General features: G+C 42.1%; 4 protein-coding genes across 5 annotated transcripts; 2 read left to right on the forward strand and 2 right to left on the reverse strand.

The window, feature by feature from the left end:
- Positions 1 to 4,876: 4,876 nt before the first annotated feature.
- ttc23 (tetratricopeptide repeat domain 23) lies at positions 4,877 to 15,784 on the forward strand. The gene is made up of 10 exons (XM_061035250.1): positions 4,877 to 5,165; positions 5,352 to 5,499; positions 6,588 to 6,711; positions 6,833 to 7,205; positions 12,190 to 12,361; positions 12,517 to 12,622; positions 12,985 to 13,112; positions 13,401 to 13,550; positions 15,255 to 15,337; positions 15,506 to 15,784. Exons 1-10 carry the CDS (start codon positions 5,107 to 5,109, stop codon positions 15,621 to 15,623), a joined length of 1,461 nt encoding a protein of 486 aa, XP_060891233.1. The 5' UTR covers positions 4,877 to 5,106; the 3' UTR covers positions 15,624 to 15,784.
- Positions 15,785 to 15,836: 52 nt separating this feature from the next.
- Positions 15,837 to 24,320, reverse strand: synm (synemin, intermediate filament protein). Its single transcript, XM_061035249.1, has 4 exons — positions 23,382 to 24,320; positions 21,878 to 22,002; positions 20,251 to 20,321; positions 15,837 to 19,837 (listed from the first exon to the last, which is right to left on the reverse strand). Exons 1-4 carry the CDS (start codon positions 24,177 to 24,179, stop codon positions 17,796 to 17,798), a joined length of 3,036 nt encoding a protein of 1,011 aa, XP_060891232.1. The 5' UTR covers positions 24,180 to 24,320; the 3' UTR covers positions 15,837 to 17,795.
- A 577-nt stretch (positions 24,321 to 24,897) lies between these two features.
- Positions 24,898 to 26,470, forward strand: pgpep1l (pyroglutamyl-peptidase I like). Of its 2 annotated transcripts, XM_061035252.1 has the most exons (5): positions 24,898 to 25,139; positions 25,232 to 25,284; positions 25,369 to 25,485; positions 25,959 to 26,185; positions 26,266 to 26,470. In XM_061035252.1, exons 1-5 carry the CDS (start codon positions 25,109 to 25,111, stop codon positions 26,465 to 26,467), a joined length of 630 nt encoding a protein of 209 aa, XP_060891235.1. In that variant the 5' UTR covers positions 24,898 to 25,108; the 3' UTR covers positions 26,468 to 26,470. The 2 variants fall into 2 exon arrangements, with proteins under 2 accessions (XP_060891235.1, XP_060891234.1); XM_061035251.1 differs by having other exon boundaries at positions 24,898 to 25,284.
- A 2,483-nt stretch (positions 26,471 to 28,953) lies between these two features.
- Positions 28,954 to 101,264, reverse strand: igf1ra (insulin-like growth factor 1a receptor). Its single transcript, XM_061035254.1, has 21 exons — positions 100,217 to 101,264; positions 91,393 to 91,956; positions 49,907 to 50,207; positions 48,835 to 48,971; positions 48,240 to 48,384; positions 47,330 to 47,538; positions 47,098 to 47,224; positions 46,189 to 46,424; positions 45,885 to 46,052; positions 45,434 to 45,641; positions 41,394 to 41,680; positions 41,133 to 41,275; positions 40,310 to 40,475; positions 40,104 to 40,206; positions 39,801 to 39,871; positions 39,296 to 39,525; positions 38,958 to 39,062; positions 38,492 to 38,651; positions 38,103 to 38,232; positions 36,039 to 36,173; positions 28,954 to 32,585 (listed from the first exon to the last, which is right to left on the reverse strand). The coding sequence occupies exons 1-21, from the start codon at positions 100,308 to 100,310 to the stop codon at positions 32,048 to 32,050; spliced, it is 4,257 nt and encodes a 1,418-aa protein (XP_060891237.1). The 5' UTR covers positions 100,311 to 101,264; the 3' UTR covers positions 28,954 to 32,047.
- Positions 101,265 to 104,088: the final 2,824 nt, after the last annotated feature.

Here is a 104,088-nt window from a genome sequence, read left to right on the forward strand (position 1 = left end):
CATCTGAAAAGCTTGAGCTTATATTTATTCATGGTTTTGGGTGATTGACAAACAGAGTTATTAATGTTCTGTCTGATTGACACATAACCTTTGTCTGCAGGTGAAACACGTTTGAAAAAGTTGTACATGAAGACATATCAATATCTAAAATCAATTGCCTTTTTAACCCACTAATAAGAAAACAACACAAATGATCTCTTCATAAAACTGCTAAAACAGTTACAAAGAGATTGTTAAGTTTTCTTTTTTTTCTTTTTATCAACAGTATCTGTACATCAGTCAGCTCTCATTCTGCCTGTAAAGTCAGAATTTCTGCTGCCGCCTCCTCTAGGGCTGTTTTCTGTTTTTGGGTTTACAACTGAAGTTGACAGGGTTGCCATGAGCCTCTTGAACTGTGAACAGGAAGGGCAAGTGCTGAGGTCCCTGAGTGAACATTTCTATGGTTGAGATCCTTGTCTTGCCCCCACTCGTGCTGATGAAAATTAAATCATTGCGATGTGAGCATTAGCAATAAAGAAATCTCAAGGATCTAAATACATCACTATAGATAGATAGATACATGATAAATAGAATAACTTATGTAAACAACCAATGCTTTCTTACACAGCATGTGTACATTTTACCTGTTGGATGGAGGCCTGATTATTATGACCTGGCTTCCACATCATTTTGATTTAGACAAAATGCTAGCTATCAGCTTCACTTAGATGAATTTAGTAGTTAGTCCTTTTTTTTGGATTCAGGAGAAACATGTTGCAAACAAAGGTATTCGGTAAAACATGAGGAAGAGCAGACAGATACAAAAAACTGCGAGCTTTAATATGCAACCTTTAATTTTTGTTTATTTACTGCATCTCATGTAGCTATCGTGATATTGAATAATGTTGTCGCAGATTGCATATTTTCTCTTATTGTGCAGGCTTAGTACAGGACCAAGGTCAGGGGCTTGGTACAAACTAATGACATAATAGCTCTTATTAAAATCATATTGTATTTGTTGTGAACTAGCTCTTTTGTGTTATTTTTAATATCAAATATGAAGAGCCATTATTTTACTATTACATGAATGATTACTGTCACCACTTCCTGTGTCTTTCACTGAAATGGCCTCAATACATTTATAACTGTTCATGTTTGATGGACTGGGTTCGGATAAAATAGAGATGTGTTTGATGTTTAAAGGTTAAACATACATTACAAAACATGATGCTTGAACAGTGTTACTAAACTTAAGAGCATGCAACAATGTTAAAATATCTCTTAATGATCTCGATAGTCACCTTAACCTAACAGAACTGACACTGTTATTACAGTTTTAATGTCCATATTGAATATGACGTGGACATGCATATAAAAAATATATAATTTTTTTTTTTTTTTCCAACTCCAAACTGTCTCTGTCTGTTTAAAAAAGTATTTCTAAGCTAAATAGGAATAGTATTTTTCATCATTAGATTATTTATCGCCATATTCAAAGGCAAGCACAATGCAGAAGGAGCCCTTTTAAGAGGAGCTCCGTAGGATCCCTGCAGCTGACCCCGCTGTCTGTGTGGACACGGTGAAGGTGTAAGCCGCAGCAGCGATGCACCTATCACACACTGGGAGTTAAGGACCATTAAAGGAAACAGCACTATAATGCTACACACCCATCATAGCATCACATGCATAGCTTTTTCAAAAAAAAAGGGGAATTTTTGCCCTTTCAATCACAAATTTAAAAAAAAAAAAAATCAGACAACAGGAACGCTGTTTCATCATATGACTCAAACATAATATTGAGGGATTCAGGATGTTGATTGTCACATGCTTCATGGATGCTTAAAAACATCATTAACTTTCAGGCCAAAGTTCAACAGCCTTTAAAAAGGATGACTAAACCCTTACCAAAGGACGCAAATGTGACTTCATGTCTGCAGTGAATATTGAGAAACTGTGCATGCTAAAAAATGCTAGCGTGACCAACTACTGCTGCTTGTTAAGTTTAATGTTTCATTCAGAGAATTTTACAGTTGAGCTTAAAATAACCAAAACAATACCACCTTATGTGATGCCCAACATGAAGCTCTGCAGTTTGGCCGAAGACAGTGAGAAAAAACCCTCATAGATAATATTTTAAACACTTTCAATCATTTGCACCAAAGAGTACAGGTTTACTCTCCAGCCTCACAGTGTTGTTGGAATAAAACAGAGAAATGATCAGAAGTGTTTAAATGGACTTTGGCAAAGGGGGTAGAAATTTTAAGTGCCCGCGCTGCACCTCTCATCATCCACCCCCACACACTCCCTTGAATGTCTACACATGCACACAAAAAGACACAGATGTCAAAGAGGTAAGAGTGACTCTAGACCTGTCACTGAGTGCCTGCTGCGAAAACAGCCCCCCCCCCCTTTCCCTCGTCTCTCCTCAGCCGCCTCCCCCCTCTCTCCCTCTTCTCTGGACGCCAGCCTGACATACCAGACCTTGTTCGTTAGCACATATTTTTACCCACCGTTACTAAATTAGGAAGCCAGAGGGAGCAAATGGAGTGTGGCTGCCAAGGCAGAAGAAGAAGGGTCTGATCAGGCCTGGGTTTGCTGAGGGCCCATGCCAACCCTACGGGCTTCATTAAGAGCCACTTGGGTTTCAGAAATAGAATCCCAACAGGGACTGGGGCCAAACAGAGCCCTCAACGGCCAGCCAAAAACTCACGGGACAAACAAACAAATAAACGGGTTGTCTCATGGCCTGCCAGAATCAACCGGCAGCAGCCATCCCAAGGAGCCATAAGAAGTTATCTTAGGCAGTCTTGCACACAAAAAGTGCCCTGCCCAAGGTTTAAAAGTGGTGACAGTACACACAACGCCAGCCCCAAACAGAATAAATTAACCTAGAAAGCTGTCTCCGGAGACCAATCTCTCAAAGCAGCCACTGAGACATTACTACTAGTTTGTTTGGCATGGATTCTGGGTACTGATGTAAGAAGGAATATTTTCACAGGGAAATGTACATTTCCTCTCCTCACTTTTGACATACAACATTTATGTCTCTGAAAATACAAAATGCTGTGGAACACATAATCATTTCTTTATTTTAAGACCATTTATTTTATTTCTGGAAAGCCTCATTCAAATATAGTTTTATGCCCCTTAAATACACTCTTTTTGTACAGTTAGGACAATAAACTGCTAAGAGATTGTCAAGCACTGATACAGGCTACAGTAAACTCCTTGCTATAAATGAATAAATGTTCTTATGTGGAAGATTGAATCAGTTTTAAGAGCCTATCTCTTCACAGAGCCTGTGAGCAGATAGATTTAAAATCAAAACATATAATCTGGCAGTGACATTTCTGGGAAATGCAGACAAATTGAAAACAATGTTGTGTAATGTGTTATCTTTCAGGTTCATTGGTCACCATTTTATAGAGTTTATTATACATCAACTTCAGTCTATCAAGCACCATACCCATTAAAACTACTGAGCTACAGGCTTTGGTTATACAGCCCTTAAAAGGCATAGTTATTTTCATATTTACCTTTTTTTTTTCTGACTGCTGGCATTGATGACAAGAAGATGGTTCACTAAAGTAAGTAATATCTTTTGAAGTCTGAATAAAACATGATATTATAAGTGTGATATGTGCTGAGGATGCGGTTCAGATATTAGGCTACTTAAAAAGGAGGATGGCCCTAGGAATCACACGTCCCTAGTTTGACACTTTGAAGTGAGCAGGCCCTTAGGTGAGGCCAAAATCCCAACCAAAGACTTCTCAAAAGAACACAACAATATTACAATACTCCCATGAGTACAACTGTAACACACACAACACACACACACACACACACACACACACACACACACACACACACACACACACACACACACACACACACACACACACACACAAACTATATGTGGAGATAGGATATAGGCTACACTACTACTCTGATGTTACATTACCGACATCTTGTGGCGACATTAGCATACTACAACTCATCTGTTTAAAAAAAAGAAAACATCTAACCAGCAGTCTTTGCTTCTAACACAAGATTTTTTTTTGTTACACCCAAAGGCAGAGTCAGTGGCATCTTTTAAATCACTTCTTTTATAGACTTGCTTTGATGTGATTTCTCCTTTAAAGATCAATCCCTTCCTTTTATTAATTTTATTGCTTTTAACCCTTTTTTTTATCTTTCTCTTCTTTAAATGTTTTAGCCTTTATATGTATCCCTTCCTGTATTCATTTTACTGCTCTTAGTCTTTTTTAAATTCCTACTCCTTTTATCGTTTAACTCTTCAGCTCTCTGTTGCTTTTGTCCTGTTTATCCCTTCTTTTTTTTATCTTCATTCTGTGTTCCTGTGATGTGATGTCGTCCAAGTCTCCCTCAATTTTCATTTTGTTTTCTCCTGGTTGATTTTAAACTCAATTTTCCTTCACTGTACTGAACTGCCTCTCCATACCTGCCTGTTGACTCTGTCTTATTCCTCTTATTTGCATTTTTACAATTTTGCCCTCTCTGTTGATCTCTGTTCTGTTGTTGTTTTGCTGTATTTGCTCTGTCACAGCACTTTGTAAACATTTGTTTTTAAAGGTGCTATATAAATAAAGATATTATTATTATTATTATTGTTATTATTAAAGTTACAACTGATGTTGAACTTAGGTGCTATGCGGGGAATGAACATATGTAACCAACTAAACGATCTAATAACAATAATAATGGTGTTAAAAACTCAAAACCTACCTTTTTTTTTTTAGGCGAGCTGTTATTGAATGTTGTTCTTGAACGCACCCTGCTGGCGCTTCCTACGCTGTGCGTGCGTGCGTTTTGATTTCCGTCCATAGCCTAAAAAAACACTGTTTTGAAAACACAGTTTGTCTAAAAGGGGGGCTAGCTCAAGTAGCTTTGAGGGGTTGAAACACCTTCGGAAAAAAAACGCGAGGAACTGTTTCCGCCTATTTTAAACTATCTACATGAAACACTGAACAGAAACAGAGAGCTGTAGCGAGGCGCTGCGTAACCACGGAAACGGCCCCGTAAAGAACACAAACTGCAGATGACGCGGTTAATGTTGCATCCAGATCTAAACGGATACATGTCACACTGACTGCTTTAAAAAAAACTATGGCTGATGATGAAGCAGTGACCAAACCGAATCCCGATTCTTCTTCTGAATCTCCCGAGTAAGTGATTTTATTTTAACTAACATTTGGTGTAGCAAATGCTTTATTGTTAATCCAACCAACAGAAGTAAAACATGTTTGTTTTTGTTACAGTGCATTATCTGTATCCTTGAGTGTGTCCTAGGTGCATTTTGCATTTACAAAGTGTACCTTTTTAAAAGACGTTTTACCTACCTTGTTTGGCAGCCTTGAAAGCACCAACAGTAGCGTGGATGCATCTCGTCCCTGTGCCTCACAAACAGGATATGCAAGGAGGGACTTTATCATGATGCCACCTGAAGAAAAGCTCAGACACTTTGAGGGACGAGCTCAGAACCATGAAGAAAACCAAGAGGTAGGTGTACACTACAGGTCAGGGATGGGCAACTTTGGTCACAGCAAGGGCCACGTTCATTTAATTCTCACTGCCAGGGGGCCAAATTGTAGAATACAAAAATGATTACAGTCAATTATGTCTCCAATTTAACTCAACATATACCAGCGATCAAATATTATTATGCACATATTTCTGGTTTTCATGATTTCATGGCAGATTTTCGTCATGTTTTCTTCATGTTTCAAATGAATTGATATGTAAAAATTGCCCTGAGGGGCCACGTTGAGGGTTGATGGGGGCCGCCAGTTGCCCACCCCTGCTATAGGTAGTAACAAAAACACATCAAATCCATTGTTTGCATTTGTCATTTTGTAACTCTAAGAATAGGCCTATAAGCTTTCAAAACATGTCCTGTAGACTTTACCATTGCTTAAAGGACTGATACTTATTTCTGAATCTGCTGAAAGTACACCCTTGCTATGTGTACAAATTTTAATTATCATTGAGTCCAGGGTCTGAAATTAACTTTTTGACTCACTGGCCAAGGTGGCAGGTAGATGAAAAAATTCACAAAAACATATTTTGTTACCGGCCAAAATAACAAATTGTGTTTTTATGTCCCATACACGTCTGTTACAGTACATTTAATTGAGAAGGCATTGTGTTCTGTTTAATCAATAACAGATTTAAGTCACAGATTCAATCATTTCATCAGATCAGGAAATTGAGAAATTGTAAAAAAAATATATATTTTCTGGCCTTTATTTTATTTTTTAAAGTGCAGGCATGTGAATTTGAAATGTACTCGCCAAACGGAAAATCTACCCGCATTTGGCGCTTGCGCGGGTGTTAATTTCGGACCCTGATTGAGTCTATTTAAAAACATCAAGAGTAGTATTCATAAACTATCACAACAGTAATCAGGTATCAGATCATCTTTGTGCAAGTGTCTTGATTCCTAAAAAATCTCAGCCAACAGTACGGTGGATCAGGAGTTTAGCATAATAATATCCACAATAGACATCTGTACCATTTGGAAAGTTGGATATATTACAATCAACTATCAAGAAATGTGATACTAACAGTCAATTACTGTACCTCCTCAGTTTGATGCTTGCATCCAGGACCTGGTGCGTTGCGTGGCTCTTACGAGGCTGGTGTTTGGAGAGGGACATCTGAAACTAGCCCAGGTCCATGTCAGACTGGCTAAAGCTTATTTCCAATTCAAAGGTAATTTTTTTAATATACATATAGCTACTACATTGGTCATATTGTATTTAGAGTTGCAGCTTTGGTAAGACCTACAGTTAGTAGATCTATTTAATCTAATGATTGGCTCTTTATCCTTCAGGCTGGGGTCTGCAGGCCAAGGAGCACCTGGCCCTGGCCAGAGAGCTGCTTCCCTTCTGCTCCTCCATCTCATCTTGTGAGGTCGAAAAGCTCGAGGCTCTCTTATGCCTCCTGAGTGTTCACCTCACACAGGGAGGTTCTGCTCTTCTAACAGACAAATATCCTTTCAATGAATATGTTTTACACAATTTAACAGAAATTAATATCAAGGCAATCAACAACATGAACAAACCCTTGACTCCTTTAACTCTCGAGGAGGCAGAATCCTCTTTTCTGGAGGCAGAACAAGTTCTTGAGGAGCTTCATCAACTTGGGGACATCAACCAGGAAGAGAAGATAAAGACTGAGCTGGAAATCTGCAATGGCCTATTCAGGTGTAGTACTAAGCTTCTTTTTTTTTAACCAGCAGATATGAGGTCAAATTAGAGAACTGGTAAATATATAAAAGATAAGAGGGTTTAGCACAGATTTTAAAGCCTCAACAGTGTAAACTTCAACTTCAACTTTATTTGTCCCCAAAGGACGATTGGTTTTGCAGTAAGGGAAAAAGACAAAATACATAGAGGCGAAACTACAGTGATCCTTGACTGATGCTCTTAGCAGCTTCCATTACAGACAAAATAAAGTGCTGAGTCAACATGAAATATTAACAGGTCACAGATATTCATCATTAATAATAAAAGTCACAAGTGCAAATTTGAACACAGTGAAATACACACTGTACATCACCACAATAATATTAGCCTACATACACATGTGAGTAACTGCTGACAATGTTTTCAACACAAACCATGCGACACAGCCAAGGTCGGATACAAACTGAAACACAACAATAGCATCTGCAACAACAGCATAACCAACACAACTATCTCCCTCCTGACTTAAATTAAGGAGAGAAATGGCACTGGGGACAAAAGAGTCTGTATCTATGGCTTTTTACAGAGAGAAAAAAGCAGTGTCTACATGTTTTGGAAGCTGTCTGGTATTCAGATGATTTGTTATAGTTATGTCCTGTGACACGTGGTACCATGTTTAACCTGGGCCAAATAACTTGGTGCTTCTCAAAATAATATTGTAACGGGTTAGGCCTTTCCAGGGTATTCAGAGTATAGCATGGATTGTTTAATATTTACACAAGTTGTTATTAAAAGTACATCATTGTTTGTTTTTCTCCAAATACAGTTCTTTTCTTTGGCCACAAGGTGGCAATAGATTGCTGCACATTTACCCAATATGAATCCTTTACATAGCTTTGTTGTGAAAGTGGTTTCCTGGCTCAGTTACAACATTACAACATTAGTAACATTATTTGATGTGCTCTTACAAACAACAGCTTAACAAATCAGGGTTTTCCCCATTTGCTGTCCAGTCCACTCAGCAGTCAGTGTGGGTGTTTTTCATCGATGCTTGCAGTGCAGCAGGGTGGGGTCTCTGCATCTCCACTGAGCCAGTCACTGATCAACCAAAGGCACAGAGCGGGGAGAAAGCATTTCTTCTTTTTCAAGCTTCATACCAACCTTAAATATGTCCGTCAATGTCTGGTTGAGTAAAGTAATGTATTTCTCTATCAGCTGTTCACCGCTCACTCAGTAGTATTACCATGTTATTGATTTGGATCAAACATTCTACAATGTGTATTTGTTACCTGATAGTGTTGTTGACAGCAGAGGTTCCACATGCTAAGGAAACAGTTAGAGGCATAGTGAACCATAGAGGAAACAGAGAGCTCAGACATCAAGTGTAGGAGAGATTGATATCATTGAGCCTGTTGAGGGGACTGTGGGGCGTGGCAGCAAAAAACATTGCAGCCTCATAGGTTTAGTGTGGTTTGACATTGTAAGCATAACTATGACTTTAAAGTATAGCATATCCTGGATTACCACTAATGTCTGAATGTTGATGTTGATATTTTAATGAAAGGTCAGGTTAGTTTTGGGCGTATGTATTTTGACCCCGTTAATAGTTTCTGCTCTCATTAAATGTTAATATTTTATACATTTCAGTTATAATTTCCACATCAGTATCTACATTATTCCTGTAACAGGAGTTGTGGTCTTGCAAAAATCATTACAACTTAATACAAATCTGTCTCAATCACAACTTCAGACAGCTGCACAATGTGTCTGAAGCCGTGTCTGAAGCCCTGTAGGCACCCTGAAGGATATGCAGCCTCTTATACAAACTGTACGTATAGTCAAAGCTAGTCTTGGTATTACATAAGAAATTTTGTAAACTTGTGTTAATTAAGGGGTTGCACCATAGAAATAAGTTACATCATAACTGTTTATATTTATCAAAAAGTTACACATGTGTTTAGGGTGGATTGAATTCATAAAATGACCCAGAGTGATTATCATTCATGGTAAAACAACAGATGTTCCTGCCACACAGCAACCTTTTTTTTTTTTTCATTATTATCAACTGTCTGCCATTTTCAAACAATTGAAACCTATTTTACTAATGTGATATTTCAATTCACATCTTACTAACTACTTTGTGATACAATATCAAATGACTGAATCCTAATGCGCCCAGGAATCATGATGGTGGAACAATCTATTTAATCATTGATTTACCTTTTGGCTTGATCATGACTTTACTTCCAAACCAGTAATAATGAGTGTGCAACTCATTTTAGTAGAAGTTACTTTTGTTTCCACTTTACTTACTAACATTAAAACACAGCCAAACCAACCCAGTGCGGGTCTTTAAAACAGTCTCTTATTGGTTTAAGTAAAGAGAACAGGTGTAGGCTTACACATTTTATTACTAAGACGACACTGTCAAAGATCGAGAGTGTTTCAAAAGGCTTCCCCCTTCCTATAATAGCAAGCTTTACACCTTAACTCTTACACTTTGTATGGTGAACCCTGTTTCTAGGATCCTGTTGCTAGGTAGAGGACTAATTCTTCAGCAGGATTGACTGTAAACAAACCATATCAGCTGCCGAGGTGAGCTACACTCAGAGGAATTTGAAAATGATGCCATCTTGGTCTGTTTCAAAGAGAGTCAGAGTTTGTTGACATGATGTGTGTAATTGAAAAAATGTGCAGACTCTGGCTGGTGTGTAAGCTCGCTAAATCTCTTTTGTTAGGTGGTGACTAAGAATTTGGCATGCTTCTAAAGCCCTGTCAGTCAACACTGTTGTGATGAGGGGGAATGTTCCCACCAAAGCCTGGAAAAAAAAAAAAAAGTAAAGAAAGCTCAGCTCTCCTGTAGAACCTGGTCCAAATATTCTACTGGCTTTTAGATCCACATTCAAGGTGTGCACTTATTTTAGCACGCTGGCATATCACATACAAGGAGAATGTTTTTCTTTATGTGTGATCTCATAATTTAACCCCCTCCCCCCCATTACTGCTGGCCTAAATCTGAAATTTGGTCAATAGATTCATTTAATTGTATCATCAGTTCTCCCTTGTAATCATAAATTACCTAACATTACATCATGTTCCCCCCACCCTTAACTTAATTATCATGTTCATGCATCATATTAATTTAAATTTCCTCTCTGCTCACAACTTTGTGCAAGTACATCAAAGAGTTTGTGCTTTTTCAGGAATCAGTTGCCCTGGTCCCCCTTCCTTATTCACAGACCTAGCACCAAGACACAACAAAGCGAATGTACATGAAAGACCAGTGCTTTTATTTCTAATAACACTCCTGTAATGTTATGTTTGAAAAGTGGGCTGAAATACAAGCAGCATCTAAAGAATGAAGAGGTGATTTTGTATTCTTCCTCATACACTTTTATCCAAATTGCCTCATCAGTCAGAGTGCCACCAGGCTGGAGGACATTCTCATTCTGTTTCTGCTTTAACTCGGCCTTTCTGTGTCATTTTCTGAGTGAAAGCACAGAGAAAAACCTACGTCAACCCTTGCTCTGGAAACATTTACAATAGTGGACTGTGTGGCTCGCTTGGCAACACATCTACAAATCCTTAATTATATAAATACCCTGCTCTTTGGCCTCTTCGTAGATTGCAGTGGGCCGGGGCATATTACAGTTTTTGGGGGCAGGATGTGCGTAAGGATGTGGAGTGAATGAGAGGATAGAGGGGTATTGTGTTTGTGTCCGTGCAGGCAGGCTGGCAGGACTCGAGCGATACTGGAATCTGTTGCCCTAAAAGGACTTGGAAGAGTCTGCCCCGTGAAAACTAACGGGTGGGGTTCTCATCTATCCATCATGTTAGGATAACATTGGAATCATGGGAAAATTTTAGAGAAACAAGCCGTCATAGTAACCTGTACAGGAAGTATTTAACCACAGAGACATAACTTCTCTGATGCATGTGGTCCAGGGACGCCTGGTTATGGTTCCCACTCAGGCTTCCTCTTCTAGAAAATATAAACATACTCATGCTGAATCAAATCTTAAATCAAAGACTTGCATAGTGTGGCTGTGGGGAGACTGATTTGTGAAAACAATTATTCTGTAGTGCTGCAAGAAAGAATATTAGCAAGTTAAGTGTCCTCTGAGAAAAGGTCAACCTCTCGACTAGAGAGAGAAATTAAATTTAGAGTCCATTAGACGGTTGGAAGCTGTTAGCAGAGTAGGCTGATGGATTGAGTGTCCTTGCAGGGGTTAAATGCAGCTATCGTCTTATACTTTCTCTCTCTCTCTCTCTCTCTCTCTCTCTTCACTCACCCATCATTGCTCTGTAAAAGCCTTCACAAATTCAAAGCACAACAGGACAAGACATATCTGTCTTTCATTTTGAAGATGAAGAACTTGGTTTGCAGCTGCACATTTACACATGGGTGACAGATTGTTTTAAGATGTTGAACTCTGAGCTTTTGTCTCACCAAGGACCATGAAAAAGATTTTTAACCCTTGATTTGGTGGTTTTAGCTGACACTGCAAGAGTACCCCCTTATGGACGACACCTTACACTGAGAGTTTGGACACACTGCAGGAGTTATTTGTAAGAAAGGCTGAAGATAGAATCAGGGGGGTTAGAGGCAGCATAACTTTTAGTCTCAGAGGAGGAAGTTACGAGAATTGTAAGAGAATGCAACCAAAAACGGATAAAAGGGCAATGTGCGAGCTCTCCCTATTATAGTCTGCACAAAACCAGGCTTCTGCTGCAGCTTCCAGCCAGAAATCCTTTTTACATCTCTGCTAGGTCTGGGTTGGCCGGAGACCAAGAAATGTCTTCAGTGAGCCAGTAAAGCAGGCTCAATGTAACCCTATGTAAGTATATGTTGTAACCTCATAATGCCATCAGCAGGGGGATTGATGCAAATAAACCTCTTGAAGGCGTCCCGCTTGAATCATTACTGCCCGATATAGTGGGCTGAATTGGTCACTGTGTGTCTGGTTCTAAATGTCTCTTCCTTCGTGTGTCCTCTCTATAGGGTCTATAAGAGACAGAACAGACCAGAGGAGGCCCTACACCAGTGTGAGAAGGCTCTGCATTTGCTGACGGACTGTGGTAAACCAGAGAAGATGTGCTCTGTCTACAGGGACATGGCTGCTATCGAACAGGACAAAGGTCATGTGGACCAGGCCATAGAGCATCTCACCAAGGCAAGGGGCCTTACACATCAAATGCAACATATATATATATATATATATAAACATATGAGGGCTTTTTGAGCCAAGCTTGGTTGTTTGGTAATGTCCCCACGCCTCTTATTTGGTGATATGTGATCTGTCTTATCTCACATGGGGGTTACTGCTAGGCTCATGCCATTGCTGTGAGTCACAGCCCAGAGGAGGTAGAGGGGGCTCACATCTCCCACAGCCTGGCCCTCATCTTCTCTGCAGCTACAGAGCCCCATCACAATGGTGAGTGTATTCACAGACAGAGGCGGGGATTGAGCAAAACATGCACTGTGGGTTAATTACGTTTTGAATGAACTATTGTCTTTCTATATGTTGAAACCTTTAAGATGGTGCCGTGGAAACAAGATCACATAATATCCTCATTGGAGACATCCAAGTACAGTTATGTCAGTTAAAATGTTCCTATATCTGTTTTCCATAGTACTGTAACTGTGTGTGTAAACAAAACTTCTGGAAACAAAGAAAGAATTCATGTAGAACACCTAGAAAATATTTTTTAGGCACTGGTAATGTGACATTTTATATGTATCAGTCATTCAAGCTGACATGCAACATTTCTTTTGTTCCTCCACATGCTAGTGTAGACTCCGCTGGTCGATACTTTGAGCAGAGTCTATGTGCATATAAGAAGTCTGTAGGTCCGCAGGATCCAGCATTTCTTGCTGTGCAGGATGACTTCTGTCGTTTCCTCCTCTTCAGCGGCCAGCAAGAGGTTACACACACACACACACACACACACAAACATGCACATCTGCATAAAGAATGAAACAATGCCAGTACAGTGATTTATCCTCTGACAAAAAAAAAAAATTCACATATTTTTTCTTGTTTAATTTTGAAATTAATAGATTTCATTGTCCACATGCTGTTCATAGAGGACCACCATGGAAACAGTTTTTTTTTCCATCAGGGGATTTATTTCATCTGATAGACAAGGTGGAATAAACCCATGCATGGAAACAGATGTTTTACCTTTTATTTCCTCGACGTTCCATTGCAGAGATGTGTGGAGATACAGAAAGCTTCTCTCCCTTCAAAGAGATCCACATTCGGTGAGCTGAGTGCTGAGGTAGCAGAAACTCTTCAGCTGATTGGAAGTGTGGAGATGACTGAGGGCAGGATGAAGCAGGCCCACAGGACCATGACAAAGGTGATCACATGTTACAGATCATGAGCATCACAACTAATGTTTATCTTGGTGACAACCTTTTAAACGAATTCTGGATATGCTGGACAGAGAATACGTTAATGCCGTCCCACATGACATTGAACCTGCCAAAGTATTTGAAAGGCTTTAATAAAAGGCCAGCAGGCAGTGGGTGTGTCCATCTACACCAGTGAGGAGCCTGTTCAAAACATACACACAAAGAGCCCCTGTCATTTTGAGATGTGCTATTTCCACCGTCCTCCCTAAGCTCGGTGCTATCAAAGTCGAATGCTAATCTTGGAAGGGGTGCAGCGTGCAGAGGCGCCATCCCTGGTGTAAAATATCACACAGTGTAAGTTTGTGTTTCCTCCGTCTGGATGGAGCCTGACAGATGGGCAACACAACTCTGAAAAGAGAAAGGCAGTTTGCTAACTGCTGTCTATTAAAGGGACTCTGACCCCAATTAGTGTGGCATGCCATTATGTCCTCTGCAACATCATTTAATTTCCCATGTCTTTCCAGCACACATGCTTCGAATCAAAAAACTGCATTTGAGTTATTTAATTAGGCTCCTCCTTTAAAATCTGTTTTCACTTTTGTCTTATGTAACAAGTGTTTTTGTTTTCACTGACGGCATAAATTTATCTACAACTTCAATTCTGCCGCCCGACGAATGCACAAAAATACACCACTAAAGGGGGATTTTCTTCATACAAGTATTGGCATGACTGTAAGTAAAGGAGCCCAGTTGCTATGATGGTTTGTTTTGGCATGTAAGTGTCAGAGGGGGGTTTCAAGTCCCCCTTTTACACTGCCAGGGTACACCACGACTCTCTCTCTGTCAGCACCACGTCCGACTAGTAACCTTTCAGAAGTTGCCTGACACATCCACGTATGTTTTTGTTTTCCGTCATCATGACACCATCTTCACACTGATAGAGGAACTTTTGTTTTTCCAAAAGAAACATGCAGTACGAAATATCTACTGAAAAAACATAGAGAACAATGGTGCACACACACACACACACACTGACTTACACTTGACATTCCCCGTTCCTCTGTAGTGCTGCTGAAAAAGCTCTTCCATTACATCAACCTTAGCAACAGTGAAAACATCCAAGAGGCCACATGGATCTACTCCAGATTACTGAGTGTTTTACTTTCCCTGACGAGGAGGGGGACTTATTCACCCTTTTTTCCCCTACTTCAAAAAAGTTATTTTCACATATTGGTATGTTCTTTGCCAAAAAGCAGACATGCTTTTATCAGGTCTGTTTTATTACTTACGTTTGTGATTGATTTTTATGTTTCTTTTTTTTTAATAAGGCAGTCTTTCCTGACAACACAGACCCACACACGTATTACTCTTTCCCCTAATTTGATTGGACTAAACTAAAAGTAGAGTGGAAAAATGACTCAGGCTTCTCTTTTAAATGTGTTGACTTAACTACCACAGACCATGCAATGTCGGTTTGGAGACCTTGTTGTAAGCCCAGCACATCCCCCTTGTTGACCTGAAACATGAATGGTCAGCACAGGTGTTATATATAAACCTTGGGAGTGCAACAGTGGTTATTTTTGGGATGTTTAGTGCTTTCACATGTTGCTGGAAGTGTTTTTTTATTTAATCTCTGAGTATGAGTTTCACCTATCATCTTCCCTTGACCCCCTCTCTCTCTGCTGTCATTATTTTTGTTTTATTTATAGTGCCTGGAGATCCTGAGTTTGTTGTATGGTCATCAACACAAGAAGACAAAAGCTACTCAAAAAGCCGTGGACATGCTAGCCCGGTAAACTTACTGCATATAATTCAGTTACATTTTCCCCTAATTAAACTCAACTTAAAAACAATGATGTGTGATAAATGAAACTTCTGAAGTCTCATTTAGTTCAGAGGAAATGTTGGACTGAAGAAATGAGGCATGTTTCAGGTAATGCAACCATGTACTGTTTTGCAGGGCACCAGAGGTGGTAGCTGAGAGACATCAACGGAAAGGTAGAAGGAAAACAAAACCTCAAACATCATCAGTTGTACCATCCAGTGGAGATGATGGAAACTCGATGTCAGATTCTTAAAATCTTTTTTTAATGTCTCCACAATAATCTTTTAGTTTTGGACCAAGGGCTTAAAACTCCTTTTGCAATGCACATGTTTATCTGTTAGATAACACAAGCAAGCAGCCACTGATGTCAAATAGCTTCTGCACTAATCATGTCTGCTGGCATCACATGACTTTGTGTTATTTTATGCACTGGATAAGCTTTGAAGAAATACTCACACTCAGAGAACATAATCACAATCATCTTTTATTGTGTTAGTATGTCAATCCGTTTCCACATATAGGCCGGTACTTTTGTAATCAAATCAATAATGTCGTTCAGTCATTGGAAATCATGATGACAGGACAAATGATGGGTTATCAGTGAGGACAAACACTCCTGAACTCTTGTGTCATTAAACATTCTTTAAACAAATCATTTGTCTGTATGCTGATGATGACATTGATTAATGCTTTGAAATGGCACGTTATCTGCAGTACAGTGAACATCGACATATCCATTCCTTTTGGGATACAATTTAAGAGCACTGATTTATTCATGTATTAGTTTAAGGTACTGCAGCTTTCAGAGGAGATCTTGTATGAAAATATGTTTTACCTGGCACCTAAATGACAGTCTTTTAAACTTACATTTTTGAATTTCTAGGATCAACCTATTCATAACAGCATGCCTTTCACTGTAAGCACTGCAGTTCTGCACATTCTGCTTCAAAGAATAATACCAAAAAGCTTTTATATTATTCAAAGACATTGCTCAATTGTCTCAAGGAGTACATTTTGAAGCCACTTAGAGAAGACATCAAATGTGAAATAAATGAACCCAGGCTGTAAAGACAGTGGACTATTACATCCTCTGCAACTAGTACACAACATAACACAACAATCTACAGTGAACAGTCAATACCACTAAGCTGATGACCATGATGAACAAACACGTTTTAGAGTAATGGTGAATGCTTCAAGCCAAGGTGAAGAACACATCTCTACAAGCAAAAACTGTCCAGACAACACACACTGTACATCAAACAGATGGAATATCTTTTCTAAACTTCCTTACTAAACTATCAGTGACTTGTTTCAATGCATGTGGTTCTCCTCCTTATTTACATTCTTTAATATTATTATATACTTTACACATTTATAGTCATGTTTTCAGGTTTTAATGATTTAGCTTTTCCCCCCAGACCCCGAAACTTTTGTTCAGATCAAAGTGTTCACTGTTGTAAAATCAGATATGTATGGAATTGAAACAAACATTTAAGACAATTTGGGTGCATTTACGTTTTTTCCAATGTTGGCACTGACCATGTTTCCTTCCTTTTTTGAAATTTAAGCAAATATTTTTTTTATTAAATGTGTAATATTAATTGGTTGCGTGTACAGTAGAAAGATCTTGAAATACATAACTTGTAACAAGCGTCTTAAAAACTTACATTACACATTAATTCTATCATTCTAAACTTGCAAAGTTCCTCACGACAAATAACCCTCTCTTTCTCCTACCTCACTATAATGTCCTCATCTACAAGCTTTGACTTTACTCTCTACACATCACTTACTAGCGCCTCAAAAAAACTGTTCCAGGATGCAATTTATACTATAACTTTTCCATTTGGCAGCACTACCCAAGTTAAAATAAAGAATCATTTTTAACCTGCAAACAGCAGTGAAGCACCTCAGCACTCTAAACTGTCTTGTGCAGCTGTAAAATGCACAGTGTGTAAGCTGTAGAGAAAAAGGTTAGTACAAAAATAGAGAAATCTGGAAGGTAAATAACCTCTTTGGAGAGAAACTGCAAGTGATATGGGTGAGCACATACCTGAGCAGCACCAACATACACGTTTCTACAAAGGTTAGATGTTACAGTCTTTAGTTTAACTAGAAGCTATTAGTTAGAAATCAGTATTCTTAACAGTAGTGCTGCCATGATTTAATAAGTCTTATTGTTTTATAAAATAATAGTTAAATGCTTCTTCACCTGCAGTTAGGTACACAATTATCACAGTCTCACACTCATAGTGGGTACGGTCAAAGACATTTGATGTTTTACTGCAAAAGCTTAAGCGTGATGTCGATGTCTGCAAACAGCATTGAAGCCATGTGTGGACTGTTTTGTTTCAACCAAATATATCTCAACTGTATATGCCTGTCAAAAAGTGACATTGGCAAGTTATAACTGACTTCTTTCTTAATCATCCGTAGGACTTTCAAGGTAAAGTGTTGCAACTCTTTTCTCTTGAGAAACCTTCACCGGGGTCTCGATGATGTCAGATTGCAGCCCTTGCTTTGAGGTTGTCTCAGCATGGCTGCCTTGAACGTCCATCTGGAAGGGGAAGGACTTTTCTGATGGCCCCAGCTCAAAATGTTCCTCAGTGCTTTGAGAAGCAGACTCTCCTTCAAACTCAAAGTCATCCTCATACTTAACATCCTCTTCTTTGGACACTCTGAAGCTGTATCCTGCTCCTGCCCCACCTTGTAAGACTTTCTCAAGCCCCAGGTTAGAAGATCTGAGAGTGGCCATGATCTGCTCATCAGAGAGGTCGTCTCCTTCGTCCAGCAGCCCGGAGTCCTCCAGGGTTTGAGAGACGTTCAGCTCTGCCACGATAGTCACGGTGCCATTGTCAGTTGACTGTTGCACTTTTTTGATAGCCACGTTCTGTGGACTCTCACTGCTGTATTTTGTGAGGAAGGCCAACTCTTCCCTCAGTGGACCTGACACTGAGCTCTGGAGTTTCTCCAGAGCTCCCTTCAGCTGCTCTTTGGGCTCCAAAGACTCTTCCCGCAGGAACTCCAGCATCGACTCCTGGACTATCGGAGAGACGCGAACCTCTTCTTCGATGATGCACTCTGGGAAACTGTCCTTGATAAACGAGTCCTCCCCTGACTTTAACTTGTGTTTGTCACTCTGCTCTACGATCACTCTTTTTGGCGGAACATCTTCGTCTTGATAATACCTCTCATCTGACAGGTCATCTACAATACCGTAATGGCCGTATGAGGTGATGCCAACACCCTCCTCGGACTCAGAGAGATTTTCATCTGGTGTGGAGACAAAGTACTCGTCAGGCTCTCTCCCGTGGGAGAAATATTCACTCTCTTTGGACACTTCTTGAACTTGTACAGATCCACCCTTCCAATGATCGGTATCTGTCTTGGAGGTTTTCATGGTATCCCCTTCACTTCTCTGAAATTGAACACTCTGAGGGACATTTTCCAGCTCCTCAATTTGAAAGTACGTTGAGGTCGGCTCATAAAAAGTAGATCTTGACTTCAGTTCGGCCTCAAGCTCCTCATCACTGTAACTCTCCACCGGCTCCTCAATGATTTCTACATTGACCGACTTGTTTTGCAGGTCCCCGCTTCCCTGCAGGCCACTCAGCAGGTTCTTGATCATACTTCCTGTGGTGGTGTCTTCGATGTCCTTCAGTGACACCTTCTTAACCCCTTGGCTCAGTAGTTCCTCCAGGGTTGAGTCCTCTGAAAAGTCAAGCTCCTCTTCCACTTTCGACTCCAGGACAATCTGCGTCTTTGTAGTGCCATCCTCTTGCTCAGTTTTCTCCACATGATACTTCACCTTAGAATCCCCCGATGAGCAAACTTTGGCCTCCAAACCAGCAGGTTTCATCACTTTTTCTATAATCTCTTCTACAGTCACAGAGTCTAACATCTTTCTCTCACTCGGGCCTATCACATACCCCTTATTTTTGAACTCATCTCTATCAACATTATCTTTCTCCTTTTCATCAGACACTTGCTTCTTGCTTTCTGCTTCTGTCTTCCTGCTGATGCTCGTCGTCGGAGGCGAGACCACTCTCTTTGATTTGGTGACAGTAATGGAGGATTTTGTTGGACTGCCTTCGTTCTCCAGCTGAGAGACCTGTTTGATCGTCACAGTTCTCTCATCAGCTCTTACTTTCTGTACATTTTGGTTAAGTAGGCTTTCACTCGTGCCTGATTGTTTATCTTTGGATACACTGACAGTGGTGGACATGGGGGCGGCAGCAGAAGCCCGAGCTTTGTTGAATGAGATCATGTCCCTTCTTGATGCAGGACTCTGATGCCTTTCTCGGCCCAAAACTGAAATAGGAATGACCCTCGAGGGACTTAAGGATCCAGAGGGATGCATAGGGGACCTTCTCAGATTGGACGTTGGCGGTGTGTACCTGGTTTGTTGTCTGGTGGTTAAAGTGGAAGCTCTTTGAGAGTAGGCTTGGGCAGGCACCTTGATATCTAAGGCAGAGAATTAATTAGATTGGATAATTAGACAGATACTTTCTTGGCAGGATGAGGATAAAAAGGTTGAAGCTTAGCTTCACAAGAATACTGCAAACACAAGCAGAGAGTAAGCTGCCAACAAGCTCCTCTAAATCTCACTAATTAAAGTTCATCTTGTTCTTGAATTTGGACCAAAACAAAAAATTGAAAATGTAACTTTAGAGAACATTATGTGCAGAATTATTTCTTGGCAGGGAGCAGTGCCAGAAAGTCACCAGCAACGACCCCATAAAGTCACTGCTACAGCGAAAATAAATATCACACACAACCCCAGTTAAACCTCAAGTCTAAATTCTTACACAGAGTACTGACAATTTTATTAATCTTCTCTCCTTGGTCTAAAAAATAAAATAAATTAAGTAACCTACCTATCACTCTTTCTCTTTGGTGTTGATTCACTCTTCTGTGAGGACTCAGTCTCTCACCTTCCAGGAGAGCCCTGAACGAACAAGAGAGAAGACAAAATACAGATGAATGCATGAGCTAATTAGTAATGATCATTTTTCCCTTTAAAATAAAGAGTTCAGAGGAAGACATACCTCACAAGACGGTTTACTTCATCCAGCTCAGCCATGACAACTCTCTCAAACTAAATGCAACAGGCTTACAAGAAACTATGAGCGCCGGAGACGGCCATATAAGGTGGTAATGATCAAAAACACAACAAGCCAGTGGCATGTGATAAAGAGATCTAGTTGCCTCGCTTCTCCTTGGTCACACTTCAACAAGCAAACAACAGAAAAACCAAAGTGTCTCAAAGGACACAACCTCTCCAGAGAGTGGCTTCCCAAAGACTGACCTAAAAATAACAGGCACAATGTGGGGCTGTCCATGCTTCCTTTCAATCCTAAAGCAAAAGCTGACTCGTGACACATACAAACACATGCCGCTGCTACGTCTCAGAGCAAACATTCAGTCTATTCTGAAAATTCAAAACAAACTGGATGTGCTGGCCAACTATATGCCATATGTAGGAACACACAAATAGGAAGTCTTTAAACGCATTTCCTGGGAATTGGTTTAAAAGTGATACACTTTTGTTCTTCCTCAAAAACTTCTGCACAGCGCTTTAAACAATAGGAATGTCCTGTGAATTGCAGGTAAGTGGCTAAAAATTGTGATAAGTGAAAAAAAAAAAATGACAGTATGCCTTTAAACTGGAGAATGCAGTATGTTCATCAATTCTTTAAAAATAACTTTTCCTTGGAGTAAAAATAGTCTTAGTGGGTGACCTTGTGTAAATCTGTCTATGTTTGGAACATGAGGAATAGCATTCTTACATACCATTCTTTACAAGACACAAAGTGCAAGCTATAATTCGTCTGGCTTAAAATGTTAAAAACCTCGATTAAAAATGCATGTTCAATCTGTGCAGTGTTTATAAAATGGTGAATGTGAGCTGCTAGTTTTTCGGTTTATTTATGTGAGTGGCAGAGAGCACTTATTGTCTCGACAGCACAAAGTAAGCAGATCATTTCTTCTAATGTGTTTGAGGAAATCACTTATTAAGACCTATTAAGCTTAGAGGAATTTGCTCAGCGGGGGGATGGTTTAACTAGTAATCTGGTCAGCTCTATTTTCACAGACTATTTATTAGATCGCCAAAACGAGAAAAAGAAAAGAAGAAATCCTTGTCCCAGTGTTTGTCACTTTGTGGTTTGGCCAATGAAGACACTTTGAGAAACTTGTATTTTATAACCCATATAACTATTACGCTTACAATAATAGCAGAATACTTCCATGCACACTATACTGTTTGAACAGGAAAAATAAAAGGTGTAATGAATAAAATATACTCTAGCTGATTTATATTTAGCAGCTCTGGGTTTTGGAGTACTGGTGTTGTGCATGCTGCCTCTCCATCACACTGTTTTAGCTTACAGGAACATTTGAATAGAAAATAAATGTATTTTTTTTTAATTGTCTGTAATATTCAAAGTGATTAAGTAAAAATCTGTTTTCCATTGACAGCTGAAAAATAAAAAAGCTCATCACCTGTAGGAAGCCACCTCCATGCCCAGATCCATCTTAACCTGCAGAAGGTGCTGATGCTCTTTCATCTTTTCTTCCATAGTGTTTGCCATCATGTTCCTCTCATGCTCCAGCTGCTCAATTATCATCTGGAGGGAAAGTGAAGTACAAAACATTCAGTTTTTTGCTTAGCAAATAGTTACATTTTAACATCTGTCATATTTCAATTTGATACAATAATTGTTTAGTCAAGCCCAGAGCCATATCAAATATATTTTAGCTCTTGTCAATCCCTGCAATTTTAACTAAAAATACTGTGATCATTCATCATGTAATAAGTTGGTAAATTTATTGTGTTGTGAATTGCATTTTAATCAAAGACCAAGGTACAGTGGTACCTGTAATGTCTGATCCCACCAACACACTGCCTTGATCATTTCACCACTTAATCCGATGTCTGCCTCTTTAGACCGCCATTTGTCCAACACCAACAACAGATGTCATAGATATAAAACTGTAGAGTTATTCAGGGAAAATGTAATGATGATGGTCTCCATATTATTGATGATGATGATGGTTGTGACGATGGTTTTTGTTTGATAAACGACGACTTATAAGATGGTTTCTATACTGATTAGAGCTCTCAAGAACTGCCCTCAATGTTGTGCTTTGCCTCTGGTCACTTCCTGTCAGCACCTGTGTGTCCAATCAGACTCAAAGCTGATCGTTTGCTCTTACTGACATTGTTCCCTTTTTTTCTAGATCCTTGCTTGTGTTGTACTTACTCTCTGATGTACGTCGCTTTGGATAAAAGCGTCTGCTAGGTGAATAGTAGAATAGTAGAAAACGTGTGTTACTATTTTTGAAGGCATCGCTGCAGCCTCTGACTAGTATAGACATCTGTTATTGACTGACCTGCTTAGGGCTCCGTCTTTAGGAGGCTAATAGGGATTTGTTAGTCTGACAGCTAATTGGTTTAAGTGGCTGGTGTAATCTAGCAGCTATAAAGTCCCACAGGGAGGTCGAATGTCATTTAGACTTCAAGCTGATCGATCCATTTATACTCTGGTCAATGTTGCACGCAAGATCCCATGTTTGACAGGTAATCGTGTCAGACATTACTTCTTTTTAGAAATGTCATTATGTATCATATTATACTTTAAAGATGTTTGTCTGTTTTAACAAAAGGGAGTATGTATATGATGTCACCATTCTTTCTTTTCAACCAATATTTAACAAATAAATAGACATCTTCTATAGGCACCAGAGTCAGTTTGATCACAGAGCAGACACAGGAAGCTTCAGCTGCTGCAGCCCCTTTAAGGACAGTGGGTGTGGCAGGTTGAAGAGTCAGGAGCCTCTCCCCCCTCTCTCTCATGCTGGCCCAGTGCAGCAGATTATTCTGTGTGCATGTAATAAAGCTGCTCTCATATCTTGAATGATGTATTTTGGGAGTTCATAAAATATAAATAGTCGTCCATTGGAAATACAAACCATGAAATGTTCATAGTGGGTTTTTTTTAATTACCTGGTATTCACTGAAGTCCACTCTGAATTTCTCCTGCATGTTCATCAGTTGTTCCTCAAGCCGCAGCTGAACCTGACCCTGTTTTTCTGCCTCTCTGTGCAATTTGTCCAACTCTGACACATAAAGCATCTTCTCCCTCTGCATGTCAGTCAGCTTCGCCTGGTCTGCTCTGATCGACTGCTCCATCTCGTCCACTTTGTGCTGGTACATCTCAAAAGTCTCCATCCATCCGTCGGACAGACCCCGGGCGCACTCTTGCACCTCTTCCACGGAGGCCGCAGGGGGACCGCGGTAAGGCTGCGTGAGGATGGGCACCACCCGGGAATCCACCTGCCGCTGCAGACGGACCATTTGTTGCCTGTGCGCGTCCTCTAAGCGTTTATACTCGATCTCCAGTTGGGCTAAACGCTGCTGGAGATCACTGTTGGTTTTGTGCGCCTGGTGCAGCTCCACTCCGCGGCCTTTCAGCTCACCACTGATGTCCCGGCACACCTCCGTCTGCTCGCTGCACAGAGACTGGACCATCTGCAACTCCCGCCACAGCTTCTCCTTCTCCATCTCGGCCTGGGACTTCTCAAACGACAGCTGTCCCAGCATCCTCCTCAGCTCCCGCATCTCCTCCTTGTACTTCGGCTGCCGCTCCGCCGTCCTCACCTGTCTCAGTTTATTTATCTCAGCAATGAGAAGTGCATTTTCCTGCTCCAGCTGCTTCGTCCTGGAGAGATACTGAACAAGTCTGCCGTTGAGCTGCTGCAGCTGCTGCTTGTCGCTGTCAAAAGTTCTCTTGAAAGGCAACATAGTGGCATCTAATTCAAAAAAAAGTACGTTTTCAAAGATATGCTGTATTTGTTCAGGAGATAGTTTGTCCCGCTGTTATTTGCGTCTAATGGGTTCGACTGTGATGTACTTTGCGATCAGTGCCCTTTGACAAGTGCAGGAGGAGGAGGAGGAAGAGGAGGAGGAAGAGGAGGAGGAGGAGGGCGTGTCCTGCTGCCTCACAGGATCATCCCATACACCGCCCTGCTAGATGTAATGTTGCATTTATGGATTGTCTGAAATATAATCTCTCTGATTACACAGTAGCCTAATAGAAGACTTAAGGTTTTAGTTATAAAAAAGAAAAAGATTCTGAATCTGGAAATGTTTTACACAGTCAATTAGAATTGAGGACTTAAAACATTTAGAAGAAAAGAAAAATCAACGGTTGTTTAAAACTATATATACTTAAAAATTAAGTCCATAATATGTAGCCTAGGCCATCCAGCAGTTAATGTTCACATATTATTTAGTAATTATTTATAACAATAGTCTAAGAACAAACAAAAAAGTAATTGGAAAACTCTTGTTACATTGTCATTTCTTCTTTAAAACAAAAGTTAATGTAGACTAGTTTCATTTTTTTTAAGTAAATAGTGCAAAATATGAAATATTTATTTTTAAAAAAAGGGTAAAATAAATAAATAAATTGAGTGAAAACAAAACGCAAACATATTCTTATGATCACATCGTTTAAGAGTTTATTTTTTAGATCTCAGAAGTCACCGGAGGTACCTGAACGCACCACGTCCAGAGCTTACAGTCTATGGTGGAGACTGACTCTTCAGCATTTATTTAACGGAGAGTAGCGCCCCCATGTGGACGATATGTGAGCTGCATGACTGGGTCGTTTTGTTTTTCTCGGTCCGGATAACTCGACATAAACTTAACTTTGTAAAGTTTGCTGCGTCATGAGTAACGGAGAAACTGTCGTGGTCACAGGTGAAGTAAAAACGTGTTTATGATTATGAACAGGACACACAAACTTCTCGTGAAGAAGTTAAAATTCGTGCTCTTTGTAATCTGTTATTCAGGCTTTGGACCTTTCAGGCAGTTTTTAGTGAACCCCAGTTGGAAGGCAGCACAGGTAGGCCTACTCATGTTTGACTAACTTCTGTTTTTCATTGTTGTGCAGAATGTCGTGAACATGTCTCATATCTTATGATTTCAGGAGTTGAAGTTGGTTGGACTCGGAGAGAATACGGATATTTACATCAAGGAGTTACCTGTTAGTTATGTTAAGACTGAACAAATCATTGCTGAGATTTGGAAGACTTTGAAACCAAAGGTAAAAAAATGAAAATGAAAAAGTGTACATGCAAAACCAGGGACGTAGACATTTTATTTTCAGAAATAATGAAACAATGACTTAGTCCCTCTGAATCAGGAAATTAAAAGAACATTTCGAAGAACAAAATTAAAGTGTCAAACTATTATTTTGGTGACTTCAAAACATTTTATTTTTACTATATTCTCAATTATACTAAAATGTTATTATTCACACCATGTCCTGTATGCAGTTTAAAATACACTAACAGGAATAAAATAACGAATCCTTTATCAGTTTGTCAAATAACCAGTCCAAGGTATCCAAAAAACATCAATATCCACCGCTTGTGAGTGTTAATCTGTTGAGAATAAACCACAAGAAACATAACTTTGATATTCACAATGGTGGCTACAGACCTTGTGTTAATATAAAGTGTATAAATGAAATGAATACAGTCTCTCACTTTGACCTCTGTGTTTTATTTGATCCAGTTTGCCGTCCATCTGGGCATAGCCCGAGGTTCCAGTGGCATCATCCTGGAGCAAACGGGGAAGAACTGCGGCTACAGAGACAAAGACGTGTGTGGCTTCTGTCCAAAGAGTCTCTGCTGTGTGGAGGGAGGACCTGAGAAGCTGGACTCGATCGTTAACATGAGAGCTGTCTCCAAGGCGTTTAGACAAGCAGGCGTGGATGTTATTTATTCAAGAGATGCCGGCAGGTGGGTATTTGTTTTTCTGTGCTGTGTTGACAGACGCACGACGAGTATGTGAGATAATGTTTCTTGTTTTATCCTCTCAGATACCTGTGTGATTTTGCATATTACTGCTCTCTGTATCACGGTCGGAGGAGGGCAGCCTTCATCCACATCCCCTCCACTGGCAGCCGGAGCTCAGCTGACAGATTGGTACCTTTGCTGCAGAGCCTCATCCAGACCATGCTTGACCAGCTGGAGGATCCTTCGGAAGCAACGCGAGAAGACAACGAGCAGCAGGCCCATTGAGGTAGATCTGATAAAATCTTTGAAGTGTCTAAAAATGTAAATTCTGGTTGGTTGGTTTTTTGTTTTGGATTTTGACATTTTTTTTAAATTTCAAAAAGATTTTTTAAAAAATCAGAGAATCGAAAAAGACCAAGTACTTTGAGTTTTCTGTTGTATCTTTCATCACAAGAAGTACACTGATTTACACAAGTACAGACGTGATGCCATATCGCTGAAGGATGTGAATGAGAAAGTGCAGCCACAGTCGTAGTTCTCATTCATTTATTTATTCAAAAATTTCAGAAAAAAAAAAGAAAATACAAGAAATTCTCAGATACACATTTGTAGTGATGGCATGTCAAAAAAGATACCATCTCACCTAATAGATTGAAAAAACTTTTGAGGCCTCAGATACAGAACTTGGAAAAAAAAAAGAAAAAAAAAAGACAGATTTTAGTGAAGGATTTTTTTGTCTGTCCCCAATCAGGAAAAGAACACACAGATTTTTGTGAAAGTTTTATAATAAAAATAATAGTAGTAGAGCAAGGCCCCTTCAGAAGGCATGGGAATGCAAATAATAAAAACAGAGGCATGACAATAATAAACCTCATACTCATTATTGCAGTTTGAATGCACTGAAGCATACTCCATGAACCTGAGGTCTGCATGAAGAACATTCGGAAGAATTCAAATGATAAAAGATGATTAAAGTTGAATGTGTTTTTTTTTTTTTTATTTCTAGTAAGTAGCTGTAGTACCTTTACGCTGAAAATCTGGTAATGCAAGAAGCGAAACGTAGCAACTAGTGTGAAGCTGTAAACTTAAGCGTATCTTTTTTTTTTTTTTTACTAATCATGTTTACTTTTTACCTCTACTACCCGTAATCTACGCAACATCCCTGTCCTTTATATGTCCATGTGTGTGTGTTTAAATGCTGCAGTTATGAGACGTGTGTGTGTGATCTAATAGAAACTAGTAATGAATCAGTAATTCACCTTACTACAGCTCAATGTCATGTCTACTGCCAGAACTGAGAGGATCTGAAATAAATCACTAATGTCTGTATTTTATCGTAATATACAACGGAACAGGTAAAAGACAATAAATGCACAGATATGTTCAGTTACAACTCAAGCTGATGCTTGTCAGTGGTGATTTGTGTACCGGTGTGATATTTAGCAGCAATCAGACTGTTTTTCATCCAAAAGAAAAGTTCACTCTTTGATTGTTATTCTCTTAAATCATGCACTAATAAGATGTTGTAGATTCAAGCACCTAAATTTCACATGTGAAGCCTGTTCATCGTCCATGTTTTTATTGCTTTTTTTGTTTTTGTTTTATTTTAACAAACATTTTCAATTGAAGCCTCCAGCCCCAGAGCGCTCTCTGAAGCAGCACTCGGAAAAGAGTTTTGTGAGGCGCTTTGAAAAATGTAAAAAAAAAAATGCAAAAGCTCCGTCGCCACCTTCACACTCGACATTTTTTTTTTAACTCGGATGGCGACGGAAGGTCCACTGAGGTGACTGTTTGAGGAAGCAGCACTGATTTACGTTTCAAACAGGCCAGAAAAGGCGTGACGAGTTTGCTTCCACATGACCAAGAAGAAGAAAAAAAAAAAAGACTGATAATGGCCACTTGATTCACCCTGATGACGGTGGAATTGAGCCATATGTAGAGGGCATTTACACAGCCACAAAAAAAAAGTCTAGAGGTTTAAAAGAGGTGGTGAAATCTAGACAAAGGACTTAAGTTGTCAATGTAGGACTGGAGCTGCTGCTATCTCTATGTATGTGTTGTGTGTTGTGTGTACATCAAAGTCCTTGTTACATTCACAGTACTGACCTATATACAGAACAATATGTCGTTTTTTTTTGAGAGTGTTAATGGTATCTGGATGCTTGGAATACACTGAAGTAGTGGTGTAAAATAAAAAGATTTCCCTTTGTTATAAAAAATTCCACATGATAACTGTCTAGACTTTAATATAAATGCATTTAAAGATGAAAATGTTGGTTTCTGTTTTGAGGATTTGAAGGTTGTGACTATATATTTGGAGTGAGTGGAGTGGAGATGGGATATCTGGTGTGGATGTTGTCTGATCAATAACTGTGTAGCACCTGCTTTCATCCCTGCAACACCACTAACTAAATAGCCTTTACGAAGGCTACCATCATCGTTCTTTGTTACACACATTCCTTTTCCTCGCATTTAACAAGGCGAGAACCTTGATGATGGGCCGAAATGACAACATTGAATCCTCCACACAGATATTCCATTTCCTGTCCTGGTCTGCTGTGTGAGGTTTCTTTAGCTCCCTGTGGGTTTTTGATCCAGATGTCGAGGTTGCTATATAGAACTGACGAGAAAGAGCGAGATGTATTTGTTTTCAATGCGCATACATGTATTTTAAAAAAGAGTGAGGTAGATATATACTTAAATGAAAAAAAAAAAAAAAAAATGTTTTTTTAAGTCCCTCAGTCATGACACCAAAGGAAAAAACATACCAAAAAAAAAATCCAACTTTATACTGAATCATGGGGCATTTATACAGTGATTTAAACTGATATCACAAAAGGAAAAATAAAAAAATAAATAAATAACACAGAAATCTTTTAAAGATAAAGAGATAAAAAATAATCACCAGGCAACATTTCCAAACGATGAGGAGAAATCCTTCAAAACACTTTCACTGTTCAGCCTCTGCTTTTAAGACCTTTTTTTTTTTTTCCATTCATGACATTGAAGTGTGTTCCCTTCCCTGGCCTTTAACCCATCCTTTATTTGGTTCTCAGAAGCAGTGATTATGAAGACAAACAATGAGACCTGTTCTCATCGTCTGGAAGTAACACAGCAGAGGGAGCAATGGATTGCGCTCGAGAGCTCAAATGTTTGAGGGACAAAATGTGATTATTTTTTGAATAGTTGCGAGATGGTTGGCATGATTAAGGCAAATAAGACAACCCAATTAGCCCTGTTCAGTCAAGAAGAGCCAGGAAATGGATGGGTTAAAAGACCGTATCTGGTGCAAAGTACGTATCTCAGATACTGGGACTAATCCTGACTTCAAAAGGAGGCACCAGGGGAGGAAACAGGTACAGTTTGTTATGAGCCAATGAGGGACCAGAGGGGAGAAAATAGGGCACTACTGATGGGGGCAGGAGAGGAGGGGGAGGGGGAGGGGGGGGGGGGAGGTGCAGCTGGGACAAGTAGAGGACAATCATGAGAATGTGTGGAGAAAGCAAAGCCTTTACTTTGACCTGAGATTGAGTCGCACCTAGAGGGCAATGCTAGGCGCAGTGCTAGACAAGTACAAAAAGGGTGCAGAAAGTACACACTCACACATCGAGCTAAGGTGTCCATTCCAAATAATAATAATAATAATAACAATAATAATAATAACAATAATATAGACATCCACAAAACAAATACAGGAGGAAAGATTTCATAAAAATAAAAGGCAATGAGCAAAGTATAGTGTTGAAGAAAACCTTTAGGGATAACAGAAAAAAAAAGATGTCTTATATCTAAATCAACGTTTTTTTGTCCTTGTTTTATCTTTTTTTTTTTTTCTTAAACAGAGTCTGAAGATATAAGAAGTTGACATTTGTGGAGACCGTAAAATACCAAACCTGAAGGATTTCTTTATATATAACATCCAAAAAGAGAAAAAGAATAAAATAGCAGCTTTGTTCTGTACAGACATAGAGGCAAATATTTTTGAACCGTAAAAAGGTTTTTTAAAAAAGTGACAAAACCAATGATGTGTAGAAAAGTGATCTTGCAGTCTAAAAATACAACTGTAAGACCTTCATATGTGTTTGAAATGCAGACTAGCTAACCACTATTCCAAAAGAGACCTGTTGTGATTTTAAAAGTCCTCTCTAGGCTGCTAAAAAATCCAATCCAACACCTTCTTGTTTCTTGTCTCAGTTCTTTTGACTCTGCTTGTTTCTTGTGTTTGGTGTCATTTTATATGAAACCTGCCGCATGAAACGCACACTTAGAAAAAGAAAATCTGATAAATAAAAGTGGAGGCAGAATCGTATCCTTTGAGGGATGAACATAAGTGATTACAATGACTTTGAAATTTGGTTTATACTAGAATATAAATAAAACATCAAAGTCAGGTGTATACCTTTCATTCATATAGTTTATGGTGTTTTTTTGTGTTTTTTAACAAACCCAGACGAAGGCTGTGATTCAGAGTTGGCACACTCACACTAAGCAATCTGTACTGGTGCTCAAGCATGGTGCACCTCCTTGGCCCCGGGGCACGGTTGGAAGAGGTGTGCTTTGGTACCGAACGGCTGCTGACGCATGAGCACCAGCACAGGAACGCAACGCTGGACATGTCGTAAAAATCTATCGGCGCCTCGCATTATCCAGAAATCAAGGAGTGTTAGAGAGCAAGTTCTGACCAAAAAAACGAGTCAAAAGAAGTCACAAAGTCAGTAAAGTTGTGGTCGTGTTCTTTGTGTTGTGCTGACTCTGAGACCGCAAGTGCAAACCAGCAGGGAACAATGGTGCTTCGGGATGGTACGAGACTACTGGGCCTCGTGTGAGTGAGCCTTAAGTCTTAAGAAATTCAATTTAAAGTATCACAGGACCAAAAGGATTTACTACATCCTTTAAGACACTGAACATTTTGAGACAGCTTTTTCCTGCAGGTGTCAATGCAGCCCAACTGAAGAGTAACATTGTATTTTTGTTCTGTTACAAACCAACCACACACACACAGCTGTGTCAGGAGCAGCTGGGCCTGAAGATAAGCAATAAAGTCTGAATATCAGCAAACAGTTTGGCTGTTATTCCACACGCAGATGGATCTCAACTCTGAATCACACCCTTTCACAAGAAGGCTGACCTGTTTGAAATTTGAGAGAAAGCGAGATTTGGCAATTTTGGCAGATACACAACAGGCCCTCCCTCCCTCTTCAGATTTTTGACCTGCTCCTGTCGGGATCTACATCCATAGAAACATCAACAGGGGAAATTTTAAAAAATGACTTTCTCGGTCCAACCGTTCTAATTGAGGCATCCTCACATGACATGAGCCACTCTGCTCACGTAAACAAAGTCTTTGTTTTTTTTTAATGGAAAGTCATTTAGAAATGAAACTATACCGTATCATAGAGAGAGAATCACGTTTGTATAAATACACACTCAGATATCCACAACATCCTCTCTGAAATCATGAGGAAAAAAAGTGCTCTTCTGTTGGATTTGCTGGCGGATATGCTTAGAAATGATTATTCTTTTAAGTCCAATGTCGGAATCTGTAAGTCAGGATACATAAGCCTGTGTAAGTTTCCTTCTTGAAGGATTCATGTAACAAAGACTGGAGTACAGGCTGCACAGGAAGGAAGTTCCCAGTGTTGAGTCTGAGCCACCAAACTCCAAATGCTTGAAACAGGTTTCTGTGCTCTTTTGCAGTTTTTTTTTTAGAGTTTATAGTTTGACCTTAAAAAGAGTGGAGAGGCAATCTACTGGCACACAGTAGAAAGAAAGTCATCCATCTCTCATAATGAGATGGATGAGAGTTTGTGTTACCCTGTGTAAGAGAAGGAGGAAGGGGGGGTGGGGGGGTCGGGTGGTCTGATATCAGCAGGCCGACGACTGGGGCAGCGGTAATGCACGTTCGTTTTTTCTGCCTCCGTTCATGTGTGCATAGGGTTGTATCTCGTCAAAGTTAGGCCGCAGCACCACCACGGGCCCGTTGGCCGTCACATGTCCTGAGTGCTTGTCCAACGCTTGGCCTGGAGACGCCAAACCTGAGGCGACGGGGCCCGGGGAGGAGGGAGATACAGGTCCCAGTAAAGGAGTACTCGGGCCTTGCACAGGGGATAACTGCTGCTGCTGCTGCTGCTGTGTAGATGGAGGGGGTGTGCTTCCCATACAGCCTGATAATGGAGCAGCTGACGAGGGCTGCCTGGTGGATGCAGGGTCCAGTGGAATGTTCTCCATATTCTCTACCTCCATGTCGAGCTCCTCTGTGTCCGGCGGCTTGTTCTCCTCGCTGTAGAAGAAGCTCATTTCCCTGAAGGGAGGATCCAGGTCATCTTTGATGCTGCTGATGATCTCGAGGAAGGACGGACGCATCTTTGGGTTATACTGCCAGCACATCCTCATCAGCTCGAAACTGCAAATGATGTTCAAAAGACAAAAAAAGGTGAGGGTCGGTAAGGGAGTCTTCATTCTCTTCCACAAAGGTTTAGAAGTTTAAAACACTCACAGACATATTGAACTGAAAACCTGTGCAAAAAGAACATAGTTATGAAAGATATCAACGGACTACACTTTTGTCAATAGCTGATCTATTTTTTTTTATTTTTAAATCTATTTTTTAGTATCTATTTTTTTGTACATTCTTCATTTTTCTTTAAATTGTACTGTGTTCACTTTTTGTCTGCAGTCTTTGCTCTTTGCTGCTGTAACACTGTAAATTTCCCCATTGTGGGATAAATAAAGGATTATCTTATCTTAACTGAATTATATAATACTGATGCCTCATGTAAGCTTTATCTGGGGAAAAAAAGGTCAAAAAGTGGAGTTATTGTGCTTAAGGGGACACTTGACAGCTAGTGGACATGAGGATGGAGAGTATTGTTTAAAGAAAGACTCGAACAAATGTGAATCCATCCATCCAAGGAGCTGTAATACTTAACATTTATCTCCAGCAGGTGGCAGTAGACACCTACATTTACCAATGTTTCAATGCTCCAGCACTTAATCTCAGTAACATAACTTCAACATAAACAAGCTGACCTTGTTTTTGTTTTGCTTTCACTTGGTTTTCATTCTGCTGTGTTTGTATGTCTGATGATGTATGTGCCATATGTTCACCTCCTGGATGTAGGAAATTCATTTCATAGAGGTGTGCTGTTAAAAAATGTCCAGTGCAATGCTTACTAAGCAACTATTTACTTAAACTTAATTACATGCATTAAGTTGTTTTTTTTTGTTTGTTCAATAGGACCTTTAGAATTTGCATACATGTGATTCATTGCTACATTACAAATTTGACACTTAGATCAGTAATGCTACATAAACTTTGCAGCACAGTAAATCATTCCTCAGGTTACCGTGCCAGGCCAGCAGCCGAGCTTTGGAAATGTCAAAACAACATCATAAAAGGAAAAAAAATTTACAGTGTTGTGTGGTGAAACACCACAAACCACAACTTCAATTATACAAAAAAACAAGCTCAGAATTCTCTGCAAGGCCTCCTGACATTAACACCTCAGTCATCTCTCCCTGGCTCTTGTTTTCTGTGTCTCCTTCCCTCCCAGTGGTCTCTGCAGTCCTCTGCAGCTCAGTGCCAGCCTCTCTCCTTATGGGTAGAGCTTAAGCATGCGGATCAGTTCGTACTCTAAAGCAGCAGGAGGGGGGGGCGGCGGCTCTAGGTTGTTTACCAGCACTGCAGCAAGTGTCTTAAAGTTGAGGTTCAAATGTCCTAAGACCTCCCATGAAAAGATGTGCAGTGCTCAGAGCTCCAGGGTAAACTCTCCCTCCACCATCTGTTGCTGCTCCCCAGGCTTGTTGATGCAAATTTAGACAACAAACACCGCAGTAAATCTTGACATCTTGTCAACATCTTACCAACCATGGCACATGCAGACACATGCGTATGCTATTAAGTTAATTTGACTTGTATTTGACCTGTCGGCTACAAGATAAGCAACATGTAAGTGCTCATTTTCTTAGAAGAGCTCTATGAACGGAATTAAAAAAAAACTTGTTTTTCAGCCGCTACAGAAATAGCTCCTCAAGGTCAAAAAACACATTTTATGTCTTGTTTTTTTTCCCGCTAAGTTTTTTTTTTTTCATTCAAGACTTTGCAGCTTTTTATGTTGTCACTTGTGTTTTTTATTATTCAATTAACATTTGGTACATTCAAGTCTGTTTTCATATCCACAAGTCCTGCTTTAAGTTGAAAGCAGTTTTTAAATGACCAAGACGGTGCTATTCATGACACGCTTACACCAGGGCTTTTAGAATAATAAATAACCTTCATGAATTTGAGCCCTGCAGTATATTTAAGCATACTGACAGCTTTTAAAAAAAACATGATACTAAGGTGTACAAGCAAATATGTGTTGTGCTACTTGTTCAAGTCTTCCAAAATAAAATCTTGGAGGCAGTCTGGCTTTTATAAAAAGATGAAGAACAACACTGCACTAGTCCAGCCAAAATGTTCAACAGAGAAAGAGATTGGACAAAAGACCTTGAAGCAGTCAGATAAAAATAAGAAACAGACACACTTTCAGGCCCAATGAGATTACAGAGCCGTCTCCCCAACATCTATGCTAAACGTTTAATCAAACGGAACAGGATTCTTTTTTTTACAACAGGACTGCAAAACTTTCCAAATGCAACATCCTTGGCCTGCTGAAACCTTGAAGTAAAATAGGGCTGTAAGTGATACTGCAGCATTCCTCAGTAAATTGTGATGTTTACTACGAGCACAGGGAGTCTGCATCTGATTTTTGCCCAACCCTGAGAGGAGGGATGCACTTTTTGTGGATAGGGAAACTCTAGACAGAAACATGGGAAATCCAATCAGTGACCCACAGCTACCTGACCATGGGAAAGACGGAACAAAGAGGCGTCTCAAAGCTCTCCAAATATGACTCATCCCCCCGCCTGTTTTCCAGACTTTTCTTCTCTTGTATCTTCCTGATTTGTTTTTTTGCAATCGACTTCTGGCTTCACCACACTTCAGCACTCTTATGGAAATCTCCATTAAGTCACAGCAGCGAAGGGGACCTGTGGCGAAACCCTTGACTTCCCTGTGTGTTGAGCAGCAGAACAACCCACCCACCCACCCACCCTACCGCCAACACCACCACCACCTCTGTAACACAATCCACACACTCCTGTAATCAGGACAAAAAAGTCAGGCTGCCATAGAAACCAGAGGTTTGTGTCTGCACAACACTGGGCCTCTCTTTTTTCTGCTCACACTCTCTTTCTAAGGTGAGGTCAGCCGTGGAGAGTGGGAGGGGAGAGAGAGCAGAATGCCTTCTTATTGAGGTCAGAGAGGGAGAGAGGAGACATGCATATATGTAGCACTGCACGCTGACACGCAGGCTGTGTTTTCTCTCTTTTAACAGCCACATGGATTACTAAATGAACTGTGAATAAATTGAATTCTTTCTCCGTCTCGTCCACTCTCTGCTGACGGACGGACACCATCTCCACTGCTCACGTCTGCTGCCGGCAGACGGAATGCAGGGCATCTTTCACACACGGCTCGTGGCATCCCTTCTATGGGCCGAGGCAGGACGGGTGAGGATGCTCCCCTTGTGCCAGCTGACCACCAGGGCAATGTCGTCAACAGACCACATTTAACCTATGACGTGAATGTCAGGCCCTCTACCTTAGCACACACATCACATGATATCCCACACACGTAAAACCCACAACTCGAAATAGACGCCGGGATAAAAATTTAATGGGGAGAGAGGACATGTGAGGCGGTGCAAGTCGAGGACAAAACAAATACACGCTCTAAGGTCAACCGTAAATCTGCGAGGCCTATCAAAAAGCACGAGAGTGAAATGCGAAACAGTTCATGTTCGAGCAGACTTACAGCATGTCGGGGCAGTTGTCGGGTTTGTCCAGGAGTCCTCCCTCCATGACAAAACGCAGCACTTGTTCGTTGGACATGCCCTGGTAGGGCTGTTCTGCTAAGGTGGCAATCTCCCACAGCACCACGCCAAATGACCTGCGGAACAAACAAGGCAATTGTACTTCATACATATCTTTAAAGTTGATCTGATGCTTGAATTGAGCGGAACAGCAGATAAAATGTTATGGTTGTACAGAAGGAAGGCAAGCCCAGCTGCTTTTTCTCACTGGACTAAACTCTTTTCTTTCCTTTTCTATACTGTGTCTATAACAACACATCTATACGTTCAGATCAAAACCTTTTGACACACACAGCAAGGGCATACACACTCTTTGTATTCACTCTATCAGGGATGCTTTTTCTTGTGAAATTCATTGAACTGATTCATTGAGGAATATCTAATAAAAAAAGGTCTGAGGACGGGAACTTCATTGATGGTGTACAAATTGGTTGGCCGGCGTCTACAGGGGAAACTGGAGTTGTGTAATATAAAACAACAACCCATCTTTTTTTCTATCATTGGCTTCAATTCATTTCTCTATCCGGACCTGACTCTGCTGTAAACACAAGTTGCATCATTTCATCTGATGTTGAGAAGTTGAGAGCAGAACAACTACAACCAATTCATCAAGTCACTTTTAATGGAATTAGTATTTTAAACTTGTATTGAATTTGAAAAACCCAATTACACTGTGTATGTATCCTGTTGCACACACTGAGGAACAAAACTAAATAATGCTTTAAATTCTTACATCTTACCTACAGTACAGAAACCTGATCTCCTCGTGTTATATTGATCAGGTTAAACTAAGTCAAAGTTATTCTTGGTATTAAGAACAAGTGAACAAGTCAGCGATAACAAGTTCATTACTCCAAGGCTCGAAATACTTTAAATTAAAGGGGGAAATAATTATACAGCAGTACATATGTTGGGAAACAAACTCCTGGAATATTCTACAACAGGACGTGAGTTTGAGCACTTTCATCCCTTATGGACACTTTAGAAACATTATTTTTAACCACCCAATACCTGACTGTTTTTAATTTTAATTACTGACTTATCACTGTTGTAATTTCAAGCTTTTAAATTCTTTTAGTGTTTATATTTTATTGTTCTTTTTGCTCTTTTATTGATTTTATTTTCTGTAGTAGCTTTATCTCATCTCTCGTTGTTTTCTCAGCATCGTTGTAAATGAGGGTCGCCCTCAATGATCTCTCCGAGAACTTAAATAAAGGTTGATGAGTAAACTCCACTGTCTATAAAACAGCCTCATCACAACACTGAATCTGCCTGGCCTCAAACAGAGACAGACACATTCACACAGCTTTTCTCGATCAACAAAATAATAATCATCAACTCGCGGATTCCTCAGGAGACCACACTGGGGTTCGTCGTACACACAAGTTCATTTGTACGACTTCAAAGAGGAAGCTATAGTACACAAATGTGGAGGTGGGTTTGTGCGGGGAACGGCAAACCTATCATTTGAGAACATCTGGAGTAGTTTAAGCCCACTCTTAGGGACCGACCCGAGGGACATTCTGAGTTGGGAAACAAAAACTTGCAAGGGGGAGCTAGTAAACACTTGTGTTTCTCTACAACAATATCGGTCTGGATAGAAAAATGTGCAGCACTCTTAGTTGAGATTTCAGTGCAAGCTGGCATTAAAAAAAGGTGTCTGTGAAAAAAAAGATTAATCTTGTTTTATGCTCTCCTGTCACAGAGAGAGGAATTTCCAGAGAGCCAGCAGGAGACCAAAAGATTTTGATGGTTTTGGAAGCTTTTATAGCGCAGACACACATACTGAATGTTCAAAGTGTAAAGTAACAATGTAGCTGAGAATACAGGCTTAGAAGTGATCTGTGTGTTTTTATAACTTTGACTCCCCCAGCATGAATAGTTTTAGCTGATCCACACGCACAAACACACAATATGTAGACATTTCTGGAATCGTTTCCATGCCCCGGATTAGTGCAGGTTTACACATGTTTAATGAAGGGCCTTATTGTGATGTGTTCTCATACCAGACATCAGACATTGTGGTGAACACGCCGTCTTTCAGTGACTCCGGAGACATCCAGCGGACAGGCAGCAGGCCCTTCCCTCCTTTTCGGTAGTAATCCGTCTCATAAATATCTCTCGTCATGCCAAAATCTGAAGAGAAGAAAAAAACAAAATCAGAGGTTGGGAAACCCATTAGAAATCACTCATTCTGTGTCGGAGAGGAAGCTCCTGAGAGCTCATCCATCCCCTGACCTCCTCCTCCCTCCCGCTCCCCTCCGTCCATCTACATTAAGACTCCACTGCCTCAGGCACTCAGTGAAAGCCAAACACTTATTTCACAAGGCTGGCAGAGTAGGTTCAGCATTGAGCAACCAGGGGAGGCTGATGCCACCGTATTAACCGGACTTACCTCCAATCTTCACAGTGAAGTCCTCTGCTACCATGCAGTTCCTGGCAGCGAGATCTCTGTGGACAAATTTGTTGGCATTAAGGTACGACATGCCATCGGCGATTTCCCCTGCCATTTGGGTCATCTTTTTGAGCGGGGGTAGGACCTGGGTTGTGGAGTTCTGGGAAGGGAAAAAAAAAACACGGTTAAGCTCTGCAGTCAGTCATCTTTTTCTTGCTTTCCAAGATGCCAGTTCAGAAATACAAAGTGGGGGAAGGATGCTTTGTGTGGACTAATGAACAGGGAGAAAGACTGAAATGACAGAATATTCAGTTCAATTAAAACATTTCTTAAGGTCTTGATAAAAGAAAACACCATACATAAAAAAGACAATTCAAACAACCCAAAACAATTTACACCATTAAAAAAAAACAGTAGTGAAGTATGTGAGTGTGTGTGCGTATGTGTGTGAGGAAAAGAGGCTTACTTCTTTGCGCAGAGAGCGCAGGTGGCTCTTGAGATCTCCACGGGTCATCAGCTCCATAATCACTAAGGTTGGCTGTCCCTGAGAGACCACGCCCAGCAGCCGGACCTGCACCAATCACAAAACAACAGATAGCTGTTCATAACAGAAAGTGGGAGAAGTCAAAAAGGTGCAATACGAATGAATGCCCCATATTACAATTAAGAAACAAAGTTTGAGAACCTGAGTACTGTCACACAACTGGATAAAAATAGAACAACCTGCTGTGCCGTGATTCATCTGCAGGATTTCTCACTCAGGTGTCTAATAGTAACTGTTTTTTTTTTTGTTTTTTTTCTTACCACATGGTGACAGTTGAACTCCTTCATGACCGAGGCTTCGTTCAGAAACTCGATGCGCTCTCTCATGCTGGCCGACTCGTTGACCGTTTTGATGGCCACGCGCGTCTCAGGTTCGTCCTTGACCACTCCCTTGGCGATCCCTTCATACACCATGCCGAAGGAGCCCTGGCCCAGCTCCTTGTGCATGGTGATCTTCTCTCTGGCCACCTCCCACTCATCTGGGACATACACTGGAAACAAAAAGGACGGGACAGCAGGTTAAGTACATTACCGGAAAAATATACTGTTGGTTTTTCCAGATATCAAATGTGGCAATTTCTTTGTCAGTCCATCCACTTACACGTACTTGTTTAAGACATTTTGAGACATTTCATACAGTATAGTGTTTTGTTGTAACATCAGGGAGTCGTACTGTTGTCTTGCAAATCAGTACAAAGATATTCCGGTCTGTGATTTGATGTTACACAAAAAAAAAAAGAAGAAGAGAGAAAATAGATATTCTTACTCTCAGCTGCACTGAAGTACTCTGGGTTAACAGAGGCGTAAAGGACTCCATTCCCCAATCTGTCACTGTTCCTGTTGACACAAACACAGCCGAGGTTAGCGAACAGGGTTTTTTTCTGATTGTGGACGCCGCGTGTAATTCTTTATGGGAAGTCTCCGTTTTACGACAGGGGAATGTTAATGAAAACAAAAACACCTGCTAATGAACATTACACCGGCCATTAAGTTTCATGAGCACAGTGATGCAGAACATCATCGCCCAGACAGTTTGCCTGGCAACGTGCGTGTTCGTGGAGGGACTTGCCTTTTTTTGTTCACAAAGAAGAGAATTGTGGTGAGGCTGGCAATGAAGAGCGTCACTATGATGGGAATAATGATGACCAAGTAGAACGTAACACCATTGTCTCCTGTCAGACACAGAAAAGTTATCAGCACCGACTTCAAAAGTGTGTTTTTCTTCTTTGACAAAAATATGTAAATGTGCAGAATGTGTTGTGTGAGAAGTTTTACGTTTTGGCGGAGGCACGTAGAAGAACACGCTCTCTGTCCACGAGCCGTTGCTTGCGAGAGAGGTGGCGCGCACGCGAGCAGAGTAATTCCCTGAGCCCAGGTTGGACAGCCGAGCTCCTCTGTGCTCGCGGTAATGCTGTCGTGACACACACTCGTGTTTCTCAGGCTGAAAGAAACACACACATCCCGGGTTACTGTTTTGAAAGACATTAAAAACAGCCAATGGCCAAAGTCCATCAGGTCAGGCTTGGACTGTAAAATGTAAAAATACAAAAAAAAATTAACAATGCTGAGTGATGTTTGATCCTCGAAGATCATATATATATTTTTTTTGTTTTAAATAAATAATACAGATGAAGAAACATTTTGCTTTGACAATGGTTTTGGAAAACTGTATTGGTTACTGAGGGTGGGACCAAATATCCATATGGCAAGCTTCTGACATGAAGGAGGGTAACGTGAACAGATGTTACTTGGCCAAAGAAGAAGTAGACAGCAGGATAAAAGAAGGAGAAAAAGACACCCGGATAATGTTGGACAGCGGTGAAAAGAAAGAAACTGACACCCTAATACTGCACTTTTCCTTTATAGGGGCATTTTGTGTTAAACAGATAATGGATGTATCATTCTCTGATCGTCAGTAGTGCAGAATTGATGTATTGTGACATTCTCGTTACGGTAGGCCATGTATAGGGTGTCATATCGTGAGATACACTGCCATTCCCATCCCTATTAGTCACAAACATTATTTCAAGCAGTGCTTGGAATACATGCTGAAAACATGCCTGGTGCCTGCACTGTAATTAAACGCAGGCTGGCTTACCTCAGTCCCGAGGCGGTACTTGATGTCATACATGAGGATGACTCCGTTGGGCATAACAGGCTCCTTCCAGTGCAGCACCACACAACCCTCCACCTTGTCGCTCCTCTCGTAGATCACCTTTCCAGGGATGTCGTCTGCTCTGACTGTGCAACAAAACCACACACATCATTTTACAAACAGAAATATGTCTGCACTGAAGTGAGAGAAGGTGTTACTGCATACTGCCGCACATTGTCATCACAGAGTGGAATATTTTCTGACCTGCAGGTTTGGTCCTGGAGAAAACGAAGGATCCTGCGCTGCAGCGGCCCACCTCCTCGTTGCAGGCGTGGAGGTCGATGCGGTACACAGTGAAAGGTCGCAGGTTTGGGATTTCTAGATATTCTGCTGTGCTCTTTTCCTCGGAGAACGGATACTCCCTGATGGGAGGTATTCCATCTGTAGTGTTATCCCCCGGGCCAAAGGTGCTGTTCCCCCTACCGCCAAGGTCGTTTAACAGAGTGTCGTTAGCCACGCCAAAAACATCTCTACGTTTGCGGTCTGGAGGTCTGAAAAACAGAGGGACAAGCGATGCAGCAGGTGTAAAGAAATGGTAAAGTCGGTCATGATCATAACAGACTAAAAAAACACTGAAATTCTACTGTAACAAATAATTGTGGTTTTATAACTCCCCAAACTAAAGCATCCTTCTAAGGCGGGTGGAGTGTGTGTGTGACATGTGTCCAGATGCTGTATACAGCTCCCTGTGGAGCAGTTTGGGCGGATGAGGTCAGACAGATCATAGTGAGGAGAGCAGACACAAAAAAGAAAAAAAGACAGACTGAGAGATTTTTCCACAGTGAGAAAAACACAACAAGTCCAATGAATTTTAATCAAGAAAAATTAAAGACTACAAGGAAAGAAACGCTCATATATATATATATATATCAGCCAGTAGGGAAACATTTGACACCAAAACTCTGAACATAACGGCTCAACCTCGGTTACCAATGTGCAGCAGCCACACTGGGGGCATAGCTGCAAATAGACACGTAGTCTGTCGGTGCGGATGATGAGCCGCGGAGCCGTCTTGAGCGGCACATACACAGCTGATGACACAGGGCACCTCGCCTACAGTTACCTTTAAACTGTTACCTGCAGAAAGCTGCGGCTGAGCCAGACGAGACAGAGAAGAGAACCCTGACTCTGATTGAGCAGGAAAAAGAAAACCTGTATTGACAGCAGGGTCATATATAGTGAACGGAGCCTTTATAGGCAGCCTGCAAGGTGATAAATGTCTAGAGGTTGTTTGGAGATGGGATGAGAAGAGCATGAGCGGGTCACTAGGTTTTTAATAACAGCATGTGAAAAAGATCAGGGGTGATTCATTCTGTGTCCGGTTACTACTATGTGCTGAATTGAGACGATTAATATTCAATCAATCATCAATCAATTTTTATTTGTATAGGGTCAACTCATAACAAGTGTTATCTCGAGACACTTTACAAAAAGCAGGTCTCTTTGTCTGTTAACATTACAAAAGAGCAGGTAATAATATTGTATTATTGATTAATTTTCACAGAGTTAATTCTATAATTAATTGGGAAAAATACCCAACACAATTTCACTCCAAAACATCAAAAGTACAACAAATGAGCAAATTCCTTAAAGGCTTTCTATGTGATGTTTCACACTTAAATATAACATAAATCAAGTATATCCTCTGAAAATAACTCTGTGAGTCATGACTGTCTACAATGGGTGTAACACCCGAGTCCCACTGTCTGTGATGTTTTCAGAGTTTCCAGAGTCCTATCTTCACTTTGTTTACATCGCCAGGACAGCCGGCTGACTCCTCCCCTCGCGTATAAAAGTTGTTTAATTGAGGGACTAGAGAAAAGAAGAATAACATACTGTACTCACTGCTTAACTGTGTTTCTAGATCACGCTCATTTCAGGTAAATTTACATGCAGTGTGAAGATACGAGCATAATAAAGATCGCTAGCATTAGCATGCTAACACAGCAATGCAGCGCGACTTGTTTTGGTTTCATGCTGGTGCTCAAGGGCGACATCTGCTGGATCAAAAAATCGCATATAAAGCCTTTAAAGTTCAAAGACTAAACAAATAACCAAGAATTATTAGACTTTCCATTTTTGCTTCGTATGAAATGACAACAATAAAAAAAATAGCTTGTTTTTTTTTCTGTCAATTCACTGACAGTTTGCTCTACAGTACAGGTTGCTCTGTCCATGGGGGCTTGGTAAGAGATAACAAGAGGGAAGAAATAGATTTTCCCCTCAGGGATTAATAAAGTATATCTTCTTTTTCCTTCTTCTTCTTCTTCTTCTTCTTCTACACAAGGAGGCCTGGCTATCTGTGCTAAACTAGAGTCCAGTATCTTTTGTGTCCGTTCAGACAAACACCCACAGACTCAGACAGCTCTGTGGGAGAGTCAAGTTGCACTCACATGTCAACATTCCTCTCTGGCAGATATAACTGGTGTAGTACAATCCTGCTAGTCCTGACAGTACATCAAACGGATACACCTTGACAGGGGGGAGTAGCCTGCAAATCTCGGGTCTATCCCGTATATTTTATGTGAGAATAAGAAGAAGACAAATTGATCGACCACACGGAGAGGCCAGGCAAAGAGAAAACTGGAGAGATCTCATTTCTCTGTGTGCAATAAGAGGCTCTTCAGCTGACTGAAGCGTGTCCTTAAAAACTAATGAGTTACTACAGTTAGTGTCCTGACCTCGCACGCAAAAAAAATAATAAAAGGTTTTATGCAATGGGCTCCACAGAGGACTACACATGGAGTCTGTGGTAACCACACGTATTGCACAAGAAGAGTGAAGGCTGTCTGGAACTGACAGAGGAAGACGTAACATCCAGCGAGTCTCTATCAATCTCTCTTGTATATATTCATCATGAGTTTTAACATCAGGTTATTACAGTAAATAAAAGCTCCTGTGAGATGATGACAGGTTTTGGATCGCATCAGATGCTCTCCTTGAGCAACACTGGCAGCAAACCTCCTCTCCTCCAGTTAATCAGTCTGCCTGCCTTCCTTACTTTCTGTTTGTCTTCCAGCGCTGATGGGGCTCTTCCCTCATTCATTTAAATTCCAGATGGATTCACTGTACATTTCCTGGCAGCTGTCTCGCTCGAGAGAGAGAGAGAGAGAAAAAAAAAAGTCCCGAACAAAGGGAGCGTGCAAGGGGAGGAGGAGAGTGGAGAGCCGAGTGGAGCGGGACAGAATGGAAAACATTTCCTCTTCTTTCTGTTTCTGTTTTCACCCACCCTCCTTCTCTTCACCCCGGGTCTAAACCCCTGAACTTTTGAAAAAACCTTGCCCGTTTTTTCGAGGCCTTTTTCCCCCTGGAGTGAGCTGTTATAAATGTTGGCTCTGTTACAGCGGAGAGTCTGTGCATACGCAGGCTGAACCCTGAACGCTGAACGCTGCAGGCGCGGGGACCTGCCACACGACTGTTTCCTTGACAGCTATACTATAACAAATCAACACAGCCTGAGAGAGCAGCAGGGGCGCTGAGGAGGGGCAGATATGTGTTTAATTACAACAGAAAGCCATGTTTTATTATCATCCTTCAGAGGCATATTGATCCAATTCCTCAAGCGCATCACAAAGGAGCAGAGGAGGACGCAAAATGTTATGGGAACGCAGCAACAAGTATAGAAAAGGTCTCCATGTTCGACTTTGGTGGATGTTATGAGATGTATATGTTATGTATGACTGTTCTCCTCCCACACTCTTTTTATCCATGTATAGACAGAGTGGGACTCTCTGAGAGTCTTAGCCACGAGTACGTTAAATGATAACACAACACAGATGTCAATCTCTATTGTGCGAAACACAGGCCTAAGCAGCTACGAGTGTCGGCCAAACTGGGCCTTCAGACTCCTTAATCACATCTCTCTCCTGGGTTTGTTTGTGTTGCTTAAATTGCCGCCTGCCAGGTCTCCTAACTCCCCCCCCCCCCTTGCCACTGTTGCCATGGCAACAGAAAACCACAAGCGCTAAGAAGGCTATGGATTGGACTCAGCGTGTCTCCTCATCTGTGCCGCCTGACAAAAAAAAAAGGCCCAGCCAAAGCCCCCCCCCCTCTGGTCCATCCACGCCCCCCATGGCAGGATCCCGTCAGCTCAAAGAGGAGCCTATTACCCCCAGCACCGCCACCTTGTTCCTCATTCTGACCCGTCAGGGCAAACAAGCTCAGCGCTTGGCGGGCTGAAAGACAGCACTGCGCAGGAGCACAGCAAAGTGTTTAAGCAGACCACCGCGAGGCCGGTGCTTTACCTCGGCAGAAAGATGGCGTTGTGAAGAAAGTTCTCAAAAACTTTGAAGAAGACGCGGTCGTCCTTCTCCCGGTCTTTCTCCTCTGGCGTCTTCTGGCAGGCGCAGCACGGACCCTTCTCTCCCCCCGCCAGGTCAGACTTGGTGGGCTTGGTGTTGTCTTCCATGTCCGTGAGCCCTGTGGCCGGGATGCGGATCGGGGTCTTCAGCTCTGTATGAGGAGAGATAAAGAATGTTTTTCAGAATAACAAGACATAATGCTTATATATTTCCTAAACACAGAGAATTAAAAACAGTACAGTTATCAATTCATATTTGGTGAAATACTTCTTCATTTTCTTGCAGAAAGTAAGAAGACAAGACCGATACCACTCTGTAGGTCTGTAAGTTAATTATAAATATATATATATATATATATATATATAATATTATAGTAGAATAAAGGTATTCAGACCTTTGGAGCAGTAGTTATGTTGGTAGAGCTCTCTGTCTTCAGCTTGTCGCTGCCAGCGGATCAGGTAGTACGTCAGATTTCCGTTTGGGAAGGCTGGAGGTGACCACTTCACCAACAGCTTGGTGGAGGAGTTGGCATATGCACGGGGGTCTTTGGGCATTGATGGCACTGTAACAGGGCAGAAATGGTGATAAAGTTATATTAAAGTGTTAGGAGACGCTGAGATTACCGTCACTCATGATTTTTCAAACACTGTGAGGAATAACTGCAGTACTGGTGACAACAGACTGACGATCAAACTTACATGATGGGCGCGTTCGAATGTAGACTATCTCACTCTTTGCCCCTGTGATGTGTTTGTCCTCCACCTGCAGGGTGATGGCCTTCACAAAAATAGCATACTGGGTCCAGGGTTTGAGGTGTTGAAGACTGACTTTGGGGTCACCGTTTCTATCCGGAGGGAGATCCACGTCCACCATGTGCCAGCTGTTAGAGCCGCAGCCATCTTGGCCATCAAACTCAGTGATGTTCTGAAAAGGCCTGAGAAGACATACAAATGGTTGTCTATAAAACAAAATGATTCATTTCATTCCTGTCCAAATTTGAGGTCAGAGCTGAACACGTTCTAGTTAACGTTTGTGGATGGATGCCTTCAAATACTTTCGATAGTTTTTGTACATTTGAGCTCTCTTTTTTTTTTTACAAATGTTGTGTACTTTACAAAACTGCCAACCCGTTTTCCAAATCATAACAATACAACGTTTGATTGATTTACTCCCTTCAAGGCAGCCATTTGTTCACTTTGTTACCCTTCAACAAGAACATCTGACAGGTAATGAAAGCCAGACTCAGAACAATTAGAGGACATGGAATTTTGTGAATATGACGCAATCTTGGTCGGTTGTTTTGCATTAGAGGACTTGATCCATTGGTCATCTAAAATAAGAACACCTAATAGGCAGGAAATCCATCCAAAAGCTGGAAACAAAAAGTGCACACAGGAAGTATTTATTGGGCTTTAATATACAAAACCGGATTAAGATCATATTTTTCAGATCAAATCTTTTGTATGTGAAAGCAGTGTTTGAAAATGTAGATCTGACTGTTCTACATCCTGGAACCCCATTTTTCAAACCCTAACAGCCTCTGTGTAGATTTATGTAACTGTATTATAGTTATGGAGAATAATAAGTTGCTTGTTGTGAGTACTCACGACTCTTTGTAGTAAACAATAAAGCTGATCAGGTCTCCGTAGTCTGGCGGCCGGTAGCGCTCCCACGTCATCGTGATCACGTGGCTTGTTGTGATGTTAGATTTGAATTTTAAAATATGACTTTCACCTATAGGGGACAAAGAAATACCATTAAAGCACACATGGAAAAACAAAATACACCATGCAAATAAAGCTCTGCACATTCTGCCGAAGTCCATGTAAACATACTCACAGCTTGCTCGTTCACCATTGTTCCGGAAATCTCCTTCCTCTGGCTTCACAGTGATGCCCGACTTATCCCACATCTTGTGGATCTCAGACATGCAGAGTTTGGGGTTCAGGCGGAAGAAGAGACGCCCGTTCAGGACAGTTATGTTGTGCTGATTCCAGTCCCACAGGTACTGCAGGTGCTGGTTGTTGATGGCTGAGAACGCGTACATGCTGATGATGGAAGAGATCGAAAGGGTTGAGGTTAAAAAACAATCTCTTATAGGTGAACCGTGTGGTGCCGAATGAGCTGTGGAAATGTTTTGTGAGAGCTGAAGTCGACAGGGAAGAGGTTCAAAGTTTTGCCACCTGGTGGCAGCGTTAAGCACTAGCACAGGTACACTGAGCTCAGGTATGTGTGTCTGTCTGACAATGAGCCAGAGGTTTGTACTGCGGACGACATGAATCAGGAAACAGCGCCAGGCTAATACTTTGAGCTCAAGCCGTCCAAGTAACGCAGCAGCAACACTTCCAGAGGGAAGCGAATGCCTGCCATCCTCAGCATTCCTCCGACTGAAACTTTACCCTGGGAGAAACGACAACAAGGAGGGCGACAGGATTTCCCATGACCTCTTTGGCCATTACCAAAAAAAAAACTTTCCCTCATATCTCAAAGTGCTGCTGATATGAGGATGAGGGCGAGGCTCACAGACCTGTTGTCAATCCATAGACACGGTTATTTTAAGATCTGTGCACTAATGCAAACATCCACTGTGTCATGGCTCTATCTTTGATCGAACATTGGTGGCAAAAACCCACTGGCCTGCGTTTTAGTCGTGTTCTCTTATTCACTCAGCCACCACAAACACACACACACACACACACACACACACACACACATCTACTGTCAGACAGACGGAGCAGACGAGCCGTACTTCTCGATGAGATCCTGTCCATTGATGTAACGTAGGCTCTTGAGGAAGGACAGCGAGCCAAGTGCGTGGGAGTGTCGGATCTTCACATAGCCCGTCACTGTTTGGATCAACCCCATGAAGCTCTCCAGCTCAGACGCTATGTTATCTGGGGACAGGGGATAAACACACACACAGGCGCACACACACACACACAACAGCATATTAAAAAGGCACATTTAATTATACACATGGACATCCAAAGCTACTGTGACACCCGGGCTATCTCTGTCTGCAAATATACCACAGGGCGCTGTATTGTAGGAGCTTTATCATATGTGGAGATTAGCTCGTGAGTCATCCTGTCCACTAAGCAAATAAACAGCACTCTAACATAATGTGTTAATGTAGATTTAGTGGCCTTCACAGTAGCTAATACAATCAGGACCTTTACTTTATCTTTCTTTATAAGTGAGGTGCAACACAGCAGAGTAAAGTTTGTTTAGTCTGCTCGCATTTCCCATGATGCAGTGTAGTTTGATCTTCCTATTTAAACTGCAACGCTAACTGTATGTGTCGTGTTAAAGGCAAATTGTTTTTTGCAAAAAAGTGCACTCACTTCCCCGGCGGATGTTGATGTCCAGGTTGCCTTCGATGACGGTGCACTCTTTTAGAAGCTGAGCAGCATCCACAGAATCGATGACAGCGGACGCGCAGGGCTTGTCACAAGGACCGTTGCAGGCGCTGCATAACATGCTGTGTACATGAAAAACAAGGAGGAAAGCTCGTGAGAAGAAAATCTAAAATCGTCAAAAGAACGAGTGAATCAAACGACATGAACTCTTCAACCTCACTCTGAATCCATCCGTCCACTCCCCTGCCTCCCCGAGCATTCCAAAAGGATTCAAGCAAATAAATTCACAGAATGATACAAGGTCACGGCTGCAAACTGAGAGTTTAATCTTTTATGGGCCCTCGTCTGAACTCCGGGTTTTCGTGAGAGTGACTCACTGCGTTTGACCTCAGAGACAAAACAGCGGTACTTTGGGCCAAAAAATATACAGCAGCTGAGACACGAAAGTGGAAACTTTGGGAGTTGTGGAGACAAAACAGGGAGGAATGTTGCAAACAAAAGACATTTTCTTGTCCATTTTAACAAAAGGAAATGTCAGGTGGCCGTTTGAGCTGGGTCTCAAGGCACCTTTAAGTCTTTTTCTTAACAGTGTTAGAAGCGTGAACTTGAATCTTTATTAGTGCGACACGCTCTTAACCTTTAGCACTTCAAGCTTTGTTTAAGAAAGGAACTCATTAAGAGCACGGTCAGGTGCAGTTCAGCTCAAGGATGCTGTACTCAAATGATTACTTTCTGCAAAATAAACATTGAGCACATACAGCTTTCATAAGTGAAAGAATCCACACTGCTATTCACAGTTAAACCATCAAGAAATCTATACGATGACCTTTCAGTCTCTCTATGAAGAGGCTGAGGTTTTACTCTGTACACACTCAAATGCAGGACATTGGCTACTTAGGACTGTGGAAACCTTGGAAGTTAAGTAGGAAAGATTCTTTTTAGGAGCTTTTTTTGAACATTAAAAATGACAAATTAATTCTAACATCCAGCGTGTCACCCGGATGATACTTCACACACCATCAGGATCTAAACTAGAAGTGAAGGCTACCGTCTTTACCGATTAGTATCGTTGCGCGTGAAGCCAGGCGGGCAGTCGGGCATACACTCTCCCCCGTGGATGACGAAGTTATTGTCACCCTGCAGGTGCACTTGAGAGCACACGTCCATGGTGATGCACTGCCAGCCCTCGAACTTGTAGGTGTTGGGGGGACAGTCGGGCACACAGCGGCCCCCGTGGTGGTAGTGGAGGCAGGCCGAGCATGCCATGTCGTTGTTGGGTTCGGTGCAGCTTCCCAGGCACTGGCTGTGGCAACACTCCCCTCTGTCTGTGCAGGCCAGCTTGCAGTGATTCGGGCAAACTAGAAGAGGCAGAAAAAGATGGAGAAGAGGTCAGTTAAGGATTGATGGGAAAGGTCGGCACTGTAGGACACAACAAAATCAAGGATGATACAAGTCAAAAAGATGCTACAAGTTATTTTTAAATTAATTTAAAGCACACATCAAGTTTTAAATTCTGTTGACTATTAGAGAATAGCATCATATCTAGTAAATTATTACATAGAGTTCCTTCTGTTTTATAGTCAACCCTCACTGATTTTTTCGGGGTTGAACAAAAGTCATAGAAAAACCTGTCGATAAAACCCAATACAGTTCAACAGCACCACAAAATCCACACCCCAACAGAGCCAACAAGTTGACACAACACATGTAAGTTTGAACAAAAATAAAAAATAAGTCACTGTAATTAAGGCCGGCTGTGTGTAAGGTTATTTAAATCCATGTGTTACTAAATAACAGATCTTTACATACATACATCTGTAAATGTGGCAGAACAAGTGAGGGTTTTTTTTTATTTAGATACAAGAAAGGATGCAAAGGTTAAGACATGAAAGCAAATGTTAATCTGTGACAAGATAAGACAGTGTTTAAAATACTGGAGTATATGTGTACGCTTGCTACATTTTTATTGACCAAATGTGAAATCGAATATTGATGAGAAAAGGAAACCTTTAAAATAGGCATCAATTAAAGTTCACAAATGGATTTGTTGGACAAAAACTCCTACTGTTCATGCATCCAGGCTGTGAGAAGAAAAAAAGCAGCAGTGTAATGACGGTGTGGGGTGTTTCAAATTAAGCTTGAGCAACATGAATAATGGAAGCTCCTCACTGTTTACTTAGCATTACTAAGAACCCTAAACTCATAACAATACGTGCTCAAAAAGCCCCTCGTGGCTTAGGGTAGAGCGGACGTTTGACAGATTGTGAACTCAGATAGATTGTCAGATATGCTTAACAGAGCCAAGAAAAAGACCATCAAAGTTTCAACCTCAGAAAACAAAAATCTGTTATGACAATTCCAAGTTACTCATCACAGGAACAAGACTAATGTGAACTGTTCCTGACTGTAGATTTGCAGTTTTCTTCTGATAATCAGCTCTACAACTTAATAAAATGGCAGGTGGAAAAGCATCTGTTATTAATGTTCAGAAGGTGTTTTTTGTTTTTTTAATTTGAACTGTGGTCTACTTATAGAGAAGCACATGGATGAAGCAGATGCAAAGTGAGGAAAGCAAATGACTCCTTCTGTTAACTACTGTGGAGACACTACAGGCAGGGCTGTCCTACTTTCAATTGAGTTCACACTCTATAGTAAAAGAACCTGGAGTGTGTGTGCATGAGTGTGTAAGTGCATGAGTCTCCTGGATGAATGATGGTGAAAGGACTGGTTACAATGATTTTTTGTTCTCTGTTTCGGGATAAAGAGCTTCCCTGTGAAAACTAATCGAAGGCTTCAAGTTTCTTTTGGGAAATGTAAAACAGATAGAAAAAAAAATCCTCTCTCACTGTTTGTTAAAAATAATATTTAGCAATAATCCTGATGATTAGAAATTGTGCAGGAGGGAAAACCTGCCCTTGCCCCCCCCTCCCTTGCCCTTGCCTTGTTTGTGTATTTGGGTCTTAAGTGTTTACTATTTATTGTTGTGGTCTTTGCTGCTGCAAAACAAATTTCCCCACAGGGGCAATAAGCTTAACTGAACTACACTGAACCGAGCTGAAATAAGAGGCACAGCACTCCTGGTTTCTTAGCAACCGCCTCATGGTGCAAAGCCAGAGCTGGAGGAAACGTGCACACACTGTACAGTCACGCACCTACAAACACACTCATTTCACCACTCTCTTTCATGTGCGTTATTACAATCTGCACGACTGTGGTATGCATCGGGACATGTGTGCACAATGCATGTTGGTATGTGAGAACATGTGTGTGCCAGGGAGCAAGAGGAAAAAAGGAGCTCTGCTTTGTTTATTTTCTTTGAAATTAAACACGGGCGCTGAAGCGTCATTGTTTTCTCTTTAGCGAATCAGTCAGGAAGAGAGAATGAAGCCGACTGCTGAGATAATCTCCCCATGAATATTTCATGTTGCCTTTAGAAAACATCTGTGTAGGTTAAAAAATGTGACGGTGCACTACAGCAATGCTGCAGAGCAAACACACACTCCCACAGTGCCAACTCCGGTTAGGCTTCACGAGGAGGAAGGGATGAATGATCATTCCTGCCCTTGTACAGATTCTCCTGTACGGTTCTTTTCTCTTTCACATGCGGTCAAATATAATCGCACTGAGGTGAAACAGGCTGTTCAGAAAATTCCTTTAGAATTCTGTGACTAAAGACAACACAAAATGTAAAAAAAAAAGAAGCAAAAAAGCTCTCATTCAGTAGACCAGATACGGTATCTTTGTTCTTTAATTAACTGCAGTAACTCAGGAATACCTGGCAAACCATCTCCTGATCACACAGACCTTGACCAGGTCTCGCATGGCGTGAGAGTATTCAGCTATCTGGCCTTTGTGCTAAGTATAGATTCACATTACGAGTCGACCCCTCTCTCTGGTACTTCATGAGCAGTCTAACTATTCTGGATCTGGTCCAAGAAAAATGGTAAAGACCTTTTTTTTTTTTTTTTTTTTAGACTACAAATGCCGACACGTACAGGTCCTCACATGACAACTGGGATCTGATTGGAAATGCGAGGCGGGATTTAGAGGTTTACAGACGGCCAGCCAAACGATGCACATTTGCAGGATGAGCGAAGAAAAGACACACATAAGTGAGGCTTAATTTTCTTGGAATCTGACCAAAAGGGGGCAGCAAAGGCAAACTCTAATGAGCGGTTCAGGAGGAGGTCGCTTCTTTTCCTTCAGCAGAGTTTTTTTTTTTTTTAATTCCTCAATGAAAATAAATTACAAACTTCCAGTGGGGGCAGCAGCCTTAAATCCTTATAAGTCAACCTGGTTTCACTGTCTTACCAAACAACCAGTGGTATCAAGGATACAATCCACTATATATAGATGCTCTTAATGCGGCCCTATTTCCACACTGGTGCTCTCCACACAAAGCTATGCAGGGCATTGTGGGTTTCCACTGCTTCAAAGGAAAGGGACTACCTAACAAGGGACTCTTCTTCAGTCTAGACGTCATCGTCCTCGTAGTAGTTTGACAAGAGCAGGAATAAACCAGACGTATCAGCACGTTGGCATTTGACCTCATTCCAGTTCTCGCTATGTTACATAAAAGAGTGTCGCGAAGAAGAAACTGAAGAAGCTGAAAAACTCTGACACTGATCCGATGCTCTAGAGTTGAATAAGTCAAACTGCCGGGCGTGGCAGAGGGGAGGTTTATGATGATGTTTCTCTTGTACAGTAGTTACTGTACACAACCCTCCTCCCACATTAAGTTGAATCTGAATCCCCCCTTGAGCAAACAAAATCTAAAAGCATCAGAATGCTGCTACCGCTCATCAGAGAGCTGCAGCTCAAGTGACAGTCGGGTTTATTTCATCAATAGAATGTAAACTAAAAAAAAAAAAAAAGTCATAACTGAGGCTCCTTTTTAACAGCTGCTCGTGGTGAATCCCTACAACCGTCGTGAAATGCAACCACAGAGGGAGGAGCAGGCATCGCTAAAGGCCGAAAGGAGAGACAAGTGCTGTGCGTTTGTTTCTGTTGTTCTAAAAGGTATCCGTCAGTCACTGGACTATGCAAAGAATCTGCAGAATGTTTTAGGCTGCAGAACGTTAAGTCCTTGTTCTCGCAGCAGCAACGACCACACAAAAAACTGCGTCGAAAACCTGAGAAGAGGACGCTTCTACAGGCCGCACACATGACCATGAAGGTGTCGTATATAAAACCAGAAGAGGGTAAAGACTTAAAAAAAAAAACATGCGTGGATGTAAAAAATAAAATAATTATGAGCATTGTAAAAGCAGTCATAGGCAGCGAATGTTTTCATCCATCAGACTGGCCTTGCTTTGTTTAAGGGGCGACTTGCAGCTTCCAATTTTTATTTAATATTTGTTACTAACGTGTCGGAAAATGGGTGTTGACATTGAAGGCTGAAACTTCATTTCATGTGTTTTATAAGACATAAGGGCACAAAATTTAGAGGAAAAAGCAGCTATGTTCTGGTCACTTCCTGTCAGCACCTGTGTGTCCAATCAGACTCAAAGCTGATCGTTTGCTCTTACTGACGTTGTTCCCTTTTTTCTAGATCCTTGCTTGTGTTGTACTTACTCTCTGATGTACGTCACTTTGGATAAAAGCGTCTGCTAAGTGAATTGTAGAATAGTAGAAACATTTTTTTCGTCATATTACATGAAATGTGGGACTCATGTCCTCAGACTCTCCCGTAGTTCAACCTATTGCTGTAAGTGTATCAGGTGAAAACTTTCATCGCTCTCACTTCTTCTCTCTTAATGCATTACATGTGTGCAGGGACATACAGATATATTGTGTATTCATTCACATGATACTGTAATTTACTAAAACATTATTATCTCAGATTTATGAAGCAACCGGGGATGTGACTTCAAGCAGCTGCCAGTAATTAAGAGTTAAAATAATCCAGTGAGGTGGGGATACAGATGTTTAACGTGGATCTTTGTCTGTTTTTTGTTGTTTGGCACCATGAAACGTTATTCAGATTTACCATTAAAGATGGCAATATGAACTGATACAAGCTGATACGCTCTTATAAGTAACTGGATAAGTAAAAGTATTAATCTCCCACTTAACAGTCCTCATGATCAGATATAACCTTTGATATGTGATAAATAACAGAACAAAACTGTTACATACAGAACACAGCTTTAAATATCTCATGTCAACATTAGTCACTCACTACGACACCTGGCCAGTTTGACCCTTTGTATCCGTCACACCGAAACTCTATTTCTCCCAAATGTGACCTGTTGTTGGTCTCTCTGATACCAAGCAGCGAAATGATTAGAGACTGCGGTCCGTTTGTATGTAAATAATATATTTTTTAAATCCTCTCGATTGAAAAGATTGTTATTTGATCCGTGTTTAATAATGTTAAATGTTAATGTTTAATATAACCCTAAACCAGCGGGACTCCTCGTGTTTCATCACATCTGGTCGTCTGTTTTTGATGCTAAATAAAGGAAAACAAAAAACTGTTTCATATAGAGTACTTATTCATATAGTTTGTCAAAATCTATTTTCTAAACAATTTCATACACATTAAATCACTGGTGTGTGAAAAGATAAAAAAAAACCTTTCAGGTAAAAAAAAGGGTCATAGGGTTCATAGTAAGATGAATGGCTTTATTGAATAAAAAAAGCCGGTGCATGACAAGAAGAGGATTGCAGTGCAGCATTCTCCTCATCTGAATGCAAGTCATGTCCCGTTTGCTGGAGAGCACGCTGTGTTAGTCGACTACTACACTGTTTACATGAGGAGGCTTGTGATGTGTTACTGCCAGCAGCCTGCAGCCACCTCTGATAGAAGAAGAAGAAGAAGAAGAAGAAGAGGCATGGTCTGGAAATACAAAAAGTTTGATTTAGCAGCAGACATTTTCCCATGGGTGTGAGGCAGAAAAAAAACATTAAATGACGGATTGAAAGACGAAGTGCTTCATTCTTCAGGACATATCACAGCATGGTATGTTTTCCCTGTGTCATAGAAGATAAGTAGTAAGCGTGACAGACTGTTGGGAAATCATTCATTTTTCACAGTGAGTCTGTGGGGGGGGAGGAGCCGGAGGGAGGAGGATGTCGGGAAAGAGGAGGGTGGGGGTTAAACTGGGAGCTATGTGCTCGACCAATGGCAGGTGGGCAGGGGAGGTGCTAATCCTGATGACTGACATGTTATTGAGTCTGGAGCAGAGATGGTAAACAAGTCCTCTCTTGAGCAGGCGTGCAAAGGGGGGGCGAAGGGGGGGGGGCAGTAACCATAGTGATTAAGCACAGCTTTTCCACTGATTCGGAGAAACCATAAGTTCAAGGAGAACCTGGAGAGACGTACTGTAGCATTCCCAACCACAAGCCTTCCTTTCCTTACTCATTAAATACGTCTGACCCTTCACTGGAACGACAGCTAAATAACAAAGCATGACTGGGCATTATGGCAGCAAGGGTGAAAATTATGCAGGGCGGATCACAATTTAACTGAATGTATGAAGCCAATTCAATTAAATCTGGTATTTGAACATTTATTATGTTTTATTTACTCTGTAAAAAAAAAAAAAAAAAGAGAGATGTGTCAGGAGAGGTTAAGAAGCATGAGGCATAATGGAACTTAACTTAGGAAGAAAATAAAATAATAAGCTTAGATAATTAAGAAAAAAAACAATTATGAACATATTCAGAAAAAAGCTGAACCCTCAGTTACTAGGCAGAAAAAGAGAAAATAAATAAACAAAATAAAAAATCAGATAAAATGTAAACTTGAATTAAATGTGAGGAGTGAAGTTGAGATTTTTTATAGTGCATATTGCATCATGATTTGGTCATGATAGCTGCATGATGTAAAATGGGTTACTGTAGCAGCTGCACGTCTAACCGTCAATCACGGCGCCCGTCCTTGCTCCACGGTATAAACGGGGCCATAGCTCCATTAGGACATGATTAAATTTATCTCTACATCACCTCTATTTACTCAAGTATTCACTCTACTGCACACTACAGTAATCCACAGCACTGCCTCCCACTCTGCACACTCAGGTTACCACAGCTGAGAGCGGGAGCAGACCGGGAGTACAGTAGCAGACAGTAGGCCTAGCAGGGGCTGCTGCAACCCTGGATCGCAGGCTGACCCCCCCCCCCCCCCCCCCCCATCCCAAACTCCCCGAGCTCCATCAGGCCACATCCTCATCCGGCAACCCGATCCTCCCTGGGAGCCCCCAGCGGATCACTCCAGACACTTGTTTAAACCGCATCAGCCCAGACGGCCAGAGAGAGGATGCTTCCTCCACTCACAGCAGAAGTCAAACCACATCACAGCTTCCAGCGCTGCAACGTTGAGAGAATCTCAAGACCCCTGATGGACTGATCTAATCTTTAGTAGTGTTTTTCACTTTTTTTTTCCAGCTGTGCATGTTCTGCTGATGAGAGGTTGGTTTTTTTTTTTTTTTTTTCAAACATTGCACAGCATCATGTTGTGATGTTCTCATGCAGACGGCTGGCTCAGAAAAGCTTGTTTAAATCTCTGTTCAGTCCTGTGCACAAAGGTGTGTGTGTGAGCCCGCTCCTCCCCGTCCCAGTGTTTCTGGTTCCCTTCCACTCTCATGCCCACTAAAGACCAGCAATGTGTTTTTCACACAACTATGTGCTGGTCTGTGTGTTCAGGCATGCGTGGCATTTCCCCTCACTCGCTTTCAGTCACAACAACACACACACACACGCATACACACACACACACACACACACACACACGCAGACACGCATACACTCACAAAAAAACAGACCTTCCTTCTGCCCTCAGGCTTCGTCCCATCCTGCAGCTGCTGCTGTTTTTGTTGTTGCTTTTGTTGTTTACTTCACTAACTCACAGGACACAGGTATGCAGCACCGTCACATGTGAGAACACTTTTGTGCTTTTATTGCTAAAGAGGAAGAGGATGGTCTGAAAGCTATTAAAGTTTAAACAGTGGAAAAAGTGAATAAGTCGATCAAGTCCACTGTTTTTGACAAAAAAAAAAAAAAAAAAAATGAAAACACAAGCTAGATGAACGTTCTGATATAAGAAGGAACGATTCCTTGTAACAAATTATTCAACATTGGCCGTCATAAGCTAATATTATGGTAAATGGAGGTTGTTGTATGGTAGTTAAGGATACAGGCACATTACCCAGATACTGTGTCGTCTTAGCACTATATTCAAATGACTCATCAATCTTGTAGCAATTCCTTTAGAGCTGAAAGGGTTTTCAATTGGACGACTGACGGATAGTTCATTACTCTAATATTATTTTAGAGATATATACTTCATAGAGGCAGGGATTTCTTAAGGTTTCAGAGTACTTAAATCCTTAAGCAATGATTAAAAAGCTGCCTTTGCAACAGATATGTTCTGTAGGCTAGTGGTAGCAATGGTAAGTACATTTATGTTGCACCACCTGCTGTATTTATGATGCTTATTTGGGCATTAGAAAACAAATCCTAAAAAAAGAAACTGCAACATTTTTGCCGTACAGCAGATGACAAACCGCACAGCTGGGATACGAAGACTGGCATTATCATGAGAAAAAGCAATGTCTGGGAGCAACTCGGGCATTTTTCACAGATTCTGGAGGTGTTTCCTCTCACTAAAAAAAAAAGTGGCTTTCTAAAAATACCTGACTTCCCAGATCTGCTTCATTAAATGCACCGTGTTTCCTGGCAGTGCTGTGTTGGCTGAGGGTTAGTAAGAGCATGTCAGGCTTTACGTCCCTGCAGCCTCCCACGTACTGCAGTCTAATAATCTGTTGTGTCTGTAGAGGAGACACTCATGAAGAGAATCGCTAAATTCAAACACTTTGTTACGATCATATACCGTACATCACACCCATCAAACGCACACTCGACTATGCACTGGAGACCAATATAACAAACCAAACACATAAAATGAATCGTTTCCGACTAAGGTGCTGGATGTTTTCAGGCTCAGTGTACCCGCCTATCCCCTCACAGGCAGCTACCCAGAGAAAACCTCCAGCCATATGGACCACCGTTGATTCTTAACTCATTCACATGGACTCCATTAACAACCCTGTTTTAAAAAAAGTGACCTTAACTTTAAAACATTTAAAGGACTGCACGATATGAGCATGGTGTGCAATAACATTATGTGTGAGGAAGATATGATGTGTGATCATTTGATATTGTAATGTGTTGTACACTGTCCAGCAGACATTCTCCACCCTGTCTGTATTTAAAATGACACATCTTTATTTCACTTTGACTTCAAGGAGGCTCTAATCCTTCTTAAGCATAGCAACATTTTCCTTGAGCTGATAGGATAAGTTTGTGTTCATTGCAGGCACTAGGAGCAGGTTAAAAAGGAGTGCTTTGCAAACACAGCAAAGGGCATTTGTCTATTACTGAGCTGATAACCAGTGCACATATGGGCGGCCATTAAAAGGACCGTGTAACCCAACGCAGCCTGTCTGCGTGTGTGTGTGACTGACTGCAGTTTCCTTGTCTTTACTTGTTCCTGGCACATGCAAACAACATACTGTAGTAGAAAATTGTGAAATCCTGTTTATCCAGTGCATCTCCCTCTGCCTCAGTGTCTGCCACCTCAGTGGAGCCTGAAGTTCCGTACAGTCCCATTAGCCACTTCAAATATGACATCTGGATTTAGGGTTTCCTTTTTCCCTCCGCTTAATTATATTTTCACAGTGAGTTTTTCTTCAGGGTACACACAGTATCCTTTTTGTGAGGCAGTGCTCGTTCTCTAAAAAAGGACAAGCTGTGGGTTCAGCAGGGACAGTCGTGCCCAGAGTTAACATCTGTTACAGATGGACACTGAGACTATTCTGCATACTTTTAAAGACGCACTTAGACTGTAAACAAGCCCTTTCAAGTGTAATGGTTTAATAAGATACCATCCTCCCAGATGGGGTCACAGTGAAACAATATTGTATAGATCTGTCATAGACAACAGGAGAGTTCCTAGTAACTCATTTTGTAGTTGTTTAAATGCACATTTAGATTCAGACAAGTCGACTTGTTTATAGTTAAGAACACTGACAAAAAAATAGTCATATTTGAGTTGAATTTGTTTAACATGGCTTTACAAGGGACCAGTGTCCGAGGGTAAATGATGTCCCATTGGTTTGCTAAGTGTGGCTAATGTTAGCTGTGTTAACACCGCCGGCCTTTGGTCCTCCTTGCAGGTAAACATCCGCATGCCTGACCTGGTTATCGCTCTAGTAGGTTCGGTTATAAACCATTTAAACCTATCGCAGCCTTTATCTTCTTTTCTATATCAAAATACGTCCAAATCGCTCCACATGAAAAGTAGAGCATTATGGCAGTGTGGCTGAAGCCATTAAAGTCTTCATATGTGATTTTTCACACTTAAATATAATATAAATCAAATATCTCCTCTGAAAATAACTCTGTGAGTCATGACTGTCTACAATGGGTGTAACACCCGAGTCCCACTGTCTGTGATGTTTTCAGAGTTTTCAGAGTCCTATCTTCACTTTGTTTACATCGCCCGGCCGGCCGGCTGACTCCTCCCCTCGTGTATAAAAGTTGTTTAATTGAGGGACTAGAGAAAAGAAGAATAACATACTGTACTCACTGCTTAACTGTGTTTCTAGATCACGCTCATTTCAGGTAAATTTACATGCAGTGTGAAGATACGAGCAGAATAAAGATCGCTAGCATTAGCATGCTAACACAACAATGCAGCGCGAGTTGTTTTGGTTTCATGCTGGTGCTCAAGGGCGACATCTGCTGGATCAAAAAATTGCATATAAAGCCTTTAAACAAAGCTAGAGCCCCCGCTAGTGGCCAGTGGCTGCATTACAGCTAATCGTTTAGCCGGTTAATCATCCCTAGATTACAGAGCTTCATTCTTCTTAAGAAAGGGACACACAAACCTAGGGCTGGGCGATATGGACCAAAACTCATATCTTGATATTGACTAGCTGAAAGGCGATACTCGATATGTATCGATATGTATTTTATTAACAGTGAAAACACATGGAAAAATAAACTACCTGTTTGTGAATTTAAAAAGTAATGTTATAAAATAAAAATGTTCCTTAAATACAATAAAAGAGAGAGAGAGGAGGAGCAGGGTTAAGAGGGACAGACAGTCAGTCATCATCAGTGAGATGAGAAAAAGGCGACCTGGCACCTCTGTAACGTTATTTTAATGTAACTTAAACTATATCCATATTAACGATATTGTCTTACCCTATATCTTGTTTGAAAATATATCGATATATCTTAAAAACTCGATGTATTTCCCAGCCCTACACAAACCTCTATTTTTCGTATCCGTTGAGTTCAAAGCTTCCAGCTTGACAGACACGTGCTCGAAAGGCACTAACTGCCAACTTTGTGTCATGTTTGGACACTGTTACGGTCGAAGACGGCAGTCGTGGGGGATGTTTGGCTGCATTTAACAATGTGCTGCTTTTTTTTTTTATCTGAGTGCATAAATCTGACAAACAGCCTGTGAGTTAGCATGTAAATGTTATGGCACTGATTACAGTAAAAAAAAAAAAAAGAAGTGCAGGGGGAAAAAAAACAGTGAACTCATAAAAGCATGCCCTCATTAGTAATTGGGTAACAACAGACCCAAATATGGCAGTCTCACAAAGCCTGCACAGTGGAGTGTAAAAACACGTCACTGTTTACAAGTCTCAGATTGGTGTTTACGTCACTTTCAGTAAGTTTCACTCGCAGGCTCAGCACGGACACGGCTCCTCAGTTTCAACTTAAGTTCTGGCGTTAATCAGATTTTACCGTGACGCACAGTGTACAGTTTACCTCTGGTCTCAAACACATGCTGCACAGTCATGATAGAGAGGAGCCACTGAAGTGAAGTACCTCGCTCTACCTCTCTGTTAAGCGTAGTGGAACAGTTTCTCAGAGCACAGAAGACACGGAGCATGGGAACTATAGGTGGGTCCCGCGCACAGAGGTCAAAGGTTAAAGCCCAGAGGTCAGAGGCCAGAGATGAGGCCAACTATTAAAAGTCTTACAGTACCAACAGGAGACGGGCAACCGGTGAGGACGGAGCCGGACAGCTCAACAGTCCCCAGCCCACACTTCCTATTGGCTGCCAGTGACATCATGCCTCTACCCCCATTTTTCACCTCCTCTTTTCAGGGTGGGCGGAGAATTTGTATCTTCCTCCTCCTCTTTTCTTTCTCTCTCACACACACATACTGTACATACACACACACACACACACACACACACACACACACACATACACAGTCAGTTTAATTTGCCCCTTTTAGGGACCTCAGCAGCTTATAGGGCCACTCTTGCTCATGAGGAGAGAAGAGAGAGAGAGAGAGAGAGAGAGAGGAAAAGAAGGAAGAAGCAGAAAAACAAAAGAAGATTGAAAGAGCAGCCAGGCCCTCTCTCTCTCTCTCTCTCTCACACACACACACACACACACACACACACACACACACACACACACGCCCACAGAAGCATCAAAACACTACAAGTATGCCATGATTTAGATGGACAGATACTTCATGCAGCCCGTCTCAACCAACACGAGTGTGTGAAGTTTAGATTGCCGCATCATGCTTCACGATGTTAGACTTCTCTAAAGACGAGGTTTGACATTTAACAGATAGCGCACTAAATTACCAGCAATGTGATTTGTCTTCCGCAATGAAGTAAAAGCATGGAAGGCTGTCAGGCAAGGCACATACTGAGAAATAATTGCTTGATATTTAAAAAAAGATGTGCTGGACGTAAAAAAAAGGACTCCGACCATGTTGTTATCTCGAGTATGAAAACAGACGTGAAGTTATGTGGCGGTCTTAATCAGGGCGGGATCGATCCATGTGATGAGACAGGTGCTACAAGTCAGATCAGGCTGGAGACAAAGGCAGCTAATGAAAGAGTGTGCAAGTTAGCCGGTCGTTTGCCTTTACTCTGACACAGTCAGTGTTGACACTCCATGAGAGATTAACTCCTAGGCCGATTAAGGAGGAGTCAGCACACGTAGGAGAAGTGAAATTTCATCAGAGTGCCACAGGAGGAAGTGGATGGGGCTGCATGGAGTGAAGGAAAGGGGCAGAGGGGTTTGCTGGCACTGGGGAGGATTGGAGGAGGATTTCCCTGCTCCTAAACAGACTTCAATCTAGCTTTTCCAACTAGGAATATAATCCACAAAGTTCACTGAAAAACTCCACCGGTGTGAACGTACAGTAAACGAGAGCGTTCAAAAGGATGACACAGAGAGCAAAGGGGACAGATGCCAGTAGCGAGGCAGGGAAATGGGCACGGAGAACAAGCGTTGCCTCGAACCACAGGAAGTGCTGAGCCCCCACCGTGTCAAACACAAGACTTCGAGAAATGATTGAAACAAAATACCCACGCTTTCTCCCCCCCAAACAAACAATGGCCTCCATTGTGAAGTGCTGTGGCACACTCACAGTCAGGGGAGGGGGGGGGGGGGGGGGAATAAAGACACAGTTTGAAAACAGTGGGCGCCACAATCCCCCCGCCTCCTCTCTTTCGCTCTACTCTGAAGGCCACAGACAACTTTCTCTCCTCAGTTTGGGGACACTGCAACACTGACACCCACTTGGTAGCCCCCCGCTCAGAAAAATATGCCGTTGTCTTGTTGTCGTTAGAGACCTCCACGACTCAACGCACCAGGCTGCAGCAGTGTCAGAGCACCCACAGGGGGGCCGAAGCCATGCTGCACTACAGACACGTTACACACATACACTGAGAATGTAAACACAAGTCTGGGAAGCCTTTTTTGTACCTTGTATAACTCAAAATCTGTAAAGTCACAATAATGCCTGATGTTTGATAAGTGGAAACAATTTCAATCTTAAAACGTTGTAGAGCATAACGAAGATTGAATAAGAAGACAAAAAAAGGCGACAAACATCTAAAAATACCACATTACAACCACAAAGTGAAGCAAAACAAATCTATATTTTTTCTCAAACTCCAAAATTCTGAAGCTCAGTTGCTCTCAGCCTTGTCATTTCCTCCAAACAGAAAACTCTTCATCAGTTTCATGCCATTCTTTAGAGACCCCCCCCCCCCCTTCCACTGACACTTGTGCAGGGAACCTGCAGAAAGAGGACACTGCAGCAACTGCACGCACAGTTTAAGAGTCCGTTCTATATTTACTTAGAGAACCAGCGTGTCAGTGCTGTTCCCGGCTGCAGTAATTTGTTGCAGTTATTTCATAAATGTCTTGTTAACTATTATTGGTCTGAAAGCCGCCAAATTGCACATCATAAACTGTAACAAGCCTGAGGCTATATTTACTGTTCCACCGTAGTACTGCTGCGGCTCTCGAACCGATTCAGTTAAAAAATAAAAAAAAACAATGCTTGGTAATTGAGGATAGATGAGATTCTACTATTTACCTCCACAAAAAGCATGCAAGTGATGATACAAAGACGCCTTTGCAACACATAGCCAATGCATTATAATCTTATGTTAAACATTGTCTGACTGCATTATACAGTCCTTAAGTTTGAACAATGATACAAGCGGCTTGAGAGAGAGGATGATCCACACCTGCTAGATGAGTGATTTCCTCCAGAATGCACTTAGACAAACATGAATGTGCACACACTCGCATACTTTGGAACAGCCGGTGCTGGGAGGCCGGCTGGCTACTCACAGCCAGGGGACAGATATCTGGCTAGAAAGAGAGGGAACCGAAGCACGCTGCACAATCACTGAGCCATCAATCACAAACACACACACACACACACACACACACACACACACACACACATAAACACACACAGCTAGACAGAGCAAACACAGGAAACAGGAGACCATATCCTTTAGCTACCACTCAAAAGAAAGCCATCAAAGTGCTGGCTCTGGCTTCAGGCCTTTCTCCAGGGCCAAATTTCCAAGCACTGCTTTTGTCTTGTGGTTGGTTTGATTAGAGTTACTATTACTCTGCTCTGACCCCTCTCACAGGAGGTGTGTGTGTGTGTGTGTGTGTGTGTCCTGTACAATGTGCCACACCACAACAGTTATCTCCTATCCTAACAAGCCTACTGCTCTCCGTGTGCTCTGCTTATTTTTTTTCAGACAAAGAAAGGCAGGCAAGGAGGCGACGGCAGATAGGAACCGTTTTTGTTGTCAATTTGGTGGCTAAAGGAAGAACACTGAGGGCAAGAAAACAAGCATTATACAGCAAAGCAGGAATGCCTGTTTATAGTTATAGTTGAAAAATCAGCTGATTTTTTTGATAGCATTGTATTGGACTGAGTCAGATGTTTTCACAGGCGTTTTCAAATATCTCCCAGAAAGAACGCTATAATTTGAAAATGTGAATCATACAGGATTTTAAAATATTACACTTCCAATCAATAAATCAATTCCATTTCCAATCAATTAATTAATTGCATTTACTTACAAGTCAAACCAAAGATCATTTAAGTTGAAGCCAAAAAGGGAATAAATCTAATGAAATGTTGGCAAATTTTATGAAGATTCTGAAGTTTAAAATGACAAACCAAATGAACGACATGAAATGTTTTCAATAATGAACTCTTTTGTGAATTTATTGCCCAACTATTCAGGGCCACTGGCGGAAACAGACGGCGTTCCACACACCACCATCACCTCCTGGCCCCATTGTGCCTGCAGAAGCACATTCCTGCAACATGAAGGTACAGCAGGCACACCTGCAGCATGCTATTACTCCATGGCCCGTCCTCCAGGGGAAAATCACAGGTTTACAGAGTTGCCCAGAGAGAAGATGATCTCACCCTGCTCTTACACTATTTAACGTGTCTTGGACTCCATGAGGAACAGTGTTTTGAGTGGTGTTCAGGCGAGTTTCTGCCTTTAGTCTAAGGGGGGGGGGGGGGTGAGGGCAGGAAAAGGCAGGAAAAGGCAGCCAGCGTCGCAGGCAGTATCAAATGAATTAATGTACACAGTGAGGAGTAAACAACATCAGAGGACGTCCTTTTGTCCCTGAGCTACTGTGACAGCATGTCCTCCTGTCTGCACTGTCACTCTGTGTCAGCTCTCATTACCTGCAGTGTTACATGACCGCCACTGAATGACTGCGCTACTGACATGCTAATGGCACCTGCTACCTTTTGCTGGATGGGCAGGAGAGCTTGCACTGTCACTGACCTCGCTTATGCAGACTCAATGGCTCTTAGAAATATTTGGCCAGAGGATGAATTAATTGATAAAACGTATGAAATCAAATAAGGCATGTTTCTTGATGTGTTTGACATTTAGAATGTTTTGAGTACAAGAAAGCCACAAAACATAAAACAATGTAAAAAAAATTAGTGCAAGGATCAAACTATGATTCTCTCAAAAATCTGCTCTCTCTCACAAAAACGTCCTCTTGGCTCATTCACCAACAGCTGAGGGGGGGAAATACAAACGAAAGAAGGGCTGAAGCTTCAACCCCTTCTCCCGTAACGCAAGACAACCCCTCCCGCCATGCATCAAACGGAGTCGCACAGCCCTAACTCACCCCTAACTCCTCGCAGAGAACATCTGACGTCATGAGCATCGATGAAATATACAGCCTCAGAAATGAAGAACAATCTCTGTGACTTCAAAGATAAACACAAAGGTGAAAGAGGGGATCTGGTTTCTTGAATTAAATTCCATAAAAGGAAGAACCACTTAAGATTACTGTATAATTATTACATTTAAACTACTATTACCTTTATTTCCAAAACAAAAAAGAAAAGTTTGATTATTAGTAGCAAACATGTACAGAAAAGGTGTATTTGTTTTCCCTGCAAGGAGAGAAAACAACCTGGATGTAACAGTTGGGAGTAGAAAAATGCTGTTTGTGTTTACTAGGAGGCTTAAATGAAATAATAGTGCACCTACACTATCGAACAATTGTGTCATTCATCCCCGGGACTCTGCTCAGTTAAACAGCAGGTAGATTTCAGGATGGGACACCAGGGGAGTATAGATGTGATGTTTACAGACACACACCTCACAGGTAAACAGAGGCAACACGAGGGCAGGAAGCCGGTGAAGACTTTTTGTGAACGGGCTCGCGACGGGCCTGTTACTCCTCATCCGCGGGAGGGATCCGCTGTGGCTGCTAAGCGAGCAGCCCCTCGGGGCGGAAGCGCAGCCCCAAATTGGGCCTTTGTTGCAGACTGCACAGCGTCCCAACAGAGGCATGAACAAAACACAAACACACAAAGCCTGTGAAGAGGCAGGATTGTACGTGTGTGGGCCTACCCCAGGCTCCTCCTCAGCCTCTCTCACACACACACACACACACACACACACACACACACACACACACGCACACACACACACGTACACGCAACCAACTCCACCACAAGCGCCTCGGAGCCGCGTCTCACCCACCCACACACAACACACAACCTGACCCGCCTCCCCTCTCGCTCGCTCTCTCGTTCCCTTCTTGTTCCTCTCTCCTTCCCACCCTCATTCATAAAATGGCCGCTTCACAACTCCAGCTGCTGGCATGGAATTTAAGGATGAGGGGCAGCGACAGGCCAGGAGGGGCTTGTTTGTTCTATTCTTCCCCCCGCTCCTCGAGTCTGTCGAACTTTTTAAACTCCGAACTGCAGCGTTAAGTTTCGTCTACCTTATTCCCTTCCTCGCATCCCTGTCCCCTTCCATCCCCTCCTCCTCCTCCTCCTCCTCCTCTTCATCCCCTCCCCTCCCCTCCAAAACAAACCTGATACCCTCATGGCCTGGGAGGGAAACTGAAGCTATGTGTCTGGCAGGAGAAGGCAGGCGCAGAGCTAGAGCGGGGGCAGGAGCAAAGCGCTGGTGGCTCCTCCTCAGAGGCCAGCGAGAGGGGAACAGGGACATTCTCAAGTTCCATCCCTGGAACACATCCTCCGTGTTTCTGCAGTTTTACCACATCACACGTACATGCAGGCTGTCCAGGCATGCGTTCAAAGCAACAGGATGGCTTTGACGTTTGCCTCCCCCCCCCCCCAATTTGCCCTTTGTAGTCCAGAAATAGGAGGAGACTTTTTTTCTTTCTTTTTTGTCTTTTTATACCCAAACATTTTTTGCAAGGTGGTATTTGTGCAGAAAAGCAGGATCCATGTTAGAGGCGCGACAGAACCAGGCAGAGCAAATAGATTGTGTCCCTGAGCAGCTCATTTCAGGCTGCCACAGAGTTTTATAAACTGATCAATCAGACGGTGTCTGCACACCATGGCTTGGGCTCAGGAGAGAAAACAAAGACTACAGTGCCAGAACCATTTAGACAACACCACAGGGTGCAATAATAAGTGTCACCGTGTGTGTGTGTGTGTGTGTGTGTGTGTGTGTGTGTGTGTGTGTGTGTGTGTGTGTGTGTGTGTGTGTGTGTGTGGAGGAGGAGGTGTGTGTGTGTCTAGTCTGAGTGCAGGAGAACTAACGCATCTGTCCCCCCCCCTACACGCCTCTGCAACGTCTTCTGCTGTAAGCACACAAATTAAAACTCACTCAAGCAAGAGCATTGGCTGCCCCCCCCTGCCGCCCCCCAAACACAAACACATATCCCCCCAACCCCAAGAAGCCCCTGCTGCTGTAGCCTCAGTCAAGCAGATGAGGGGACAAGGAAGTAAGGAATGATGGAGGGGCCCCAGTGAACCCAACAGACCCACCTCTAGCTGAAATTACTTTGAATTTGTGATGGTGGGGCGGGGCTTCTTCCGTGGTGGGACATGCACATCAGCATGCACACACACAAACAAAAGTGACATGGGGTCAGTGGGATAAAAGAGAAGAATCTCAACCAGATAGTTCAGTCTTTGCTGCTTACAGCTTCACTCTCCGTGTTTCAACATCATACCTCCTTAAGAGGACGACCATCTGTTTAAAGGAGAGGTTATGTAATCTCTACAAGTGATGGAACTGTTACTGTAAGCAGCTCATTTCGTTGTTCGGCTCAAACCCCCGGGGGAGTTGCATCTCCCCTCCTCAGCCTGCAGGCAATCAGCCCACGCAGGCCACCTTCACCTACCAACCAGTCACCCCACTCTCCGTCTGCCTGTTCTTCACTGGCCTCCCTCTACTCAAACTTTCCACGGATGGGCAAAGATCAGCGTGGTCAGCATTGATCATTCGGTATAATGCGTCAGTCGTACCACAAGAGTTAGGGATCCCAGGATCAGAGTTGGAGTTCGGGGGACCAAGAGAGTGGACGCCGGTGTTGCAACATCACACGGCATATCTTAGCTGGCAGTGCAAGACAGAAAAACTGAAAGAACCTACATCCAGGCTGCGCTGCATACTGTGGTTACGGCTGCACGGCTATTTATACGTGTCCCTCCTTCAGAGGAGGAAGCCGCTCCTATTGGATCCAGATGTGAGAGGAAGGACAAACTGAAAGGTGGCAGCCTGGACCCAGCAAAAAAGGTTTCTGCCTCTGCAGCGCTACTGTGCTGTCAGAAAACGAGACGTCGGTCCACTTTTGGAGGGACAAAGAAAAAGATTATCTTTGAAGTGGAACAACACCGCAGAAATATTTACTGTATGATCGGTAATCATTGGAGAGATCGTTCATTCACACACAATGTCACACTTTCTTAAAATAAAAAGAACGGTGTCTGCTGAATGGGGAACTATCTTTGGACCTGGATATTTCATTTGACCCGGGTCAAACTGCGTGAGCGTGTCGCGGGATGAAGTGGTTAAGGTAGAGAGCATTCTTCTGACAAGCCGAGGTCACAGCCCCATCAGTGGCTTTTTTAGATTAAATCATGCAACTCTCAAACGGCCAACTAACATAACTTAACACTGCTCTCTGCTCTCGCTGTGCTACTTGAATGACAATGAGTGCTTGTGAGACAGGGCTAAATGTGTTGTGACCCCTGATGATGGATTGCCAGAAGCCGGCCCCTAGTGGGCTACACTCCCATAGATCCACTGGAGGATCCAGTGACACATCATCAATCCCTGGACTGAGCTCCCGCAGATGCAGAGGTGGAGACAAAAGGAGGAAGGTCCTCAATATTTTCTTCGAGAATAAGTTCAAATGACTTCAGAAACTTCAGTCTGCGTCGCCTTGCTTCCTCTCCCTGCCACCTCTTCCTGTCCTACCCTGTAAGTCGGGCTATCGCAGCCATTTGGATTTGATGCAGCAGACAATAGAAGCTGCGGACAGCTGCTAATCTAGTCACATCTGGCTCTCTCACCCCTCACTTATGCCTCCTCTACCACAGTGAATGAATAGGGAGCGGGAAGAGTATTCTCAGAAATGACATACTGATCCCTTGATCTGCTGTTGCATCAGATATGTCTGGCATGAGATAGTTGATGCAAGCGCGGAGGCACACATGCACGAGTTGCTGTTTGCGGCTGTGGGACATGAGGTCTGAACAGGAGCCATTGTGGACTGCTCTAGCTGGCAGCCGCACTGACTGACTGGGGCCCATCGCCCCTCAGATATGAACACCGACGTCAGCCCACAGGCAGCCGGCGTGACGTCAACACATGTGTGCTTTGACCGACGCCTCGATGCATTGGTTTCACGCAGGAGAGGAGGAGGAGGAGGAGGAGAGGACAGGAGGGGAGGGCGGGAGGGGCAGAAACGGAGATCAGCTTTGATTAGAGCAGGCGAAATAAAACAGCAGTATTTCATAGCAGGCATCACTGTCAGCGTAATGGTATAATTATGTGTCTGCTCTCAAATAACTCTGAGGCATTCCTGGTGGTCACAGTAGGGCCAGTGTTCAAATAAAATAGCACTGTCTGGTTGACCAGTGGACGCTGGCTCGCATTTAAAGAGAAGTGATACAGACGGCAGAGGAGACGGCAAAAAGATTAAATAATTTCTGCAGCCAGAGGTACATCAGCAACGTGTCAGATTTGATAAACAGGTTACTTTTATTCAATCTGACCTTTCATTCAATTTTATATTCTCCTCTCTTCTTGTGTTTTTTTTTTGTGTGTGTGTAACACAATGTTTCTGTTCAGGGTAACAAATAATTGATTAACAATGAAAAAATCAGATTTGTCTGTTCAAGCTGGACTGCGAGCGCACACAAGAGTAGTGTCTCAAGAATTCAAAAAACTTTTCCCCTTGAAAATAAATAAATCGGAAGGGAGACACACATATAGAATCCAAAGTACATGCCATTGATCTCTGTATCAACCTGCTCGCTGCAGCCTCCCAGTACCCCCGTTCGTCTGGCTTCACCCGCCCAGGCCACCCGCCGTGAGGGAAGCAGAAGAACGGTCCGCACATTCCGCAAGCCTACGTGCTACACGACACAACCTCGCAGTACTTCCACACAGAGGGGCAGGGTGAAGGGGGCCCTACCCTCATAGTGAACCCTGTCACATTCAATCACAACAACACACACACACACAAACTTGAAAAGACTTCGAAACAGGGCAGGAAATTATATTTTTTTTGCTGTTTTCTTTGGAGTTTCTGTAGCATAAAGGATAGCATGTATGTAGGATTTCAGAGCTCAGTGGGGACAGATGAACATGAAGCTCCACACGGCTACCAAGACATCAAAATAGTTTTTGAACTTGGGGTTGTTGACCAATGACGAGTAAAGACGGCCTAATGGGCTTAAGTCATAGTCCAGACTGCCCACTGCTCTCCTAAGCCTGTTTGACCAGCTGTCTGTCTGCTTAAAGACAGACCAGAGTGCACCTCACGCACACTGCAGGGAGGGAGCACCAAACACACTCCAACCTCCGCTCACCCCTCCCATCTGCTGCTCCAACCGCCAAATTCAAAACACAATAACAGCAATCGAAAATCTGTTTTTGGCTCCCTTCAGTTTAACCCCCGGGATGATTGAAACACACATCAGCAGGTTTACATCCAGCAAGATGTTTTGTGTTGATATGAATAATTACTTTCAGATTGGTTTCTACTCATGTCATTTAAGATTAAACATCCTGGGGCCACATACATGTTCATTGTTACATGCATTTTTTTGGAGATAGATAAACTTTATCATTGCCTGTCCAAACACAGCGACAGAAATTCTCCTTTGGCAAAGCTCAAACGATACACAGAATTGAAATATAACTCACGATTAAAATACAAGGTACAGGCACCAAAAAAGGAAGGGGATTGTAAAAAGCAGCAACTGTTAATAACGGGTGAAGTAGTAGATTGTTCAGAGTGGTTATAGCAGAGGGAATCACTTAGACAGTCTGCTTGTGTTTATGTATTTTAAAAGGTCATGTCTTAGGAATGTCTGAATATCCATCACTGATTACATTATCTAGACAAGTGTCTTATTTTGAAAGGACGGGGGGGAGAAACAGAGGGGCAGGGCAGTGTCTTCCATAACTAGGTAAAATACTGTGTGTGTGTGTTGGGGGGGGGGGGGTCTATCACCTGGCTTGTAAAAACATAAGGTTTTTGAATGTTTCATTCTAATTATTCAAATAAATTGATTTGGGATTTTTTTTTTTTCTTCAAATCCTTTTGTTTTGCTTTGTCTGAAGATAAATGTTGTGAGTAAGCTTGCAAGAATGCTGCATCAGCTCTTTGTATCATGATTCTGGTCTGTTAACCGGCAGCATACACTGGCTTATTGACACTAAATAAAACTAAATAATGCTCTTAATAAGAGTGTATTATGAATCTGCAGTGCACAGGGCAAAGGAAGTTAAGAATGCATCTTAAATGACTGATCATTTCATCTTTATTAATAAGAGAAAGTTTCCAAAATAAATCAAAACACAACTAAATTGCACAAAACAATTTTAGCAACACACATGCATTCACAATATTAAATAGTTTGTTTTTTTCCACACACATAGAGCAGGGTCACTCAGAGCCCACCCTCATCAGTGTTCCGTGCTCCCTGCTGCTCTCCTCCAACTCCCCTGGCCTACATTTCCTTGAGTGTTAACCAGATAACACTGCGAGATGAATGACTGCAGTAATTGTCTTTGATAGCTCTGGGATCTGCCTTGTTCAACAGGAGGGAACAGTGTGTGCTGGACGGGGTCATTTTGTTCCACTGCGCAGGTGTTTGTACCCTTGCGTGCCCGTTTGCAGAAGCAACTGGAAAACTGCTAAGTTTGGAGCGAGCTGGATGGGTGATTTGTCCCTGCGCGCCCACTGTCTCCCGCTCTAAATGAAGCTCATAATGGAACATGGCAGCGGGCTCTTAACCCCACTTTGTCAGAAATACACATGGCTGCCTCTGGTCTCGAGCTTTTCCCTCTCTGCAGAGGTGAGCCCCTTGTTAAGCAACCAGATCTCTACCTCGGGCTCTCAGATTGCTACAGCTGTCAGGGAAGGCCCAAAGGACTTGCTTGTTTCCTCAGCTCACTGAAGAGATACCCTGCTTTTGTCTTTTTCACTCTCGCTCTCTGTCATACACGCTCGTTTCTCCCTCTTGTCTCCTCCTCTGGGTGGGAAGTGGTCAGACAATGAAAAACATATAACGCAGCAGGAGGGCAGTGAACACCTGTGTCGAAGCATCCACAGGTGTCCAGCCGTAAGACAGAAATTGTTAGCCACACATCTGGAGGATCTTAGGACTTCCTATCGCCCCAAAGCGCACATTAAGAGTGTGGGGGAGCTACGCAAGCAGGGCTGCCTGCATGTTTTGTTGTGCAGAAGTGCTGTATCATTATGGCACCTTTCTCCAGAGGGTACCTCTAATCCAATTACAGATTTAAACAGGGGAAATGGTTCCAAGGCATCCATCCCACTTTTCCTCGGATCACAAGGGGAACAGAACAGCGTCTTGTCAACCCTGCGGGAACTTCAAAGGGTTCAACAGTCCAAACATTTGTAGAAATGTGTGGAATTCAACGGTAACCTAATTGCACCTGACCTGCAAGTAAGACCTGAATTCCACAAAGCCCATTAATCAAATCCTGGGAGGAAAAGGACAAAAACACTTAAACCTGGGGTGTCAGGCATGTGTGGGATAAAATAAACCACATCTATTATTTGTTGTTAAAGGCTTTATATGCGATTGTTTTGATCCAGCAGGTGTCGCCCTTGAGCACCAGCATGAAACCAAAACAACTCGCGCTGCATTGTTGTGTTAGCATGCTAATGCTAGCGATCTTTATTATGCTCGTATCTTCACACTGCATGTAAATTTACCTGAAATGAGCGTGATCTAGAAACACAGTTAAGCAGTGAGTACAGTATGTTATTCTTCTTTTCTCTAGTCCCTCAATTAAACAACTTTTATACACGAGGGGAGGAGTCAGCTGCCGTCCTGGCGATGTAAACAAACTGAAGATAGGACTCTGAAAACATCACAGACAGTGGGACTCGGGTGTTACACCCATTGTAGACAGTCATGACTCACAGAGTTATTTTCAGAGGATAAACTTGATTTCTACATTTAAGTGGGAAAAATGGGGCGATGGTGGGGCAGTGGTTAGTGCGCGCGCCCCATGTATGGAAGCTGTAGTCTCAAGCGGGCGGCCCGGGTTCACATCCCACCTGTGGCTTCCTTCCCGCATGTCATTCCCCACTCTCTCTCTCTCCCTGATCTCTGACTCTACCCACTGTCCTATCTCTCCATTAAAAGGCATAAAAAGCCCAAAAATAAATCTTTAAGTGTGAAAAATCACATATAAAACCTTTAACATCAAGGACAATAATTGGAAGGCAGGCATCTTTGTTCGGACTACAAGAGACAGTATGTAGCCTTGCAGTAGACCATGGTGGCATGACATCCACACAACGTGATCGTATATCTGTTGGGGTTAGAGAAGAATGTTGCCCCCAAAGCCTAGAAGCCTCAACACCAACACAGCTCTCATTACACAACAACATATAGAAAGCATTAACACTCCATGTAGTTCTAAGCCAAGCCCAAAAACACTATGCATTATTTGCAGATCAAACCAAACTTGGGACATCTAAGTTCTGTGGGTAAAAAGACAATACGTCTCTTACAGGAAAAGTGACAGCAATGGACAGTGTCCCCCCGCAGCTTTTAGCATGGACTGTGTGCCCACTTAACCTTTAACGTTTTAGCTAAATAACACAACCTAGGTAGAGAAAAATAATAGATATGTCGTCAGCAGCTAAACACTGTTAAGAGGAATAAGACGGAGAGGAATTTTCTAAAAATACCCTGATTTGTTGGGGTCTTAAAGGCTAAACACTGCATTCTGGAGGAGCTGAGCTGAGTGCAAGTGACGTTTCAGCGGATCAGTTTCCGTCATGCATTCTTCATTTGAGCCGTTTCCCTCTTGATCGCTCCTAGGTAACCTTACAACGCATGCTGAGGAATATTAAGTTGGAGTGGAAACAGGTCTCCAGTATGATGACTTGCACAAACGCATTACACTGGGACTCTCTTGCTGGTGCGGTGCTGGGCGCTAAATGCCAAACCTCCAACTTTACAAGCCGTCACAAAGCTCTGGTGTCTTTAATGAAAACTCAACATGATGGCCTTTTGAGGATTTATCCGTATGTTTCTCTTGATGGTATGCTTAGAGAGAAATGGCCCAAGGAAAAAGTAATGATTCACCCACTGCGCTGATCCACTGAACGAGGCTTACTAGGAGAGCTAGACAGTCGAGCTGCTATTCTGTAAAAAGCTGAAAAGGTAAGGGATTGAAAAGTAAAGTTTTTAGAGGACAGAGGTTATGTCCTCTTTCTGTCTGTGACATTACATAAAGGCACCAGGGTTATCCTTTTATAACAGTGGGGATGAACTGTGCTAACAGCAAAGACAGTAGTCTTTACGTAATCCTCGTCCAGACTGAGGCATTTTAACCTAGGTAAGCAGGCCAACGGTGCCCAAGGGGTGAGATCTTCCAGCTCAGCAGCTGTTCAGGGGGGAAAGATCAGCTGGAGAATGAGGAGGAAGAAGAGGAGGACAGAGGAAGAAAGCGTATAGGATGGGAGTCGGGTGAGTAAACGGGGAGAAAAGTTGGTGGTGATTGAGTGTCGACAGCCCAGAGTTGGTGTAGAGTTTATCAGACAAAGCAAGCGATGAGGAAACAATGGGCATTCTTCCAGTTCTCCCAAGGGTCAGACAGTGAAAGGAACAACCCCCCCCCACCCCCCACCCCACCACCCCCCACATGCTGTGCCCTACAAAAGCATTTAAAGCAAAGCACTGTCTGCAACTAAGGCGAACACTGAGCACTATGAACAACAGACAATATCATGAGGCAGACATGACATCACCAAGGATATAATACCAACACTGTGACAGTATGTCAGACGCAGTTAGCCTGATTCAATACCAATTGTCTAGTTTAACAGAATTTGCACATTGACTGGCCCCTTTGGCATCCACTCTTCCTCGTTATGGTCGCATCTCCTCTCCTTATCTTGCTCATAGACAGAGGAATCTTGAGTATGCAACAAGAATGCCAGCAGGGAGACCAGCCACAAGACTGTACTTAAGTAACCCTGGCTGAGGGGTTGAAATGTAACACCATGGAGAAATATAGATCTGCAGAAGCTCTGGAGATCACCAGCTAAATGTTGTTTAATTATTGTGTTTTTTTTAGGTCTATAACATCTTAAGTTATCTAGAGATACTTCGGTGGGGTGGGTCAAAGGTTCCAGCGATTAGTGACCGTCCAAGGATTTGAATACTTTTCCTTCAGTTTAAACAGACCACCTGAACAATGCACCGCAGTAGATCCAATAGGGGCCAATGCACCTACAACCTCTAAATTCAGAAGTGATAGCAGCAGTGACAATCAGATAAAATGTACCATTCTACCAATACAAATCTAAACACTCTCTCCATGTTATCCAAATTCTAGTGTCAATTCAGAAAACAACAAGGAGCAATGGTCCACCTAACACGGTCTGGGATTTAACTGACTTAGATAAGAGTCCGAACTAAACTAACAGACCATAAAAGGCTATTTGAAAGAGGCCAATGGCAAGGAAAAGGCTAATTCATTTCTACTGAGTAGCGCGGCTGAGTTAGAACAATGACACTGGGCGCTGATGAGGGTCTGAGACCACACTTGAATTAGCTCGTGATCGTGACAGTTCATTAATGTCATGGAGTTGGAGCATTGAGGACGCCTGAAAACTGATCATTAGAGGAACTTGACACGATAAAGCACGTGTTTCTTTTGACTTGAGATCAGAGATTAGAACAGAGGCCGTTGGCTTTGTAATTCCAATCAGAAGGTCTTTAACTTTTCGGAGGATGCCCACGATGAACCTGGGATGGGGGAAGGATGCCAAGCAATTAACTGGAACACTCACTGGTTCAACAGTCACAGTCTGGAAGCGTTTTAATACGCTGGAAACTATTTCCAAAATGGTTGTCGGTTTTTTGATGCCGACAAAAGACAAAGGCCGGCATTGTAGAGGCAGAGCGTGTATTTTTCTTCACTGATCAACTTTACTGCCAAGAAGGCAGGGAACAGGCGACAGACCCAAGAGCAGTCCTTGTTGTTTCTTTAGGCCCGACCTCCCCCCACCCCGATACTCCACCTCCTAACACACACACACACACACACACACACACACACAAAAGTGGCCTTCTTGACTACAAAGACACACATGCGAGACCTCCTCCATTAAGCCATGTCAGAAAAAAATGCCACACCATCCCCCCCCCCAGTGGCTCACGGCCAATACCTTGAATCAATCTGCAAAGTGATCACCCTAATTTAGGCCGCTCGGAGGGTAAGAGTTTAAATGAGAAAGTTGAAGTCAGTCCACCAGAAATTCCTGGCATGGGTGTGTCAGCGAGTTTACAGAGAAAATGAAAGAGAGCAAAAAGTCACAAACACACTTCCTCGCACAATGCCTCCGTTACAATTCCAGACACACGACAGAGATGCTTTCCATTTGCGTCCACATGTGTCACCCCCTCTACTTCACCATTCAGTCAGTCAAACACAATATATACAGAAAAGCAAATACAGCCAGCTGAAGGACGTGTTTTATAGCTGTTTTTTTATTTTTTATTCATTTTGACAGGAAGCTTAACCGGTTGCCCTGGTCAGAGATCTGAGAGTTTGGTGGTATTTCTTTGACCATTGGGGGGGGGTGACAGACATGTTTAATCTTGAATTTGTCTGAAACAGATGTCAGAGTCAACGTGACCTCACTGCTGTGGGTTGTGATGTGCGACCCTCTTCCTCTCTTTCAATCTCAATCCTTTTTCACTCCTGACTTTTTATCCCCCCCCCCATCATCTTCCTCCAGTAGCTTGGCCCTGCTCTGGCAGAACATGACCCGCCCAGCTCATGCGCACTCCATAAATCAGGAGCTGTGTCTCTGTCACTGCACTTAAAAAAAAAAAAAAAAAAGAGGCCGCAGCGCTGCCTTTTCTTTTGCTGTGCCCCGAGAGGCCGCTTCCTCCCGCTGCACCCGAGCCAAAACGTTAAACACACACACTTGTATGCAGAATTTCTGACACCCGCAGGCACAAAGTTCCACGCCGAACACATAGGTGTCTGTCTCCATGACAGCACCAAAGAGCGCATTTGGGCAGAGCCTGTGCTAAAATGCCAAGAAATAGATCATGCCCTTCAGTATTTATAATCTGGAGCAGTAGATCAATCGGTGCTTTTCAATAGGGGGGGGGGGGGTGATAATATTTACACAGATGAGAGCTTCCAAAAAAATCCATACAAGGAAAGAACAAATTCCAAGGACTTTTAAAGTGTTCATAATCTTACAACTCAAGTAGCAGTGAAGGCAGTGACTAAAAAAGGTCTGAGTCTCAGAAGCATCCCTGGTGGTCTGAAATATTTCATTTACTCAGCTTCTGTAATCACGCAAGCCACTTCAAGCTTTTACCTACCAGTAATTAAAACACTGGCCAGTGTACCAAAAAGGTGTAAAAACTTCAAGAACATTCCAGGATTGTGAGTCTGTGTTGCACCGTAGTCCCTCACCAGGCTGAGGGGGGGGGGGGTTAGCTGGGTTGTTTTTATGAGCAGGAGGCCTCCAGAAGCACAGAATGCTAATAATACCAATGCTGCAGAGAGTCCAGACCAGTGTATCTAACTGTTCCTCAATGTGCCAACCCCATCTGTAAACCCATGACTGTCGTTAACTACATGTAGAAGTGTATGACATCACATGAATCTGCCACACACAGTTCACATTTTTTGCCCATAATCCACAACGATTCCAAAGAAGTGCTCCCAGTGAATTCCCCGCTCTAATCGCAGCGCTTCAAATTGAGTAATGGATTCTCCAGCGCTAATACCACAAATTCACGAGAAACCTCTCCACACCTCGGTGATAAAAAAAAATGAAGTCCGTCTCACGATCTCTTCACTCCTGCCTCACTCTCGTTCGTACCCTTTCAATCGCTCTCATGCACATGCACAAAGTTGTAGTGTGTCCAGAGGAGCGGGCTATGACCAGCTGAGGTCATGTGTTCAAAATGGGAGAACATTTTGGGTATTGTCGGAGACAAAATGGTGGAATTGAAACCACAAAAAGACAGTTGGTTTAGTTGCTTCAGGGTACGAAGAATATCACAACTGTCCATTTGTTTTTGCACTGCCATAGTTTAACATTATATTTCTCAATGACTTCATTTGACCAGCTTTACGTTTGAGATTTTGTTAGTTATGTTATTGGTTATTTTAAATAATGTTTGATGTCTTCATTCAGCTCACAGATTGTGGGTGAAAGAACCACTAACCCTTTAAATCTGGGTATGAGCATAGTTATTAGATAGTAGGAGACTTGTTTGATTACATGGTTCTTGTCTATAAATTCGGTATCACATCTGCAGAAAACAAAAAAAAGAGGAACATTTGATGCAGTTTTCCAGTCACAACAAGCCTCTTTAAGTGTGACATGAAAATATGTGTGACATAAAAAACCGTGTTTCTTTTCATGGAATTTCCTAACAGCTCTATCGCGAAGATCGGAAGTTAAATGCATTTGTATTTATCACATTGCATACTCAACAGTGTCCCAGTGTGTGATTTCACGTTGCACGATAGCATCTGCCGTGGCGTCATGATAAAAACTGGTCTTTTGTTTTTGAGCTCTGAGTTTCTCCAGCCTGATTTGGATAAACACAAAAGTGTTTCAAAACAACTTTTCATATTCAAACTAGACCATTTAACAAGAACTTATATGGCTGCAGTTTTTTATTATGTCAGCAGAGGAAGCAAAGGTCCTCTGTCCTCAACGGAGAAAGATCTTAATACTTCATAGTTTTAATAACTGTAATTTAAAAATCCGAAATAAACGTATAAACGGGGCTCTCTTCTTTTAATGACACAGTTTCATGAGGAGGAAAAAATACTTTATTTGAAATGTAACATGGATCTTTTTTCAAAGTGTACATCCACACCTGAGCTGTGAGTTTTAACAGCAGAAAAAAGTTTCTGTTTTTACGAAAACCCAAAAGTATGACTTCCCAGGGGTTTTCCAAAACAGAAGTATCAGTGTCATTACCCCACGCACAGGCAGAGGAAAGCAAAGGGCTGGAATATAATACCATATATTATACAGTGAGGTAGGTGGAATGCAAAACAAGCTTTTTTACAAGCAACTACATGTCTGGTCTGGAAAATTGCTAACAACACATATAGGACAGAACAGAGTCTCTCTGCTGGGAAGGGCTGAGACACAGACCACAACACAGCAAAAAAACATAATGGTTGACTCCTGTATTTCTTAACAGATCATGGTGGGATGGTTTAGGATTTGGCTTACTGTAGTCACGGTATTTCAGACCACATCATAGTTAAACAGAGAGAGAGGTGGAGCAGAACAAAAGCTGGATGGAGCAAGCTGTCTACCATAATGTGGGCTCTGCTAGGAATAGGCTATGCTGAGTAAATGAGTGTGAGTAATAAATTATGAATTGGAATTGGTGGTGTTTACATGCAGGCTGTGGGCTAGTGTCTGTCATGTTTATCAGACAGCAACAGAGAGAGAGAGAGAGAGAGAGAGAGAGAGAGAGAGAGAGAGAGAGAGAGAGAAAATCAAGTGCAAACGACCCCTGTAAGCCTTGTCTCTGTAATTGATGCAGCATGGTAGTGGGTAGTGGGTAGTGGGTAGTGGGTGGTGGGTAGTAGGTGGTAGGTGGGAGGGAGGTGTATTACTGAGCCGAGGGGGACAAGTCCAGGCTCTGACTTCAAAAGGCCGGCAGGACGCTTATCAACAACTGCGCTCTCATCAGACACAAGAGAACCGAGCACATGAAAAGAGTGCTAATGCAACCCCACCTCCAACCCCGTCAAGTGTGTGCTCTGCTCTATCAGCGGCAGAACCTGAGGAGCCAGGCTGGCATACGGAGGATGCACAGTATCAAAGACACACACACACACACACACACACACACACACACACACATACATACACACACACAGCAGGAGTCAATGAGTTCTTAAAGTCAGTAGGCGAGCTCATCATTAGCCCTATTCAGTTTGTTGTTTCATGCTGCGTTATTTACGCCCCTGTGACGTTTTAATCTGTATGTTGCGGAGGCGTAATAGGGGACAAAGTGATCCCCCCCCCCCTCTGTACCGTCTTTGGAGGTAGTAACAGAGGCGTTACAGAGGCGAGACCGTATCATCTGAGTCAGTTTGGGGGGGGGGGTGCGTACATGTCTCACTGTGTGTTTATGTGGAGCTCCCGCTGTGTCGTGCTTATACATTATAATTCTATATATTACAATGCAGTTAGTGAAAATTCTTCTCCAGAATATCTTTGTCTAACTGATTAAAGCAATACAATATGGGTAAAAGCCCCAGAAAGAAAGTGGTAGGTTCTCAGTGAATTGTCAAATTGCTATTTCTAAGCATAGGAATAAATCCCGGGGCTTAGCTTTAAGGCCAACCAGTCCTAAAAGTGCAACGAATGAAATGTGAGCAGTGCTTTCTCTTCATAAGATACACACTTTCTTATTGGAGTACTCTAGAAGTATTCAGCCAGGCAGGTGGTAATGGATTGACTTGACATATTCCTCTCCATCCAAATGACGTACAGGTGAATGGATCGCCGTTTGAAATTAAATAAATATACATTTTTCTTTAAGAGGCTTAGATGACAAACTCCGATGACCTCATTATGGATCAGTATTGTGTTGCTGTGCTGTTGTCCTGCGGGCTTAGAGGAAAAACAAAGACAACACTGTCCTGTCACCTCACTCTACCTTATCAGCCACCGTGGAGTCCCAATAATCTTTAATGTCCTGCGAGTCGAAATGGCAATTTAGCAAGGATGAATGAGGATAGTGGCAGCTCCCAGGTGACTTGGCCTTTCTCTCCCTCTGTCCCAGCAGCAGGCAGAGATAGAGCTGCAGTAGAGGCGCTCCAGAGACCTCTATATTTATCTGACACAGTAACAAGCCTCTGCCTCGACTGCTGCATGCTGCAGTACAGCTGTACGATTTCTCCTCAGCCAGACTCTTGCTTGCGCGGTGGCCAGTGATGAGGGAAGCAGGGATGACCCAGCAACTTGTCATCGCTTAGAGAGAAGTTGTAAAGAGAGAGAAAAAAAAAATTGCATCTGTGCGAAAAGGGAAGAAGAAACATAAAGAATTATGTCACCGTGCAGCTCATCGGGCATCGCACACAGCTGTAATTCTCACCGTGTTTCAAAGAAGAGAGCAATATTTCATTCTGGGCCACCATGATGCTGACAAAGCACCAACTGGTGATTGCTGTGTTGGAGTGGCCCATTGAGGCGGCTGGCCAAGGAGCTGCCGGTATGCCAAAGAGAGCCATGCCAAAGAGAGGCTGGAGAAGTCAGAGGAGCCCCAGCCACCTGTGCCCATTAGGCAGCGTGCTGACAACTGCACTAGCCCCTGGAGATACCGCAGAGGGTCAAGGTCATTTTTTTTTTTTCAAGACGTTGACAGAAAGCAGACGAATGACATCACGACAAGCCCAGGTTGCTTTATGGGTTGTTGACGCCGAACGTTGTTCTGAAAGATTTGCAAAAGAGCTGACACGATCAAAACTTTTTTTTCTCCCCCAAAAGTCACACAACATCAATCCTCCTCGCCGTCGGCTTACGGTGAAGAAAAGAGGGTTTGGAGGGGGGGGGGGGGGGGAGTGCGTGGTTGTTGCCGGCATTTCATTTAGCTGCGTAATTCATGAGATTTCCGTTTTGTAATTTCATGGCGCTCTTTCATCTGCCTCATTGTGCGTACGCTCGCAAAGAGAACAGACGGCGAAACACTACTGGCACGCTGAGGCCTGCTTGATATCTCTTTCATGGGATGGGAGTACAAAAAAAAAAAAACACACAACACACCCATTACTAAGAATGACTCATCCTGAGCTAAGCTGTAGGATACAATAACTGTTCTTTAGTCATTGTACAATAACGTGTCTATATTTGACGGGAACGTCTCTATGCACGTTTTAGACAAAAGCAACTTGCTCTGTAAGCTTTAAAGAAAGACACACGCGGACATGCCCTCGTGCAGTTGAATCTGTTTTTAAAGAAAACACACGTTTCAGCCATGTGTGGAGGGAGAGGTAAGGGAGAGTAGATCACATCCTTTAATTCAACCCTTGTGTTCTTATAAAACACACACGCACACACAGGGGAAGAAAATAGAGGAGCAGTGTTACTGTGATCTCAGTGAACCTAACTAACTATTCTGGCAAAGCAGGGTCCTCTCATCTCTCTGTGCTACGCCAGCATACATCCTTTCCTTCGCAGGAGAGATTTGTCAGCAGGTGAATTATTGTTCCCCCCCCCCCCGACGTGGAATTAACCCGTGCTGTCAGAGCTTACTCAGAGGCACGGCACATTATCTCTCAGGAAGCACCGGCAGCCCAGCTCCGGCAGCGAGTAAGTGACCGCTCTGGTCTACATATTCTCGGTGATAGAGCCACGGCAGACAGGCGGGAGAAAGGCCGAGGCTCGGCTCAGCTCAGGCGCCAAGGACGAGCGCGGGCGGCAGGCGTGGGCACTCGTCTCTCTCACCTCTCTGAGAGGCGTCACTAAGAGGCGGAGACAGCCCTCATCCTTTCTGCCATTTAGAGCAGGAGGAGGAGGAGGAGGAGGAGGAGGAGGGGGGGGGGGGGGGGGACCTTCCACAGAGCTGAGGGGGGCCCCATAGCTCTGTGAGAGGAAGTTGTACTATTCACGCAGATTTATGAATGAGTGGTGGTGAGAGCAAAGGATGAGTCACAGCTTCCCAAAGCTGCACAGCCAGAAGGCAGCAGTCAGCAGCCTATCAGCAGAGGTGCTGCAATAAATTCAAATAAGCATGGAGCAGGCGGAAAACACACTACACACACACACACACACACACACACACACACACACACACACACAAAGTGGCGTACACTTACACGCATACATTTAATAATACACACAGCTGGGACAGCCGCACTGTGCACAAGGTAAGGGGAATTTGCAAACAAAATGAGATGGCAGACGAGAGAGGCATGACTGTGTGTGTGTGTGTGTGTGTGTGTGTGTGTGTGTGTGTGTGTGTGTGTGTGTGTGTGTGTGTGTGTGTGTGTTTGCATAAGTACCTGTGTGTCTAGATGTGTGTATGTTAAGTGTGTCAGGGAGTCTCTTTGGAGGCTGGTAGCATGACATGCAGGTCCTATTTTGGTCAATGAAGACTATAAGAAGAAACGTTGGAAAAGAGGCCGATCTGTTTCAGGACTTTGTGAAGTGTCCTTTGTGGGCCGCGGAGGACGGGAGTCGGATCAACTCCAGCGGCAGCCGTCAACAGACAATAAGTCCCGCTGTTCATTCATGGACAACAACAGTCTGTACTACCATGTCATAATGGATTATCTTTGTTTACTTTCAATCAAACTGCAATTATGTTAAAATACTGTTGTTGTTGTTGTTGTTTATGTTAAAAAGTTAGCGATAGCCGTCAACACGTGTCTTTGGCTTTTCCTAAATTAATCCACGCTATGCTCAAGAATTGAGGAAAATACAAGAAGTTACAATTTTACGTTTGGGAGGGACTCAACACAAATAAAAACTCGAGGCAGAAAGAATTCCTTTCGGACCAATCACACACGCCCACTCGGGCTCACGGCCTCTTTCAAGTCCAAAGGAAACTAATAAAACCAATTGAGCAGAAAAACTATTTTTTTAACCAAACTGAGTTTTTTCCCCTTTCTGCTTTAAGAGAGCTCAGGTTCTGGGTACTCGGTGAAATAAAGTCTCTTTTTGGGCTCTGATATCGACTGCTAACAGTTCACAAGAATTACATTCACAAAGTGACATGTGTGGGAGATGAAGGCAGAATGTATGAGTTACAGACGCATAGCTTTAGTCTTCCTTTTTTTAAATGACAGGAAATGATTGTACTTCATTGTGTTAACACCTTTGATTTATAAGATGAACAAAAAACTATTTCTTACTTACAAATCTGCTTTTATGATTTATTTATACTGTGCAGCTTTACATTTAAACAGTGAACTATTTACTATACTGTTTAATACAACTAAAATATTGTTTTATTTTTCTTCGATCTCTCATTGAAATTAGTATTCTCCTCTAATGTCAAATTTAAACTAAAACTTAAATGTAAATTTGTAATAGCAAAGACTAGCATAAAAAGTGGGAACAGGGGCACACAGCTAGCCTATCTATATCTGTCAGAAAGCTCTTTAGCTGACACACAGCATAAATATGTTTGTTTTAAAGCTCCAAACACTGCACACTTAAAATGCCTTCGCTTTAAAGATTATTATGTCATTTGTAAATTCACCCTTTTTGATCATGAAAGACAATTTGTTTAAAATTCAGCTTGCAGTGCACAAGCAACATTTTCTTTAGCTTCTTTTTAATTATTTTAGATATTTTCTGACATAAATAAATCCTGAAAAACATAGCAGATCAAACATTAGAAATGATTTTTTAAATACATGTTAACATTGAGGTGCACACAGCAGCTACAGCATGAAGGAATAAGAAAAGAAGCTGCCACTCACTTTACACACACAAACACAAAGGACACACACACAAACACAAAGGACACACACACACACACACACACACACACACACACACACACACACAGGAAGCTATTTACAGCCTGTTGTTTCTTCTCTTGCCCTTGGACCGCTTTTCAAAAAGAAATTAAGTCTAAGAACAAAAATAAGGACGAAGGGCTGCTGTGAAGAGAGCTGTCTGCTTTCTCTGATGTTTTTACATTTCAACACCATTGAGTTGTAACACTGTTAATCAAAATTCCCCCAGACCTCCCTCTCTCTCTCTCACACACACACACACACACACACACACACACACGGTCAGATTTGTGTGTTACATGTTTAATATCAGTTGCAAGCCATCTACAGTAATGTGTTGAAATGCTGGGCAGTTAACAATAACAGACCCACTTTCTCCGCTCCCAGGACGCCGTGCCGAGCCAGTGAACGGGAAAAGAAAATCTAAGCGCAGCAGCGGATAGATGGATCTGATTATTCCCGTTTTAGTAAGCTGGTTGTGGGAGGGCAGGGATGAATGAGCGTGATTGACCACAGTGCCATCTCTAACGCTGGCACCCTGCCTAAGCTTTGTACAAAATGGAGCAGAGTGCGGGCGAGCAGCTCATGCCAGGTGGAAACATCGGATGCATGGGCACTGAGTCACGGTGCTCAACATGCCCCCAGGAAAGCATCAGACTATCAAAAACTGGAATCTGAGTCTTTTCCTGCTTCCTGTCCCTATAACCACAGGACTTTGATAAGCTTTAGAGAAGCCATTAAATATTTAAAAGCTTCCTCCGATCTGTTGTTGGATGTTGGGAACACAGAAACAACCACATTTACACAAAACAAAACACAGACGACCTCACTGACTTGCACATCATCACCACCGTCAGTTTAGCTCCTTCTTACAGCCGACAAACAGTCTCTGTATGACCCTGCACATACAGCCTGTGTGCTGTGTGTTTTCCCCTCTTTATCCCCTCACAACTGCAATGACTAAGCCGGCAGGAATTTCTACCTTATACACTTAAAAAGGGGGCAGACTCATCCCACCAGACCCAACCTGCTGAACACACACCTAAAAGTAATAACCATGGCTCTTAGTGAGCACATTCACAGCATTATTTCTGCACAGTGATGACCTCGCACTCGACAACAAAAAAGTGTGAGCTATGTTGTAGCGGCGGGAAATCAATTTACACAAACAAGCCCTGGAAGGTTTAACAGTCAAGCCTGTTTAACTTCTGTAATGTTACTTTGAATCTTTCCTGCACAATAAATGAAATGAAGGTGAAATATTCTGTTTTTTTAAGTTAGTATTTTTGCTTTAATATCTGTTTTATTACATTAAGAATCAGTCAAATTAGAAAAATTAAACAAAACATTTCTTAATAACTGTGTTTTTAGTTTTATAGACTATATTTACAAATGTAATGCAAAGACTGGAATCAACTTTTTTTTTTTTTTTTAGTGCTGAAGTGCCAAAACCTATTTAACATACATTCTTAAACGAAAATGTTGCACACGGGGAGATGTCCTTTTATGCAATTAATAAAATGTAGTCCGATTTGAGTCAATCACACAAATGTGACGACAGATTTCTGTGACAAACACTTGCTGAGGAGCCAAATACCCCGGTGAAACATTTGGTCAACATTTGCAACAGAGCTAATTTTAACAAAAGGAATTCTAAGCCTTTCTTATGGCTTACACAATATAAATTCTGACATTTTTTCCAAAGGTTAAAATCCTCAGGAAGAACCAGTGGACTGCTTAATGCCGAGGTTAAACAACATATAGTTCGTTTTGTAAACCGCAGAACAAAAAGGAGACACCAGAAGGAGTAGAAATCTGCAAACGGTTGCAGTATTCCGTGCGACTATCTGAACCTGCTTACCCTACAGTAACAGCATCTTATAAAAAGAGACTGTTTTCCCCCTGCTGTGAAGTGGGCTCAGGTCAGAGCACTTAGACCAGAGATATCGAGTGGGTCTCTGGCAAGGACGAAGTAAACATGTTATCAAATGCAAAAAAAAAAAAAAAAGTCTCCCAGGCCAGTGCAGAGCTCTTCCAACTGCCACAGGCTCCAAAATGTTTTAGTTTCTTCTGGGTTCAGTACAAGGACATCACAGAGCACAGACTGTCTGCAGCAGAACAGGACAGCAGGTCCCCTCACGCCACATTTCATCTCACACAACTATGGATCAGACTCTAATATGCAAACTGACAACACGACAATCGAGCTTTTAGTTAGGAAGTGACGATTTTTTACGGACTGAACATTTGACATTTCTCGCTCCATATATAAATACAACATTTAGGACATGGTGTCCTTTCGAATCAGGCGGCAGGAGGAGGTAAGTGTTAAGATCAGAGTGCCATTGAGGTTGTTCGTACTGTAAGCTAATATTCTATCACATAAAGGAGACATGTGAGCTATGTGAGGACGAGCGAGTGTGAGAGTGTGTGCCTCCCTGTGGAGCTATGAAGACTAACCTGCCCTGAGAGCGGGGCATGGACGCAGCAGCGTTTGAAAATCTTCTCGTCTATCTGGTTTTGGCTCGGAGCCAAGAGCAGAAGGCAGGCCTATCTGCAGCAAACACAGAGACCTGAGGACGGCGATTTGAGGGAAGCCAGACACATTTTAATGTCACGAGATCCCCCCCCCCACCCCCCCAAAAAAAAAAAACTCAAAGCAAACAGTGTGCCGTGTCAGAGGATCCAAGGCCTCGGCCAAACAGGCCGTTTGGCTGTGACCACTGCAGTGATGAGAGAATGTCTCCGACAAGTAAACAGAGCAGAGATATCTGACAGCCAGAGCTGTTAACAGCCCCCTGATAAGCCCTGCAGAAAAAGGAGTGAGGTGAAAATAGAGGAGGAAACACCAGCAGACCAGCTGACAAGGACAATCAGAGATGAGATCCAGGCTGCGGCTAAGCCAAGTGGAGAAAACCAGCGTGGAAAGAACAGACAAGGCGGACTTGAAGAAGGGAAGAAAACAGGAGCACAGGGAAGAGAGGGAGGATTTATGAGGAGGTGGAGGAGGAGGAGGGAGGAAACAAGGGGAGTGACGGGAATTTCTTTTTCAACCCTCCGAGCCTGCCGTCGAGCTTGTATACTTGACATTTGTCTGACATTTCCCCCCCCCCCCCCCCCCCCCCCCCCCCCCCCGCGTGTGGTTCCTCAGTCAGGGCCTCTCTACGCATCACTGCCTGCCACTAAAAAGGCATCCAGAACCTCTGCTCCAATCTGTACCACCCTGCATAGTCACTCCCACTCACTTCAAGTACAACATTAACCTGGCTTATCCTGTCCAGCATTGTATTGATGCCCCCTCCCCGCCCCCCGCCCCCCCCAACACATACGCACACAAATCTGTTATGGGAAACTGTTTCTGCTGGGTGGAAAAACATGTGGAAAAGAGGAGTTTTTGTTGTTTCTCCATGAAGCACTACAAGGCCCAGAGGCTAAAGTGGAGTGCAGGGCAGACATCTCTCCCTCCTCATGTAGCGTAATTAAAGAGGAGACCGGGCTGTATTGACTAGAAAACCGCTGAATGCCCTTGAAGGAACATCTGTACTGGAGAAAAACAAGGCAATTATGCAGAGGGGAGGGGGAGGAGAGATGAATGTTAAGCAGGAAGAAGACAGAGAGACACATCAAGCTTTAAAAAAAAAAAAAAAAAACAAAGACAGGGTGAGAAGTGTTACCTGTGCGTGAAGCCTGGAATATTAATTCACCTCAGAGACCTGATCTAACTTCAATCTGTCCTATTCAGAGACTTCTCTCATAGTGAAAAACCCTTTTTTTAAGACATTCCCATAGAGAGACATACATTTCTAAATTCCCAAAGCCTTCTGTGTGGATCAATGAATCAATAGCAACATGCAGGGAGCGCCAGCAGGGCACTGTAACCAAGAACACACAGAGGCACAACAATAAACACCATAGCTTTCCTATAGAAACAGACCTGGTCACCAGGGAAGAAACACAAGCTTGATTTCCACTATTTGTTCTGAGGGTCCCCGGAGATGAACGAGGGTGGTGTTTGACCCTGAGAGCTGTACACAGGTCTTCAAAAAGAAAAGCTCTGGAGGGATATTTTCCCACCGTCGTTTCACAATGATGACAGGACAGAGAAAATTGGGAGAAGACCAGGAAGTCTGCAACAAGGTTTCCGGGACAAACGAAGTTCGACCAAATAAAAGCTTTCATAGATACAGCATGTCTTGGATTTAAGAAAATAAAAAGGAAAATACAACAAAATGCTAAAAGCTGCCCAATCGATGTAACCCTCTGAATGGAGCATAGCAACATCTGTATCTGCATCTATCGACTGAAAGCAGTCAAAAGATAGAAGGTCATCCATCCTATCTCATCAGGTTGTTTAAATAGCTCTTTATTGAGATGTTATTGATACAGTAGCATAATGATTTTATAGCATTCATAATGTTCTCGAGTACCTTCAAAGATATTTTAATTGAGTGGAAGTGTTTAGCAATAAAGAGAAGTAAAAGCCTTTAGGATTTTTGTGATTACCCTTTCGACTGTTCAGATGGGAGACTGTGTGGTTTTTTTTTAAAGTGCAGTCTGCAAAGGAATGTGAACTTCTGATAAAAAAATATCAATGGCCCTTTTGTGTTTGAAGAATAATATATGTGGCCTTGGCTGCCACAGTGAAGAATTATTCACAACCCCTGCCCTCTGCGCTATTCGAGAAGAGATACAAATAAAGCACAGAAGGCCTTTAGAAGGGGAATAAGCTTTGTGTGTTCAGACAGCTGCGAGAAAAAAAAAATATATGGTAGAAAATTGCCGCATTTTTACGCCAGAAAGCAACAAAACATTTCTACCAAAAAAAACCATAAAGGCTGAAGTGTCTTACAAAGGCTTGCACTGCCTTCAGTAATGGTTTTGAAGAGGAACACGACAGCTGATCCGGTTGTCCTAGTTTCTTATGAAAAAGCACTAGCTGTCCCTAGCTTTGAAATCTGAGAGAAAAAGAGGGATGAAAATATGTAATGTTGGTACAAGCTGCGACTGTTTTTTTTTTTTCCTTTCTTCTAACAGCTCCACAAATGATCGAGAAACAGAGGTAACAATTATAACTTAATTCCAACTTGCAGATCAAGAGGAATTTTTATTTAAAAAAAAAAAAAAATGATGTGACCCTCCTCTGAACTGCTTTTAAAACTCCATGACCCTAACACAGGTCTGACGTTAAGCAAGGACGACTCTCCCTGGGATTCTTCAATAAACCCCCTTTAAATAAATTTGAAAAAAAAATAAAAGTCCCTAAGGCAAATATTTAACTGACATGGTCCAGACAGGTAGACCAGCTCATTTCTTGGAAGAGCAACTTTAACCTCAACTCAGTATGCCTTCCTAATACCTGGCACTCTATATTGCAGCCATCCTTCACTCCACAAATAGCCTGATCTGAAGACAAGGTCTCCATAATGAACAGAGAGGAAATGTTTGCACTGGCCCGTGGACAATCCTCGCAGCCCGACGGAAATGAAGGAAAAACACTGCGTAGATTCATGGGATTTGTTCGCTGGTGAAAAACAAGCAGTTTGTTTATGTGACTGGAAACCACCTACCTAGATCAAAGTCAAATCTGATTTTCCCAAATTTCTATCACTGAAGATCGCTCAAACACTGCGGCTATTTAACTGATGAAGAAAACATGACCTTTAAAGGCATCCCTGACATTCATAAGAGACAAAGCCCAAAACTTCACGTTACCTTTCTGGCACTTGGTGGATGTCCAGCAGCGGTAGTCGTACTTGTCATTGATTAGCGTCCTCTGACAAAGAGGGTTATCCTCCATGATGCCCGGGCAGACATTATCGCACTCCTTTGATTTCTTATTCTCATTGATAACATTGTTGAACTCAGCATCCATAATGAGAGACCAGTCCACTGAGTCCAGGTAGCAGAGCTCGGGGTTCTTCTCAATCCGCATGGCGCCCCGGGTGATGTTCCTAAGGTTGTACAGGCCTATGTCCTTTAGGCTGGTCATCTCGTAGATCACCAGGGCGTAGTTGTAGAAGAGGTTTCGCCCGCGGATGACGCTCAGGTTGGGGAAGAGCGTGCTGAGGCTGTCCAGGCCCGTGACGCGAAACAGCAGCAGGTAGTCGGTGATGACGGTCAGCTTGGGGAAGCTGAGGGAGCTTAAGACTTCCTGTTGGACGTTGTTGGTTTTCTCGATGATGAGGAGGATCTGCAGGTAGCCCTCCACCACCGTGCAGTTCTCCAGCCGCTTGAATTCGCTGATCTCATTTCGGATGTCGATACTCGGACCACAGACTGAAAGACACAAGAGAGCCAACGTGAACATTTCTCTACTTTTTCTAAACAAAAAAAAAAAAAAAGAAACGTGAAGTCGAAGACAGAGTGCAACAAATTCTCTTCTTTAACAGAAATGAATGCAAAATACAGTACAGCTGCATATAGATTAGCATTAAGATTACTATTGCCAAAAGCTTTTAATTATAATAATCTTCTTGTAGCATATAATCCTGTTAGTCAAGATGATAAGGGATGATACTTGTGATGCATGCAGTTAATGCAGAGCTGTGAAAGACAGCGCGCGCAGTGCTGGAACATCATGTCTCCTGCATGGTTTCATAGAAGTTTGTTCCCAGTGTTCTCTCAGGCCAGCTTTTGACTTTAACAAGAGTGACTTTCTAACGTAAAAGTTCGCTGAGCAGAAGATATTTTTTTAATATTAAAAAGGTTACTGGGGGGGGGGGGGGGGGGGGGGGGGGATTGTACAAAAACCCTGCATCTCTCTGTCCATGTTGTGACGGTCACCTCAGACAACCCCAACGTCTGAATCAGAAATCCTACTGTGCAAAAAAACACTTGAGGCCGCATAAAACATCGACACACACGATCGACAAAGATATCATCTATTATTTATGGATCTAATAATGCCTATCAGTTGCTTCACATGGGAATTAATAATAGTCAGAGTGTAAACATAATGTTTATGGGCTGTTAATGAAGTGGCTGTGTTTACTTTTTTTGTCTGATGGAGAACATACTCAACGTCATAATTCATGTACCAACATTTTTTTTAATTGATTCATTTTTAAAGGTATGTTTTTTTTATACTTTAGACAAATTTAAAAAGTGGGTACTAAACATGATTGGTTATTTACAGCCTATATTACAACTTCTAACAATTTCAACCACTAATCCAGTGTTTTCCAAGTATCCGTTTCCACCTATAAGCTTTCTATGACCTGTTTTAAACCTTTACCCACTTTAACCATGTATCTACAAGTACAACTCTTAGCATTTTCACTCTCTTGTACCCTTTGTGTAAACAAATGATTTCACCTGTTTCTAAAATCACTTTCATCATTATTTCAATAATGTATCAGGGAGGTGATCAGCATTATCTCTCTTTCCTCCTTACTACTGAAGCCATTCCAAAAGGCTTTAAAAAAAATCTGTAGCAAGAAAAAAAACATATAATAACAGAATCATAATAACAGAATTGACAAATACAACTGGTTGCATATTATTGTGAATGTCTAAAAGAAGGTCAGCACAGGAAATGCCTTGACATATGAGCTCCTTGGTTAAACCTGTTAAGTTCTTACAGAGGCTTAAGATGCTTTCGCAGTGAGCAACACCGTCACGTCTCCTGTCCAATGAGACAAACTGGCATGTTTTCAAATCAGCGCTTTTGAGACCAGTCAAAACACCGACCAATGGCACGGGGATAAAAAGGAAAGAGCTAAACGTTTTTTTAGGCCGAGAGTACATTTTTTTTGGCACAAAAAATTGGAAAAGTGTTCTAAAAATCAGACAGAAGTTGCTCTACTTGGGTTATATTCAATCATACAATGTGGAGTGCTTTCAAAATGTCCCTGTAAGTAGACTAACTCCACTTCAGCAGAGACAACAACAACAAAAAAAAGGCCATGTTTGATGTTCTTTGTTGAAACCATTCTGCTAAAAATAGAAGCAGCATTGTTTTGGGGGATGAATGGGCTATACTTGCTGCTGACAGGGTGTTTCACTCCTCCAAATTTAGAACGGAAACGATTACTCCAGTAGAAAATAGTATTTGCTTTCTCCAATCAACACCAATGCCCCTGGGCTCCACTTGCGAGCCATCGAACTGCATGTCTTCTTTGTTTCATTCAGAATTTTCTTCCAGCTTCTCCGGCAGCCGGAGTGGGAGGGAGGAGGGGTGGAGCCACTCAAATACAAAGACTAATTTGTTTGTTAGTAAAGAGAAACTCTAGGCCCTACTTCCTGATGAGGGCATTAATAAAATCGGGGGCGTCTGGCGAGGGAATGGAAGAGGGGGGGGGAGCCGAAAGAGATACTGTGTCGAGGGGAGAGAGATAAGGTTTCTGCCAAGCAGAGCTATCAGAGGCCATTCTGCTGGTCTAAAACCAAGACAAACATAAACCTCTAAATGCTCATAATGTAATCCTGAGTGCTTCAAATGTCACTCAGATATCACTGCTTCTTAACTCATTTACTTGAGATTAATTAATACTCCAAACACTTTTGAAAAAGGGAAAACAGAAGAATGAAGAGAAAGGAATGAGGAAGAGAAAAAAAGAACCCTCTCTTTGTGACTCTTGTTCTTCTCATTAGGCATGTTAAGTAGAAGGAATTCCAATCATTTCCTTGGAAAGGGATTGAGTAGGATGTTGCCTCAAACTAAGCCTCCAGGCTTCTCTCTCTTTCTCGCAGGAAATCCATTTGTTGTGAAGACAACAATGCTTGAATAAGCTTTGGATACCAAACCTCTGTATTCATTGTTACGTAAACAGGAAGAAATGGAGGGAAAAGACGTAAAGAGCTGAGAGTGATGTGGATATTTTAAGTGCCTGGGTCAGAACAGAGTGGGTACAAGCCTGCGTGTGTGTGTGTGTGTGTGTGTGTGTGTCCCTGCTCTCTCTGCCTCTCTTTCTTTGCTCTTCACACTGCTGAGTAAACACACATATCTCCACAGCGTAAGGGGATCCATCGGATCATGTTTATGATTGATAAACCTTGCCCTGGCCCTCAGTAGAAATGTCATCACACAGACACATACACACCTGCACATACACATACACAAACACAAATACACTCCGGCATGACCTGGTGTAAGGTTGGCAAATTAAGCCAAGGCTAATGGGTCTCTCTTTATCGCAGCTAAATATGAACTCAGATAAAGGTTAGATGAACATCACCTTTGTGTTTAGTAATGCTAACTTCAATGAGGCCAGAAGATGTCCACAGAAATATCTATTATTTTAAGGTTTAAATCTCAGGATTTAGTGAACTGACAGAGCTCCGATAGTTTATTTTAACTATGATATCTTATCTTAATTATTTTTCCAATTCCTAATATGTCATGCTGAAACGCCATGTCTTGGATTCGATTTAAGGACAGCTTTGCTAAACAAGATGTAAAACACAGTTAAAGGTTGAAAAACTATTGTTTTTTTATCCAGTGTAGCCTACCATTAAGCTTCCAAAATCATTTTAATTGTTGTAATATCTGCTACATTAAATTATATTTTTAACACTATAAAGTTGGATAAGCTCTTGCAAAGCACTTCCTTTTCATTCATGTGAGATTTAGATGAGTGACATCGATAAAAGACATATTATAGTCAACAATTAACTCCCAAAACTTAGACAGGGATCATGTTCATTATAACCATGATAAAAAAAAAAAGATTAGAATAAAACAAGTCCAACAAGAAGTGGCAGCAAGGGAGCTGGTCACCGAGCAGTCGTATCCCCTCACACCTGCCACATCAACTGGCCCTAATCCGCAGCATACTGGAAGTCATCTGACCAGCGGTCTGGTGGGCCACTTCCCCTCAGTGGACCTTACTTCACACAGTGTGGCTCAGATGTCAGCAAAACCCCAAACAGTAACACTACACTGCCCATCATAACAACTACAACCACAAACAAAATCCCCCAACATGAGGGGAAAGGGGCAGGGGGGGGGGGAATGTACAGAACCTGATCACTTTGAAGAAAACCTTTAAACTGACTTTTTAATAATAATAATGAAATATAGTTAGAATAAATCTCTTAAAGCAAGACATGACAGACATGCTTTAAAAGTCCTTACTACAGTGTAATGCCACATTTCTATTCCTGGTTAAACTGCTCCAAAAGTATTTTTGAATTAATTCCTGTGATTGGCTAATGCTTGATATCCTACATGCACACTCCAAATAAAAGATAATGTATGAGAATGTTTCCCCCTGTAGATCAAATGAAATGTATAAACTTGAATGTAACTGTTCTTAACAGTGCTCTTATCTTAACTGGTTATATGTATATTATTATTTTTTTAATGTATTTGTTCAGTTTAATTATACGACCAATGTTATGGAAATATTACACTCCCCCACTGATTCCTTTAGAATTAAATGAATCAGTGAATTCATTTTACAAAGTGTTAAATTCAGAAATGGAATGAAGTGGAATAAGGAGTTTAATAACAGGAGGAAGAAAATTTAGAGACTTGTTTTAATTTTGAAAGGTTGTTTTATGTTTGATTAGTATAAAATTCCCTCATGTGCTGACTGCAAAACAACATTTTTTTCCTATGATGCAGCCATTTGTGCAAAAAACACAAGCTCGACAACAGCTTGTCGTCAACATGGGTTTATAAATCAAATTTAAGAGAACAGCTCAACTAAGTGCCAATTCATTTGTTAAACTATTTGAGAAGAATCTGAAGTGGGGCTGCACAATTTCATCCCAATCTCAATATAAACTTTGGCAATTAAAACATTGCAAAAGTCTAAATTTGTTGCAATTGAAATACGATTTTCTGAAGTAAACAAGAAATGCTTTCTTAATTAGCATGCATATATTTGACCTTTTGGATTGATTTTCATTTATTTACCCCGTTAAAAAAAACCGCACTGAGACTGTTTACTGCTCGATTAAGAACAGTATACCAACATTTACATCTTCTACTTGGATATTAAAAGCAGCCTGACAACCAATAGTACTCAGTGATGATGAAACCATCACCATCTTGATAGAATCTGGAAACACCTCTAACAGTAAACTTTGCCTCATGAATTCTCCACTCAGGACAGATCCATATTAACTCTTTGATGACCAGCTTTTACTAATATGTTGAGTGCTGTCCATTAGAAGAGCTCACATTCGCAATTACCTCACAAATTGAAACAATACTCTACGGGCCATTAAACTAGCAGCCAGTGATGATGTATGTGCGGCTGGCCAGAGACTGCATTTGAGCAAATCCAATGACAGACCACTTGAAATAAAAGTGTTTAATTAAGCATTGTAAACCTCAGCTGGCAGCCTGCAGGAGCTGCAGGATGGCATTCGAATACACTCGCACAAACTAGCCCAGTGACACACTTTCACATCCTCACACAGGGGCACACCACTGACTCAGGCTGTCACGCTGAGTCCTGCTGCAAAACACACACACACACACACACACACACAGATGCACAATGAACTACTTACACACTCATACACACAGCAAAAGGCTCCAACACTCACTACTCTCTATCGCTAGGGGTGAGTCAAGGCATTCCTGCATCCAGCAGAGCCACGGGTAAGGGGGGGGAGGGGAACAAATAGTGGAGGGAGGGTGTGTGTGTGTGTGTGTGTGTGTGTGCGTGTATGGAACCATGTAGCCCCAGTCACAAGATGGAGATGGGACACCTTGGCGTAGAGTGACAGCAGTCATATCTGAGCCACTTGCTCCATCATGACAAGGAGATCTGCACCGCAACCCACCAGAGACAAAGAGGGTAAAGGTGGGAGGGCCGGCCTGTCAAACACAATACTCGCTGACGTTTGATTATTTAAGCTGCCATTCAAGTTTTCTGGAGCAACACGTCCCTTCATAAATAACTGAGCAGGAACACTGGAGTGCCCTCATGGAACAGGACAGAGGATGCCTGTACTCACACGAACCCCTGAGCCAATGTTGCTGGTGACAAATCTATTTATAGCACTAATAGTAGTGATGCCAAGTGATGAAGTAAAAAAAGTGCATCAGTCCATACCGGAGGGCGCTGCTCTGTGTAGACAGCTAAAAGCCAATAAAACAGTACATAAACTCTCTACTCTTCCAATCAACAAAACCAAGTCTGTTTCTCGTGCAAGTGTATTTTTGCACGTTCTATTTCCAAACACCGAGTCTGTATCTCTCCCTCGCTCTCCCTCTGTAACCTTTTGAGACTTGTGTGCACCATACTTGGAAGCATGGAATGGAAAGTTAACTGTGGTGAGAGTTAAAAGGGAGCGTAATTACATTTTATGTGTGCGGACGGATTATCAAAACAGAAAAGGCAACAAAAAGAAAAAAGTTTTCACCCCTTATTGAGACTTTTTGAGATATCTGTAATTTTCCACTAAGTGATGACAGAAGCTGGAAATTCTGACCCTCTCTACAGGCTATTGAAGCACACATTCTTTCGTGAGTGATCAACTGATGACACCCAACTCTTTCTTCTTCTTCTTCTTCTTCTTCACCACCGTCACTCTGAAGTATTTGTTCTGATGTATTATAAACCAGAGAGCTCAAAGATCTAATAAACAGCAACTTGTCTCCCAGCCCCCCTGCTGTGTTCATGGATGTGACACTGGCTTAAAGTGGGTGCAAAGAAATGCACCCCCCCCCCCCCCCCCCCTCCCTACATGGCTGCGTTAGCATCACTGCTCAATGGGACCAAACATGATGTGGGGGTTTTTTTTTTTCTACTTCTATTTGGATGCTAATAGAGGTCAGTCACTGTGTCTCCTTCTCGTGTCAAGTTGCCTTCCCCTTCACACTCTCAGAAACAGACAAATTAGGTTAAACTGAAGTGAGAACACAGTAAACACACAAACCCAAACAAATCATGGCTTGAACACCCTAAGTCATGCAGACACACTACACCAACGTCTGTGTTCAGGTTTAGGGGACGCAACAGGAGATGACCAGCAGGTAAAAATGATAAATGTCCTGTTGTGTGGCTAAAGTCATAAAGACGCTTCTATAACTTCTTAGAGGATCAGGTCTTTGACATATTGAGCAGAGGCTAATCTAAATATTTCCATCACTGACATATACAGCATATAACCCGGGGAGCAATTTGTACAGATTTTGGCTATTTAAGAAACACTTTTGTCCTAGTTTCAACAAAGAAAATGAATAGGACTTATTGCATTTTTCCCCAACTTTTTTTTTTTTTTTACAATATATATATTTTTTAAAGTTCAGAAACAGTGTTTATGGAATAGACCAAATCAGTGTTAGAATAATGATTGATCATTTAGACACATTTCTCTGACATGCCGTATACTGCTGTTCATCACAAAGCAGTAACAGCATTTTATGTGCTTAGCAATAAAAAATAAAAATAAAGCAGCCCTCATTTACCCTGATTGTACAAGCTTTTCTAGTTTTATAATGGCCAAAACAGCAGCTTTGATTCTGGCTGTTATTTACAGAGTATTAAGATAGACCTTGGATCCGATGAGCAAACTTAATAATGCTTGCATTTCTGAACCACAAAACTCATCACTAGAAAAAGACATGTTTCAAACAAACATACAGTTAAAGTATTAAGAGTTTCTGAATTCTAGGGAACTCCACACTAAAAAAAAAAACACTCCCACTAATAAGAACAGATTGACAAAATGAAAAACAATGAATTACTTCACTTGTATCTTTTTACAACTTTAAGATGTAGGTTATATTTTCTTTTCACTGTTTTAAAGAAACGTTCAGGCTGTTTCTTAAAGAGCTTCTCAAAGCCTCCAGAAATAGAAAGTAATTTGATAAAATCGGATTCAGGTGTGTTTTAAGGCTAACTTTAAGACTTTCCACATGATAAGAGATTATAGCTGTGTGTTTACAGAACATGGGCTCTGGAGGTGAAATAAGCAGCCTATATACATTTTATTCACAGTGATTAATGTAAATGTCTGATCTTTTCTATTTTGTTGCTTTATATGACGTCCTTCAAACAAGCAAATGTTCAGCCTGCTTCAGGTTGTTCATGCGCAGCGACGCCTCACCACCAAATGCAAAATGGCCACATGGTCGTAGTAACCTTCAGCTCTGGTCTTTGGATTCATCCTCTGCTTTCTGCCTGTCTGCCGTGAAGTCTAAAAGCGACACGTATCGAGTGTCTGTCCTTTACACTAAACAAACCAGAGGGCTTCATCAGACGAGGTGCTTATTGCGCAGAATAAATGAGATTTTGCGTAACAGCGTTCATCCAGTGACGGACAGCTTTAGCTATAGCACATGGTCCCTCAGCTAATATACAAGTGGAAGATACACGTCGGTGAGATACATTCTCATTGCGTTTATCCTCAGAGAATAAGTCGAAATATGCCTAAAACATAACCCCCGATTTTTGTTTGAATTAACATAAACATGTTAATACATTTTTTTAACCCTCCAGTCATAAAAACACAGCTGAAGAGGTTAAACTGGGTAACAGAGCACATTGTGTACTGAGTCTGCTCTTTCCCCTTTAAACAATACTATTGCCACACAAAATGTTCAATACACAAATTATTAAGATAAGAAACTTACTCTCTCCATGTGTGGACCAGATGCAGATGGTGGAGACAGACAGCATCAGACCCCAAAACAAGGTCGGTGTGTCAGATCTCATGTTCTTTAACATTATTCGTCTTCCCAAAAAAAATACCTTAAGCTAAATGCAGTGACTAGTAGCCTACACACCTTTTTCTTTTTCTTTTAAAAAAAAAGAAACCTTTAAAAAAACAAAAAAAAGGAGAAAAAGGGGGAAACAAATGTAGCCCAGAATGCTACAATGCGCTACAAATGCGCTGTTTCCGATTGTATGATGATTGGCTCTATAAAAAAAAAAAAATAATAATAAAGCCTAAATGTGTAGGCTATAAATCGTAAAGAACAGACAGTTCCAAAAACAAAACAAAAAAATGCTAAAACAGTCTGCTATTTTTGCCAATCACAAGATACTTTGATGTCGGTTGGTATGGCACACAAGCCAGTGATTTTTCCGGATAAATGATGGTAATCCCCATCTTCAGTCTCCATCTCTTGAAAACAGCAGTGCGCCTACAGTGCTATCAGGCCCGGTGTTTTTCCAACAAGAAATGTAAAGATTAGATTGTTTTGTTTTTTAGCAGCCTTTTACCAGCATTATAAATAATCGCCAGTGTCGCTCGCCTGAATGCCTGTGTACGAGGGGAGGAGAGGGTCTGAAAAACGCGTCCAGATCCACAGGGGTGGTGGCTGGGAGGCTGAAAAATGAATGAAAACCCTCCTTTTCGCTTATGCCATTCAGCCAGCAAAGGCTTCTCGATCAAAGTCGGGGTTTTTTTTGGTTTTTTTGTAACCGGGTTTCCAGCTCCTCTTGCTCGGACTCAGCTCCGCCGTTCAGTCGGGATTTGCAGCTGAAAGAAAAACACCAGACTTGTGCCACGCAGGAGAATGGGTCTCCAGCTCTTTTCCAGCTAGACGACCTCGGCTGAGGGTGGGAGGAAGGGAGAATACAAAACCCAAGAAGTTGTCCCTTTATTTTTTTACGACGGTTTTCTTCTTTAGAATGTATCCTCTTTTAAAAACGAGAGAGTGCATAAACTCCCCCTTTTGCGTGTATATATCCAGGGGGGGGGGCCCGATATTGAAGCGGTTCGCCCTCCGTAGCAGCAGCAGCAGCAGCAGGGCTGTGGGTCTCCGCTCCTCCGTGGAATCTCTGCTGTAAACAAGAGTCGGCTTCTCTCACTCAGAAACACATAGTGCTACGGATAAGGTGGCCGGGGCAGGACGAAAACACGGAGTGGATTTCTGAACCCCGTGTGTTCCCAAATCCAAATTGGCACTTTTAGTTAAACCGTGCAAAACACTCTGGGTACGGACTAGATTTCCCCACACCGAGTTGCAGCCCTTTAATAGTGTATCCCTCCATTTAGTCAATTAAATCTATTTTCTATAGGATACTGCGAGGATGACTTGGATGTGGACACCGTTTCTGTTCCATCATGAGTTTCTTTTTTTTTTTTTTATGTCTAGCTGGTTGTAACAAACAATTTGATTGGACTAGAGGCACTCCATGTGGCTCTGATATTATAGGACTTACAGTAGCTACAACAGCGACGAGACTCACAACAAGATGTATCACTCCGCGCAGGTGACCGGAACACCGTTAGTTAGCATAAAAGACAAATGATTATTTTGTCTAGTTCGACCTCTTACCTCGGAAAATCCCATGCCAACAACTTAACTGTCAACAGACTCTTGTTTCAATAGTTGCACGACAAATGGAAACATGATTTGTATTTAATATCAGCGCTGCTTTGGATATCTGCTGCTATTCAGTAGCCTACAAAGTACAGAACCCCTGAAGTCCCAAAAAAAGTAAAACAATAGCCTATGTAGGTATCTTGTGACACAAGATAATTACTTTAAGGGCTCCATAACAAAGCTATTCCTCAGTATTTGGTAGGTCATCATAAGTTTGTCTGTGAGTTATCATGTGGTTCCCAACCTTTACCAACTTTAAAAAATATATCATATTTGATCTTCTTTATGATTGTTAATGGTTACTTTAGTGGATTTTAAATCTCTTCTTTTAATGTGTTTCTCTTCTTTTTAAAGTCTTGTGTGAAGCACTTTGATTTGCCTTGTTGCTCATAATGTGCTGAAATAAACTGGCATGACAAAAGGTTGCAAAATGATTGTCTTGGACCCATTATACACAATTCGGGAACATGAGATAGGCTGTTGTTTTTCTCAAATTCATTTTAACACTTTACATAAATAAAAACAAATGTCCTCCATTTTTTTACATCTGCAACATAAAAGTTGTGTATCATTGTGAGATGAGATGCAGGGCAGCATATCTATCACCACACCGACACAAATGCAGTAAATTGTCAGCAGATGTGTGTTTTTTCAGTGCATCATTAACTGTATTAATATTCAAGCATTTGGAATACAGTTTGTTTCTCATGACTCTTTTTAGAAAATATTGAGAGCAGTAGCTTCCTGTCTTACAAAATATCCTGGGGATAACTGGGAAGTTGGCTAAAAGTATTTTTCTCAGTCAAATATAGGGAGATAGCACACTATGTCCTGCCCTAACCGTGTTAGAAGAGGTACAATATAACTTTGTTGGTTAATGCAACAACTGTATGCACACTGTGCTGTGTGGGATTAACATCGACCGAGACTGTCCACCTTTGACTCAATAATTTTGTGTCTCGTGCTGCTTTATGGACTATTACATTTTTTTTTACAATGTGTGAGAGTTTTGATGTTAAGAATCTTGACTTGCCTTGTTATCCACATACAATGTAACTCATCATCTGTGATAAGCTACTCTTTACCTCTGGTTGTTGACAGCTTAATATCTTACACACCATCACAGTTGTTTGGAGTAATGTTAAGGATTAACCATGGCTTCACGAACACAGTTAGATATCTTGTTTAAGAAAGGGTCTATTGTAATGCAAACTTTGAATGGGATTGGCAACATTGCCATGACTGTTTCACACATGATTTTTTTTTTGAGGATTGCATTTGTTGTTTAAGTCACTTTTCAAAGTTGTTGAAAACCTTTTATAGCTTTGCGTATGACTATCAAATCTATTTTGAAGTGAAAAAAAAAATAGACTTACATTTTCTACAGACTGTGAATTGGCACTAGGAGTTTAAAATACTATTTGGGTTTAGTAAAAAAGACAAGGCACTCAATTGAAGATTTATACTTGGAAAGGCTAGATCCTCACTGAGAAATGAGCTAATGAGAAAAGAGAGGACAGCAACAACTGAGTAATTTAAAAAAACTAAAAAAAATGTAATGTTATCCTAGTCTTTCTTTTTTCCTGTAGTCTATCTGGTTCCCAAGATTTGGCATTATTCTGTAAATAATCAGTTATTTCACAACAAATTGGAACATTAATCCACCTGTAAATAACCCTTGAATCTCTGTAGTAGGCCTAGCCTATTAAGAGCAGATTATTTACATCCAAATACCATTAAATCACCTGTTTTGTTTTACTATAAATAATTTCATCAGCTAAACAGGAAAAATCGTCCATGTAGTGATTTCATTCGTTCGTTTTGTGTTTCACTTATTTGGTTTCTTGCCTATGGGTCAAAACAGGACTTTCTTCCAAACCTCCTGTACCGTCATGTCTATTTTGTGCACCGGAGCTGTACCATAGGTTACACTGCACACGACCGTCACAGGTCCACGTTAAAACGTGACATGGAGTCTGATTCCGGGAAGGAGCAGCTCCCAGCGTTCATTCATCCCACACACAGAACAGAAGCAGCTCGATACAGTGTGCGGGGGCGTCGCTGTTCATCGTGATTCCGTTTGATCCTCTGGAAGGAAACACCTCACATACAGGTGCGGAAACTAAAACGTGATTTATCCCCCCCCCCCCCCCCCCTTCATTTAAGATTTC

Source organism: Labrus mixtus, chromosome 4, assembly GCF_963584025.1.
Source record: "Labrus mixtus chromosome 4, fLabMix1.1, whole genome shotgun sequence".
Classification (NCBI taxonomy): Eukaryota; Metazoa; Chordata; class Actinopteri; order Labriformes; family Labridae; genus Labrus; species Labrus mixtus.

Coding starts and splice junctions, on each gene's coding strand:
- synm (XM_061035249.1), bottom strand. CDS start 24,179: ATGTTGCCTTTCAAGAGAACTTTTGACAGCGACAAGCAGCAGCTGCAG. Junction 22,003..23,381: donor TGGACTTCAGTGAATACCAG/GTAATTAAAAAA, acceptor CTTTCCCTCCAG/ATGATAATTGAGCAGCTGGA. Junction 20,322..21,877: donor ATGGAGGTGGCTTCCTACAG/GTGATGAGCTTT, acceptor TTGTTCGTTCAG/GGCTCTCCTGGAAGGTGAGA.
- pgpep1l (XM_061035251.1), top strand. CDS start 25,159: ATGATTATGAACAGGACACACAAACTTCTCGTGAAGAAGTTAAAATTC. Junction 25,486..25,958: donor GGAAGACTTTGAAACCAAAG/GTAAAAAAATGA, acceptor TATTTGATCCAG/TTTGCCGTCCATCTGGGCAT. Junction 26,186..26,265: donor TATTCAAGAGATGCCGGCAG/GTGGGTATTTGT, acceptor TTATCCTCTCAG/ATACCTGTGTGATTTTGCAT.
- ttc23 (XM_061035250.1), top strand. CDS start 5,107: ATGGCTGATGATGAAGCAGTGACCAAACCGAATCCCGATTCTTCTTCT. Junction 7,206..12,189: donor ATCTGCAATGGCCTATTCAG/GTGTAGTACTAA, acceptor TCCTCTCTATAG/GGTCTATAAGAGACAGAACA. Junction 15,338..15,505: donor GCCGTGGACATGCTAGCCCG/GTAAACTTACTG, acceptor ACTGTTTTGCAG/GGCACCAGAGGTGGTAGCTG.
- igf1ra (XM_061035254.1), bottom strand. CDS start 100,310: ATGTTAAAGAACATGAGATCTGACACACCGACCTTGTTTTGGGGTCTG. Junction 47,225..47,329: donor CAATGGTGAACGAGCAAGCT/GTGAGTATGTTT, acceptor TGTCCCCTATAG/GTGAAAGTCATATTTTAAAA. Junction 40,207..40,309: donor CTACGTGCCTCCGCCAAAAC/GTAAAACTTCTC, acceptor TGTGTCTGACAG/GAGACAATGGTGTTACGTTC.